This window comes from Pipistrellus kuhlii, unplaced genomic scaffold (genome assembly GCF_014108245.1).
Source record: "Pipistrellus kuhlii isolate mPipKuh1 unplaced genomic scaffold, mPipKuh1.p scaffold_m20_p_5, whole genome shotgun sequence".
Lineage (NCBI taxonomy): Eukaryota > Metazoa > Chordata > Mammalia > Chiroptera > Vespertilionidae > Pipistrellus > Pipistrellus kuhlii.
In genome coordinates this window covers 144180-282500 of record NW_023425551.1, presented here as the reverse complement: position 1 = coordinate 282500, position 138321 = coordinate 144180, and the positions used below count along the sequence as shown (strand labels likewise).

At 59.2% G+C, this 138321-nt stretch overlaps 2 protein-coding genes across 8 annotated transcripts in view; both read left to right on the top strand.

Moving 5' to 3' along the window:
• Positions 1 to 453, top strand: part of MAS1 (MAS1 proto-oncogene, G protein-coupled receptor) — a 991-nt gene extending 538 nt beyond the window's left edge. The window contains exon 1 of the mRNA XM_036414205.2: positions 1 to 453. This exon is cut by the window's left edge and continues 538 nt beyond it. Within this exon, the coding sequence (XP_036270098.1) occupies positions 1 to 453 (453 nt within the window).
• A 36539-nt stretch (positions 454 to 36992) lies between these two features.
• Positions 36993 to 125659, top strand: IGF2R (insulin like growth factor 2 receptor). Of its 7 annotated transcripts, none has more exons than XM_036413797.2 (48): positions 36995 to 37160; positions 55524 to 55663; positions 66775 to 66902; positions 68652 to 68750; positions 72206 to 72338; positions 73238 to 73367; positions 75166 to 75271; positions 77426 to 77588; positions 78390 to 78558; positions 79298 to 79401; positions 85082 to 85246; positions 86368 to 86508; positions 87519 to 87662; positions 89326 to 89463; positions 89872 to 90016; positions 90436 to 90613; positions 91771 to 91886; positions 92224 to 92572; positions 92872 to 92973; positions 93329 to 93430; positions 94328 to 94523; positions 95914 to 96084; positions 96936 to 97079; positions 97160 to 97338; positions 98668 to 98755; positions 99473 to 99688; positions 100534 to 100664; positions 100828 to 100925; positions 101590 to 101726; positions 102567 to 102757; positions 103610 to 103736; positions 103875 to 103994; positions 104609 to 104865; positions 105103 to 105321; positions 106831 to 106980; positions 107390 to 107551; positions 107699 to 107906; positions 108156 to 108302; positions 110209 to 110443; positions 111096 to 111232; positions 111621 to 111735; positions 112539 to 112685; positions 113119 to 113306; positions 115428 to 115614; positions 117179 to 117331; positions 118107 to 118176; positions 119130 to 119539; positions 125640 to 125659. In XM_036413797.2, the coding sequence occupies exons 1-47, from the start codon at positions 37012 to 37014 to the stop codon at positions 119532 to 119534; spliced, it is 7479 nt and encodes a 2492-aa protein (XP_036269690.1). In that variant the 5' UTR covers positions 36995 to 37011; the 3' UTR covers positions 119535 to 119539; positions 125640 to 125659. The 7 variants fall into 7 exon arrangements, with proteins under 7 accessions (XP_036269695.1, XP_036269690.1, XP_036269693.1 ...); XM_036413800.2 differs by lacking the exon at positions 125640 to 125659 and adding an exon at positions 121446 to 121866 and having other exon boundaries at positions 119130 to 119327; XM_036413798.2 differs by lacking the exon at positions 125640 to 125659 and having other exon boundaries at positions 92872 to 92969; positions 93325 to 93430; positions 119130 to 119881.
• The last annotated feature ends 12662 nt before the right edge of the window (positions 125660 to 138321 follow it).

Sequence of the window (138321 nt, the reverse complement as noted above, 5' to 3'; positions counted from 1 at the left end):
AGCGAGAGGCCGGGCTACGCCGGGAGCCGCTGCCGGCCCGTCATCATCCTCATCGCGGTGCTCAGCTTCCTGGTCTTCACGCCCCTCATGGTGGCGTCCAGCGCCGTCCTGCTGGTCCGGGTCCGCAGGAGCGCCCGGGCGAGCCCCTCCGCCAGGCTGTACGCGGTCATCGCGGCCGCCGTCGCCGTGTTCCTGGCCTTCGCCATGCCCATGCGGGTCCTCTACCTGCTCTACTACGAGTACTGGTCCACCTTCGGGGACCTCCATGATGTGTCCGTGCTCTTCTCCGCCGTCAACAGCAGCGCCAACCCCTTCATCTACTTCTTCGTGGGCAGCAGCCGCGGGCGGCGCTTCCAGGAGCCCCTGAGGGTGGTGCTGACCCGGGCGTTCAAGGACGACACGCAGGCCCGGCGCCCGGGGGACAGCGGCCCCTCCGCCGAGTCCGCCGTCTGAGGCCCGGGGGGGGGGACGCAGTGGTGTCCTCGGGGCCAGAAACCAGGGAAGTTTCTCCTGAATGCGATGTGGAAGGACACCGCCCCGGCGGGAGATGCTAATGGACAGAGACGGCACTCTTGGCTGTGTCTCTGGGAATGCCCGCCCATGGGCCTCAGTGCCCTCTGTCCCTATGGATACCCTCCCTCCCCTCGCTCTTCCCAAGCACCGCGCAGCTGCTCCGCGGGCGGTGGGCGGGGAGGACGTGCCGCTGAGGAGGGGGCGGCGAGCGGGGGAAACTGGGGGCCGGAGGGAGGCTGAGTCTGTCGTTCGCTGCCCGTGTGACCTCACACCCATGTTTAACCCCTCGGAGCCCTGCGGCCTCCGTTAGAACATGTTTGACCGTGACCGTCCGTGTCCCCGGGCTTGTGGTGAGGATGACATGGGAGCCAGGCGTGCAAAGCCCCGGCTCACTGTCACGCTCAGGCCACGTCAGTCTCCCCCACCGCCTTCAGGGCAAGAAGGCACGCACACCTCTGTTCTGTGCAGCACACGCGTGGCTCTGTCATGTACCGATATTGTTACGTGTTTTCACATGTTGAATGTAGATTCACGGAGGTCTACTTCCTGCCTGCGGCGTGAGAGCTGCCCCGGGCGCAGGGTTGCCATGGACAACGCCTGCAGGTGTTGGTCACGGGGTCCACACAGCCGTGCGTCACAGCAGCTTTTCAGGTCACAAACAGAATTTCTGGCTGGCCCTGGCCAGTGAGGTTCAGTGGATAGGGCATCAGTCCGTGGATGGGCAAGTCCAGGGTTCAATCCTTGTCCAGGGCACGTACCTCGGTTACAGGCTTGATCTCCGGCCCCGGCCCTGACCAGGAGGAAACCAACTGATGTTCTCTCTCACATCAATGTTTCTCTCTCTGTCTCTGCCCCTCCCTTCCGCTCTCTCTATAATAGTCAATGGAAAAGTATCCTCTGATGGGGATAAAAAACTTTTGGCCGCCGTCTGAGGGGTTGCTCCTGGCCCTCCCCGGTGGGAATGCTTGGTGCCGTGCATTCCTACTTTGCTTGCCATGGGTTGTCATGATTGGAACTTAGCTGCAGAGTCACGGAGCGGCCAGATTACTTGCGTTCAGAGATCGTCATCATCTGGCCACTCCGTGCAGGTATATGCACCTCTTTGCCCGGTGCTCCGCCCAACTCGAAGCAGCTGTGCTGTCCATGGTGCCCCTCCTCACGCCCGCACCGGCCCTGCTCACTTTTCTCTGTGCCACGCTCTAGCTATTGCATGTCACACGTGTACGCTACATAACACACAGCTTACTCCTGTGTGCTTTTGTGTAAGAAATAATTGGTCGGTGCCTCCGTCTGCCCATGGTTTCTCACTGAGCGTCCGTCCAGGCTCCGCCTGGCTGGGTGTCAGGCGGCTTGTTTATTTCACAGCTGAAACGGACTCCGCCCTAGCAGCCACACGTGGTTCTCCTGCCCAGACGTTGGCAGGTGGTTTTGGGTTTGTCTGTGTAGCGGGAGGCGCTGGTGCTGAGCGTCCCTGTCCCTCCTCCGACACGCTGTGCTGGGATTGCACTCCGGCCGGGGCTCACACTGCAGGGCCGGGCCGGGCCGCGGGGCCGTGTCCTGGGGGCTCAGACTCAGAGCAGAGCCCAGGTCCGTGTCCCGAGGCGGGGGCCGGGGCGGAGGAGCGCTGGCTGCACACACTGGGCCGCCCGCCCCCTCTCTGAGGCTCAGCACTCGTGTGGGTGAGGGGGTGTGTGTGTGTGTCAGGTTATAGGCTTAGTGCCCTGCAGACTGTCAGAGAGCTGGGGAGGGCGGGCCCTCACACCCAGGACCCGTGTCCCTGGAGCAGAGCCGCCTGAAGGCGTGAACACAGGTGGGCGAGGCAGAAGCGGATGTGGGAGATGGTCCACCAGCCAGGAAACTCAAGCTTGCCGCTGCCTCCAGGAGGTGGGCAGGCCAGGACGGGTCTCCCTGGAGCCGCAGAGAGCCGGCCGACCAGCGCCGAAGGTTTGCCACCGGTCCCCTCTCTCCGGCAAGTCTCCCCTGTAATCACCTCCGCCGCCTTTGTCTCTGTGCTCATGCATCTGGTCTCTAATAGGGGGTTCCCCTCACCCCACTCATTTTATTTGGGGTGATATAGCCAATGCTGCTGGTGCTCTGCCCAAATCTCTCTTTTTTAAAAAAAAGAAATATATTTTTATTGATTTCAGAGAGTAAGGAAGAGGAAGAGAGAGAGATAGAAACATCCATGATGAGAGCGAATCATGGATCGACTGCCTCCTGCAAGTCCCCCAACTGGGGATCGAGCCCACAACCTGGGCACGTGCCCTTGACCGGAATTGAATCTGGGACCTTTCAGTTCATAGGCCAACGCTCTATCCACTGAGCAACACCGGCCAGGGCTCAAATCTCTTTAAACTCCTTTACATTCTCCATTGCCCCAAAGTTTTTCCTGGGGACCCTTCCCAGTGGGTCACTTTCCCACGTAGCCTTGGGGTCCCTTGTTTCAGGGTCTTCTGAGGAGCTGACCATTTAAACATCCACATTCCACAGGCATTTTATTTTATTTTTAAAAAGTTTTTATTGATTATGATATCACATAATTGTCCTCATCCCCCCATTCTCATCCCAAACCCCTCCCCACATACGCCCCCACCCCCCTGTTGTCCATGGCCACTGGCCAGGCCCATAAGCACGCACACAAGTCCTTTGGTTGATCTCTCCCCGTTACCCCCACCCTCCCCTGCCTTCCCTCTGAGGTCTGACAGTCTGATCGCTGCTTCTCTGTCTCTGGGTCTGTTTTTGTTCATCAGCTTTATGTTCATTATTTTCTGTAGATGTGTGAGATCATGTGATCCAAGAAATACCCTTGTAAGAACCGAAACTGCGACAAGCCATAACGGTTATGCTGAGAGGCCAATGAATCAGTCTGTAGTGAGTTCCTTTCTGGGCCAACAGTTCTCTTGAGTCCCAATTTCAATGTCAAACAGTTCCTTATGTGTACATGTCAGCCCTGATATTTCAGATCTGGTTGGTGGGCAAATGGTGGTGATGCAGGTCGGACCGTCTCTGGTTTGGTCCTGGGCGTCCTTCAAGGACCCGCCGCTGCTGTCTGCTGGTATGGCGAGGCGTCGTCAGCGCCTTCCGTCTCTGGACTGCTTCTCTTCTGTCTGCATGGCTGCAGCGCTCCGTCTGTCCTCTCTGTTACAGGAATCCACATGGTCTCGGAGTTGTTTTCTTACTTCTGGGACCTCTGCCCTTTCCTAAGCGCAAACTATCTCACCAGCTGCGTCTCCTCGCCAACTTCGGGCTGAATTCCACTCGTTTCAGCTGCTCCCTCCACCTGCTCCGGGACAGGCTCGGGACACGTCCGTGTACACCGCGCCATCTCCCCTCTCCTCTCTCCACAGGCATGTTAGAACGTCTCCTCAGGCTGCCTGGAAATCTTGCTGCAATTTTGTTCCAAATTTTTGAAATAGAATATATAGACAGTTTTGGGGAGAATTATGCCCTTATGACATTAAATATTTTTTTCACGTGACTAGGAAACATTTCTTTTTCATTTACAGAACTTTTTTTTTTAGGACCTTTTAGCGAAGGTTCTATGATTTTCTGAGAAATGGCCTTGCACGTGTTTCATTAGGTGTATTTCCAGGCGCCCTGTAGTTCTGTCGCTGTCGTAAAGAGTGGAGGTTTTGTTTTGTTTGTGCTTCCCAACGGTCGCCATGGAAGTGCCATAGGTTTTCGCCCTCGGTCCTGTTTCTGTGGGTGCTGGGGATTGCTGGCTGGACTCTGGACATTGTACGTGAGAAATGTGTGTGTGGAGCTCTCTGCCAATCCAGCAAAGCCCACAGACTTCTAGGAAGAAAGTTCTAGAACGCAGAGGATTGGGTGCCTGGGGCTCCAAAGACGCCCGTTCCGTGAGCTGCCCCCGAAGGCGCGGGGCCCAGAGACCCGGGAGGGCAGCGGTGTTCTGTGATGTTCTCCCCCAGAGGGTGTTCCCGACCTGGGCGAGGCAGCGCGGCCTTCAGTCAGCTAGCCCCGTGGTCGGCAAATGGCGGCTCGCAAGCCACATGCAGCTCTGGCCCCTTGAGTGTGGCTCTTCCACAAAATACCATGGCCCAGGAGAGTCTATTTTGAAGAAGAGGCGTTAGAAGAAGTTTAAGTTTAAAAAATGTGGCTCTCCAAAGAGATTTCAATCGTTGTCCAGTTGATAGTTGGCTCTGAGGACTGATGAGTTTGCTGACCACTGCTCTAACCCAACGGTGACCTGAGCAGTGGAGGCTGAATTGCAGGTTTGGAGGCCTCAGCACCTCTGGTTTCCAGGCCCCTCCAAGAGCCCCACACAGGGACGGGGTCTTCTGTGGGGTAACTGCCAACAAGGAGAAAACCCCACCACTCAGTGTGATGGGGAACATGTTTGTCAGAAGCAAATACGCTTCCACAGAGAACAGCCTCATAGACCGTAGCCAGCAGGACACTCAGTCCCCGGCCTGGACATTTAAGGACACAGGAGCTTGGACTCCTTGGCTTTCAGAGGTAGGCAGAGCGTGACAAGCCAAATCAATTATTCTCCAGCTTTCTGCGGAAAATGCTGTGCATAGCATTTTACTAGTCCTGTCTGTCATTTTTTTAAATGAGGACCATTAGCTATTCTCTCTGGCGTAATATTTTTTTGTGAGGAAAAGAATATTTCTAAATATAGTTACTAGCCAAAACCGGTTTGGCTCAGTGGATAGATAGAGCGTCGGTCTGTGGACTGAAAGGCCCCAGGTTCGATTCCCATCAAGGGCATGTACCTTGGCTGCAGGCACATCCCCAGTAGGGGGTGTGTAAGAGGCAGCTGGTCACTGTTTCTATAATAGCTCTCTATCCCTCTCCCTTCCTCTCTGTAAAAAAATCAATAAAATATGTTTTAAAAATAAAAATAAATATAATTAGTAATTACCAAATAACAAGGCACATGGAAGATCAGAGGCCAGTTGCCTTCTGTGCTTTCAGTCATCCAAAGCACAGTTTAGGTCAGGCCAGTGGTCGGCAAACTCCTTAGTCAGCAGAGCCAAATATCAACAGTACAACAATTGACATTTCTTTTGAGAGCCAGATTTTTTAAACTTAATCTTCTTCTAACGCCACTTCTTCAAAATAGACTCTCCCAAGCTGTGGTATTTTGTGGAAGAGCCACACTCAAGGGGCCAAAGAGCCGCATGTGGCTCAAGAGCTGCTGCGGTTTGTGGACCACTGGTTTAGGATATTTTTAATGTACAGTTCTGACCTTTGAGTTAATTTACATTGGATGCTGGCAACAGAGAGGATTATATAAAAGTGCAGCCTCCTTCTACCAAATAAAGGCATGAGTGTATGTGTGTGTGTGTGTGTATATATATATATATAGATCGATCTTTAGAGAGAGGAAGGGAGATGGAGAAAGAGAAACATGGATGTGAGTGAAACATTGGTAGGCTGTCTCCTGCGTGCCCCCTAGTGGTGGAAATCGAGCCTGACACCTGGGCATGTGCCCTGACTGGGAATCCGACCGCAAACTTCCTGTGCACAGGATGATGCCCAATCAACTGAGCCACACCTGCCAGGGCCAAGTCCGGAAAGTTTTATTTCTGTTTGAAATCTCTTTAAATTTAGAAATATTAAATGTTTGGTTGAGACAAAAAATGTTTGGACTTTATTTTTAAGGTAGTTTTATGTTCACAACGAAACTGGGAGGAAGGTACAGAGATGGCCCAACTGCCCCCTGCCCCAGCCATGCACAGTCCGCCCTCTGACCCACATCCCCATCAGAGGGCACGCTGGTTACGACGGATGACCGACACTGACATATCAGTCACCCAAAGTCCATCGTTTACCTAACAGTTGTGTTTTGGTGTTGGAGAGTCCATGGGTTCGGAATGCCATTCGGAAATGGCACCTGTCACTCATTACAGAATCATGCAGAGAACAGTCTCCCTCAGTACCGCACGGATACGTTTCACAGGGATGCCTGAAGCCAGGGGGAGTACTGGACTCCACCTAGGCCAGTTTCCTCCTGCTCATCCATACCTTTCATTAAAGGAAGTTCTTTTTAAAAAAATTAAATCTTTATTGTTTAAAATATCACATGAGTCTCCTTTCTCCCCTATTGACCTCTCCCTCGCTGCTCCCTACATTCTTGGATTTTTCCCATTAAAGTTCATGTTCTTTTAAAAAAATATATATTTTATTGATTTTTTTACAGAGAGGAAGAAAGAGGAATAGAGAGTTAGAAACATCGATGAGAGATAATCATCAATCAGCTGCCTCTTGCACACCCCCTACTGGAGATGTGGCCACAACCCAGGTACATGCCCTTGACCGAAATCGAACCTGGGACCTTTTAGTCCACAGGTCGACGCTCTATCCACTGAGCCAAACCAGTTTTGGCTATAGTCCATATTCTTACATCTTCAAGGAAGCTCTTGACGGCTTCTCTCTGGCATCTCCGAGCCAGCATCACTTCCCTTGCACTTTGGGGACATTGCTAAGTAAAACGAGGGTTCCTGAACACACTGCCACAGGCACGTGGCACCCTCGGCAGCTACTGAGCCACTCACGGGTGGGGAGCACCCACAGCTTGGAAACCCTACTCAAGGGGGCGGTTCACACCCCCGCGGGATGGAGCACGATTTCATCACACTCCTCAGAACAGCTCTTAATTGAAAACGCATGAATTTTTTATTTTTAGAATTTTCCACTTAATATATTTAGACCGAGGTTGACCATGGATAATTGAAACCATGGAAAGCAAAACCACAGATAAGGAGGACTACTGTATTTTCACTGCCCTACACATTCTCCGGTTCTGCCTACACTTACCCCTCTCTGCCTCCCTACTTCTGGCAATCACTGATCTTTTGCCTGTCGCCACGATTTGCTTTTTCCAGAATGCCGTTTGGTAGGGATCATATAGTACGGAGGGTTTTTTTTTTTTTTTTTTTTTTCAGATTGGCTTCTTTCTATCAACGCTCTATCCATGTAAGAGTCCTTCACGTCTTCTTATGGCTTAATGATTCATTTATTGTTAGTACTGAATAATACTCCATTGTATGGATGTGCCACAGCTTATTTACCCACTCGCTGGCTTAAGGATGACTTGGTTGCTTCCAAGTTTTAGCAATTAGAGATCATGCTGCTATAAATATCCAGGTGTAGGTTTTTGTGTATTTGTAAGTATTCAAGTCTTTTGAGTAAATACCAGGCTGTTTTGATTACGGTGGCTTTGTAGTATAACTTGAAATCTGGTAATGTGATTCCTCCAACTTTGTTTTTCTTTTTTAAAAAAATATATTTTATTGATATTTTACAGAGAGGAAGGGAGAGAGATAGAGAGCTAGAAACATTGATGAGAGAGAAACATTGACCAGCTGCCTCCTGCACACCCCCACCGGGGATGTGCCCGCAACCAACGTACATGCCCCTGACCAGAATCGGACCTGGGACCTTTCAGTCTGCAGACCGACGCTCTACCACTGAGCCAAACCAGTTTCAGCCAACTTTGTTTTTCTTTCTCAAAATTGTTGCAGCTATTTGAGGTCTTTCTTTAATTTTTTTATTCCATATAAATTTTTGGAGTATTTGTTCTAGCTCTGTGAAATATGCCTTTGGTATTTTAATAAAGATTGCATTGAATCTGTAGATTGCCTTGGGTAGTATGGACATTTTAATGATGTTGATTCTACCAACCCATGAACACAGTATATTCTTCCACTTGTTTATATCTTCTTCTATCTCTTCTTTCAACGTCCTATAGTTTTCCGGGAACAGATCTTTTGCCTCTTTGGTTAAGTTTATTCCTAAGCATCTTAATTTTTTTGTTGCAACGGTAAATGGGATTCTTTGTTTAGTTTTATTTTTCTGTGAGTTCATTATTGGTGTATAAAAAAACATCAATTTCTGAATTTTGATTTTGTATCCTGCTACATTGCCAAGTTCATTTAAATGTATTAGTTTTTTTTTGTTTTGTTTTGTTTTTTGGTGGAGCTATAGAATAATGAGAGTTTTACTTCCTCCTTTCCAATTTGTATGACTTTCATTTCTTCTTCTTGTCTGATTGCTGTGGCTAGGACTTTCAGTACTGTGCTGAGTAAGAGTGGTAAATGGGACATCCCTGTTTTGTTCTTGTTCTTAGGGCAAATGCTTTTAATTTTTGCCCATTGAGCATGAAGTTGGCTGTAGGTTTGTCATATATGGCCTTTATCATGTTGAGATATGCTTCCTCTATTCCCACTTTGCTGAGAGGTTTTGTTTTTTTTAAATCAGAAATGGATGTTGAATTTTGTCAAATGCTTTTTCTGCATCTATTGATATGATCATATGATTTTGTCTTTCAATTTGTTTATGTGATGTATCACATTTATTTACAAATATTGTACCAGCCTTTTATCCCTGGAATAAATCCCACTTGGTCACGGAATAGGATCTTTTTAACATATTGCTGGATGCGAGTTGCTAATATTTTGTTGAGGATTTTATTTATTTATTTTTAAATATATATTATTTATTTTTTACAGAGAGAAAGAGAAAGGGATAGAGAGTTAGAAACATCGATCAGCTGCCTCTTGCACACCCCCTACTGGGGATGTGCCCACATACCCTTGACCGGAATTGAACCAGAGACTTTTTAGTCCTCAGGCTGACGCTCTATCCACTGAGCCAAACCGGTTTTGGCATTGTTGAGGATTTTAGCATCTGTGTTCATCAGGGATATTGGCCTGTAATTCTCTTCTTTTGAAGTGTCTTTATCTGGTTTTGGAATTAGGTTAATGCTGGTCTCATCGAGTTTGGAAGTGTTCCTTCGTTTTGGCTTTTCTGGAATGGTTTGGGGAGTCAAGGTGTCAGTTCTCCTTTGAATGTTTGGTAAAACTCCACTGTGAAGCCGTCTGGAGCCGGGGTCCTGTTTGCTGGGGGTTTTCTGATCACGGCTTCTATTTCATCAGTTGTGCTGGCCTAGTCAGGTTTTCTGATTCTTCCTGATTCAGTTTTGGGAGATTGCAGTTTTCTAGGCATTTGTCCATTTCACCCACATTGCCCAGCTTGTGGGCCTATATTTGTACATAGTATTTTCTTACAATCCTTAGCATTTCTGTGGTGCTGATGGTTACTTCTCCACTCTCATTTCTGATTTTATTTATTGGGTCCTCTCTCTTTGTTTCTTGATGAGCCTGGCTAACAATTTATCAATTTTGTTTATTCTTTCAAAGAACCAGCTCTTGATTTCATTGATTTTTTTGTATTATTTTTTTAGTTTCTATGTCATTTATTTCTGCCCTAATTTTTATTATTTCCTTCCTTCTACTTACTCTGGACTTTTCTTGTTGTTCTCTGAGCTGTAAGGTTAAATAGTTCATTGCAGATTTTTCTTGTTTTTTGAGGTGTGCCTGTAGTGCTATGAACTTCTCTCTCAGGACTGCTTTTGCTGTGTCTGATTTTGGATTGCTGTGTATTCATTTGCATTTATTTCCAGGAAGCTTTTGATTTTTTTCTTGATCTCATTGGTAACCCATTCATTGTTTAATAATATGTTATTTAGCCTCCATGTGTTTGGATGTTTTTACTGTAGTTGATTTCTGATTTCATTCCACTGTGATCTGAGAAGATGCTTGATATGATTTCAATCTTGAACTTGTAGAGACTTGTTTTGTGTCCTAACATGTGGTCTGTCATTGTGAATGATCCATGTGCACTTGAGAAGAATGTATATTCTGTGGCTTTGGGGTGCAATGTTCTATAAATGTTAATTAAATCCATTTAATCTAGTGAGTCATTTAGAGTCTCTGTTTTCTTATTAAGTTTTTGTCTGAATGATCTATCCAGTGAAGTCAGTGAAGTTCCCTACTATAACTGTGTTGTCCATCTTTCCATTAAAGTCCTCTAGAAGGACTTTGTTTGTACTTAGGTGCTCCTATATTGGGTGCGTATTTGTTTACAGGGTTATATCCTCTTGTTGGATCAATCCTTTTAGTTTTATGTAGTGACCTTTGTTGTCTCTTTTGATGCCCTTCATTTTAAAGTCTATTTTGTCGAATATGAGTATTGCTACTACAGCTTGTTTTTTCTTTTCTATTTGCATAGAATTTTTTTCCATCCCTTCACGCTCATCCTGTGTGTGTGTGTGTGTGTGTGTGTGCACGTGCACACGCACATGTGTGCGCACATGTGTGTCTTCTGAGTGAGTCTCCTATAGATAGCATATAGTTGGGTCATGTTTTTGTATCCATTCAGCTACCTTATGCCTTTTTAAAATATATATATTTTATTGATTTTTTTACAGAGAGGAAGAGAGAGAGATAGAGAGTTAGAAACATCGATGAGAGAAAATCATCTATCAGCTGCCTCTTGCACACCCCCTACTGGGGATATGCCCACAACCAAAGTACATGCCCTTGACCAGAATCGAACCTGGGACCTTTCAGTCCGCAGGCCGACGCTCTATCCACTGAGCCAAACCGGTTTCAGCCCCTATGCCTTTTGACTGCAGCACTTAATCCATTTACATCTAGAGTTATCGATGGTACTTATTTATTGCCATTTTAATTCTGTATGCCTAGGTTTCTCTCTCTGTTTCTTCTTTTTATTGCAGCAGTCCCTTTAGCATTTCTTGTAATGCTGGCTAGGTGGTGATGTATTCCTTTAGCCTTTTTTTTTGTTTTTTTGTTTTTGGGTCTGGAAAGCTCTTTATTTGACTGTCAATTTTGAATGATATCCTTGCTGGATACAGTAATCTTGGTCTCAGATCTTTGCTTTCCATTCCCTTCTGGCTTGTAGAGTTTCTGATGAGAAATCAGGTGTTAGCCTTATGGGGACTTAATTGTGGGCAGTAGTTTTCTCTTTCTGCCTTTAAGATTCTCTCTTTGTCTTTAATTTTTGGCATCTTAATTATGATGTGTCTGGCCATGGGTCTGTTTGGGTTCTTCTTGCTTGGGGTCCTTTGTGCCTCCTGAACTTGCGTGACTTTTTCCTTTACTAGGTTAGGGAAAGTTTTTTCCTATTGTTTCTTCAAACATCTTCTCTATGTCTTTCTTCCTTTCTAACTCTTCTGGCACATATTGTTACATTTCACTTTGTCCCACAACTTCCTTAAGCTGTCCTGCTTTTTCATTGTCTTTTTCTTTTTGGTTCTCTAAATGAATGATATTTTCAACTCTGACTTCTAATTCACAGAGTCAGTCCTTAGCTTCCCCTGATATGCTGTGTATTCTTTCCAATGTGTTCTTTATTTGTGTTATGTCATTCTTTATCTCAGATTTCTTTTTTCATAGTTACTATATCTTTTTTCATGCTGTTGAGCAACTTTACCATCATTACTCTGAACTCTGTTTCAGGTATATTTCTTACCTCTGCTTAATTTATCTCTTCTTCTGGAGAATTCTCTAATTCATTCATTTGGGGGGTTGTTTCTTTGTCTCCTTATTTTGGATGTCTGTTTGGATTTGTGACTCTGTATTAGGTAGATCCTCTACACCTGTCAATTTCTAGTGCAGGACCATGTCAAAGGCTGTTTCTGACTAATTGGATCAGGCAAAGACTCAAAGACTCCAGAAACCACCTCAGCCTACAGACTGATAAGATTCTGACTTGAATTGCCCCCAGGAAATCATTCTTAGGTGTGGTGACAGTTTTTTAACAGGGTGGGGCAGTTGCTTCTGCCTGAAGGCTAATAGTTATTTTTAGTCTCTTAAATCTCTCAAGGCAAGGTGTTTTCCAATAGAGTGTGTCAACTGTCTCCCCCCCTCCTCCCCTGCCAGGCAAGGCAAAAGTCTAGTGAGAAAGATGTCCTTTGCTGTGTGAGGGAATGGCTCAGTCCAGGGGTGTTTGCCTTCTGAGCTCTAACCCCCAAGTCCTCAGTCCTGGCTTCTGCTCACACAGCCCCAGTCCACTTCACCCTCCCTCTGCCAAGGCACAAGGTGGTTCCATAGGGAATTTTGAGCATTAGCCCTTTAAGAGGGTGTCTGAATTTTCAGTCATCACTTCTTGGCAGAAAGCAACCCCATTGCTTTTCACCGCCAGATGTTATGTGGGTACCCTTCTCAGTTGTGATGCTCTCTGTTGGGGGGCCCAGCTTGGAGATTAGATCCCAGAGTTCTCAGTGGAAACCCCCACAGCTGAGATATCTCTCTGGGACTTCAGTTACTATCTGTGTGTGCCCACCAGCTCTGTCATCCCTCTGCCCCTCCTACCAGTCTCCATGTGGTCTCCACTTCTGGTCTTCGGTATCTGTGTTCTCTCCTGTGAGTTTTCTGTTGATTATTCAGGAAGTTTTTCTGTATTTTAGTTGTATTTCCAGTTTGTTCCTGAGAGCATGTCCCTGCAGCATCCACTTACTCTGCCACCATTTTTAACCCCATTATCTCATTGTTTTTTTATTTGTATTTCTCTGATTTCATATGCTTATTTGCCATCTGTATATCTTCTTTGGTGAAGTGTCTGTTAAGGTATTTGGCTCATTTTTTAATCAGCTTGTTTTACTATTATTGAGTGATAGGTGTTTTTTTATTTTATTTTTATTTTGGATAACAATCCTTTACAAGATGTGTGTTTTGTAAAGATTTTCTCCCAGTCTGTGGCTTGTCTTACTTTCTTGACATTTCATATAGCAAAAGCCATTCATTTTAATAAAGTCTGCTACTAATAAGTCAAAATCATTTTTTCATGGGTTATATATGAAGATTTTTTTTCCTTTTGACTTTCCCCCTAAACTGTCCTTGTCAAAAAAAGAAGACTACATGTAGTACAGTACTCTCCATATCACAGGATTGAATTGCTTGAGGTCATCTGGAAGAGAAACATAGCCCTCTGTAATATGTGACTATAAAATGGTCATTGCAATTCTCTACTTCGTTGATTCAAATCAATTCAAACACTGACTGCCTTCTACAGCCATGCACCATGCTAAGCGTAAGTGGTGTGACCCTGTTTCTGAGAGTCTGTATTTTGTACCAGTGTGAGTGCAGGATTGCTCCGTAGGTGAAATGTACCAACACGACAGGGATCAAAACAAAGCAAGTCCAGCCAGTGTTGCTCAGTGGTTGAGTGTTGACCCACGAACCAAGACATCGCTGGTTTGATCCCTGATCGGGCATATTCTTCTCTTTAAAAGGGGGTGTGTTTCTCTCTCATCAATGTTTCCATCTCTCTATCCCTTTCCCCTCCTCTCCTCTCCCTACCCCCCCAAAATAAATAAAAACATATTTTTTAAAAAAGTATTTGTTTTCAACAAATGTACTACTTAGCATTTTGCACACAGAAAAATATACAAATTATTTCTTAAGGTAATTATTTTTTTTTAAAATATATCTTTATTAATCTCAGAGAGAAAGGGAGAGGGAAGAAACACCAATGATGAGAGAGATTAATTGATTGGCTGCCTCCTGCACGCCCCCTACTGGGGTTTGAGCCCACAATCCGGGCATGTACCCTTGACCGGAATTGAACCCAGAACGCCTCAGTTCGCAGGCCAACGCTCTATCCACTGAGCCAAATTGGGGAGGGCTAGAAATTATTTTTAATTCAGCACACATACAGGGTTTGAGTTTTATGGTTTAATGTTGTTCTTATTGAAGGTCATAGAGGGCAGGTGGCAAGTATCGTAACGGTTTCCATACTGGGGACATTAAAGGTCCCAGAGGAGTCTAAGTTCTGACTTTGCAGCTGTGGCTGAGAGCTTAGAAGACGGAGACAGGACAATATTCTCCCAGCCTGTCCTCCTGGACACACCCTCCCTCCCAGAATTCCTCGGGCTAGGGAATTTCTTTACACCTTAAAGAAAGTCAAGGGGCTTGAGGACAGATTTGATGCAGAGAACTTGGTGATCTGAAAGTGATCGCTCCCTTCCCAAGAGTTTGGACAGAGGCAGGAAGAGTCCTAACAATGTTCTTCCATGACACAAGGAGGGTCATTGTGGTCACGGGGAGGGTTTGAGGCTGATCAAGGAAGAGGCAGGACCACCAGGTGGCAGTGTTGCACAACAGCGTTTTTGCATACCAGGAGCCCTTTCAGAGACTAGAGCAGGGATCCGCCACCCCGAAGGGGAAGAGGGCATGGGAATTCTCTGGACGGAGGGGACTCCAGGGGGTTTTACATGACCTGGTGATGTCACAGCAGCAGGGTGGGGAGACTCTGGGTTAGAGAGGTCCCAAAGGCAACATCAGCACAGAGTCAGGATGGTTAATTTTGTGTCAACTTGACTGGGCCAAGGGAACCCAGATGTTTGGTTGAACATGAGCCTGGGTGTGCCTGGGAAGGTTTTTCTGGATGAGACCAGCACTGGAATTGGTAGACCGAGTAAGTCAGACTGCTCTTCCCATGTGGGTGGGCCCCGTCCAATTCGTGGAAAGCCTGAATTTGGAAAAGAAAAAAAAGAAAAGAAAAAAAAAAAAAAAGGCTAAGTAAGTGGAAATTTGCTCTTTCTGCCTGACTGCCTTCAAGCTGGGAATTGGTCTTCTTCCTGCCTTTGAACTTGGACTTAAACTGGAACTTACTTCATCTGCTCTCCTGGGTCTCCAGCTTGTCAACTACAAATCTTGAGGCTTGTCAGCCTTCATAACTACATGAGCCAATTTCTTAAAATCTATCCCTATCTATCTATCTATCTATCTAACTATCTATCTACTTATCTATCATCTCTTAATGGTTCTATTTCTCTGAAAAAAACTTGGCCAATAGCTCCAGGGTGTGTCTTATCTGGAGCTAATGTTGGGTGCAGTATTATAGGCTATCTAAAGTGGGTAGGCTCTAAACGGCTAAAACATACGTTTATTTAGACTATATGTGAAACATGAAACGTTGAGTTGGTACAGTGGGTTTTGAGTTAACAGCCCATGCCTGGTGTGAAGGAGAAGAAAAAATGACATGGGTATCTTCTTAGGCCACACCTGGGATCCAGCTCTGGCCCATTTTTATTACAGCGATGGAGGGAAAATAGGAAGGTCTCAAATTAGTGCACGTCTTAATAGTTAGCCATGCTCTTCTTAATTCCGGAGTGTTCTCTGCGAGGCGATGGCAATGAGCTACGGGTTTTAAGTTTCACGTGAACTCTCCGTCACCCTTGCTTGTCCACACCACACCAGCATGGAAAGGAAGCGAGGGCCCAGGCAGCCATAGCAACAGCAACAAAAATAGTTGCATCTTCTCCGCCACGTCTTATTCCTCACTTTTCCCTGGCAGAGTCCCAGGGGGTCCACATGCTCCCCGTGGCTGGCAGCCACTGAAGTGTGTCCACTTCATGTTTATCTTCTTTTAAAATTAAAAGACATTAAGTGCTTATTACAGAGGATCTGGGAAGTAGAAAAATATAAAGCGAGAATTAAAAATGACCCGTATGAGAGAGAACCACAATTTCATATATTTCATCTTTTTTATGGTATATTTATAAATAATACTTAACACCATTACTGTTTTTGCATTCAGCTTTTTACACCTTAAATTAAATAATCTGATTTTCCTATGACTTTAAATAGGTTACAGAAGGATAATTATATATATATATATATATATATATATATATATATATAAATATATATATGCATATATATGTTTTTATTGATTTTAGAAAGAGAGTAAGGGAGAAGGATAGAAAGATAGAAACACTGATGAGAAACATCATCATTGGATGCCTTGTGCACTCCCCCCGACTGGGGATCGAGCCTGCAACCTGGGCATGTGCCCTGACTAGGAATCGAACTGGTGACCTCTTGGCTCATGGCTTGATGCTCAACCACTGAGCCACACCAGCTGGATGGATCACTTCTTTCTTTCTTTCTTTCTTTCTTTCTTTCTTTCTTTCTTTCTTTCTTTCTTTCTTCTTCCTTCCTTCCTTCCTTCCTTCCTTCCTTCCTTCCTTTCTTTCTTTCTTTCTTTCTTTCTTTCTTTCTTTCTTTCTTTCACAAGCAGAATATAGGACATCTTGGCCAAAGAGTTCCTTGGATTTGCTTGACTTTGTTCAGGAAGCCATGTGGCCCACAATGTACACTGTTCAGAATCTACAAGGACCAGCCTGGTCTTTGGTCCCATGGAAATTTTGTTTTCAGGCATGAGAATGTAAAATATAATCATAAATCAGTGACCTGACCTCTGCGCAGAAACACTGTATATATTTTAAATGATTACACTCGGAGGCATAGCTTTCGATGCCAGCAGAACGTTGCATCTGCAGGGCAGCACACTCTGCCCAGTGGTTGGATATTTGAATTGGTTCCTGACTTGCTCTTGGAGAGCCATGCGGGGTCAGGGGGAGGTTTCGCAGATGCTGGGCGGCGGATGCTCAGTTCCCGGCATCTCTTCCCCGGGGTCTCCTCGGAACTGGCTCGCAGTGTTCGAGCAGAGGGCTGGGAGTGGTGTTGGACGAGGGAGGAGAACAAAAGGGAGTCGGTGCCATGAATTCTTGAGCAGTCTCCAACTCCGCTTTAATGTTCATTTCAGGCTCCCTCTCCGCAGGTCTTCACAGACTCGCCAGCACACGTCCACCCTGCCCCTGTGCTGGGAACCCCAGCCCTGTTTCTGCGGAGGGCACGTCTCCCTGCCCGGGGCAGGGCCTGCAGGCGGTTATCCGCCTTATTGCTTTCCACTTGGTTCAGGCGCTGGTGTGGGGAGTTGAGGTACAAATGGTGGAGATCCATCATTTAGTCTCCACACGGGCCCGGAATGTTCTCTGCTGCAATCTGCGTGGCAGCGGGCCTAAGACCGTTGGAACAAGAGGCAGGCCCAGCTGAACTGAGCCGTGAGAAGAGGCTGCGAGTTGTCCCTGTCCTGGGAGGGGGAGGGACATACAGACCCTCTAGGTCTTCTAGGACAATGGACCTCGGCCATTTCCCAAGCTTCTCCTCTCTCCTTAAACCCTACTGAAATTGGATCAGTGAGGCATGGCTTAGGGTAGACCAGTAGGCCAATGCGACAGAACAGGATTCCCGGAGGTAAACCCGCGCCCACAGTGTTTGCCAAAGGCGCCAAGACAATGAGACGGGAGGAAATGGTCTTCCAACAAATGGTCTGGGAAAATTGTGCTCCCACATGCAAAAAAAGCACTCGGGTTTATCACGGCACCTGATAAACCTTAAAGATTATCTCACATTCGATCTAGGCCTAAATGTAAAACCTAAAACTGTACAATTTGTAGCAGAATGTCTGTTACCTCGGCTGAGGCAGAGCTTTCTCACACACAACACTGACCGCACAACCGTAAATACCAAATGGACCCACTGCGCTTCGTCACAATGAAAAACCGCTCTCCGGAAGATTCTGTGAGGAGAATGAAAAGAAAAGCCGTAGACAGGGAGCATTTATGAGGACATTGTAACCGGACAGCCAACGGGTCCGGGCTGCCTGTTCCTGCCAGATACGTGGCCAGTAAAGCATGAGACAGGGTTGGGTCGACGTGAGGATGTGAGTGTTTATTCCAATCCTGCCGGCAGCATGGGGGAGCAACAGGTCAGCAGCAGACATCTGCTCTGCACCCCCATCAGCCAGCTGCTTCTGCTGGGAAGGACAGAGATTACAAGGGGAAGCAGGCATTATGCCATTATGCGCATGGGAAGTAGGCAAAGTTTGGGTGGGACTCCATTGTTGGCACAACAAGGTTGTTAATCTTCCCATAATAGGTAGTTCTTGGATGAGAATGGACCGCATTCCAAGGTTGACTCCCAGGTCCAAGGTTGACACCCAGGTCCCTGGATTGCATTTCAAGGTTGACACCCAGGTCCCGGGGGCATACAACTCCCAGCCAGGTTAGAATGTCCTTTCTTTAATCAGAACAAAACAATCATTATTCATAGAGCATGATTAATATGTCTTATAACTACAGCTGGTCTCCAATATTCTGTTTTTGCCCCTAACAAAACAACTGCTATCCAGAATAGATAAGGAACTCTCAAAACTCAGCAATAAACAAACAACTCAATTTTATAATGGGCAGAAGTTAGATAGCTAAGGTAGATGGGAGATAGAAGGATAGCAAATAAGCACTCGGAAAGAGGCTCATCATCATTAATTAGAGAAATGAGAATTACAACCACAATGAGGTCACTCTTCACACTTACGACAAAGGCGAACGTTTATAAGATTAACCACACCCAACGCTGGTGAGGGTGTGGGAAAGTGGGGCTCTCAGACACTGCTGGTGGGAATGGAAAATGGCGTACCCGTTTTCGAAGACAGATTAGCCGTATGTTACAACATTAGACACATACCCACCATGCATCTGGCCAGCCTGCTCCCAGGAAAAAAGAAGACATAGGTTCAAAGACACGGGCACTAATGTTCCTAGCACCCAGCCCCCATGCCCATCAGCAGGTGAGGAGATAAGTAAGTGGTACAACAGAGTGTCACGCAGCCATAGGAAGGAATGAAGTGTTGATCCATGTGACAACATTGATAAATCTAAAAATAATTACAGTGAGTGACAGAATCCAGACAGCGAGATGCACACGCCACATGCTTCCATTTATAGTAAAATCTAGAAGATGCAAACTTACCTATAGTGACAGGAAGCAGAGCAGGGCCGTTGGCGGAGCCGGGCGGGAGGGAATCACAAAGGAGAGGCCCAGGAAACTTCCGGAGGGGGGATTCTTTCAGTCTCTGGACGGGGCTGGCGGCTGCTTTATATGGACGGTTTATGCAGTTTATTGTCTGACAATGATCCTCAATAAAGCATTTACATGTTACACACTCCCCGACCTGAGCAGCTGCCACGTGCTTTTCAGCAAAGCTCCTTTTACCAAAATCAAGAGACAAGGTGGTGCCCAGAGCTGCACACAGAGAGGAGTCATCCCCACCAAATGCGAGAAGATTCCAGAACCTCCTGAGTTTTCTGAAAGGGCTGAGAGAGGAGCGGGCTGGTTGGCGTGTCTAGGAACCAGGAGATCACAGTTCGATTCCGGGTCAGGGAACATGCCTGGGTTGTAAACTCAATCCCCAGTGTAGGGTGTGCAGGAGGCAGCCGATGGATGATTCTCCCTCATCATTGACATTTCTCTCTCTCTCTCCCTCTCCCATCCTCTCTGAAATCAATCGAAATACATTTTTTAAAAGAACATAGAAGAAGGCCGGTTTCAGGAGAAGATGAGGAGCTGGTTTTGTGCATAGTGAGCACCACTGAGAGCTGTTTAGCTTCCACAGGAGGCTGGAAGTTTCTGCCTCCGAGGTGATGGCCAAATGTGGGAGGTGGGAAGGAGCCCGGGGAGGACTGCGAAGTGAGAAGGAGGCAGAGCCAAGGACAGACTCCCAAGGAGTCTCCGCGGGCGACTGTAGTGTGGGAGCTGGGGGCTGTGAGACACATGGCGCTGGGAGTTGCGGACAGGTGTGTTGGGGTGTGTCTCAGGATCGACATCTGGAAGGTTTGAGGGAGCGGGACTGGGTGGATCGAACCCAGAACCCCACACTGCGATAAGCCCCTCTGTGCAGTGTCTCTCAGTGGTCCTTGTTTGGAATGACGTTGACTAGCTGGGAGGGTGCTGTGTGGAGAGGGGCCACAGCATCTGCACAGGTTCAAGACTGGGACTAATGAGAAGACCCAGTCCTCTCGTGGCCACGTGCAAGTCCCAGCTTGGAGGGCAGAGCCTCCCGGCACAGTGACGGCCAACGGCGAGAGGTGTCGGCTTGAACCCACTTTTATATGGAAAAACTTGGACCAGGTCTGAACAAGTGGCCCCACGTGCCTGCGTGATACAGGCTGCAAGGAAGCAAAGAGTGATCAGGTGCACGTAGTTGAGGAGGATGGAACCCTTGAGGAGGCTGCCATCATCCTGACCAAGCCCTTACTTTACCTCTGGCATCTGCATAAAATCAAGACTCGGATTGTGTGCCTGGGCGCTGTCTCTCGGGAAGCAGCATCCTCCTGAGACCCAGCTCTTGTTCTCTCGTGTGTGTTTTCCAAGCCTCTCAGCACCACCCCCACCCCCACCCCCTGGCCGCACCCAGGGCCACCACAGGCCGAGTCGGGCGGCACGGTACTGGTCCTGTGTTTTGAAGGGTGCCTTTTGGGTTCTCTGATGTTTTCCTCATAAGAGACTGGGCTTTGGGGAAGAGCACCACAAGTTTGGAGCATGCTCATTGCACAGAGTCAGGGCACGTGATACCAACACGATTTCTCCATGGATCCCTGGTGATGCCGGCCTTGGTCACCAGCACCCTGGGGAGTCCGTCAGGTTCTCCACTGAACACAGGCTGTGATTTCCTTCCCACAGTCTGAGCACTGGGGGGGAGACACACAGTGCCTCCTGGGAAAAGGGGGAAGGCGGGGCTGGGGGTGGCAAAGTGCTTTGGGACGACCCAATGGCCCCCTGTCCTTGAGGGCAGATTGGGCATGAGCAGTGAGGAGGAGGCGGAGACCAGTCAAAGGAGCTCGGCCTGAAGGTAGGGCTTGTTCAGAGACAGATGTATTTCTGTAATTTCTCTGTGGACTCTGGTAACCGAGAGGAGGAGGTTTGGAGGTGTCACTCCTCGCCTTAGAATTTACTTTTCTTTCTTTTCATTAATGTGTTTAGCAAGGATTCTGGTACCTAATACCTGACAGGCACTGTTCCTAATACTCTACCTTCCAGTTGGTGACCTAATGCTGCATAAGAAGCTCCCCCAAATGGAGCAGCTCACTGCAGCAACACTGTGAGCTCCTGTTTCCGTGGAGTGGCAATGTGGATGTGGTTTGGCAGGAAGGGTGGTGCCTGTGTGGGTGGGGCGGTCACTTGATGCAGGAGGGGTGGGACCTAATTCCAACCTCACCCAATGGTTGTTGAGGGGCGGGACCCACTTCCAACATCACCCAATGGTTGTTGAGTGATAGGACCCACTTTCAATATTACCTAATGGTTGTTGAGTGACGGGACCAACTTCCAACCTCAGCCAATGGTTGTTGAGGGGCGAGACCCACTGCCAACCTCACCCAATGTTAGTATAGGGACGGGACCCACTTTCAACCTCACCCAATGGTTGTTGAGGGACCAGTCCCACTTCTAATCTCACCCAATGATAATTAAGGAGCGTGACCCACATACAACATTGCCCAATGGTTGTTGAGGGGTGGGACCCACTTTCAAACTCAACCAATAGGCTTTGAGTGTGGGACCAACTTCCAACCTCAGCCAATGGTAGTTGAGGGGCAGGACTGACTTCCACTCTCTCCCAATGGTAGTTAAGGGGCGGGACCCATTTCTACCCTCGCCCAATGATTGATGTTGGGCGGGACCAAATTCCAACCTCACCCATTGGGAGTTGAGGGGGCGGGACCAACTTCCACCCTCATCCAATGGTTGATGAGGGGTGGGACCCACTTCCAACCTCACCCCATGGTAGTTGAGGGGTGGGATCCACAAGCACGTCTTTGGGCTGATGCTCTTCCCTCTGAACATTATTGGCCAAAGCTGTTAATTTGTTTTCAGGGCTGTGGTTCCCAGGGTCTCAGCCGAGCCCCCCGGAGTTCAGAATGGTGGAGGCCCATAGAGAACTGTCAGTGGCGTGCGGACTGGTTCCAGCCAGCTCTGGGAGGGACTGCGCGCCTCTCCTCCCAGCCCTTCACTCCCTGATGTCAGCTTGATCTTGGCATTGGCCATGGTGGGAGTTTGAGATCTCCCAACATTACAGACCAGGGCTTTTCCCCCAGAGAACCAGCTGTAAAATGTTTACCAGGATACACTCCTGTGTCCCGGTGAGGTCGAGGGCAGAGCCTCTGAATCTTTGCAGCCATGAATCTTTGAGTGTGGGCTTCCCCGCCCCCCCTCCCCAGACAGATGCCACCTCGGCAGGGCAGCTCCCTCAGGTGAGGACCTCTCCTGGAGGAGAACCTGAGCCTCCAGGAGAAGCAGGTCCGCCCGGGGCTGGGGCCTGGCTGGGAGGGGGAATGTGGGCAGTGCGACCACCACCTCCTGTGCGCTGGCTCCACGCGGCGCGTCCACCTGGAAACGGCTCCCCGGGCTCCGGTTCCTCTTTTCTTGGGGAAACTAACAGGAGTAAGACTGGTCTCCCAGCCCCAGGCAGTCCTGAGGCCGCTGGCTGCTCCTCAGCTCCCTCTCTTCTGTCCACCCTAGAGGCTCCTCCCTCGGCCAGCGCCTCTGCTGTCCACGCGGCGTGCCCGGGGTGACCCCGCCGCTCACCTCCGGGGCTGGAGATGCTGGTCTTCCGGTCCCCGGGCTGTGGCTGTTCCTGACGACGCTCACCACGGAACTGGGGGCCCCGGGGGACAGCCCGCCCGCAGCTCTCCTCTTTCCCCCTTTCTCTCACGCGGAGAGGCAGGTCCCCCGGGAAACCAGGGCCAATGGCTCCTGCTGGTCTGCGGAGTCCCCTCGGGGGCACCTCCTGACACAGGGACAGGCGCGGAGGCCTCCTGCTCTGGGAACCAGGCCCCCCGCGGACCCAGGAGCCTCTGCACCCGCTCGTCCAGCTCTCCGGCTAGGAAAACGAGTCTGGTTTCCTGGTTGGGGGAGTCGAACCATTAGGTTGTGGTTTGGACTCAGAACTGGGACACAGCTGCGCTCCTTTTTTTTTAATAGAAATTCTTTCCTTTATTGTTTTATTGATTTCAGAGAAGAAGGGAGAGGGAAAGAGAGACAGAAACATCCATCAGAGAGACTCACTGATCGGCTGCCACTGGGGACTGAGCCCACAACCCAGGTGCGGGCCCTGACTGGGATGGAACTGTGACCTCCTGGTGCTCAGGCCCGAGGCCGGCACAGCTGCGCTCCTTTTGAAGGACGCCCCTCAGTGTGCGGTACCCCCTCAGTGTGCCGTACCCCCTCAGTGTGCCGCACCCCCTCAGTGCGCGGTACCCCCTCATTGTGCCGTACCCCCTCAGTGTGCCGTACCCCCTCAGTGTGCGGAACCCCCTTAGTGCGCCGTACCCCCTCAGTGTGCGGAACCCCCTCAGTGCGCCGCACCCCCTCAGTGTGCGGAACCCCCAGTGTGCCGTACCCCCTCAGTGTGCGGAACCCCCTCAGTGTGCCGTACCCCCTCAGTGTGCGGAACCCCCTCAGTGTGCCGTACCCCCTCAGTGCGCCGCACCCCCTCAGTGTGCGGAACCCCCAGTGTGCCGTACCCCCTCAGTGTGCGGAACCCCCTCAGTGTGCCGTACCCCCTCAGTGCGCGGTACCCCCTCAGTGTGCTGTAGCGAGTGCGGGTTCTCCTCTCTCACTAGCAAGAGCGGAAGCAGGAAGAAGTGCGGTTCCTTCTGCCCCAACAGGTCTGGTAAGGTAACTGGGCCATCTCCAAAACCAACACCATATGCTCGTCAGCATTGGGGAGGAGCTTTTACCGGAGCCACTGTCTAATGCTTCCTCTTCCACGAGTAAGAAAAGCATTTTCTCTAAGTAAAGTATCTCACAAGTAATACGGCATCTTCATCATGCACCCTCTGTTCCTCATCCACCCCCACCCTGTTTTAGAGTTTCTAGCCCCACTTTTTACTTAATATATTTGTATTGATTTCTGAGAGGAAGGGAGAGAGAGAGAGAGAGAGAGAGAGAGAGAGAGAGAGAGAGAGAGAGGGAGAGAGAGGTCAGTGATGAGAGAATCATTGATTGGCTGCCTCCTAAAGGCCCCACAATGGGGATCAAGCTTGCAACCTGGGCACGTGCCCTGACCAGGAATCGAACTGTGACCTCTTGGTTCATAGGTTGAATCTCAATCATTGAACCATGCCAGCTGTGTTCTAGCCTTAATTTTTTAGATAAGTCAAGGTGTCTATCACAGAAATATGAAATTCTCAAAATGAAGTTAATTTTAACTCACTTAAAATGCTACAACCACATAATTATTAAGGGCGGAGAAGAGTAGAAAGGGAAGAGGAAGATGTCACCATTCCCAAAATATTAAGAGTCATAATAACAGGCTGGGTCCTATTCTTTAACTTCTCAGGGGGTGTTACTCTTGCCTCCCTAACTAGGTTGTGGATTCCTCAATGCTCTGACTTTCCATTTGCCACGGCTGATGAAGAGTCAGCGGGCGGTGAGGGTAAGTGCTGGGTTAAATTATTTGATTCTTGCCAGAGGAAGGTTCACCGGATTGGCTTGATTTTCAACTTCCTAATGAATAGGCCATAACAGATCATCTTACTGCATGGCCCAAAGGCTCATGGGAGGTCCCTTTGCCAGACACCTGACCTCCCAGCTTCCTCCTGGTATTTATCCCTTTTCCTCCCTCTGTGCTCTGGAAAAATAGGAGACACTCACTCACTGGAATGTTACTGTCTCACCCATTCATTTATCAACTCTTTCGTTGAATTCCTCTTATATGCATAGTCACCTATGAGTTCAACTGGTACAATACAGAGGTGCCATGCTTTATCTGGAATAGGTATGTTCTACATGGGTGCGTGCCTGGTCTCCTCTCCATCCGAGGGTGCAGAGCTGAAGGCTCTGGGAGATGGAGAGTCCTGGGCGCCACCACAGCCAGGGCGAGAGAACGGCGAGGACCTCTCCCTTTGCCGTCGGCATAATGAGTATCCCCCTGAGATCCTCCTCCAGGACCTCCCGGACTCCAGCCTTGGAACCCTCGGAGAAGGACTGAGGTGTGTCCCCCTCCCTGGAGCCAGGCCGCCACCCCCCGGGCATGCTTCTAAGCGCGGAGGGTCCCCACCTATGGGCAGTGGGCAGAGCAGCTCACCCGAGCCCGTCCGAAGGCCCCTCTCCCCTGACTTCCCGGTGAACCGCAGCGCCCCGCCCAGCTCCTTCTTTCCTAGAACATGTCTAGAGAGCCAACATCCCGCCCACGGCCCTGCTGCACGCCAAGCCCATCTGTCCCACTGCCCGGCTTTAAGGAACGGAATCAACACACAAAAGGAAGAGCCTGGCCAGCAGTTGAGCGCCGACCTCTGAACCAGGAGGTCACCGTTCGATTCCCGGTCAGGGCACAGGCTCAATCCCTAGTGGCATGACTCTCTCTCATCATGGATGTCTCCAACTCTCTCTCCCCCCTTCCTCTCTGAAGTCAATAAAAATACACTTAAAAAAAATAAAACCAAGAAAAAAGAATGTCAAGTGACGCCAAATCTTAGCAGCATTTGCGATCGTTTATTCAACAAGACGATGACATTTTGTTGGGGGCGAACTATGAGAATCATTTGTAAGGCAAATTGTTGGCTTCATTTATCGCCTCTGTCAATGCACTTTCTAAATGGAAAAGAGACCAGCTGTATGATCATTACTCCTCAGCATTCTTCAGGCTAAAGATAATCTACTCCATTTTATTTCTTTTTTAAAAAAATGTGTTTTTATTGATTTTGAGAAAGAGAGTGGAAGGGAGGGAGGGCTTGAGAGATAGAAACATCAATGAGACAGGAACATCACCAGCAGAGACACAGAGAGAGAAACATCGATTGGTTGCCTGCAACCGAGGTATTGTACATGCCCTTGACCGGAATCAAACCCAGGACCCTCCAGTCCCTGGCTGACACTCTCACCACTGAACCAAACTGGCCAGAGCACGGCCTTCTGGTTCTCTCTGGCTCCCAGGGCGGGGGGCACACTGTCCCGCAAGGCCACACCACTGGGGACCCTTGACCCCTGAACATCTTGGTCATTCCCTGGCTGCCCCATGCCCTGGGCACCCTCTCCAGCCCACCTGCCGGAGCGCCTGGGCTTTGCCACCCAACCACTCAGGGCCGCCCTGCGGGCTCAGACGTGCTCTCCAGGAAGGCACTCCGCCCTGAGCCATTTGCCTGGATCCTCTCACCTTGTCTGTCTGTGCTCTCCCAGCCCAGGAGCCACCCAGCAGGCAGGGCCCTGGGTCCCTTCTCAGAGGCCCCAGCGTCTACCCGTTAAGGACACTCAGTTTTGTTTTTCACCTGCAGGTGGCGCTCTGCCTTTGGGGTGGGCACTGGCTTTGTGCTTCTCTCCCGTTCGGAAGGCAGGGCGCTACCAGAGCCCTGGGAAGTTCAGCAGGCTCAGCATATTCCACTCGGGGCTTAAAGCCGAGCTCCATCTAAGCCGGCCGCCACCGCGAGCTTTCCCTCCACCTCCCCAGCCCCACCCCGGGTGCTCGCGCCCAGGCACCTCTGTCTTCCATGCTAGGGGTCTTGGGGGTGAGCTGGGCCTCAGGCAGCAGAATGGGGAGGCAGGAGGCACAGGTATGAGTGACTAAAACCGGCTACGTGGCGGGCAGCAGGCGGTCGAACCTTAACAAAGGGCAGCGGGAGGCTGCCCCCCTCCCCCCCTCCCCTGCAGACCTGAGGCCGCCTGGGGCCTCTCCTGCCTGCTCCCCTGCCTCCTCAGCTCCTGGCGTATTTACCTCCGCTCTGGGAGCGCCACAGAGCTCTCTAAATCTGCCCCCGACCTCCCTTCCCTCCGAGCCTGGCCGACAAGTATTTGCAAACTTGGTTCCCGGTGCAAGTGGGTGACTCGGGCCCCAGGGAGGAGAGGCCCGAGGTCCCTGGAAGGGCGTTCAAGTGGGGGTGGGGGTGGGGGTGGAGAGCTGAGAGGCATAGTCTCTGGCAAGCGCTTTGAAATCTGATTCTAGAGCCTTCTAAACATTCTAAAACTTCTCAGAGAGGAGGGAGGGAGCCTGGGCAGGGGGCTGGGGCGGAGGGTGGCCGCCGGGGCCGCCCTGGAGACGGAGGGCTCTTGAGGGGTCTGTGTGGCTTCCGTGGCCCCCTCCGCACTATGTGCCCCTGAGGCAGGGGCCTCACTCTCTTTCCAGGTCTCAAGGACCCTTGGAAACCAGTTGTGCCTGTTGGTGGAATTCACAAACCGCTATTTCGGCCCATTAACCTTTCTCAGCCTTTCGGGGTCATCTTGATTATATCCTTGTTCTGCCAAAGACCGGCCCTTCCACATAAATTTTGATGAACGGCAACAACTGGCCAAAGAAAGCAGATGTCTCCTGTAAGCGCTCCCAGGACCTATTTTATCTGCAGGAGAGCCAGCTCCAGGAAGGGCCGCGTGGAAGTGCGGAGACGGGGAAGGACGCTGTGTAATTAGAGGGGAATGTGCCTTCCCGTTCCTCCGTGAAAGGTGTCTGGTTTCTCTCCAAAGCCCACAGCCGGCCGGCCCGGCCCTCGCTTGGGAAAGTCAGAGTCTGCTGGGCCCTGGCAGAGCCCGCGCCCCACCTCCCTCGCCCACCAGCCAGGGGAGGCCTGCTGCAGGGATGCCAAGGTCAACGGAGACCCACCCGGGTGCTGGGGGCCTCCTGCTGAGATTTGCTGTCTCTGGTGGCAAGTCGGCCTGAATGCGATTGCCCCATCTGCATGGGGGCTGCAGGGCAGGAAGGCGTGAGGCAATCGTCCATATATAACTGGCCCGGCCCCCCAGCCTCTCTGACGGCTGGAGCCCCCGTAGCGAACTCTTGGGAAACAGACAGTGTCTGAGCTCCCTAGGGCTGCTCGGAGCAAAGCCTGGCGCTCAGGGCGGAAGATCAAGTTCGGAGCAAACGGCCAGCGAGCGCAGCTGGCTGCGGGGGTCCCTCTCTGGGGCTGCAGCCTGGCACGGGGTGGGGCCTGGGGCGATTCTTCAGCGACGGTGTCCGAGGGCCTGGCTGGCTTTGTAGCCGCGAGGATGGACAGGAGTGTGGGCAGGACCTCCTGAAAGAGCCTGTCAGGAACACACGTTCTGAAGTCAGAGGGCGCCCTCAGCACTGCGGGGTGGGTGCAGGACGGGGCTTCTCACGGGCCCCCTAAAAGAGCTCACGGCATCTAGATCTGGGGCTCCCACACCTGGTCTCGGGGTGCCTGGGCACTCTTAAGAATGATCGAACCCCGAAGTGGTTTCTTTTTCCTTCTCTGTTAACGTGGGTTCTATCTGTTGGTATGTACCATGTTCAACATGGGAGAGACACAGTGCCACGGAACCCTCTCCCTTAGCGCAGAGATGGCACCCGCACACCCCGGGCAGCCCCGCTGAGGACGTGCGAGCCCGTGGGAGAGACGGGGCCCCTGAGCTTTCTCCTGAGACACTGCTCAGGCTGTCAGGGCCCCTCGGGGTTCCCGGGGCCACACTTTGAGAACTGCTGATATAACGAACTAGGAATGGCTCCTGGGTCCCTGCTGGGCACCCCTGAAGCACTGTACCCCAGAGGAAGGGCGCAGCCCCCTGTGGATGAAGGGGGTCCCTCTCAGGGGGAGGACAAGCACAGCCGCAGAGAGCAGCAGAGCGAAGCGACGTTGACTCCTGCGAATGCTTGGTCGGCTTTCTGTGCCCTGAGCCCCGCCTTTGTCGCTGAGATCTGAAAGCCGTGACCACGCCTCTGCACCCAAGCACTTCCGTGTCAGGTGCCCTCTGTGCACGTGGCGGTGCCAGGCACTGTGCCACCTCTCCCTGTTGTGCGCATTTTACAGGTTAGGAAGTCAGATGAGGGGATTAAGTAAATCTCCAGAATGCAGGAGAGCAGGGTTTCAAACCCAGGATGCCTTTTTGGCAATCCAGGCGCTTAACCATAAAACCACAGTGCATCCTATAAACACTTCTATTATTTAAGAACCTACAAGGAGCTGAAACTGGTTTGGCTCAGTGAATAGAGCTTCAGCCTGCGGACTGAAGTGTCCCGGGTTTGATTCCGGTCAAGAGCATGTACCTTGGTTGCGGGCACATCCCCAGTAGGGGGTATACAGGAGGCAGCTGATGGATGTTTCTCTCATCGATGTTTCTAGTTAACTATCGCTCTCTCTTCCTCTCTGTAAAAAATCAATAAAAATATATTAAAAAACAAAAAGAACCTACAAGGAAAAGCTCACACATCCAGATCCACCAGGAAAAAGCTCACACATCCAGATCCATCCGGAGAAGGCTCACTCATCTAGGTATGTGCCACTGGCCCAGCTCTCTTGCCAGGCCGATTTGACACCCCGTAAGTGAGCGTGTTGGTGCCGGTGTTGTATCAGAGCCTGGGGAGGGCATAGACACATTGCATGGGCACCAAACACAGCCCTGTCTCTGAGCTCACAGGCACAATCGTACAAAGATGGTGTGAGAGCCAACAGCACAAGCTACACAGGAAGACCATCCTCGGCATCGGAGTGGAGGCTGCTGGGAGCCAGAGAGGACTGGGAGGAGGAGGGTTTGTGCCGGGCTGAGAGGGGAGATGTCAGTGGACGGGAAGAACATGGACATGGGTTCAGGAACTCGCCTTCAGCTGGAGTCCCAGTCCTCCATCCATGAGAGGCGTGAACCTGAGCCCTCCCGGAGCTCCCAGGGCTCAGGAGAGCGTGCAGCGCGGACTCTTCTGGCACCGATGCCAGCTCCGCTCACTGGCTGCACCGCCGGGCAGCTTGTCTTGTCCCCTCCCTGCTCATGCCCACGTGCTGTCTCCCAAGTCCAGCCACCCTGATGTGCGGGCCCCACCTTGGCGCTGGCCTCACAGCCGGACACTGCTCGACGTCTCACACTTTTCTAAGCTCCTGGCAGCTCCCCCTTTCCCCAGCGTTTCCCAACTGAGTCATTCCCCCAACCTCCTCTGAGGTCTCCCAGACCGCCCCGTGACTCTGGGGGCCCCCCCACTTCCTGTTCTGCAGCCCTCGGCCAGTTGCTTTAACCTCTTGTGAACCTCAACTTGCTCACGCGGAAAACCCAGGAGGAAGATGCCTCAGGGGCTGCTTGGAAGTTACTGATTGTCCGTCACCCGCTGCCCGCCATGCGGGCCCCGCCAGGCCTTGCTGATCAGAGCGGCTCCCTATCGGTGTGTTCCCCGTCTCCGTGCCCGGCACCCAGGGCAGGGTTGCAGGCGACGCACACTATGAAATGTCCTATTGGATTCATTCATTTCCCTGCTTCACATTTCAAATCATCAGGAAACTGGGTCATCATGGAAACATAAAAAGAGAAATGGAGGGAAAAAAGACTGCCCAACCTCCAGGGGAGAGGAGAGCTGGAGAGCTCAAACTTTCTGCTTTTACCAAAGCACGCACCCCCCGACTTCCTCCTCCCCCGCTGGTGCCCCTTTCACCGGGAGAGCGCTGCTGAGGAGGGCGAGGGGTACGTGTGGGACGGTTTTCAGGGGCAGGAGCTGTTCGTGGAAGAAGACCGGTTTCTGACTCCAGCCCACATCCTCAGCGCGAGCTGAGCTGCTGTTTTCCAGAGGAGAGGGAGGGAAAGGGGAGAAGTGGGAGGGGGAGAGGGGAGAAGCGGGAGGGGGAGGAGAAGGGGGGTGGAGGGTGGGGGGAGCGGCTGTAGGAAACTTCAGTGCATCACTCTGACAGGCTAATAATTACTGTTGGTTTCCTGCTCCTCGCTTTTTCTTATGTGGGTTGGGAATCTCGAGCTAAAAGAAATAACCGTTTGCAGTTTTGAGAAGTTATGGATGGCGACGGCCAGGGGGAGGGGCGCAGTGGGTGGGGACGAGGAGCGGGGGGATGGGGACTCTGTAATCCTGTCAGCCATCAGCGTAGAGAGCTCAGAGGAGGGAGGAAGGGATTTGGTGTGCAGTGGGACGCAGGGTCGAAAGGCCTGCGTGGATGGTCCGTGTGACCGAGACCCAGCGTGGACTGGGGGGAGGGGTTTCTGGTGATTATTTCAATATTACCAATATTCCTATTGGTAGAACTTATTTATTTTTTTAATTTAAAAAAATATATATTTTATTGATTTTTTTACAGAGAGGAAGGGAGAGATATAGAGAGCTAGAAACATCGATGAGAGAGAGACATCGACCAGCCGCCTCCTGCACATCCCCTACTGGGGATGTGCCTGCAACCAAGGTACATGCCTTTGACCGGGAATCGAACCCGGGACCCTTCAGTCCGCAGGCTGACGCTCTATCCACTGAGCCAAACCAGCTTCAGCTATTTGTTTATTTTATGTGTTTTAAATCCTCCCTTTTGGAGTGAGGATATTTTTTCCTTTGATTTAAAAAAAAAAAAGCATATTTCTTTATTGATTTCAGAGAGGAAGGAAGAAGGAGAAAGAGACAAGCATCAGTGATGAGAGAGAATCATGGATCGGCTGCCTCCTACAGCCCTCCTCCTGGGGATCAAACCCGCAAACCAGACCTGTGCCTTTGGCCAGAATTGAACCCAGGTCCCTTCAGTCCACAGGCTAATTCTCTAACCACTGAGCCAAGCCGGCTAGGGCTTCCTTTGATTTTTAGAGAGAGCGGAAGGCGGGGGGGAGTGGAGAGAGAGAGATAAAGAGAGACATTGATGAGAGAGACATTCATTGATTGCCTCTCACACGCATCCTAACCAGGGGATGGGGATCAAACTCTCAACCCTGCGGAGCACAGGCCCATGTTCTAACCACTGAGCAACGCCAGCCGGGGCCTCTGTCTATGCTTCAGTTACCGCTGGCATTCGATACTATGTTTGTTTCAGGCCTGCTTCACCATCTCCATGCCACGGTGACATTACCCGTTAGGATTTCGTAGCTACCCTGTGAGGAGGTTTTCGCTCGGGATGCTTTTAGCTGGAATAACAGATGACCCAATTCAGAGCTAATGAAGAGAAGTTAAAAGGTGTGTGTGTGTTTTTCAGCTCCCATGAAAAGAAGGCTAGAGACACGCTTTTTCTCTACTGTCCACGTTGTCGAGCTGTCCCTAACGCTGGTGGGGCAGCTGCTGGTGGGGGCCAGGCCTCGGAGGTCTCTGTCCTGCACCCGGGCCAGCTTCGGGCAGCAGCATGTTCCTAAGAGCAAGGATGCTGGCTTCCCAGAAGCCTCTGGGGCGGCCGCGCTGGCACGGCCTGGCTCGGGCATGCCCGCTTCTGAACCCGCAGATAGCTTTGATTGGCGCGGGCGAATGAGCCGGTGTAATCGATATTGAACACCGAACCACAATGTCCTCCACATGCGTCCATTTTCTGGATCGGGGCTGGCAGGCGGGAGCCGCGCTGCAGGTCTGGCGGCCTGCCTGCTCCTCTGAGCACACGGAGGCCAGCTCCGCGGGCGGCGGGCGGCAGCTTCGGAGACAGACGCACGGAAAGTTTAACCTAAAGCATTACTAACGGCCCAACCGGGCGCTCAGTTGGCTGGAGCACCGTCCTGCGTGCCAAAAAGTTTGTGGGTTCGATTCCCAGGCAGGATGCATGCCGAGGCTGCGGGCTGGGTCCCTGGTCCGAGTGTGTGCAGGAGGCAACCCATCAATGGTTCTCTCTCATCCTTGATGTTTCTGTCTCTCCCTCCCTCTCCCTTCTTCTCTGAAGTCAACAAAAGCACCCTCAGAGGGTCCCAGGAGACTTCCCAGGGTGCCCAGCGCAGCATTGGGTCACATGCCCTCCCTCTCGTTGAAAATAGCTGGGATGCAAGGGCCTCACACCTGCAGCCTCTTCCTGGGGAGGGAGCTTTGCCCGCGGAGGAGGCAGCCAGCCCTCTCGGCCTCACGCCTCTCTCCCAGCCCCTCCCGCCCAGCGGCGCTCTCTCGGAGCCACCAGGGCCCAGTGTCCTGCAGCCACAGGCCAGGTCTCCGGTTGTTGGGGACAGACAAAGCACGTCCGCGTCTCTTCTGCCACCTTGCCTCTGATACTGTCATTGAGCACCTCCGGGCTCCCTGCCACAGCGGTTCCCTGTGACCCCCTCTCCCAGGCGCCCCTCTCAGTGAGGACAGTGATGGGCTTTTGCACCAGGTCATACAGTTCGTATCCAAGTTCTGCCCTGACTTGCATGGCCGTGTCACGGTACCTCCTTTCTCTGTGCCTGAACGAAGGTCTCATCTCTTAACGGAGAATCAAAGCGCCCATCTCATCGGTGCGCTCTGAGGAGTAAAGGAGGGGATGCAGAATGGGTCTGGGACGAGCTTTGTTTTGTCAGCTATTATTGTTCCTCACTTTCTATCCAAGGAAATCTAAGTTTCTTAAGTGACCCTTAAAGATCCTAACCAAAGGACTTGTATGCATGCACATAAGCCTCACCAAGGACACAGACAAAAGGGTCATGCGTCGTGTTTTGTTGTCTTGTCTTTTTCTCCTTTAATTCAAGACAGGGTTTCTCAAACCTTCATGCGCGTGAGAATCCCCCGGAGAGCCTGTTCCAGCACTTTCCGGGGCCGTCGCCAAAGACACGGGGGCACTGGGTCAGAGTTTGTGTCACTGGGTGAGAGGAGCCATGAATGGGCGTTTGTTTGTTTCTGTTGTAATCCTCACCTGAGGGTATGGTTTTCATTGGGGGGGGGGGGGAGAGAAAGGAAAGAAAGAAGGAGAAAGGGGAGGAAGAGAGGGAGGGAGGGAGGGAGGAAGGCTGGTTGCCTCCCACCCTGGCTCAAGCACGACCCTCTGGTGCACAGGATGACCCTGCAACCAACTGAGCCACACTGGCCAGGCGTGAACCTGCACCAGGAAATGCCAAAACCGCTGTTCCCAGGACCCACTTTTACACACCTCTTCTGCAGCGGCAGGTGGTGAAACACTTGCTGTTTCGCAGGTTCTGTTGCAATCGAGTGCGGCCACTGCAGCCGGCGGGCGCAGCCACAAGGACAGCACAGACACAAAGGGTGTGCTGTGCTCCAGGGACACTGACTTTCAACACAGCCTCCTGGCCCGAGCGGCCCTGAGCCTGCTGTGTGCCCTCAGCCTGCGTGTGCCCTCAGCCTGCGTGTGCCAGCCTGACCCCGGTCAGGGCTCCGCGTCTCCTCTATTTGGGGGAGTGGAAGGGGTGGGAGGGAGGATATTTCCAAAGCACTACTGAATTGTCCAGTTCTGTTCTCTAGTAGAATGCTTCACAGCCTGGGTTTGGTGGGTTATATGTTGGCAAGAATACCACAGAAGTGGTATTTTGTACTAAAGGCAAAAATTGTGCAAGGCTTTGAAATGGACCAGATATCCACTCGAAAGGAAGGCTGGGCATTGTCTAGCGCGTCCTCTGGTTATCTAATTGGCTGCGGGTCTGTGCCTTCCATTGTCTGAGCTCTTTCACGGCTCTGTAATTTGTGTACTACTGATGGTATTGTCTCTCATTTAAAAAAAACATATTTTATTGATTTTTTACAGAGAGAAAGGGAGAGGGATAGAGTTAGAAACATTGATGAGAGAGAAACATCGATCAGCTGCCTCCTGCATACCCCCTACCGAAGAGGTACCCGCAACCAAGGTACATGCCCTTGACGGGAATCGAACCCGGGACCCTTCAGCCCGGAAGCCCACATGCCATCCACTGAGCCAAACCAGTTAGGGCTGGTATCGTCTCTTAATTCTCTTCTTTTTAAAAATGCGAACCGTGCCCCTTAGACATACTGTTGGTGTTTGACCTGTGGATGTAGATCCATCTTCTATTAGGCAACTGAAAGCCAGCATGCCTGACGTATATCAAACGTTGGGTTCTCTCCGGAGTCTACCTTAAACCGGTTGTGACATGTTACTGGTTCCTCCATTAATTAATGAGTTAAATAATGCCTTTGGCATGCTCACTTCACATCTGCATCTGAGTCATAATTATACTCTGGGCTTCGGTATTAACCGTTAGCAGTGTTTTTCATCACAGCCCTTTGGAAAGCAGGAAATGTTGGTTCTTTACTCATGTTGGGGACACTCATTTAAACCACTTGATTCAGGAGGTTCTGGCAGAGGTGTATTTTCTCTTCATTAGGGAAAAAGATATTTTGAGACAAAGTGGATATTCCAGTTTGCAACAGTGTATCACCCGGTGGTTGAGTATCCACTGGAGATCTTGGCCTGAGTCAATGGCAACATTGGGATTGAAACACAGCAGAACTGGCCACTCCAAAACGCGCTACTTTGGCACCTGGGTTACTTTGAACCTGAGGGCAGTGGAGACCCAGGGGACTGAAGAAAACCCTTCACCTCTCCCACAAGCTCCTGGCAGAATTTAGATAGAAGCCTGGCTTAGAACGAGAGCTGTTGCCACAGATGACCTTTTAATCTGAAAGACTTCCCTGCAGCGCGGAGCAAGCCTCTGGTTATCAAACTCAGCTCTTCCTGTGGTTCTGGGAATTACTGTCCTCCCCGTGAGGCCGCTGGCTTAACTTGTCCCATTCCTCCACTTAGGCGGCATAGAAGTCTTCATCGCCTGACGCTCGGGTCTCCTATTTTTAGGGGCTTCCATATGGCCGGAATGAAATGTTTTCTTCCTGTTGATTTTATGGCGATTTAACTAGGAGGCCAGCCAGAGAACCTATAGAAGGGTAAAGGACACTTTCCTGCCTGGACAAATCCGTGCTCGATGTCCCCAGCTGGACATCGGAGCCACGCCAACACCTTCTCGCCTTCTTTCCTGGAAAGCAGGAAGTGTTGGTTCTTTATCATGCTGGGGACACTCATTTAAACCACTTGGTGAAGATGGTTCTACCAGAGCCTGCCCGTGTAAAGGTGTATTTTCTCTTCATTAGGAAAAAAGATACTCTGAGACAAAGTGGATATTCCAATTTGCAACAATGTATTACCCGGTGGTCTGAGTATCCACTGGAGATCTTGGCCTGAGATTGAAACACATGACCCTGATGGGAGAACTCTCCACTCCAAAACGTGCTCCTTTGGCACCCGGGTTATTTCCGCAGGCCTGGGGGGGGGGGGCCGCCGGCGTGGGCGCAGACCCTGGCTTGTCCCCTTACCAGCTTTCGGACCTGAAAGTCACTCCATCTCTGTGCCCCCGTTTCCTTAGGTATCAAACCCTGCGACAAGGACGCCTTTCTCACAGGACCGCCTCAGGGTTCACGGGCTCCATGGGAGCGCGTGCGTCGCACGGCACACGATGGCCTCCTCAGTACACGCTCGCCGATGGAGTCTCGGTCATTGTGCGTGTTTCCATCCCAGCTTGGCCAGGCTCCGTGTCTGGGGTGTGAGTTACTTCCCATTCCGGGCCTCCGCCCCACCTGCCGCGGGCTCCCCGGAGATGTCCGGATTCGGGCAGGAAATGGAGGTTCTGTGCGGCTTTGACATGGACCCAGTACACCAGCGCTTGGGTAACTTGGATGGGAAGTTCAGGGGCTCGGGGCGCCGTGCCCGGGGCGGAGCGGCCGTGTCCCCGCGGCGGCGGGAGCAGGTGAGCGGGAGGAGGACGGTCTGCTTTCGCGCCGCCTCGCCCGGGCGCCCCCGAGGCCGGGCCCACCCACCGCCCGCGCCCCGGGACGGAGGAGCTTTCTGCGCGGCGCCCGCCCGCCCGCCCGGCGGGGCCCTTCCGCCCCGGTGGGTCCCTTTCCCGGTCGGAGTCGCGCGCTCCGGGCGGGACGCCCCGCAGGAGGCCGCGGGGGCTGGCGCTCCGGCCAGAAGTCGGGGGCCCGCGCGGGCTGACCCCGCGGACAGGACCCGAGGTAACGGCTGTGCGGGGCGCCCGGCCGGCACCCAGCCCTCCCGGCCCGCCCGGCGAAGGGAGCGGCGCCCACGCGCCGGCGGGCGGCCGCCGGGGAAACTGAGGCACGCGGGTCCCGCCCGCACCTGCGCCCGCCACGCCGCTCCTCGCCCCGCGCGTGGGGCGCCCACGTGACCGGCCGGGCGGAGCCGGCGGGCGGGGATCACCTGAACAAGGGGGTCACGTGAGCGGGGCGGGGCGGGGGCGGGGCCGGCGGCCTCACGTGACGCGGTTCCGGGGCCGCCGCCGCCGCCGAGCCCAGCCGAGCCGCGCGCCCCTCGGCGCTCACTCCGCTCCGCGCCGCCCGCGCTCAAGGTCCGCTCTGCCCGGCGGCCCGTCCGAGCCCCCGGCGCGGCCCCCGGCCCCGCGCGCCGCCCGCCCCGCGCCCCCCGCGCCCCGCGCCATGGGTGCCGCCACCGGCCGGAGCGCCCACCCGGGGCCCGCGCCCGCCGGCCGCCCGCTGCGCTCGCTGCTCGCGCTGCAGCTGCTGCTGCTCGTCGGGGCCCCCGGCGCCGCGCGGGCCCAGGGCGCCGACTTCCCCGAGCTGTGCAGGTGGGTGCCGGGCGTGGGCGCGCCGCGGCCGGGAGGGGACCGGGCGGCGGGGAGGGTCCGGGGTCCCCGGGGCACCTCCCGTCCAGGCTGGGGTCCCCCCGCCCCGAGGGAAAGTTGCCCGCGGGGCGGGGGCCGGGCCACTTGTGGCTGTCACCCGGGCTTTGTGTGCGGGCGGCGGGCGGCGGGCGGGACGGCGCGGGGGCCGCCGGCACCTGGCCCGGCCGCCGGGAAAGTTGGCGGCGCAGGAGCCCCGGGCGCGGCCGCTTTGTTCCCTCCGAGCGCCCGGGCCGCGCGCTCCCCGTGGGCCGCCCGCGCGCACGGACGGCGGGGGCCCGGGGTTTTGGTTTCATTTGCCGACGGCTTCCTCCATGTGGGTTTCCATTATTACTTTTTCCTTGGAGTCTCCTTCCCACGGAAGCCACTTTCTTTTTCCTCTCTCCCCCCCTTTTTTCCCGGTGGAGGAGCGGGGTGCCCTGGCTCCCGGGATTTCGCCCCGCGCGCCTCCGAGCCCAACTTCCTGCCGAGTTGCTCCCGTGATGTCATTGTCTCGTGCAGACGGTTCCAGCGGAGCCGGGGCTCCGGAGCCCGATTGTGTAACGCCGTCCGGGCCGCCGACGGCTCCCGCTCCCCGGTGGCGAGGGGCCGCGCCGCCCGCGCGCTCAGCCCTCCGGCCTCCCCGGGCGGCGAGGAGGACGGGAATCCAGCGCCCCCGCCCCCCAGGACCCCACCACCCTCTCTGGCACAAAGGAAGCAGAGGGGGAGGTGGGGGGACGGGTGGCCAGCCCCCCTGGGCGCTAGCGGGTTCCTCCCGGATGGAGGAGGGTGAGCCCCCGGGAGCTGGCGGAGGGCCTGGTGGGGTCTTACTCTCCCCGGCGCCCCCACCCCCGGGCCAGAGCTCGGAGAGTGTTTTCCTAAGGAGGCTGCGCGCCTGGAAACTCTGGAGAGATCCCCTTTCTTCCCCCTCTCCGCAGGGGGAGGGGCCGGAGGGAGCCGCTCCCGGACTGAGTTTATGGGCCCGCTCTCTGCCCCGACCCCCACCCCCTCCCCCACCCCCACCCCCACCCCCACCCCCACCCCCGCCCCCGCCCCGCCGCCCAAGTACCGCGCCGCGCGCCCCAAGAACGCCGGGGAGGCCAGCCTTCTCTCCAGGAGAGCCGTCCAGCGGGGCTCGCCATGCCCAGCAGGTCTTGCTCTCGTTAGCAAATCGGAATGTATGCCTCCATCGTGAAGGTTAAACTTGGCCTCCAGGGCGGCCCCATACGGCGTGGCTGGCTGGTGTGGGGGAGGGGGCTCAGTCACCCCTGCGCCAGGGGCTGCATTCCTTAACCCGTCTCCAGGTGGGACAGAAAGTGGCCTTCGTGCCTTTGAATGCGTCTCCCCACCGGTAAAGGTGGGCATAAGGTGCCCCCGGGAGGGTGCCAGCAGGGCCACATGCCTGGTTAGCTGAGGAGCGTGCCCTCGGCGTGCCCTCTGCGGGTGTATCTGTTTGAGAGGATCTCTGGAGTGGGTGTGTTTCGTTTCTCTTTGGAGGAAAAACCGCCTCCGAGGGCTCTGCCCGCTTCCCCCTTTGTCTGGCTGCTCTGCTTCCCAAGGAGACTTCTCCAGAGCCATGTGCGACCTCCCCACCCAGGACCGAAGGGGAGTTCTCCGTGTTTGTTTTAGAGGATTCCTTGGCCTGGGTCCTTGTGAAGGCGTTTTCTTTGGGGGGGTGTGTGAGAGAGAGAAGAATCGTGGTACTTTTTTGAGATAACACCGGCTACAAGTTCCTGAACTCCAGCACACACTTCCTCGAAGATCGGGAATGTGAGCTGATCTGTGACTTATTTTTTTAAGTCCGGTGTGAAAAGTTCTACAAAACATCACCAAAGCAGGGTGGACGAAGCGGCTTTTCAGTCCGTCCCTGGGTGCCCATTTGGCGGAGACGCAAACACTCTCCACGGCCCAGCGGGAGTGTGAAAAGGCGCCTCGGAGGTGTTAGTGTGCCTTTGGGCTGCTTGTCCGTGGGGCGGCCCCGGTGGGCGCAGGCACACGCCACATGCTTTTCCGTGGGTATTTTCTATTGAAACGGCCTCATTCATGGTGGTTTGGGGTCCAGGGCAGTCCCCAGACGCCCCTCCTCCGAGCCACAGGGCTGGCGTGCCCAGACACTGTCCAGGCCTCACTAGATGCCCCCATAGTAAATTCTCATCGCCTCTAAAACGCCGAGTTCGAGTTCTGCGGCTGCAGCCTCCTGGATCCAGAGGGATGTTGTCTGCAGTCCCTGAGGGCCGGCGGGAGGGGGCTGGGCCCTCGGGCTGGGGGACAAAGGTTTGGGGGACAAAGCTTCGGGGTGAGGAGTGGCCCTGACCGCTCCTGGGGTCACTCCTGGGGTGGGGGTGGTGGGCAGGGGGGCAGTTCCTGGCAGGGTCCATTGTTGGAAGGATTTCAGCAGCAGCTTGAGCTGCGCCCGTGCACACGGAGGGGACAGAGAGGCAGGACAGCCCCCGCACGGCTCCCACAGTGTGCTGGCTCCACGTGGCGCTCACTGAAATAAAGGCGCCGGTTCTTCGGGGCGATGGGGTCTAGTTTCCAGGTGTCAGGACTGCTGCCCGGCGGCCCTGGTGAGCCTGCGCCGGGGAAGAAGTTGGCGGCTCTGAGCTGCAGAGTCAGCTCTTTGCGGGAGGCGGCGGCTGCTAGGAGGCCTTGTTCCCGAGGTGAGGCCAGCGTGAGCGCTGCGCTGGCCCCACAGAGGTCCCAGGCCCAGCACTGCTGTGCTGGGAGGAATGTCTGAGAGTCGCCGGACCAGAGGAGGGGGGCAGAGAAAGCGGTGGGGGGAGAGAAGGCGAGCAGAGGCCCGGCAGCCCTCAGCAGTGACCACCCTGCCCTGTCGCTCTCCTCACTTTCCGAAAGTGTTATCTCCACACACAATAGGTGAGCTCCCAGCCTTTGTTTGAGGTGCTAACGTCCTTAATGAGCGAGGTCTTAGCAGTTTGTACCAGTCACAAACCGAAGCATCAGGCTGGCTTGATTTACACAGTTAACCACTTTAAAAATTTATTCGGGACGAGTTTCCCCCCAATTGTTTGGGTATAAATCCTGGAAGTTTTTATTACACTGAGGACAAGAGAATAAGGAAGCCAGCTGGGAGTTGAGGTTGGTGTAGTTGCTGTCTCTAGATATTTTTTTCCCCCTGAAAAAAAAAAAAAAATTTCCCCCCCGAAGGAACAATGCTCATATGCTTAATTTGGGCCACATGTTAAACTTGGACCGCTTCCATGTGTGTGTGTACATTTCTTGCAACAATAAGTGTGTAGAAGTCCAAGATTGTTAATTACGGGCACATTAGACCGCATGCATTAATTCTTAGAACAACTTCCGGACGAGTTCCCAGGCAGTGGATTCCTGATTGGGCTCCGCATCTTTTATCATGGTTCTGCGGAGGAATTTTTGAAGGATGGGGTTGAGAAAAAGAATTCCGATGTTCTCATCTCTAGTTTGACCTTGGCACATACCACGGCATTGTGCTGGGCAGGGAGAATTCAACAGGGTTCCAGGCCTAGGACGAGGGGCAGAGAGCAAGCAGCTCCTTGCTTTGGAGGCCCTGCTCCTGCCTCCCTTTTCACAGCTTGTCCCAGGAAGGGAGACTCCTGGGGATGCCCCCCACTTGGTGGTGGATGGTGTGTGAAGTGGTGGGAGTTGAGACCCGGGCGGGCGACTCACGGGCCTTTGTTTTCCTCACAGCTGGCTCGTGGCCGGTGGGGGACAGAGGCCTGAAAGTATGCTAGGAGGGCCTTCTCACCTTTAGCCCTGGCGACGTTATTCTCCTGGAGTTCTGAGGCATTTCTTAAGCAGAGGGGAGAACTGGGAGGGGCTGGGGCTGGAATGGAGGCATCTGCAACGGAATGCCACACGGATCCCCAAAGATTGTGTTGGCCTTGGCCTTGACGGCCCTCCCTGGGAGGCAGCCGCATGAACACCCTCCTCCCCTCATTTTTGTTAATTTTAAATGATATGTCATCTTCGTCTTGATTTTGTCCTCAATCCAAGAGTCACTTAGATGTTGCTAGTTTTTGGCTCTCGTGAATAAAAGCCTTTGTGAACATTTGAGCACGAGGTTTTGTACATGCATTCTTTTTTCTTTTTCGTTTTCTTTTTTTGGGGGGGAGGGGTTTGGAGGGAAGATACTTGGCTGGTGAGTGAGCGTTTCACTTTGTGGACGCTGCCAGCCTGCGTTCGGAATGGGTTGTCCATTTTGTGTTCCCACCAGCAGCCTGTTCCATTTGCTCCTGTCTTCTGCCAGCACTGGATGGAATCTGTCTTTCCGGCTTCAGCAGCTCTCGGGCTTGCAGTGTAGCTGTGTGATTCTGATGTTCGTGTGGCTGCTGGCCTGCGAGGTGGAAGATGTGCTTTGTATTTATTGTGATGCCTAATGATGTTGAATGTCTTTCATGTCTTTAGTAGAGTCTGTTAAAATCAATCTTTTGTTCCCCATCCTTTAAAATTTTTTTTGGGTCATCTTAGTTTTAAGAATTCTTTTTCTTTTTAAAAAATATTTTTATTGAATTTAGAGAGGAAGGGAGAGAGAGATAGAAACATCAGTGATGAGAGAGAATCATTGATTGTTTGCCTCCTGCACGGCCTCTGCTGGGGATCAAACTCGGGACCCTTCAGGTCGACACTGTCTGTCCACTGAGCCAAACAGACGAGGGCTTAAGAATTCTTTGTGTATTCTCAGGTATATAGAATATGTATTATGAATATTTTTCCAGCCTTTGACTTGCTCCTTTTAATTTTCTTAATATGTTCTTTGAAAAATAGATATTTTAAAAAATGTTGATGAACTTCCACTGATGTTTTAAAATTATATATTTAAAAATCTTTGCTTAGCTCCAGGTTTCTCAGCCTCGGCAGCGCTATTTGGGCCAGGTAACTGTGTGGGATGCTGCAATCCCACACACACAGTTACCTGGCCCAAACAGCAGCGCTGCTGAGGCTGAGAAACCTGGAGCTAAGCAAAGATTTCTAAATACGTATTTTTAAAACATCTCCCCACCATATGCCAGGAGCACTGCCCCCCCAAACCCAGTGGTAACAAGCACACACGTCTTCCTTCCCATTTCAGATGCCTACAAGGGTGGAGGACAAAAATCACCTCCAAGGGGAACCCCTGGGTCTCCTCGAAGGCCACATAGGTTTTTTCCTGCGACGGTCTCTAGAAGCTTTATAAGTTTAGCTTTATGATATTTTTTGAGTTAATTAAAAAAACAGGTTTTTAATTTATTTTTTTTAGAGAGGAAGGGAGAGGTGAGGAGAGAACAACGTCCGTCGTGGGGCTGCCTTTTGCATGCCACCCCTACTGGTTTCCGACCTGGAACCCGGGCACGTGCCCTGAGGGAGAGGAGCCGGTGACCGCTCGGTGCACGGACGGACGACGTGCCGGGCATAGTCGGCTTTTGTGCGAGTTAGTTTTGTTCGTTTCTGTGAGGAGCGGGCGACCTTACTCCCCCGTTAGTATCTCTAGCTCTGCTTGCTGAGGCCTTGTGGAGGGCGCGCGCAGCTGTTTGCGGGGCGAGGGCTGCGGTTTCTGAGCTGTGCTGTGCGTGGCTGCTGGAGGCCCGCACAGGTTTGCTTTGTGGAGAGGGCAAGGGCGATGGCAGCGTTTCACGGGCCGTGGGGCCGTTTCTGTGGAGCCGACATCTTCTCTCTTTACGTTCTGGTAACACTCCCCCGCGAAGCCAGCGGCGGTGCCTCTCTGTGGAGGAGCTCTGCCTATAGTTTCAGTTTTATCTGCTTCATCTACTCACATTTTCCACTCCCCCCCCCCCCAGGCGATTTTGGTAGTCTGTAGTTTCCTAGAAAGTTTGTGGTTTTTAATTAGGTATCCACATATAAATATGGAGCATGCTACTTTTATACTTTTGAAAACACTGTTTGTATCTGTAGGTAAGTTTAAAAAATTCCTGCTCTTTACTTATATAAAATTATCCCCTTCACCACAGTTCCTAAAGATGTACCTTTTTTTTTTTTTAATCTTTCCAAAAGAAACAGCGTTTTGTTCAGCTCGCCATCTCTATCACCGTTTACTTTCCATGCTCTTAATTTCTGCTCTCTCTTACCAGCTCTCCCCTCATCCTTCTTTGCCTGGTTTGGGGTGAATTTGAAGCCGTATGCCTCTTTGTCCTGAAGACCATGCCGCTCGCAGGCTCTGATACGCAGTTTTTCAATCCTTCAGTTCTGAACTCTTCCTTCTGGGGCCCAAATGTTCTAACTTTGTCCACTTCCTGAGCTCACCGAGTTTCTGGCCGATTTCTCCCCAGGTAGACGGGTCACCCCCTCGCTGTGGCCGGGAAACACGGTAGAATTTATTGACATTTCCCTTGTGGCCTAGCACCTAGTCAAGCCGCGAGTGTTGTGTGTGTTTGGAAACAGTGTTCTCTCTCTGAGTCAGAGTTCCATGGCGGGGCTGGGGCAGCCACTCCTCAGCCTGGCCCTGACCTAGTCTTTGTCTTGCTCGTTTGTCTTTCGCGTCTGGCTGCCCCGTTGGACGGGCTCCGAGAATGTCTTGTGTCCCGTGTCCCAGCTTAGCCATTCTCCTGTGTTTACAAGCCCTGTAACCTCCTGAGGGTCCTGCGTGTGCGTGTGCGTGTGCGTGTGCGTGCGGGGGGGTGAGCACGGTTTCCAGTGGAGGTGTATTTCCACAGCCTGCTCTTGCTTCATGAACGGCTCTTGGACGAGGCTGTAAAGTCCTGCTCTGTGAGGACTGCTCCGTCCATTCTCGCTCCTTGCCTCCAGCTTCTTTGTTGGCATTTGTAACATTGGTTTTTAGTGCCCTGTGGCCACTGGTGATTCCCTGGAGAGCTCTGTGCAGTCCAACCCCCTCCAGCCCCCTCCTCCTCCTCCGTCCCCCCCCCCCCCCCCCCCCCCCCCCCCCCCCCCCCCCCCCCCCCCCCCCCCCCCCCGTCCCCCCATCCCCCTGCGGCCCCCCTCCGGCCTGCAGCTGCACGGAGTCAGATGGAAGCAGTTGTTGGAGCTTGGCTATAAATTGTTTTTGGGGAGGCCGGGGGATGGGCAGGGCGTTCCTCTGGCTGGTGTGCCTCCGAGCTTTCCCGCCCTCCCCATGACGACCCCCAGCCTGTTCCTGCCAGGAGACAGCTGCCGGCCCTGCGGCCGCCTGGCCCCAGGGCGGAGCGGGAGAGCGGGAGAGCGGGATGATGGACTTGGCTGGGCCCGCTTCCTCTCTCTGGCCCCAGTCCCCTCCTGCGAGGTGGGCCCGCGTGGGAAGTTGCTGCCCTGGTTTTGAATCCAGACTCTCCCCTTCCCTCGTCCTGGGGCCTCAGGCACGTCAGTGGCCCCGAGGTCTCCGTTCCTCGTCCCTGGGACCCAGTGGCGCGCTCGGGGCTGCAGAGAGGCAGGGGGCCCGGGGGTGGGCGGCCGTCCCAGGCTCCCTCGTGGCGGGGACGCCATTTCTCTGTGCGTTGGGCTGCCATGTTAGAGCAGAGGTTCTTTTAGCCCCTCACTCTGTACCCCGAGCTCCCGTTAGTGTCTGGGGCTTCTGCCTCCCCCAGAACGCAGCTCTCGTTTATCTGTTTTATGCGTTGGCACCCCATGCAACCATCCTTTGGAGAAAGCCACGTTTCCATCTAAAAAAAGTCTGAAAACCACCGGGCTGTGATTCTCGGGGTCCATTTTGCATCCAAACGCCTGTGGTTTGGAGGTATGCGTCCTCCAGGATGCCGGCCGCCCGGGCAGGGAGAGCCCCTCGCATTCCCGCAAACAAGGAGGGGCTGGGCGGGAGGTGTGGGGCTTGGGCCGGCGCCAGGTGCCATATGTCGGGTGGCCGGGGCCCCTTCCTGCCATTTCCTTGGCTTCGTCCTCCCTTCCTGTTGTGGCTGCCGTTCAGTCCGAGCGGAGAAGTCCCAGCCGGCTGGGCGGGGGGCGGCGGTCGGGGGGCCCCGCCTGGGGCCTCACCAGGTGGGGACGGAGGGAGGACTGAGCCCGGGGGAGGCTGTGAGAGCGCCCGGGCAGCCGCTGTGCCAGGAGAGGCAGCTGTGCGGGCGTGTCAAGGTGCCCGCCCTTGTCATGCCTATTTCTGTGCCCGGGGCGGCAGGCCCCGGAGGCCTCATGGGGGGAAGTCCCAGGCCCTTTGGTTCCTGTGACACGGCCCCTCCTATAGCTCTTGACCTTGGGTGGGATTTTCCTCTTCCTTTTGTGCCTGCGGATCCCCGGGGCCACACACTTCTGTTCATCTGGCAAGGAGCGGGAGGGAAGGGAGATGTGAAAGTTTAAAAAATGTGTTTTAAATATATGTTTATTGATTTTAGAGAGGAACGGAGAAGGAAAGGGAGATAGAAATGCCAATGATGAATCATCGATCAGCTGCCTCCTGCACACCCCACACCAGGGCTCTGACTGTAAAGTCAGTGTGTCCCGTCTCTGCCCTAACGCGGTTCCGTACTCGGAAGCACTGCCTCGCACCGAGAAAAGCAGAAACCCCAGCAGCCCTGCTCCTCGCCCGGGTGTGGGGAGAAACCCAGACCGCCGGCCGGGAGAGCTGAGGAGCAGGGTTCCTAGAAGTGACAAGGGCGCGTCCCACTGAGTCACTGCGGCCCGGCCCCGCCCCTGCCATCTGCTCCAGACGTGTGACCACAGCCAGGGGGCGCTCCTGGCCCTGCAGAGGTGGCCGAGAGGGCGGAGGCGGCAGCGACGGGGGTGACAGTCTGAGGTGGGGTCTGGGGGGAGAGTGAGGGTTTGGGCTGCTCTGTAAGATGGGGTTCAGCGGAGAGCTTCAGGAAGGCCATGAGTGAGGGAGCCCTGCTCTAGTTGGGGGTGTCCTCTGGCAGGGGCACCGCTGACTCGCTTGGGGATGGCGAAGGGCCCTCGTGGCTGGAGCAGCGAGTGACGGGGAGGAGGCTGGGGGCGCAGGGCCGGCCTGAGGGCCATGGCAGGGGCTCAGGCTTTCGTTCAGGGGAGGTTTAGAGAGAGGAGGGACTGGGGAGCGGGATGTTCAGAGGAGGTTTAGAGAGAGGAGGGACTGGGGAAGCGGGATGTTCAGAGGAGGTTTAGAGAGAGGAGGGACTGGGGAACGGGATGTTCAGAGGAGGTTTAGAGAGAGGAGGGACTGGGGAAGCGGGATGTTCAGAGGAGGTTTAGAGAGAGGAGGGACTGGGGAAGCGGGATGTTCAGAGGAGGTTTAGAGAGAGGAGGGACTGGGGAAGCGGGATGTTCAGGGGAGGTTTAGAGAGAGGAGGGACTGGGGAAGCGGGATGTTCAGAGGAGGTTTAGAGAGAGGAGGGACTGGGGAAGCGGGATGTTCAGGGGAGGTTTAGAGAGAGGAGGGACTGGGGAACGGGATGTTGATAGACGGGTAAGAGGTTTGGGCTGGACCCAGGGCTGTAGCATTGGGTGTGGGTGGAAGTGGTAGGATTCTGGATTTTTTTTCTTTAAAAAAAAAAATATTTTATTGATTTTTTTTTTTTTTTTTTACAGAGAGGAAGGGAGAGGGATAGAGAGTTAGAAACATCAATAAGAGAGAAACATTGATCAGCTGCCTCCTACACACCCCCCACTGGGGATGTGCCCGCAACCAAGGCACATGCCCTTGACGGGAATCGAACCCGGGACCTTTCAGTCCATAGGCTGATGCTCTATCCACTGAGCCAAACTGGTTAGGGCGGATTCTGGATGTTGTGAAGGTGAAGCCAGGTGGTTTGCTGATGGCCGCGGGTGTGAGGAGAGAGAGAAAGAAGAGAATTGCTCGGTGCCGGAGGGAGAAGGAGCCGCCATTTTCAGAGCTGGGCGGCTTTGCTGCGGGGAAGCACGGCTAGGGGAGAGGAGGAGTCGCTCGGCCCTGTTGGTGTTGAGGCGTCTTCTAGACATGGGAGCAGGGAGGTCCAGTGGGCGGTGTGCCTCTGGGTGGAGGGCAGTGCTGAGGGCTGGGCACCCCGACAGGAGCCAGCAGAGGAGGCTGACCAGGAGCTGCCAGGGAGGCCAGATGAGAGACGAGGAGAGGGATGAGGAGAGGGATGCCGACTGAGGGCTGGGTTTGCAGGCGGCCCAGGTCTGGGTGGAAGCTGGGCTGGATTGGAGGGAGGGGGGAGGGCAGGACGTGGAGACAGTGGGTCTGGGCTGTCCTTCCGAGGAGCTTGCTGTGAAGGCTGAGAACCTGGTCCTGCCCTGGAATGTGGGGCCCAGGCAGAGCTGTAAAATGGTGCCGGAGGAGGGGGAGGGGGGAGGGGGGAAGGGAGGGGGCGGGAGGAAGCAGGCAGTCGGGGGAGTGAGTGCTTGAGCCAGGGCTGAGGTGCAGGGACCGGTGCTGCCTGGCCCTGTGACCAGAGGGAAGGCAGAGTGGGAGGACTGTGCAGGGTCGATGAGGCGTGGAAGTTTCCAGCTTGGGCCCCCAGGATCTGGGGCGCCAGGCCCCCAAGGCCAGGGAGGAGCACGGGCCACTGCTCTCCCAGGCACACCGACGGGAGAGCTCATTCCCGACACGGGCACCCCCCCCCCCCCCCCCCCAGGCCCCGGACATCCTCTTGTTCTCTGGTCTTTAAGGGCCGGGCGGGACGATGCTGCTCTTCCTAAGTGAACGTGTGGGGGGATGTCTCCAGGTTTGCTGCACCCCAGCATCTGCCTGTGTCACCTCATCAGCACCCTCCGAGGCGGATCAGCATCTGAGCTCACCTGCTGAGCAGCCTGCCTGGGGCTGAGGAGGCACCCCTCCCCCCCTGAGGGAGGTCCCTGCGCCCGGAGGGTGTGTGGGGCCTGGGCATGAAGGTTTGTGTTCTCCCCCTGCGCTGGGCGGGCTGTCCAGGCAGTTGGGTTCGCACATCCGTGTAACTAAGGAGGTTAGCCCTTCCTTACACACGAGGGACAGAGGGTGAGGCAGGTGATGACTGGTTTTTAAGAACTCCTCCCAGCAGGGTTTGGGGTGGCCGTGCAGGCTGGCTCCTGGAGCCTGAGAGTGGAACCGGGCCTGGCGGTCCGTCCTTGGGCAGCTTTGTGCCGGAGGGTCACGTGCGATCCGTGACAAATTCCACACCTCGCCCACCTGCCCGCCGTGGGCCTCGTTAGGGACAGCCGTCTGTCCCCTCCTCCGGCTCCCCTGGAAGTCAGATCCCGCAGGCCCGTGTGTGTCCCTGTCTGTCTGAGCGCGTCACTCGGAGGAGAAGCCCGGACAAGGTCCTGTCCCCTCCCCCGTCCTCCCCAGTGCTGGCCAGGGCCAGGTGACATTCCAGAGGAGGCCCGCACCTCCCTTCCTCTCGCGAGGTTAATTTTTAGCCGCCCCAGGCCTGTGGAGCCAGGTGAAAGCCTTCGGTCCCGCGCTCAGGAGCTCTGCGTTCCCAGCCGCCATTTTCTTGGCAGCGCCCTTCAGGGTGACTCATTCCTGAGACCAGGAACCGGGGCTCAGGGAAACCACGCCTGCCGCCCAGCTGGCCTGGGCGCGCCAGGCTGTGCCCAGGTTGCCATGCCCCTTCTGAGTGCGCTGCCGCCCTCGGGCTCAGGTGACCAGGTCAGCCACCTGCGATGCTGGCTTTTAACACTTTGTGGGGCCCGCGCCCCTGCTCTGGGGAGGACTAGCACCTGGCTTCAAACCGCCCCCCCCCCCAGCTTCCTGCCCCAGACCTGAGGACCACCAGGGAAAGACCTCTCCTTCCTTCCTTCCTTCCTTCCTTCCTCCCTCCCTCCCTCCCTCCCTCCCTCCCTCCCTCTCTCCCTCTCTCCCTCCCTCCCTCCCTCCCTCCCCCCTCTCTCCCCCACCTCTCTCCCTCTCTCTCTCTCTCTCTTTCTCTGTCTCTCTGTCTCTCTCTGTCTGTCTCTCTGTCCTCTCTCGACCGTATCTCCCACAGCCTGCGGGTGGTTAGAATAGGAAGTGAAGTGCTTCCTGTATGAGGTTGGCTTTCAGATCAGGGTGCGGATTGTCACCGAACCCCCCCCTCCTCCCGTGTCCGCGGAGAGCGTGGCCTCCCTGTGGGCGTCCATGTTGGGAGCCCTGCCTCTCGCCGTGTGTCCCCTCCGCCCACCTCCCCCCTTATCCTTCCCCGTCTCAGTGCAAAGGCTTGGAGATTTCTGAAGGGCACGGGTGGATGGATGAGCTGAGAAACTCTCTGATCATGATAAGGGGCAGTCCTGAGCCAAACAGTTTCCTCCATGTTCTGCGAGGGCCTTGGATGCAGGCCAGAGGAGGAACCTACCCCCACTCCTCTTTATTGGTCTTTAGAGAGAGGAGGAGAGAGAGAAACATCGAGTTGTTGTTCTACGCATGCCCTCACTGCTTGCTGTTTGTGTAGGTCCTGACGGGATTGAACCCACCACCTTGGAGTATCAGGAAGATGCTCTAACCAGCCGAGCTGCCTGGCCACGGCAGGAAAAGGGCGGCATTTTGATGTTCAGATTGGGAAGACTCCATTCCCCTCGTCCCCCCAGTTTCAGACTTTCTGCTCACTCCAGATTCAGATTCAGATTCAGAAAAACATCCTCACGCCAGTGGCCATGCGATGGGAATGTAGCTCGGTTGTCTTTTTATTTTTTAAATTTTTTTAAGGAAACCAAATTGTACATTTATACATGCTTATTCTTTTATTTGATTCCTGTGTCCCGCTTTACACACCGATAATTGCGGGCCAAAATAAAATGTTTAATCGGTGTGTGCCCATAGCCCCGGGCTCAGGGGCCAGGATCACAGACATGTTTCCAAGGGGTCCGGCCGTGTGGCCGTCGGAGGCAGGGAGAGGAGGAGGGCTCAGGAACTCAGTTTTTCAAGATTTATTTTTAAGGGCTGGGCACACCATTTTGTAACTGAATTTTATAGATTCTATTTTAGACCTTAGCTGGTTTTAAAATGGAAGAACCCCAGATTCTATTTTACAAGGCATTGTAGTTTCGCAGCACTCAGTGATGGCATAGGGAAACCCGAGAGGTGCCCAGAAGACACCAGAGTCAAATGCTTTAAAACCATGGTCCAGCCCTAGCCGGTGTGGCTCAGTGGACAGAGCATTGGCCTGCAGACGAAGGGTCCCAGGTTCAGTTCTGGTCAAGGGCACGTACCTTAGTTGCAGGCTCTGTCCTGCCCCTGGCCAGGGCACGTGTGCGAGGCAGCCAATACATGTGTTTCTCTCACATGGATATTTCTCTCTCTGTCTCTCCCCCTCCCTTCCACTCTCTAAAAACCAGTGGGGGGAATGTCCTCGGGTGAGGATGAACGGAAAAGAAATATAAGTAAGTAAGTACATTTCACTGTCTCTGAAGACAGCGTTTCCTTCAGAATGTCCCCTTTCTCTGGACACGGACGGCCGCAGGGGTGTGGGCTGGCGGAGTCCCCGTGAGGCCTGGGCCCGGACCAGGGCGGGCTCGCTGTGGCATTTGCTGGAGCAACATGTGGAGAGCCAGCGCCTTCCTGTCTCGGGGCTGGTGGACAGGGCGCTGCTTGTGTGCTTCCCGCTCACTGGTAACCTGCCAGCACCTTGCAGGATATTATGAAACTTAAACCAAACGAGGTTAAAATGGAGCCTCTGTGCCATGAACAGATGCGGACTGAGTGCAGAAGTCCGCCGTGGTCTTGGCAGAGGCCGTGGGATCACGGGCAGGCGCGGACAGGCCCCGCTCTGTCAGGAAGGGTCCGCGTTCAGGGCGGGTTTCCACCACTGGTCACTCTCAGCCCAGATTCCTCCTGAAGACGCGCCGCGGGCATGGCTCCCGCCCCGGGCCTGCGGGGGCCGAGGGTTTGCTTGTGGCTGTCTCCTGATGGCCCCTGCGAAGGGAAGCGCGCTCTGCTAAGTAGCTGTGTCCAAGGGGAGCGAGGCCGGGGCGAGAGCAGCATGGTGTGTCCCTCGGCGGGTCCTCGGCCGGCCGGCACAGTGAGGGAACGGTGGCCTTTCCGCCGAGGCTGCCGAAGGTGCTGCCGCTGGTCTTTGGCCATCCAGCCGTGCCAGCGAGAGCAGGGCTGGGTGGGGTGCACAGAGCAGACGTGTGTAACTTGGGGGGATCTGGAGGCGGCACAAGTGGGTCACCGTCCATCAGAGTCACCTTCCAGCTCTGCCTCAGTGGACTCCCCAGCCCAGACCCGTCACTTCGGTGGCATTGGTGCGCGTCACACGTTAGATCGAAATGCTAACGTGCTGTGGAATGTTCTGCCAGGTTCCGTGTGGTGAAATGACATGTTCTCTGAAGAGGTCAGGGGACTTTTTTGAGCCTTGGAAACAAGGAAGGCAAGTATTTGCCCCGGGGCTCGGAGGGACCGAGCTGGTTCCTGGTGCCTGATCCTGTGGGCTCTGCCCTGGAGAGGCTCGCACCAGGAGGCTGCCCTGAGGTTGGGGTCCCCGGCAGGTGTCTGTGTCTGCCTGTCCTTGTCCTGGGTGGCGGGGCGGCGAGGTCGAGGGGTCCCCGAGATTGGCCTTAAACGATGGGAGAGGCAGCAGGGCTGAGCACGGACACGGGGTGGGTTTTCTGAGAGGGGGAGGGCACGTTGGCTCAGTACATCTTACACTCCGGAAAATGAGGTGTAGCATGACGAGGATTCTGCTTGCCTTTGCTGATTTTCAAAGCCAAGGCTCTTGCACACTTCTCTCTGTGTCCAGAGGAGCAGTTCTGCCGGGCTGGGCTGCTCCTTTGAGGATATTAACTGCCTTTCGCAAGGCTGGGCCCGGGGACGGGGCCCCTGGGTGGTGGCTCTCACAGACCATCTGCTCACCCCGCCTTGTGGGCCCCGCCCCCCTGGGGCCCCTCAGATAAGAGCCGGACAGCCTGGAGCCCTGGTGGCTTTTGGAAGACTTGACCCTGACGTTGGGAGTTAGAGTTTCAGGAACACGCCCGCGGCTCTCCCGCCCGCCTGCCCGCCCGCTGCGGGAGCTGCCTGCAGAGCAGATAGATTCAAACCATACGGGTGTGCGTGGAGCACAGATTACATTTCCACACAGCTTGCAAATATTTTCTTCCAGAGGTTAGCTGCTTGCCAAAAATTTAAATTTTAATGTTACAGCTTAGTTTTCATTTTGATCTAATACGCTGGTCTCATTTCTTGCTGCCTGTTTTTTCAACCCTTGTCTCTCCCTGTGCAAGCCCGGACGGCGTGGGCGAGGGCAGACTTCTCTCTGTGCCTGGCTGCGATGGGAGTCGCACGGTGGGCGATGTTCTGCCCCTTCAGGCGAGGAGCGCTGCCTAGCACAGGTTTTTGGACCAAAGTTTATTGTTCCTTAAAGATACCATTAAACTTTACTTAGTGTGTGTGACGCTTTCATGGCTTCTGAGGCCGTTTTTTTTTTTTTTTTTGCAACTTGAAAATAAATATATTCACAATCTGTAGAGTTACATTCTGCTTACTACTCTGAGGCCGTTTTCTGATTCTCTGACACATGCTCACCTCCAGGGAGAGAGCGGTGACTCACGCCCGGGCCCTTTGATCTGGCACCGAGTCTGGGACCATCCGGTTCCAAACACGTAATTTTCTTTTTCTTTTTTTGTTTTGTTCCACCTTTCTCCTTTCCCCCCATTTTTTTTATTTTTATTAAGGCATTATGTGTGCACATATCTTACCATTGGCCCCCCTCCACTCCCAGAAACACGTCGTTTTCTTAAACAGTGCTATCAGATATTTATACAACTTCCAAGCTTATTATGAAATAGTCTTTACAAGTGTTTATTAGCAGCAGGAGCAGATCTAGATAACAGTTTGATCTAGCTGGGGTGCATACCAGAACACACGGCCGTTTCTGGAGAGAGTTTGCTAAGATTGCAGATAAATGATTTCAACTAGAGGATTATCCCCGCGTTCTTTACGATGGGAGGTGCGGGCGTGTTTTTTTTTTTTTTTTTGTCTTAAAGCGGACGCGAGCCCGTTGGACGCAGGGTGCTGGGGCGCTGAAGGCACAGATGCCGGGGGAGCCAGTGGAGAGCGTGCCCGGGACCGTGCCTGCGGGCTGCAGGCTGGCTGCCTGAGGCATCGGCGGGGCCGCCCTTGTGAAGTGGCTCAGCCCGCCCCCTGGGAAAGGCCGCTCTCAGCTCCTTCCCAGGACCCCCTCCTGCCCCCGCACCTCTTAGCTTCTGGGTAAACCTGGACAGCGAACACGAAACGCACACACAGCGGAGATGGCACGGAGCACTTCTTTCCAGAGGAGCGGGACACGTCCCCACTCGGCTGTCTCCTCCTCCCCGCTCCCCGGACACCCGCTCTCCACGGCCCGCTTATCTGAGTGCCATCCCGCCAGAGCCGCAGTGGGTTTGTTGTCACAGCGCCCGGAGCCTGGGAGGTGGATCTGCTCAGTCTATCGGAAACGCTGCCTTCCGCCCTCCCCCACACTCCCCGGGAGGACCGCCGTGGCCCCCGAGCCAGAGGCCGGCCGCCCCTTGTGAACGGGACTGACGGACACGTCTCACTGACGCTCTGCAGACAGCAACGCCAGCCGCCGGCTGCGAGGAAGGACCCACGGGGTCTCCTCTTTGCAGGGCCTTCCCTTGCTCCAAGTACAAAGTCAAAATGGCTTCCTTTAAAAAAACACAAAACACTCGCAGAACTGCTTCCTGTAACCTGCGGGCCCCGTCTCCATGGCCGCACCACCTGCCCTCGCCCCACCTTCTCTGGCCACCGGCTCCCTCCTCCTGCATCACCTCTTGGCCTCACGGCTGGAGTCCTCTCCCGCCATCCCAGTCCACGTCTCGGCCCCACCGCGGCTCAGCCGCTGCTCCTGTTGTTGGCCTCGGCAAATGGCCTCCTCTGCACGCCGTTCCTGCCCAGGCGGCGGCAGAACTGCTGGCAGGGCTGTCCTGCGGGTGTGTCGTCTTGTTTGTTTTCTCTCTCGACTGGAACGGACCCCGGGGGGCCGGGGCGTCTCGGCCTGACCTGGTCACCGCTGTCCGCAGCCCTCTGCAGCCCGAGGCACGTGAGGAGGGGCACGAAGGTCAGAGGGGACAGGCCCTGGCTGATGACTCTGCCTCCGGGCGGCACGGCTGTGCTCCCTGACGGCAGGAGGCAGCCGCCCTGTTCCCGGGGTGGAAGGGGCTTCGTGGCTCCTGCTTCCCAGCTGCCGCCACCCCGTCACCCGGGGCCCCGGGGCCGGCATGGACAAGCACACCAGCCTGTTTGTCGGACTGGGACCAGTGCAGGGGCCTCCGAACAAACCGGGGAGGGCGAGGCCGGCTGCCCCTGCCTGAGCTCCTGCGTGCTTCCCTCCCCCACCCCGGGCTTCGTGGCGGGGTGTGACCCAGCCCCACACACGGGCAGGAGAACGCTGGGCTCCTTGGTGCCGCCAGGCCACAGTGGGGTTCCTCCGTCCCTGGGTGGGCTTCTGGGGGGACTCTTCTCTCCTGGAGGGGGTGTTGCCTCGTGTGCTCTGCCAGCCCTGGCCCCGCCGTGTGGGGGAGGGCATCTGGGGAGGGGCCGCGCCCTCTCCGAAGGAGTGCCTGCCACCCAGGGGCGCAAACACCACACTGGTGATCCGACCGCGAGCCGGGTCCCAGGTGCTCTCTCCCTCACCCGTCTGGTCACAGACTCCGCACTCTGCCAGGACTTTCAGCCACAGGCCTCCCCAGCTCCCACACACACAACTTTCTCTCTGTCCCACCGGAGAATTGAGGCTCATTGTTTTGACAAGACTGACAAGCCATTCTTTTGTCCCAAGCATGCAGATTCATTCATTAACAACTCATTAACTCAAGAGCTACTTGGTCAGAGGTTTGAACATACAATGAGGTATATGTGTTGTTTTTTTTTTCTAATTCTCAAGGATATGTTTTTTAAATTTATTTTTAGAGAGAGAGAGAGAGGTGTTGAACTTACAGCCTGACTGGGACTCGAACCTGCAGTCTTTCGGTGACCAACCACCCCAGCCACCTGGCGGGGTGTGCAGTGTGAGTCTCAGCCCGAGGGAAACGCTGACCTGGTGGGCCAGCCCGGGGTACGCCCGATTCTGAGTCTGATAGCCGGCTCATTACACGACTCCGTCTTGTCAGTTCCGATCTGCGCTGTCGCTGTAAAAGTAAAACCAGAAGTAGAACCGGCTTTCATGCCACAACCAGTTTTTAAGTAAAATAAACAGAGTTGCAAACACGCGTTGGCTTTCCAGCATTCCAGCATGATTTGAACGGTTCCTGTCTTATACTGACACGATTCTTGAGCAATTACTTATCTGGGCTGATACTCTGGAGTGGATGGTAGAATTTTAAGAATTTTGGTGACCGATGGGTCTTGAGGTGGCTTCGGGGCGGGTGGGAGCGGAGCAAAGTGGTGGTTAGTGGTTTCTGCCCTGGCTTCGGGTCAGCTATGATGTAGCCGCCATGGGGATCCGGCTGATGGGAGCTCCGTGGTCCTAAAGCACATGAGGCTTGGATGTAAACTACGGAGAAGGTGAACGGTGGGCAGGTCACTGATGACGACAACTTGATTTTCTTCCTTTTCAGCTACACTTGGGAAGCTGTTGACACCAAAAACCAGATGCTCTACAAGATCAGCGTCTGCGGGAACGTGGCCATTCCCGCGTGCGGGGCGTCGAGCGCCGTCTGCATGCAGAACCTGAAGACGGGCCGCTACCGCTCCGTGGGTGAGTACCCGCCTGGCGTCCCTGGCCACCGTCCTGCGTCGCAGGGACAGCTCCGTGGCTGTATAGCTGCCGCACAGTTGCGTGTGCCTGGACTACGTAATGCACAGTGTATGTCCGATCATAGCTAAAGGGGTAACAGTGTAAATGTCCACTGAGATGAAGTTAGGTGTCTTCCATTTAGTGCAGCGATGCTCAACTGGTGAGCCGCAAGAATGTGGGAAACGTGCAGCGCCTGGCTCTTAGGGGCACTGACTTCTTTCCTTAGGCTGGCATACAAAACACGGCAATGGCCAACACAGCCACAGCTTCCCGGGGGGACCGAATTAAAATTCTCTCTCTCTTTTTTAAAATTTTTGGTCAGATTGTATTTTTTGGTGTGCTGCAGAACTTTAGTAATTCGTGTATGTGTGCCATGAGATGAGAAAGGTTGAAAATCGCTGATCTGGTGGAATTAATCGTCGCGCAGAATTATGCACATTTGTACTTAATTGGCCATTAAGTACAAATGGTTAACTCGTGGTCGGCAAACTCATTAGCCAAAGAGCCAAATATCAACAGTGAAACGATTGGAATTTCTTTGGAGAGCTGGCTTTTTTAAACTCAAACTTCTTCTAACGTCACGTCTTGGTGTTTTATGGAAGAGCCACACTCGAGGGGCCAAAGAGCCACTTGTGGCTCGCGAGCCGCGGTTTGCCGACCACCACCCTAGAAGGCTATTTCCACGTGGTTCTGCCTTCTCATGTTTTTCTCAGGCTCCCCACCCCCATCTCCTCTAGTGTTGGGCCTTTCCCCGTGCAATGCCTGCTTCCTTCTGAGGGTCCTTGATGCTCGGGCAGAGTGCGTTCACTCGGGTCAGCGATGGTCATGGGTTCTAGGCTCACATTCCCGATTACGTACTCCCCAGGGGCCGGCACTCCCAGATTAAACGGGCAAACCTTTCTCCTGGGGCCCCCTTTCCCTTCCCCTGGGGGAGGAGGGAAGGGGCAGATGCCTAAACGAAGGGACTCAGGTGCCAGGGTCCCTGGGTTTGGCCGGTTGGGGGTGCGGTCTCCCGGGGAGGGCCCCCCGAGGCGGGTGCTGTGTGTGGGGTGAGGTGGGCGGTGTGGAGCCGGAGGGGCAGCATGCTGCCGTAGCCCTGCCTGGATGGAAACGTTTCGGGTAAGAAGAAGGTGTCCGAGGTCGGCTGGTGGAGGCTGGCTCCTGCTGGTTTCTCTGTCTGCCGCGGACGAGACAGACTGAAAACGCACGAGAGTGTCTGCGGCCGGGAGAAAGACAGAGGAGCGCCAGGTGGTCTGACTCTGGGGTGAGACAGGCTTTTTGTGTGCGATACACTTAAAACACAGCAGTGAGATGGCCACTTTCCCGACGGGCACCTTTGATGATTCATAGAGAGAGGCCACGAGTTACTCAGGTTTTCAGAAAGGGACTTGACTGTGATGCTTGACGGCATGTTTTTGGCTAGTGAAAGAGTCCTGTTGGTGGTGGTGGTCTGGTATAGCATAAGGTGACCCCAGATGCAGAAAAACCATGGGAGGAGGGTTGTGAGATTGGCAAGGTTGGACAAAATTTGAGAATGACCAAGTTCCATAAGCTTTGGCCCTGGCTGGTGGGCGCAGGGGTTAGAGCTTCAGCCTGCCTTTCGAGGGTCGCAGGTTCGATTCCAGTCAAGGGCATGCACGTGGGGCAGGTTCCCGGCCAGTCAGGGTGCCTGTGGGAGGCAACAAGTTGAGGTGGCTCTCTTACATCGATATTTCTCTTTCTCTCTTTCTCTCACTCTTCCCCCAACTCCCACTCTCTATAAAGTCAACGGAAAAAATATCCTTTGGTGAGGATTAACAAACAAACAAACAAATAAAAAAGAAAGAAAGAAAAAGTTCCTTAAAGAAAGAAAGAAAGGAAGGAAGAAAGGAAGGAAGGAAGGAAAAAGTTCCATAAGCTTTGAAAGAAAGAAAGAGAAAAGTTCCATAGGCTTTGGAAGCCAGGCAGGAGCGTGGTGACCTGGGTGGGTGGTGGGTTGGTGATGGCCATGGGGGAGGCGATCTGATAGGACGGGTGTTCAGAAAGCAGGCCCGGCCCGGGGAACAGCAGAGCTCGGTGGACGGAGACGCCGATGGTAACTAGATGAGTTAACAGCTAAGTTCCAGGTTGACGATGATATAAACCAGCCGTTTCCAATCTCGTTTTGCTCTCCCAGACACATTCCACATGCTCTCCCAGCTCCGAACCCAGCTCCCGCAGGGGAGGAGTCGGCTGGGTGCTGTGAACTTTCAGCCGTTACTGCCTGTCCTTCAGCGCCAGGAGGCAAACGGGGGGCGGGGGGAACGGATGAAGGTGAGAGGAACACGGAGAGGTAATTCTCAATTAGATCTGATTTGTGTCTTACGGTGGCTGTAACGAAATTTGCCTTTGTAACTTGTTTTACAACTAATGCCTTGTATACCGTGTGTGAGGTACTATGCTTTTAAGTAACATAATCTCGGTTCATTCAGCAGCTTTTTTGAAGTAGGTGATTTCATTTCCCTCGTTTTACAAATGAGGACACCAAAGCCCAAAATAGATAAGCTGCTGGCCAGAGGCTGGTTGCCAGAGGCGGATGGTTGCGAATGTGCCGCTGACAGGCGGGCCGGAGCCTGTACTTATTTGGGGCTGTGCAGTTTGGAGAGTCAGACGGTTGTGGAGCTAAAATGGGAACCGAGACGGGAAATCTGACCTCCTGAAAACTGACTTCTTGTGAACTTGCTAGAAAGGGGGGAGGGGGCGGGAGTGAATTTTGAGAGCAGGGACAAGAACTGGAGTTTCCAATAAATCAGAGGAACGGGAGAATCAGGATGGCAATAGATCCAAACGTATATGAGAACTTCATGTATAACCAGCATTTTAGGTGTAGTTGAGGCACTTACCTCTTAGCACACAGGGCCAGACCACTCCTTCCTGGTGTAACAGGAGTGACCGCTCAGTGAACGTTAAAAGGACGGTGGAATGTTAGGGGAATCGAAATAGAATCCAGAGGAGGCAAGGTCTCCCCTTAATAAATAAGACGAGCCACCTGGGAGAGAAGCGCAGCGTCTGAGGGCTGGCAGCTCCCGGAGAGGAAATCCCGATGGTCAGGGCCACTTCATTAGTGCGTCAGGTGTAAGTGCAAAGCGAAGCCTCGCCTTTCTCCCGCCACATTGGCAGGCGCTCCCAGGGTTGCATCAGACAGCGCTGGCAGGGAGCCTGGGTGCGGGCACGTTTGGGTAGTGCTGTGGGATGGTTGTCTGCAGCCCTTTCGGGGAGATCACTGCTGATGCAAGTTTTATGGTGCCCCCAGGGCTGTCTGTCTGAATGCTTAGAGAGGAAGAGGAAGGCCTCCGCTCCAGGTTAAATAATAGTACCTTATTTTTGATTAAGAAATCAAACCTTAGTTCTTCCCTAAGCCAACGATACGGTTGAGTATGCAAATCTAGCAGAGGGGAGCAGCTAGGTTTTATGGGGCCTGTGAACAGCATTTGGCTCCATTTTCACCGCATTTTAAAGCGACTTCTACGTCTTATATATTTGATTTCCTCTGAAAATGTGATCTGACGATGAGGCCTGAAGCACTAGTGATAATTCTTTAAAAAATGTAACACTTTTTAAACTTATAAATAGGATGGGCCTAAAATTCTTCGTCGAATGCAGTTAGTCTAAATCATTTGCTCGTCATAACCTTTGGAGGCATGACATCACACTTGGCAAATATGGAAAACCACCAACGGTGTCCACCTCCCTCCTAACATCCTAAGTATGAATACCCCGGTTTTAATGGAACTCCTCTGAGCGTGAGGAGCTATATATCCACGACTGAGAGCCGTGACCAGCCCGTTTAACAGGTCACCCACCCCCCAGCGGGGAGGTAGTTGAGGTTATTCACCATCAGAGCCGGGGGCTCTGGCGGCCTTCTTGCTGGGGACCTGGGCAGGACCCCAGAGTCCACCTGGTTGAGGTGCTGTGTCCTGGCCTCACTCTCAGGAGCCTGGCATTGGCTTCGGGGGCACCCCTGTGTGTGTGTGTGTGTGTGCGTGTGTGGCCCGGCGTCAGCCTCGGGAACCTCCCACCACCCCATGCAGCCCGGCCCCTGGGTTGGATTTTGTATCTCTGATGATTAAGATGTGAAAACATTTTGTTTTTAAGCCCTATATACATATGTGTATGTTATATATTTGGTAAAACCATGTCATTCTGTGGGATATTTAAGATTGTGTTTTTATTTTATTTAGGGTTAGGGTTAGGGTTAGGGTTAGGGTTAGGGTTGTGTTTTTATTTTATTTTTCATTTTTTATTAAGGTACTATATGTGTGCATATCTTACCAATTTCTCCCTCCCCCCTGTTGAGTTTTTAGATATAACTCATGTTTTTATCCCATTTATGGTCTCTCCTGGTAGTCTAGCAAATTCTAATTTTTTAAAAATAAATCTTAATTGTTCAGATTATTACAAATGTTCCTTTTTTTCCCCCCCTCCATTGCTCCCCTCCACCAGGTTCCCACCCCACCCTCTGCCCTTTCCCCACCCCCCATTGTCCTCGTCCATAGGTGCAGTTTTTGTTCAGACTGAACAAAATCTGCTAAATTTTAAAACATATTCCTATAACCTACTTTTGCAAATCTTGCCAATAGAGGAATTAGTACTGTACAGATATATATATATATATATATATATATATATATATATATAATATACTTTTTTTTGTTTTTTAAATTTTTTTTATCTTTTTCATTTTTTATGTACAAAGATGTTTGTACAGATTTTTTTTTTCCGTAGTGCTGTGATAAATACTATGCTGGGACAGCCTAACTGTGTGGGGCAGTTGAATAAATTGTATGTTTTATTCTGATTTCCTTGGTTAATTCCCAGATATGTGAATAAAATATTTAAAAACAACTGGCATTTAATACTCATTTATTTGAAACACACACTTGAAATCAGTCACTGAAACAGACACGAGCTCCTTTTTTTTCCATGGAGCTTACACACACACACACAAAACCACAACGGCAAAGGACACTGGAATGTGAGGATGCTGTAAAAACAGGGGAGGAGGCACAGCGCTGCAGGCGCGGCCGGACGTGCTCAGGCATACCAGGTCCGGCACCTGGCTGGGAGAGCCACGCTAAGCGGGGCGGGAGCCGGGGCGAGTCCCGGGGCGTGGGGGGCAGCGGAGGAGGGCGAGAGTCTCTGGGGGCGGGAAGCGTGGTAGCAAGAATAGAGATCTCTTTCCAGGAGGGCAGTTGCTGTAGCGCAGAAAGCCGAGGCAGCAGGTGCGGGAAGGCCAGGGCAGAGCTTCTGTCCAGTTCGGGGAGGCATGAGTCCACTGTGAAGGGCACAACAGGGGGGGAGCGGCGGCCAAGCCCCGCTCACGGGGGGACTTAGCGCCGGGGGAGCCCCACGACCGGCTCCAGCCACCCGAACCAGCCAACGTGGCCATGCTCGTCAGGCTGCACCTCCCGGCGCTCCCGGGCAGCCTGGCCCCCGCGGGCAGCCCGGGCCGCCCGGGCCGCCCCGCCCTCGCGGCCAGGCCGCAACCCCAGCAGTTCCGCCCAGCGCTCCCGGCGGGCCTCGATCTCCCGGGGATCCCCGTTGTCCATGACACCGACGGTCCCCAGCAGCCACTCCGCTCCCCAGCGGCGCCAGGGCTCCCGGAAGGGCGGGCCTCTCCCGGCGGCCCCGCCATCGCGGGCGGCCTCGCCATCGCGGGCGGCCTCGCCATCGCGGGCGGCCCTGCGGGGGCCGCGGCCCAGGCGCCGGAAATTGACGGGGAGCCGGTCGGCGGCGTCGGGGCGGGCGCCGGGGCCGAGGCGCCGGAAGTTGACGGGGAGCGGGTCGTCGTCTTCGTCGTCGGGGGGCGGCCGGGGCCGCGGCTCCCGGTACGGCCAGGCCCGCAGCATCAGCGCGTAGTGGACGCGAGCTCCCCAGAGCCCGTCCGGGTCCGGGTCCTCCGCCTCGCGTGGCAGGCGCCGGGCCGGCTGGGCTCCGGGGACCGCGGCCTGGCGCGCAGGGCCTGCGCCATCCGCCGCGGCCTGGCGTGCAGCGCGGGGCCCGGCCTGGCCGGGGCCGCCGGGACCGGCGAGCGCGCCCTGGCCCGCAGGCTCTGCAGGACGCGGCGGGGTCTCGGGGGCATGGCGTGGCCCGTCCTGGGGGGGGCCGCCGGGGCCGGCGAGCGGGGCCTGGTGGACGCCCTGCTGCGCAGGCTCGCGCTGATCGGGCGCGGCCTGGCCGGCAGGGCGTGGCTCGCCGCCCTGGCGGGCCCCGGCGAGCGCGGCCTGGCCTGGCGGGCCCTGGCGAGCGCGGAGGGCGCGTGCGGCCAGGCGGCTCCAGATGCCGCGCCTGCGCGCGCCGAGGGGCCCGACTCGCCGGAGAGCGCCACCTGGCGGGGCTGCCAGGACGCGGCGGGGCCTGCGGGCGCGGGCGGGCCTGGCGGGCCCAGGCGAACCCGGCGCGATCTGGGGATCTCGGCGCGCCCAGCGCGGCCGGGCGGGCTGGAAGCGCGCAGCCTGCCCTGCGGGGCGCGGCCGGGGGAACGGGACCTTGAGGGGCCGGAGCGGCCTATTCGCGGGGTCTCCTGCCAGCGCGGCCTGCTCGGATGAGCCCGGGAGAGCTCGACCTGGTCTGGCGCAGCGGCCCTGGAGAGCGCGGTCGGGAGGACACGGCGAGGCCTGGCGGGCCCTGGAGAGCGCGGCCTGGCGGGTCCGGGACGCAGGGTCTGCAGCACCCGACGCGGTCTGGTCTGGAGAGCTCTGCCGGCTCGGGCTGGGCCGGCCTGGGGAGCGCCGTCGGCTGGGCCGGGGGCTCGGGATCTCGCAGGGAGCCCCCGGACTGGGGAGCGCGGCCGGGAGGGGCGGGCGCGCGCGGGCGGGCGCGCTCTGGAGGGCCCGGGGCGATCTGGCGGGCCCGGCGAGCGCGGCCGGCTCTGGCGGGCCCAGCGGGGGCGCCCTGCTCGGGCGGGCCCGGTCTGGAGAGCGTGGTGAGGAGGGCCTGGCGCCCTCGGTCGAGGGGCCCTGGGGTGGTCCGCCGGGCCCAGAGAGCGGTTCGCCGGGCCCAGCGAGCGGTCTGGCGGACCCAGCGCGCGGTCTGCAGGACCCAGCGGGGTCTGGCGGGCCCGGCCTGGCGATCGGGATCGGGGGGGCTGGTGGCGGCCCAGCGGGCCTGGGCGAGAGCGGCCTGGCCGGGCGGGCTCGGCCTGCGGGAAGCCGTGGTCTGGCGGGGCTGGCGTCCGCAGCCTGGGCTGCAGGAAGCGCCCTGGCGAGCGCGGCCTGGAACTCGCCCGCTCCGATCGGCCGGGGCCGCGCCAGGGCGTTCTGGCCTGGCGGGGCCGGCCTGGGGAGCGCGGCCTGGTTGGGCCCGCGCGGGTTCTGGAGGACCCGGCGCGGTCTGACGGCCCCGGCGAGCGCGATCCAGCCCATTTGGCGCCGTCCTCGGGAGCTGGCCGTGGGCCTGGCGTGCTGGCCGCCGCCCCGCAGTCCTCGCCCGGCTTCGGCCCGGGGAGGTGGCCCGGCTGGCGGGTTGCCGCGGAGCTTGCCGCGCTGGCGCCCGGTCTGCTCGGCGGCGTCAGGCGGCGGCGGCGGAGAGGCTGACGGCTGGCGCGGCGCCGCGGCTGGCGGGGGGATGCTGCCGCCTCGCGGCGGAGCGGGGCCCGGGGCCAGCACCTCTGCTTCCCGGCTGCGGAGGAACGGGCGGCGGGCGCGGGCCGGGGCGGGCTGCGGTCTGGCGCCGCAGTGCCGGGGAGGGCCTTTTATGCCGGCGGGGGAGCCGCCCCCGCGCGGCCGCAGCACCGCTCTCCGCCGCCGCCGTGTCCTGCCGCGCCGGCTGCGGGGGCGCCGGAAGCCCCGCCCGCCGCCCTCCCTCCGCGGGCGGGGCCGGCGCTGTGCGGGCGCTGTCCGCGGGCAAGGCTCGGAGCTGTCCAGGCGCTGGCGCTGTCCACGGGCCGGGCTCAGGGTGCTGTCCAGGCGCTGGCGCTGTCCGCGGGCCGGGCTCAGGGTGCTGTCCAGGCGCTGGCGCTGTCCGCGGGCGGGGCCGGCGCTGTGCGGGCGCTGTCCGCGGTGCCGCGCTGTCCGCGGGCGGGGCTCGGCGCTGTCCAGGCGCTGTCCGCGGTGCCGGGGTGTCCACGGGCGGGGCTCGGCGCTGTCCAGGCGCTGTCCGCGGGCGGGGCCGGCGCTGTGCAGGCGCTAGCGCGGGCGCTGTCCGCGGTGCTCACTGTCCGCGGGCGGGGCTCGGGCGCTGCCCAGGCGCTAGCGCGGGCGCTGTCCGCGGTGCCGGCGCGGCAGGTGGCCGCAGATTGTGGCGGACAGGGGTTTGCAGGGCGGACAGGGGTTTGCAGGGCGGACAGGCCCCGGTCTCGGTCTCCGCGGGAGCGCGGGTGGGACACAGAACCGCTGCGCGGCGGTGTCGCAGCTCAGAAACCATTTCCTCTCCTTCACCAGATGGCATCCTGATTTCACCCCCTCCTCCTTTTTTAAAGACCTCGGCTGTCCGTGTTGAATTGGACCACTTAACACTCTCGAGATCACTAATCAATAATCCCAGGGCTAACCTTTTAATTTTGTTTATTTTATTTAAAAATATTTTTTTTTATTGATTTTAGAGAGGAAGGAAGAAGAGGGAGGGAGGGATAGCAACAGCAAGGATGAGAGAAAACCACTGATTGGCTGCTTCCTGCATCTCTCCCTCCGCCCCCGCCGGGCCTATAACTCGTGACCGGAATGGAACCCGGGGCCCTGCAGTCCGCAGGATGACGCTGCGTCTAGTCTACTGAGCCAGACCAGCTAGGGCCCATTTTATTTTTCACTAGTTGTTTTAGATAATGTAGTGAATCCCATCTTTAACAAAATGCAGGAGGAACCCGACAATAACCACTATTTATGGAAGTGACCATTAGCCCACATCTGCATTTAAAAACGTGCCCCCTCTCTTCCTTGCTTCCTCACCCCCCACCCCCAATCTGTGTGTGTGTGTGTGTGTGTGTGTATGTGTGTGTACGCTGTTTTCAACTCTTTGGGGACTCAAGTGGTAACAGTATGAAATGAAAATCAACTCCATTGTTACCTTCCACTGTGGTTTATTCCCGGTCACCCCACACATGGGAGTGGCCCCACCCGATTTACCCTGCTCTTCTGTGGGGCCGTTCGGGCTGTTCCCAGGTCATTGCTGGAGTGAAACCTACCAGTTGTCCTCTCCGGTTTCCTGCTGTGTGCGTGCATGGTTTGCTCTGAGCATCTGCCTGGGAGCCGAGGAGTGAGGTCACAGGGTACATGAAAGTCCAATTTCAGGGCCTGATTCCACGCTGACTTAGAAAGTGGTCACACCGGTTTTCACCTCCGCGCTGCGTAGGAGAGGTCTCCGCCACCTCTCCACCCACGTTTGGCGCTTAATTTTTGTCCATGGGATTGCTGAAAGCAGTGTGCCATGTGGTCTCGATTTGCAATTCCTTGTTCACCAGTGATGTTCTGCATCTCCATGCATTTATTGATGTGTTTTCTGTCTGGACACGTCCTGTCCATTTTAGATTGAGTTACGTTGAGTCATGTGACTTATTCTCTCTGCCTAGAAGGCTTAGATTTTCCTCATTGCTTTTGATATTAAAATTCATCCTATCTTGGCTAGCTGTGAGCCTTAAAAAGCATTCTCCTTTTTGTGTTCTCTGTCAGGCTTTTCATTTTCCTTTATTTCCTGGACTTATAATTTTTTTTTTTTTGGTCCTTTGTGAGTTTATGTATTATAAATGCCAGTTCTTTGCCAGCTCTGTGTACTCCCATTTACAACTTGTTTCTTTTGTTAAGCTATTTTTGATGAATGTAAAAACTTTAAATTTAGTAACAAATTTACCACTTTTTTGTAGCTAAATTTTATTTAGTGTTAAATACTTTCTTACATTAAGATACAAAAGATGCCGAAACCGGTTTGGCTCAATGGATAGAGCGTTGGCTTGGGGACTGAAGGGTCCCAGCTTCGATTCCAGTCAAGGGCATGTACCTTGGTTGCAGGCACATCCCCAGTAGTGGGTGTGCAAGAGGCAGCTGACAGATGACTCTCTCTTCGATGTTTTTAACTCTCTCTCTCCCTTCCTCTCTGTACAAACTCAATAAAATATATTAAAAAAAGATATAAAAGATAACTATTTTTTACTAAAAGTTTGAAAGTCTGGTGTTGATGTTTACATCTTTAACCCATGTAGAGTTTATTTTTGTATGTGGTGGCAGATAGTGATCCTGTTTTATCATGTGTTTTTTTCCCATGTGGATTGCCATTTTGTTTCCAATTCCATTTATTGAATATCCTCTTCTTTGCCAACTGATGATATATTGAAGTTTGATTTGCACAAATGTCTCTCCTGTGTTTTAGTCTGTCAGCTTATCTGTTTCCATGCCAACTACCAAGTATTAAGCAGGTAACTGCCATGTGTCCAAAACGGAAACCATCCCCACACACCATGATGTTTTATTTTGAATTTAATTAAAAAAAACAGTTTGCAGTGTATATTATAAAAATAAACATATGACTTGCAATTTGGGTGCTCCTGAATCTTTTCAGTTGAAAATTCACCCGAAAGAATGATTTTAAAGTTGGTCTGTAGTTGCTTATGGCAGGCAGATGGTTAATACTACGTATACTTTTTATTCTTGATTATTGCAGTAATTTCCCAGGCAATCTAAAACATGATTACTCCACTTGTGAGCCATTATAAAGAGTTTTGATTGGGAGCACATACGATGGGAAGTTATTGAAGAATACCCGTGGCCGAGTTGTACATTTTAATGATCACACGGGTGCAAGACGATGGGGTGGGGGCGGTGAGGGACAGGCGAGAGCGGCGTTGAGGGGCCCCGTTGAGGGGGCGGCAGTGGTTTTGTAGTGGCGGAGACCGGAGGTGGGAGGAATACGCGGAGGGGAAGGTAGGCCTCCGTGGATGTGTCTGGGGCCTGAGCAGCGGGGCGGGTGGGATGCTGCTCCCGAGGTGCAGGGTCCCGGGGCAGGCCCGTCTGTAAGTTTATAAGCTTCCCGGTGAATGACGGCGCCGTGTGAACGGGCCGGGGCCTGGAAACGGCTTTGTGGCTCTGAGTGTGCTACAGCCTGTGGTGCTCTTTCCTCTCCCGCAGGCGACTCCCTGCTGAAGAGCGCCACCAGGACCCTCCTGGAGTTCAACACCACCGCGGACTGCGACGGCGGCGGGCGCGCACGCCACAAGCTGCAGAGCAGCATCGCCTTCCTCTGCGGCAAGACCCTGGTGAGTCCGCGCTCCGTGCCAGGCGTCCCGCCGCCGTTCCCGGTAACGTTCCGGGTAACGAGCGGGAAGAGCGGAGAGCGAGCAGATAGACCCCCAGCCGAAATCGCCATCGCCGTTACGAGCCAATAAGTGAAAAACCCGGAGTCTGTAGTTCCAACTGCGGGTGAAACTCGATCCACATCCTGTTTGAGGCTACAAATCACAGTGATGGATGTGCTTAAACCCGAGCACAGTGTAATGTTTATTGCAGGCCCAGTTTCCCCCCTTCTTCCCAAATCTCTTCCCCCAGCATTTTATTTGGGAGTTTTTTGTTTTAAATGTTTTTCTTTCCTCACATATGTTAAACTGTAGCGACGGAGATCTGTGTAGGACAGCTGTTTTCAAAGGATGGGCGGCAGGAATGTTTAAAACATGCAGTACCTATGTGGTCGGGGGCACTGACTTCTTTTTCCGTTATTAAAAAAAAAAATTAAAAAAACTTAAAAAAATGACAACAGCCAACACTACGATAGCTGTCCAACGTGAATGAATCAAAATTACACCAATTTTTTTTTTGTCAGATGGACAAAAAAATGTATTTTCTGGCGTGCTGCAGAACGTTAGTAATTTGTTTATGTGCATGTTATGAGATGAGGAACGTTGAAAATGGGGGAAGTTTTTGTTAGTGGGTAGTAGGCTTCCCATCTTTTTGGGTATTCCTAGTGTTGAAAGGGGACATCATTGTTCAAAGTGAGATTTGTTCTTGCAGTCTCTCTATTGCATGGGATTTTTAAAATTTTAATCTTGAGTGGTTAGTGAGGGACCCAAAGTAAGAAATGGCTAGTTCTTAGGAAAAGCAATCGGTATGCAGATCCTGACAACGCTCTCTCATTGGAGTAAGAGCCCAAGTACTGAGAAATATCAGGGTGCAAGAAACTCATGTGGCCACCAGATTGCTTTAAAAAATTATTTTAGAATTTGCTGTGATTGCTGCATTCTCAGGCCCACACTGTGTCAGCTCAAGAGTTTTTTAAAGATAAAACTTCCATGTTTGGACCAGCCTATCCGTTGCACTGCTGTCCATGTCGAAACCGTGGGAGGGAAGCCCATGTGCCATTGTGTGAAACATGGAGGTGTGTGTTACTGAGCAGGCCAGCTCCTGCTTTCGTTTTAGCCGATTCCCTCCAAGAATTCTGAGCTCACCATGAGAGAACCAGAATTGTGGAGGCCTCCAGATTGGCACATGGGTGAATTCCCGCCGGGTCAGGCATCGCCCGGCAGTGCTGTGGCTAAGTTTGGCGTCTCCCTGGGTGGAGGCGTTGGGGGGGGGGGTTGGGTGGAGGGGTGCAAGGGGGTGCGGGGGGGGGGTGGACTGAAGCGAGGCTGGCTGGGAGCTCAGCGGGCCTGGGTGGGCCTCCTCCCTCGCTGACAGGAAGCATGAGGTCACATTTCTGGCGTTGATTTTGTTGGCATGCGGCTGGAGAACATTTGGAGTGAAGGATCAGGCCCCGAGGACTGCTTCCCAGGAGTTTACTGTACTCGCATAGCTGGGGCAGCAGAACAGCCTTGGCCGATTCCCCCAGATTCCAGCGTGACTCCGTGAAGCCTTTGTCTCGGAGCCGCTGGGCTTGGGAACCGGCCGATGACCTTGTCCAACTGCAAACGGCTGTGCTCCCCCGCCCCCGCGCGGCTGCTTTTAAATCGTCCGCCGGCGGCTCCGCGCCGTCCTGGGCACGCGCCCGCGGAGGGTGACTCTGCCTCTCCCCGCAGGGCACGCCCGAGTTCGTGGCCGCCGCGGACTGCGTGCACTACTTCGAGTGGAGGACCTCCGCCGCCTGCAAGAAGGACACGTTCAAAGCCAAGAAAGAGGTAGCCTCAAGGTCATGTGCTGGGAAAGTACATTCTGGGCCCTCCAGACTGGAAATACTGGTTTGGGCCTGACGGTTGTGCTGGGTGGTTCCTCGCCCAGGACAGGGCTCTCTCTCCACAGCCCTCAGGTATAAAACGGCCCCCACGTCTCCGGTGCCCGGCACCTCGGTGCTGAGGGACCCGGCGGAGCGGGGCGTGGTGTGTCCTCGTGCCTCCTGGGGCCGTCTCCGCCAGCAGCTCTGGGTGGCGTGTCCTGAGCCCTCCAGGTCTCCCCAGCTCACCTCAGAAACCGGATGGCTTACATTCCTTCCCTTCTTTCTTGGTCAGATCATTCTTTAAAAATAAAATAATAAAAGTTGGTTTCAGAGAGGAGGGGAGAGGGAGAGGGACATAGAAACATTAATGGTGAGAGAGAATCATTGCTTGGCTGCCTTCTGTACATCTCCTACTGGGCATGGAGCCTGCAACTCGGCCTGTGCCCTGACCGGGAATGGAACCGTGACCTCCTGGTTCATGGATTGATGCTCAACCACTGAACCACACTGTCTGGGCTGGTCAGGTCATTCTTGTTGGTCCACAAAATGTCCTGTTCCCTCAACTGGGGCCCCCGAAGGTGGCTCAGCCAGTTGGCTTTCCCTGGCCACGGCGGAGAGGAGAGGAGAGGAGAGCGGAGCGGAGTGGAGTGGAGTGGAGCGGTTACACTCTTTCCGCCTCATTCCTCCGCCATCTGGGTCAGCTGGACAGCGGTCTTCGTGGGCCGATCACTCTCTCTCCGCCATTGGTTGCCTGTTCTGAGGGACAGAGTTCAGAGCCTTAGGAGCGAGGAACGGAGCGATGGGAGATGTTTTCACGAATGGCTTACTGCCGTGTCGTTCAAGGAGGGCAGAAAGGGAGAGTCCGCTTTTAAAAAGCGAAGCCGTGACACAAGGAGTGACAGTGACCACGGGCCTGCAGCACGGCAGTCCAGGAACGGGGACGGTGCCTCTCACAGGAGCCGCAGGAGGCTCAGGCAGCTAAGCCTCATGTGCGGGAGGGAATCGGCCCAAGGAAATGTCCCTGCTTTGGGTTTGGTGTCGGTTCACCCTGAATCGTACAGCGGAGGGTGAGCTGGGGCCGGAGGAGCCTGGGGGCTGCGGGTAGCTGCCTGCTCCCCCGGAGACCTCCCCCTCCCCCTCCCTGGCTCCCCCGCCCCGCCTGCCAGCAAGGCTGCTTTCCTGCCCCCCCCCCCCCCCCTCGAGGCCTCTCCCTCGCTCTCCTGGGCTGGCGGGGGCCTCTCCCCACCTGGGAAACCCTCCCGATGAAAGGAGGGAAGAAGGGGCAGCTTGTTCCCCTCGGCCGGGGCCGGTGTGGCGGGCGGGCAGGCGCACATGCAGCGCGGCCCGGCCCCCGGTGTGTTTGCACAGCCCAGGGCGGAGAAGGGCCCGTCTCACAGGCCGCGGAGACAAAGAGGAATGCAGGCAGAGCCTACGTGACGCGGCTGGCGTGTTTGCTCTGTGGCCTTTGCAGCAGACGGTGCCCTGCTCTAAACTGTTCTTGGGGCGGAGGGGGAGGGCCAGCTGTTTTCTCTCAAAACACTGACATTTAATTTCTCCTCCGAGGGGGCCTGAAGGTGCAGGAGAGACGTTGCAGTCTGCTCTCTGCTTGCCTCGGGGCTGGGGGGCAGCTGGGAAGGATCGCACTGGTGTCCAGGCGCGGGGGGGGGGGCAGTGGATGGGGGGCCCCACAGGAGGAATTCCTAGCGTTCTGAAAGGCTTCTTGCTTTCGGGGGCTGGGACTAAAGGTCCGGAGGGTGGCGCCTCGAGGGAGGGTGGGGAGCATGTGGCCGCCCACTGGGCTGCCGTACCCGCTCCACTCACAGTGCCCCCGGTCACCATCGAGCACCCCGCTTTACCCGTCCATCTCGGGGGGATGGATCCCGCTGACCGGCTGGGGTGCGACTACAAACGTTGTTAAAACACTCAGCGTTTCTTTTCTTTTCATTTATCTCCTTTCCCCCCCAAGGACCTCTCCCTGCTCGCTCCGCCCCAGCACCCGCCCTGCCCCCTCCGCTCTGTGTCCCCTGGTTGTGCTTGTCCCATGCACAGCACCCAGCACCCAGCACTTCTTCAGGGAGAAACCCGCTCAGCCCAGGTTGTGGCCGCCACGATTGCCGCACCTCGCTCGCATTTCCCGGTCTCTGTGCTGCTCTGGCGGCCAGATCACGGCAGTGCTCCCTGCCTCTCCCCACGGCCACCCTGGGCCGAGCAGGGGACCCGGGAGGGTGTTTTTAAGATTACAGTTTCTCCAAAGCGCCACGGCCCCTCCCCGGGCGCGGGAACACAGGGCACTCAGACGCAGCCACACAGGCCCCGCTAACATACGGGAACAAGGTCCACTCAGTGTGCGAGGGCCCCTCCCCCGGCCGCCGCTCATGAATGTCTCCATTGCTCCGCGCCCGGCAGGAAGCGAGGCCTCCCCCAGGAGCGCTGTTTTCCGACGCGCACTCCAGCTCTGTGGGCGCCGCAGGGCGGGCCGCTCCTTCCTGGCCACGCCGCGGTGGCCGGCTGCCTGGAGCGGGGGTCTGGGCGCCCGCCTCTCCCTGGGATCCCTCGGGCCCGTCCGGAGCGGCGGGCCTCGCACACGTGGCCGTCCCGCCTCCCCGGGGCCGCGCCTCGCTCTCCCCGCCGGAGAGGGACACACACACACACACACCCCGTGACGGGCTGCAGGGGGACCTGCCCGTTAATTTGGGTAATTTCTGAAGCGCAGGCCCGGCCTCTCGGCAGGATGTAGCCGGGGCCTGGCGCCCGGCCCTCTGAGTCACGCTCTCCCGGACCAGATGTGCCAGCCCCGTGCTTATCAGCGGATCTCCCGTGACGGGAGGCCCTGCCAGGGATCTGGCCGGAGAGCGCGTGTCCCCCGGGGCCGCGAGGGGGCGCACGCTGTCCGGCCAGCCCACGCGCGCTCCGCGAAACCTCGGGGAGCGGCGGGAAGAAGGTTAGTGGGTCAGAGCGTTCCTGCAGGCCCGATAGCATCTTCCCAAGAAAGGTTGAAAGCTAAACACGAGGCGGTTAACCGTGTGAGCGGCTGACTCCCAGGACCAGGGCGCGAACCCTCTGAAACGATGGCCCAGTTTCTCCGCACGGCGGTGGCGGGGGTGCCAGGGGGTTTCAGAGGCAGACCTGGCAGGAGGCGGTGCTGCCTGGGTGACCAGGGCCTTGGTGGGTCTCGCACGTGTCTGGGCGCCATGCTCTCTGCTGGAGAAGCAGGAGCTGTGCGGTCCGGGGACGGGCATTCCAGGGAGATGTCAAGTTCCACGGCCGAGCAGCCCCTGGGAGCCCCCGGAGGCTGCATCCTCGAGGTTGGAGGGGACTCGCTCTCGGTGTGGTCTGAGCAGAGAGTGTGTGACCTGAGGCAGGGCGTGGGCAATCTGGTGGAAGGTGTGTGTGGAACCCTGACGCTCTCCTCTCTCCCAGGTGCCCTGCTATGCACTTGATAGCGAGTTCAAGAAGCACGACCTGAACCCCCTGATCAAGCTCAGCGGCGCCTACTTGGTGGATGACTCGGACCCGGACATATCTCTGTTCATCAACGTTTGCAGAGACATAGGTCTGGGCCGGGGGGGGGGGCGTGGGCGAGGGGTGGGGGTGTGTCCTCGTCTTTGCCCTCCGCCTACGGTCACCTGCTGGGAGCTGCGTTTGTCCGCACGGCGCCTCTGTGCACAGCCCCCTCCCCCATCCTCACGTGTTCCCTCCACACTGCGAGGCCAGCCCCATGTGCTCTCTGCCTGACACTCAGGTTTCCAGGTTCTCAAGTAAATCTCACTTCCGGTGAGACGGGGCTGTTGGCAGGGGATGGATTGATTTGTGTGGGCGCTGAGCACAGCGAGAGGAAACGGCTGGAGGAAATGGCGTTTCTGGCCTCGCATTTGCCTTCAGTCCCCCAAGGGTTCTCAGCATGGCCTGAGGCTGGCGGTCTGTGTCCTCCCCAGCATCTGTGACCCCTCAGCCCTGCGAGGTGGCTCGGGCTGGGAAGCCGGGCGGTTAGATCAGAGGTGTCGCAGAGGGCAGTGGAGGATCCAGGACTTGAGTCCAGAGCCATCTGTGGGTTCTCTCTCGAGTCGACTGGTCTTCACACAGACCCCGGCGTCCCTGCCTCTGCTGGTCTGTGGGCGGAGCGGGGGGCATGCTGGAGTCAGCGTGTTCGAGGAGGGGGGGGCACATTCCTCCAGGCCATCGCACAGGGCCCCGCTCAGCGGGCGCCTCTACGTGCATTCCTCCCCGCAGCGCCCGCAGCCCCGCAGGTGGGCCCGCCCCTCCCCTCCCCACGCCCAGCAGGCCACGGGGCCCAAGGTCCCAGAATGGAATGTGTCCAGGCTTCTCCCTCACGTTACTGACGGGGAATTTGAAAATGTTGATCTTGTTTTTTTTTTCTTTCAAGGGACCTTGGGCCCGAGGGTGCGTGTGCGACCCTTGGAGGCTAACCCCCGTCCCGGTAATGTTTTCCAGACTCGCTCCGGGGCCCCAGCCCGCAGCTGCGCGCCTGCCCCCCGGGCACCGCCGCCTGCCTGGTGCGCGGGGGCCAGGCCTTCGACGTGGGCCAGCCCAAGGAGGGGCTGAAGCTTGTGAACAAGGACAGGTCAGTGAGCAGGGACAGGCCAGCGTGCTCGGGCGGGCGGGGGGTGGCCGCCCCCTCGGCAGGACCCTGGCTTTGTAGTTTTGCAAAGATAATGCTTGCAAAAACCATGGCTTCCCACATGCCTGCTAAAGCACCAGTCATCGCGGTGAGTCACCGAGGCTGGCTGACTGCTAATCGCCGTCTCCCTGGCAGCGAGGACGTGGGCCGGGATGTGCGCACGGGGCTGTCTCATGTGACGGCTCCGTGTGACAGCTCCCCGCAGGTGTGCCTGACGCTGGCCATGGCAGGTCCCCGTGCCTCACCCTGTCCACCCTTATCTGCTCCTCAGACACAGCATCCTGCAGGGAGGGGGCAGGAAGGGCAGTGTGCTGGCTCCCTGCCAGGGCGGGGGCCTGCTTCCTGCCGGGCTCCGGCCCCCCAGGCCCCTCGGCGCCCCCAGCCAGCCCCCTCCCCCCCGGCCGGAGCTTCATTCCGCATGATAAGATGTGCTGCTTGCACGTGCTCTTCCGCCTCTGCGCCTGAGTTGCCATGGAGACGCTTTCCTCCATGGGCACACGTGACTGCGGCTGGCGCTGGGGTGGAGGGTTTGACGGCCCCCCGGTGGCAGGCCCTTGATGGACACCTCGTGGGCTGCCTGCGTGGAGCTATGGCTCATCAGCCTGCGATTACAGATCGCCTGCGGAAGTGGATGATGTGAAATGGCGGGGAGGCGCTAGGTGTGTGCGCGTGGGCGTGCAGGGCTGCTGTGAGCAGAGCTCCATGCCGTCAGCTCTCAGCCCGGAGGCCGGCCATCCAGGGCAATGGAAGGCTGTTTGCCTCTCTCCTTGTGCGGGCGGCCATCTTCTCCCTGTGCCCGGTCTCCTCTTCCTCTGTGCACACAGTCCTGGCCCTCCCTCGGCCTCTCTCCTTGTGCGGCGGCCATCTTCTCCCTGTGCCCGGTCTCCTCTTCCTCTGTGCACACAGTCCTGGCCCTCCCTCGGCCTCTCTCCTTGTGCGGCGGCCATCTTCTCCCTGTGCCCGGTCTCCTCTTCCTCTGTGCACACAGTCCTGGCTGATGGGCGCCCACCCCATGCCCTCGTCCGATCGCCTCGTTGAATACCTCCTCCCCGAAGACGGTCACAGCCGGGGGGCTGGGTTAGGGCTTCCCGGGGCTGGGGGAGGGAGGAAGCCACGCAGCCCGCACGCCGTTCTCCGTGACGAATGGGGGATTCTCCGGATCCGGGACTTTGTGGGAAGCGGGCGCTGAACAAAAGCCCGAGCGTGCCTGCAGGGGCCGGCGGCCATGTGTCCGGCGTTCACTGGCGGCTCCCCGGGAGTGCGGGCGGGGCCCTGGTGAGAGACCCCCCCTCGGCGGCCTCCCCCCGCCGCCAGCTGGCCCGCATGCTCCGCGACCTTCAGGTGCAAGGACGACCTTGGCTCGCACGGGGCCTCGCTGTTTGCAGAGGAAGTGTCGTGCAGGCTGCGGCAGCGATGGCTTGACCTGCTCAGCTGGGTTTGTTTGGTTCTGTTGGAGTGTGATGCTTTTTGTTTGACTCAAACAGCTCTTCTCAGTATTTAAATTTACACGTCGCTCGCTTTATTTGTTTTTTTAAAGAAAATAGCGCTAAATTGAAGTTTACTTTTAAATTTATTTTCCTTCCCCACGTGGAAATGAATGAAAGCGGCCAGTACGGCCTCTTAGATTTTAACCTTCAGTCTCCCGTGCCCGAAGCAGTGCTCGGGGCTGGGTCAGTGTGAACGAACGAACGCCGTGGATTCGGGAGAGACCCTTTGTAACTCCCGTCTCTGTGGCCTCCAGGCTGGTCCTGACCTACAGCAAAGAAGAGGGAGTGAGGCCGGACTTCTGTGAGGGCCACAGCCCGGCCGTGACCGTCACCTTCGTCTGCCCGTCGGAGCGCCGCGAGGTGAGCCACCGGCCAGGCTGCCGGGAGGGGGGAGGGGGCCGGGGCCGGCGGGCGGACTGGGAGAACGTGCTTCCCGGGATGGCCGGGCGGGCGAGGCTCCGGAGAACAGCCGGCCGCTTGCTCTCAGCCGCCTCGAGGGCCCTGGGTGCTGACTGGGACGGGGCTTTGCTCTGCTGTCGTGGGGGACGATTCTGATTGGTCCGGGGGCAGATTTTAAACGTTTCCATAGCTGTGCTGACGAGTGGGTTTTGAAAAACCATCCCTACAACCCCAAACCCGTGGCTTCACGGCCCTCATTGTTTGGGGATGAAACCAGGTAGAAGCAGCTGATGAGTCTGCAGAAATGCTCAGTGCAGATGCCGTGCGGGCCCGGGGGCTCCCTCTGTGCAGGGCTTCGGGGGGTTCCACCTTCTGGGGGGGAGGATGGGCCTGGGGAAGGCCCCTGGGCTCACAGGGGAGCAGTCACCCTCCGGTCTCCCCCTCCCGCCAGCCTCCACCCTGGAGCTGCCAGCAGCCTTATTGCCGTGTCCTCTGGCTGTTTACGCAGCGAGCACAGCTGTAAACTCCGGGAGGGTAGGGCGGTCTGGGTTGTCCTTGGCTGGTGCCCAGTGGTGCTGCATGCACGTGTGGCTGCGAAGTGTTTTAGCAGATGTGGGTGCCGATGGAGAGGAGACAGCCCGGAGGAAGGGCAGGGCTCCCCTGATTTATTCCTGTCTCCTCTGAGCGGAGGAGGGGAGTGCTGGGCCGGCCGGGGAGCTTGGCTCCCCTCCCCCCGAATAAACGTGGAATGTGCCGTGGCAGCCGGCCAGCTTTGTGCGCTGGGGTATGCGGACAAAGGTTCAGTCCCGACCAGCTTTCCACGTCGGGTCCCCAGACTCCCAGGGCCCGCGGTGGCAGCTCACAGGGGACCCGCCTGGCCGCCCCGGGCCCCACGTCAGCTCTGAATGCGAGGTGGAGGGGCTCTGATTTATTCCTTCCGTCCGTGCCTACGCATGGGAATGGAAACCTTCTCAGGCCCGGAGCCGCCTGGGGCCGCGGGCTCACAGCCCCCCCCCCCCCCCTCGCGTTCGCACTGCATGCAGTGAGGCCCTGTGCGCTGGGAGAGGAGGGGAGCGGCCCTTCCCCCGCCCGCCCCTCCGGCCGGGGCTGGTTTGCTGGGAAGGGAGGGAAGGGCTCGCCGCCTCGAGGCGCGGGCTGCACTCGGGTTACACGCGGGGCCTCGGCCTCGAAGGTGTGCTTGGCGTTTGCGCCGCTGGCTGCATGCTTCCGGGGCCGGGAGTTCAGTCAGCGTGAGCCTCGTAGGTTTCGGTAGCGAAGCCTCAGCGAGCGCACAGACGGCAGAAGCGCCGCTGTAAGCGCAGGAGCAGAGCTGTGCGGCCAGTGCCCCGTCTGATGCTCGGACGTGTCCATCACCCGACAGAGCCCTGTGTGGCCACTGCCCACCCCCTCCCCAGCCCGGCAGCCCCAGCCCATGGACGTGCCTCTCTGGGTGACCGTCCAGGGCCGTGACCGCACACTGTGCGCCTCTGTGTCCGACCCGCCCGTGCAGGGCCGAAAGCCCCGGCTCCCAGTCAGACAGGCGGAGCCGGACGGCCCCTTCGCAGCTTATCCATCACATGACCGTGTGTGCACGCCCGCACCGGGGACTGCCGGCGCGCAGCCCGCGCTCCCGGCGACGGTTACCGATGGCACTGCCCTCCGGGAGCTGGGGCCTCGGGCTCTGTCCCTGTCCCACCACAGCTCGGCCAGAGCTCCGTCTGCGAGGCAGGGCCCCGGGCACGGCGTGTGGGTGAGGCCCGTCCCTGGCCCTGGGGAAGGCAGGAGGGGTCAGGGCGGGCTCCCCAGAGGCTCCCAGGCACAGAGATGCCCACGCATCTTGGGGTGGAGGCCCTGGCCCGGGCTCCCCACTCCTCTGAAGGAAAGGTTCTGCTGCCGAGGCCGAGGGCGTGGGCGACGCGGGCTCAGGGTGCGCTGGCCGAAGCTGGAGTGTGACCCTGAAGGGGTCATGGGAGTCAGAGAATCCAGACGCGTCCAGGCCGCTGAGGACGCCGCGCAGGGACGGGAAAACGTGAAAGCAGCTGCTGCCTCCCAAGGCTTCAGAGCGGGGAGCCTGTGTTCAGGCTGCATGCTCACCTTCCCAAACCCTTTCCACAGGGCACCCTTCCCAAGCTCACGGCCAAGTCCAACTGCCGCTACGAGGTGGAGTGGGTGACGGAGCACGCCTGCCACCGCGAGTACCTGGAGAGCAGCAACTGCTCCCTGAGCGGCGCCCAGCACGACGTGGCCATCGACCTGGGGCCGCTGCGGCAGGCCCGGGGTGAGCGCGGGGCGGGGTGGGGCGGGGCGGGGCGGGGCAGGGGCCGGGGCCGGGGCCGGGGCCGGGGTGAGCGGCGGGGCGGGGGCGGGGGCCGGGGGCCGGGGGCCGGGGGCCGGGGGCCGGGGGCCGGGGTGAGCGGTGGGGGCTGGGGGCCGGGGTGAGCGGTGGGGGCTGGGGGCCGGGGTGAGCGGCGGGGCTGGGGGCCGGGGCCGGGGGCGGGGGCCGGGTTGAGCGGTGGGGCTGGGGGCCGGGGTGAGCAGCGGGCCGGGGGCCGGGGGCGGGGGCGAGGGCCGGGGGCCGGGGTGAGTGGTGGGGGCTGGGGGCCGGGGGCCGGGCTGAGCGGTGGGGCAGGGGGCCGGGGTGAGTGGCGGGGCCCGGGGGTGGGGGCCGGGGGCCGGGCTGAGCGGTGGGGCCAGGGTTGAGGGGGCCGGGGGCGGGGGCCGGGGGCCGGGGTGAGCGGTGGGGCGGGGGCCGGGGTGAGTGGCGGGGCCCGGGGGTGGGGGCCGGGGGCCGGGCTGAGCGGTGGGGCAGGGGGCCGGGGTGAGTGGCGGGGCCCGGGGGCGGGGGCTGAGCGGTGGGGCAGGGGCCCGGGGGCGGGGCTGAGCGGTGGGGCTGGGGGCCGGGGTGAGCAGCGGGGCTGGGGGCCGGGGGCGGGGGCGGGAGCCGGGGGCCGGAGCCGGGGGCTGGGGTGAGCGGCCGGGGCGGGGGCGTGGGAGAGCGAGGCCCCGGCCGTGGGAGCGGCGTGTAGCTCCCGCCGCAGCCCTGGCGCCCGGGCCTCGCTCACGCGCTCCCCCTCCCCAGGCCGGTACACCGCGGATGCGAAGGAGTACGTTTTTTATTTGAACGTCTGCGGAGAAGTTGAAGCCGCCCCGAAGGCCTGTAATGAGAAACAGGCTGCCGTTTGCCAAGCGAAGAAGCCTGATTTCACTCAAGTCAGAGCGGCAGGAAAGTTCCAGAGCCAGACTCTCCGGTGCGTGCGCAGCCTTCCCGTGTCTGTTCCTGTACAGCCCGCCCCTTCCCGCGGCCCCTCCTCCCCGCCCGCAGGCCCCCGGCCCGGCCGGCCGGCCCCTTCCTGCGGGAGAATGCGATGGCCCTGTAAAAGCCGTCTGCTCCGCGGGCCATTGTTCGGAAGGACCGCACTGTGGGAAACGCACTTGATTAGTTTACGGTGGAAGTGGCTTTTGTCCTTAAAAACTTATCTTCCCTCGCTTCCCGCTTCCCGTGGACTCTGGCCCTTGGAGGATCTGAGATGCCGGGAGCATAACTAAAGGTTTAAACAGCTGAGCAAACACACCCAGCCCAGGCCCGCGCCCCCTGACCCAGTGGTCCTCGGTCCTGGCGACGGGAGGTGCGTGGTCCCGGCCGCGGGGAAGGCCCAATGGCGGCGCCGGCAGCCTGCCTTCCCCTCAAGGGAAACGCTTGCGGCCGTGGTTCGTCCCGTTCGAAACCCGAGGGGGGAGGAGGGGAGCGGGCAGCGGGCAGCCGCGGCGAACCTTGGGCGCCGTCCCGCCGCCGTGGGCTTTGAGGTCCCAGGACGATGCGGTCCATTTGGAAGTCATTTCCTCTCGTCCTGCTCCCCAGCTGGCGAGCGCGTGCTGCTCCGCATCGGCTCCGAGTTGTCGGGTGTGCGGAGGGCTCCGTGGAGGGAGGTTTGCGAATGCAGGTTCCTCGGGTTCTGCTGAGCACGCGTGCGCGTGTTTCCCAACCAGGTACTCGGACGGAGACCTCACCCTCATCTACTTCGGCGGCGACGAGTGCAGCTCCGGCTTCCAGCGCATGAGTGTCATCAACTTCGAGTGCAACGAGACTGCAGGTGGGTGTGCCCCTTTCCCCCCCCCTCCAGGGCGGGTGTGCCCGAGGGCGGGTGTGCCCCTCTCCCCCCTCCCCCCCAGGGCGGGTGTGCCCGAGGGTGGGTGCTTCGGCCACTGGAGTTCCTGGGAGTGGAGTGCTGAGTGGGGCATCAGGCCTCAGCCCCAGCCAGCGACACACATCCTGTCCCTCGCCCCCTGTTTGCTTTGGGACGGAGGCTCTGCCTTGGGTTCCACGCTCACCAGCGCCGTGTGGTTCCCCCAAGGTGGATCTGCTCACCGACCCCTCTTCCTGTGCAAACTGAGGCTCAGGGGACCCTTTAAGATGGCGGCCCTGTGATAGCGACTGGATTTTGGGATCCCAGGAGGTCTCAGGGCAAGTTTGGTTTTTCCGAGCGATTAGGTTACGCCTCCTTTTTAAAAATTCATTTTTGTTGACTTCAGGGGTCAAGGGAGAGGGCGAGAGAGACTGAAGCATCAGTGTTGAGAGAGAGTCTTTGATCGGCTGCCTTCTGTGCACCGCCTACTGGGGATCAAGCCTGCAACCAGGGCGTGCGCCCGGAGCAGCTTCCTAGGTGGAGCTTGGCCACCGAGCCCGCTGCTGGGCGGGCAGCTCCCGTGGTCACAGTCTGCGTCTGCGGAGGAGCGATCCCTGGTCCTCAGGGAGCCGGCCTGTCTGCTGACCTCCAGGCAGTGCCCCCAAGCGTCCCGCCGCTGCACCTGGTGCTGGCTCTGGAGCCGCCCCCCCCCCCCCCCCCCGAGGCCACCAGCCCCGGCCCTCCGGCCCCGCACGCAGTCAGTCCTGTATGTGTGTGTGGCAGCGTCTGCCACTCGGTTGTGGGAAGGTTTCGACAAGGTTCGCTGTGGGGTCCGGGGTGTGACGTGTGTGTGACGGGAGTGGGACCCCGAGAGCCGACCCGGGGCTGAAGGAGCTGGGAAGAGGGGGTGAGCAGGACCGAGCTCCCGTAAACCGCCAGCGGGCCCCAGAGAGGGGTCTGGTGCAGCTGGGGGCCTTGCCCACACGCCCTTCCTCCTGCGGCCCTGCTTCTGCCCCGCTGCCCCTTGTGCCCGTCAGCCCGCCCCACCGCACCTCACTGACCGTGGAGACGGGGGCCAGCCCTGTCTAACGTCCATGCTCGCCGGGGGCCACTCGGCACGCGAGTGTTCGTTCTTGCTGGTTGGTTCTGGTGAGGCGACCGACACAGGGCCCTGGAGGCGGCCCCAGGCCAGGAGCCGAGGGAGAGGGAACAGCCAGTGTGAGGCAGGGTGCCGGGGGGCCCGGGCGGGTGCCGTCACCCAGAAAGAAGGCCGCCGGAGCGAGGCCCCGAGCCCGGTCTGGGATGTGGGAGCCGGGAGGGGGGCGGGAGGGAGAGGAGGCTGCCTGGGGAGCCGCAGGAGGGCAGGCGTGAGCCGCGCAGAGCAGGGTGCTGTGGGCGCCGGTGGCAGAGCAGCTCACCCAGCCGGGAATCTGGCCGCGGTGAGCAGCGCCAGGGGTATATTTAGCCTGCGGCTGGAGAAGACCCTACAAGGGAGAGCGGGCGCCCGGGACAAGCCCGCGTCCTGCGGGGAGGTGACATGACCCGCGAGAGAGTGTGGGCGACGTGGCTCTGCAGGGCGTGAGCCCTCCACCTCGTTCCCACGCCCTCTGCCCTCCCAGGTCCCCTGTCTCCATCGACTCCCCTTCCAGCTTCACAGGAGACCCTCTGCGGCCCCCCGCCCCTGGGAATGCAGCCTGCCGCTATCTGTGTCCGGATTCTGGGCACTCGGTGTCCGGTCCCTTCCCCAGCCGGGCCCCCGGCTCCCCTCTGGCCGCTGTCGGCTGCGGGTGACTCCTGGGTCCAAGCCTCCCTCCCTGTGCTCACCTCCTGGCCTGGCTCTGGCGCTTACCCATGGCTCGGCGAGGCCTCTGGGGGAGCGCTGATCTCATCCGGGCAGCCGGGAACCAGAGCCACGTCCAGAGGTCCTGGCGGAGGAGGTGGAGGCGGAGCAGGCGGAGGGCCCTCGGCTGGGGGCTCACGGGAAGGGGTGTGGCCGGGGTGCAGATGGGCCGAGGCGTGAACAAAAGACCGCAGGCCCCTCTTCCCTCCCTCACGTTCTTATCGTAACGAGTTTCCACGAGAAGGACCATCGCGCGAAGGGAAGCCCGTTTCCCCGCCACCAGGTCTGAGGGTCCTCCCCGTGTGCCCGTTAGCTGCATAGAAGCCGCACGTCACCGATGGGACATAGCCCCACGCCACCTCGGCCTGACGGGTAGCAGGCCTTCGTGCCAGCAGCTCGGTGTCTCCCGGCCCTTCTCGTGGCCTCGGTGGGCAGGCGGCCGCTGGGAGACGCCGGCTGCCCTGGGGGTTCCGGGCCCGCGCCTGGCGGTATGAAATACGTACGGCCGCCCGCCCCCCCGCCCCCCGGTGCCCGCCCCCTCACGTGCATGCTGTGACCATTCCCTCATTGCCGTGCTGCGTCCACACGGGGAGGTGGGAGAGAAGTCCCGGATGGGCTGTGTGCTCACTGGTAACTGTAACCGCAGAGTTCTGCCCGTGGACGGCTGTTAACTGGCTCCATGTATAACGTGGCTTTTAATCGAACTTGGATCTCCACGAATTATTTACGCTTACGGATCTACGGCCATGCACACTCTCCACACGTTTATCATTTTCTCTGTAATGTATTTTGAGCCATTGGTTTCAATAACTGACGTCTAGTTTGCCGTAATAGGATACCGTGTTTTTGTAAATAAGAGCCCTAGATCAGATTTTTTGGGAGGAGTCATATATTAGGAGAGGTTAGTAAGAAATCTGAAAACGTAAGGACTCATCACCCTGCAGGCGGATTTTCTCCCATCAGTTCATGCCATTGCGGGCCTCTGCCTCCGTGCCGTGCGGCTGCTCTGCAACGTGGCCCCCGAGGACCTGCAGGAGGGAGCGGGCAGCCGCTCTTTAAGGGGCCCGGGCACCCTCCACGCAGGGGGCTGGGGAGCGAGCTGAGCTGTGAGCCCCGAAGGAAAGGAACCCCGGTGGGGAGGAGCAGCGCTGCCTTACCACAGAGAAATGGAGGAGTGGGTGCTCCCCTGGAGAAACCACTCCCCCAGCCGGTCACGGAATCCACACGCTGGGAGCCATGTACATGCCGAGCTGGCAGCCATGTACATGCCGAGCTGGCAGCCATGTACATGCCGAGCTGGGAGCCATGTACATGCCGTGCTGGGAGCCATGTACATGCCGAGCTGGCAGCCATGTACATGCCGAGCTGGCAGCCATGTACATGCCGAGCTGGCAGCCATGTACATGCCGTGCTGGGAGCCATGTACATGCCGAGCTGGGAGCCATGTACATGCGGTGCTGGGAGCCATGTACATGCCGTGCTGGGAGCCATGTACATGCGGTGCTGGGAGCCATGTACATGCGGTGCTGGGAGGGGGCCATGGAGGGGGGAACCAGGACCCGGGGATTGACAGTGAAAAGCTCGTACACGTGCTTGCCCACTGCTCCCCCAGCAACCAGAAGAGGCCTGGGAGGGGGGCTGTGGCTGACCCCCCTAAAAAGGTCTGAGGCCTGAAATGAGGATGCACCCACTGGTTATACAGGGGCCCCCCAGATCCTGCAGATGCACCCACTGGTTATACAGGGGCCCCCCAGATCCTGCAGATGCACCCACTGGTTATACAGGGGCCCCCCAGATCCTGCAGATGCACCCACTGGTTATACAGGGGCCCCCCAGATCCTGCAGATGCACCCACTGGTTATACAGGGGCCCCCCAGATCCTGCAGATGCACCCACTGGTTATACAGGGGCCCCCCAGATCCTGCAGATAATGGTTATACAGGGGCCCCCCAGATCCTGCAGATGCACCCACTGGTTATACAGGGGCCCCCCAGATCCTGCAGATGCACCCACTGGTTATGTGGGCCCCCCAGATCCTGCAGATGCACCCACTGGTTATACAGGGGCCCCCCAGATCCTGCAGATGCACCCACTGGTTATACAGGGGCCCCCCAGATCCTGCAGATAATGGTTATACAGGGCCCCCCCAGATCCTCAGCGCGTTTCAGGTGCAGAGCCCGCTCGGCGGGGGTGGGGGATGGGGGGGGTGGGGGCTGGTTGGGGGTGGAATGGAGCCTGTGTCCTGAGCTGGTGAAGGACACCAGCGGTTCTAGGAAAAGAGCTGTTTTCCAAGGAGAGGGTGAGTCAGCGCTGCCAGGCGGGGGAGGATGCGCGGGCGGGCGGCTGCGTGCTGTCTGCAAGGAGGGAGGAGGGGGCGGCGGCGCTCCTCGGAGAGGAGACAGCGTCCACGCACTTTGAAAAGGGGGAGACAGGGAGAGGGGACATGGCCGCCACAGCGCGAGGCGAGGCGAGGCGAGGCAGCCTTGCTGTGCTAACGAGCGTCTGGGTTTGATTCCTGGCTCCTCGGCTCTAGCTGTGAAACCATAGGCAAATTATGTAGCCACCCGAACCTAGTAAACGGGCTGGAATTGTACCTGTGCCACGGTTCCCAGGACTGAGCACGCCAGGTTTTATAAAGTGCTTAACTCAGCCTGTTTCTGCAGCCAGCCCCCCCCCCCCCGCCCCCGGGCACACGCAGAGCCTGCCCAGCAACTGGCTCGGAGCGTGCGCAGAGCGGGGCAGCTGCTGGTAGCATGACTGTGCTGTTTGTCATATTAAATGCTTAATAGGAGCTGCAGTGAAACTGTTTTCCCTGGGCTCGGAACTCATTTCCCTTTCCTGGAGCACTGCGCAGTGTGGGCACAGCCACGGGGGGGCTGGGGGCGGGGGAGGATTGCTAACCCGCCTGGTGCCAGCGCCCGCCAGCCCCAGGGGCCAGGGGGAGGAGTCGGCACGGCTCGCCGACCCCCAGCTCTGTGGACGGGGGCGACCGGGAGGGGCTGGCTTCCTGGGCAGAGTCGAGCTGAGGGGTTCCTGGCTGGGAAACGGTGGTGGTGGGGGGGCTCCTGACGGGGTGGTCAGCAGACTGCAGATGCGAGCAGGGTGTGGGAGACACGTACGCATGCGGTCCCCAGAATGACGGGTGCTGGCGCCACCTGGAGGCCAGCCTGCAGCTCTGCAAGGTGACGCCCACGGCTGCTGCAGTGGGGGATGCAGGAAGGGTCCCTGGTCTGCTTCAGCCCCAGGGAACTGGTCTTGCCCACTGCGACACCCCCAAGCCCAGGGCACTCCTGGGCAGCTCTGGCCGCCCCTCCCTGTCAGGGGGTCTGGTCTGGCCCAGCGGCTGGCGGAGCCGAGCTGACCGCAGGCCTGTTAGCACCCTTAGGGCCCCATCCAGTGAGTCAGCAGCCTGTGCCCCACCGAGATGAAAGGGGAGCAGGGTGCTCTGAGGGTTGGGGTGAGCCCAGCCTCTGCTCTAATCTCTGCCCTCTGACCCGGCTTGGGGGCTGCGTCTGGGCTGCTGGCTGCTGGTGACCGGTCTGCTGTGTCCCTGTTTTTTCCCTCGCTCCTTTGACATCCCTGGGTTTGGGCATATAGTGGAGTGTGTGTTTGTCTTTTAATACATTTTCATTGTCCATAGTATTACAGAGCTCTCCCATTTCCTCCTCCCCGCCCTGTTGCCTGTCCAGGAGCTTGCATTTAACTCTACACGTTCTGGGCTTGTCTCCTCTCATCCCCACATGGAGGCCTGTCGTTGGTGTGTCCGTGGGTCGGTGGAGGCTTTATCTTCCCTTTCCGATCACACAGGTAACGGCGGCAGAGGCTCGCCCGTGTTCACCGGGGAGGTGGACTGCACCTACTTCTTCACCTGGGACACGAAGCACGCGTGCGTGAAGGAGAAGGAGGACCTCCTGTGTGGCCTCACCATCGGGAAGCAGCGCTATGACCTGTCCGCTCTGGCCCGGCACGCAGGTAGGCACCTATGCGCGCAGGGAGGGCCCTGTACCGGCAGGGAGGACTCTTTGTGCTCGGAGAGGACTCTGTGCCCTCAGGGAGGACTCTGTGCCCTCAGGGAGGACTCTGTGCCCTCAGGGAGGACTCTGCAATCAGGGAGGACTCTGTGCCCTCAGGGAGGGCCTTATGCCCTCGTGCCATGTGCGTGTTGGGGCTTATTTTCCCGTCTATTTCCCGAACATTTGGAAGGACTGTTATTGTGTCCGTTGCCAACGCATCCAGCGTGGCCTCTCCCTCCTCACGGTGGGGTAGGACCGGTGAGAAGTGGCGCTGACACAGGGCAGGTGTCAGAGTTTGAGGTCAGCTTCACTGTTTGCCACCGAGGCATTTCTAGCTCATCTTGTCATGTTTAGTAAAAACTGCTGTGCCTACTGTGTGTCAGGCCTTGTGCTTCGTTGTTAGAAACTTAAAAAGAAATCCTCACCCAAGGATATTTTTCCCATTGATTTTTAGAGAGTGGAAGGGAGGGAGGGAAGGAGAAAGAGAGAGAGAGAGAGAGAGAGAGAGAGAGAGAGAGAGAAACATCGACGTGAGAGAGCCACATCAACTGGTTGCCCCCCACGTGCTCCCTGACTAAGACCAGGGTTGAACCTGCAACCCAGGTACATGCCCTTGATCAGGAATTGAACCCGTGACTGTTTGGTGCAAGGGCTGACACTCCAACCACAGAGCAACACTGGCCAGTGTGAAACTTATTTATTTTTAACTTAAGCTCTTGTTGCTAAGAGAGTAGATCTTCCACGTTCCCATCGCGTTTGTGACTGGTGAGAGGTGTTCCCTCAGATCACTGCGCCATCTCAGCATGTCCATGTAGCACAGTGGTCCTCGGCCTTCCTAACGCCGTGGCCCTCCAGCACCGTTCCTCACGGCGTGGTGACCCCCGGCCATCACCTCACTGGCGTTGCTCCTCCATAGCTGTGATTGGGCTGCTGCTAATGACCCGCTAGCAGGGCCGCCTGAGACCATCGGAAAACACAGATATTGACATTACGATTCATTAACAGCAGCAAAATACAGTGACTCACGGGGAATAGTCGCTGCCTTTGACCAAGGAAGCCTCTCTCCCTATTTTCTCACAGAACGGGAACGGAACTGGGAGGCCGTGGGCGGCAGCCAGAAGGGCTCCGAGAAGAAGCAATTCTTCATCAACATCTGTCGCCGGCTGCTGCCCGAGGGCCCGGCCCGGGGCTGCCCCGAGGACGCAGCCGCGTGCGCCGTGGGTGAGTGCGGGCGGCGCCCAGGGCGGGGTGCGAGCTGGGAGGCCGCCCTGCGCTCGGCGCCGGGGTGGGGACGGGCCTGCGGTGGCCAGCCCGTGGCCGGAGCGGAGAGAACCTGCTGAAACACTTGATCTGTTCGCTCTGGAAGAAGCACATGGCTAGTCCTCGTGCAAAACGGATGCTGATCCTTCTAACAGCTGGACCGCCCGGCTTTTCTAACGTGTGGCGGGAGGCAATGGCGCCTTATGCTGTGGCCTCTGTCACAGCGCTGTCCCGGCCCTTCCGCTGGGCTGGGTGCCCGGCTGACACGCCCTGGATGGGCGCGCGCATGTGGCGTGTTAGTGTCCCTTAGGGGCCACCTTGACAGTGACCGGCAGGGGAGTCACTCGCGTGTTACACGTGTGACGCGAGGAGCCATGAGCCCCGGGGGTGTCAGACCTGGTCTTCTGAGCAGTTCCAGGCGTGGCCAGAGGTTCAGAACCTGATAGTAAACACCAACCAGACCACGATTCCGTGGCCACAGTCTTGGCTGGCCGAACAGGCTCAGTTACCCTCTAGCCCCTGGCTGTGCCGCTCAAAGCTCTGTGTCTCGGGGCCACTGAGGCCCCAGAATGCGGGAGCCGCGTTGTTTGACGCAGGGGCGGGGCCACGTGGGTATTTATAACATCATTTGATCAACTTACACACTTGGTCAAACATTTAATTAACTCCTCAGCCCGAGGCCTTGTCAGGGCCAGACCAGATGATCCCGGGGCCTCTCTGGCCCACGGCGGACGTTCCCACTGCCTTAGGGACGGCGTGGCGGGCAGCCTTCCCACCTCCTGTGGGCGCGGGACTTGGTTATCATTCCCGCACTTTCCTGCGAGGCCTGGAGGCGGCCTGTGGGGTTCCGCACTTGACCGCCTGGCCCGGCAGGCGGCCGAGAAGGGGCGTGGCGCACCTGCTGAGCTGAGGTCTCTCTGTGGCATCACCATTTTACTCACGTCTCCGTCTCCCCACCCCCTTTCTTCCAGACAAGAACGGAAAGAAGAGTCTGGGCAAATTTGTGTCTTCTCCCATAAAAGAGAACGGGAACATTATACTCTCTTACTCAGATGGTGATGTTTGTGGTGATAAGAAGAGAATAAAAACTGACATTGTACTTGTGTGCAAGCCAGGTAAGAATTTAAAAAGAGAAAAGGAAAACCGTGGCTGTGGCTGTGGCTGTGGCCAGGGGTGTGCCCACCCTCCTCATCGCCGTTCCTTGTTGGCACTGCGGGGGATGAGGCTGAAGGGCGGGGGGAGGGGTCCAAGCATGACAGGGTCCAGCACCCTTAATGGTGGTCAGCTGGGTTTGATTCCCCACCGCCTGCCCCAAACCCGCCCAGAAATGGAGAAACTGTATGGAGTCTGAGGGCATCGTCGTAATTTTCCGAAGAGCTACGTTCTGTGCATGGCTTCTTGCTTGGGACTGATACACAGCCATCACATAGCTGCCTGACTCCGGGGAATGGCTTAAAAAGGCTGTCCGGCCAGCTGGCGTGGCTCAGTGGTTGAGCTTTGACCTATGAACCAGGAGGTCACGGTTTGATTCCCCATCAGGGCACAGGCCCAGGTTGTGGGCTCTATCACCAGTGGGGGCTGTGCAGGAAGCAGCTGATCAATGACTCTCTTTCATCGGTGATGTTTCTGTTTCTCCCTTTCCCTTCCTCTCTCAAATCAAGAAAAATATATTTAAAAAAGTGCTGTTCTTGGTTTCACCAAGGAACACAATGCATTCTTTTTTTAAATATATTTTTATTGATTTCAGAGAAGAAAGGAGAGAGAGAAAGAGATAGAAACATCAATAATGAGACACAGTGATCGGCTGCCTCCTGCACACCCCACACTGGAGATCAAGCCTGCAACCCGGGTATGTGCCCTTGGCTGGAATCAAACCTGGAACCCTTCAGTCCGCAGGCCGACACTAACCACTGAGCCAAACGGGGCCTTTACTTACATTGTTTTACAGGGTCATAACCTATAGAGAGTCACACGTCTTTGTGTTTCTCAGAATGTAGTGTTTTGTGAATAATTTTCGATGTCACAGTCACATGCATAATGTTCAGGGACTTCCATGTTGAGTGCTGAGAGTTGATCATGGCTCAGCCTTATTATCTTTAAACGCTGTCCTTGCTGTTGGACTCATAGCATGTTGCCGCTGTCGCTAAGCGTGCCGTTAACATTTCCTCCCCTCCTCCCGCCAAGCTGTTTCCTTTAGATAAATCCTCAGCTGTGGAATAAGCTCAGGGGCGAGGAGTATTTGTCTTTTTCAAAAAATATGCTTTTATTGATTTGAGAGAGAGAGGAAGGGAGAAGGAGAGAAAGAAACATCAGTGGGCTGCTGCCTGCACGCCCCCTAGTGGCGATAGAGCCTGCGTGTGTCCTGACCGGCCATGTGTCCTGACCAGCACCCAACCAAAGCCGCCCAGCCTGGCTAGGACTATTTTTTTGAGCTTTTTACTTTTTTTCCTTCTTTTTTAAAATCATGGCATAATATGCATAATATAAAATTTATATGCTTTTTGAAATTGTAGTAAAATACACATAACGTGAACCTCACCATTTTAATGGTTTTAAGTGGACAGTTCCTTGGCGTGGATGATTGTTCCCATTGTTGGGCAGCAGCTGCCACGGCCATCTCCAGACCTTCTCCTCCCCCTCACGGACACTGCCGCCCCCGCTCTGGGGGTGCACTGTCCCTGCCGCCCCCGCTCTGGGGGTGCACTGGACCCTGGGTGGGGGGCGGGCACGGGTCTGTGGGACCGCGCCCGGCGGGCCGGTGACACCTTGCGCCCACAGGGGAGCTGGAGAGCGCCCCGGTGCTGATGGACGCCCGGGAGGACGGCTGCTTCTACGAGTTCGAGTGGCACACGGCCGCCGCCTGCGTGCTGGCGCGCACCGAGGGCGACAACTGCACCGTCTTCGACTCCCAGGCAGGTGCGTACGCACCCGCGGCCCGGCCGGCTGGGGCTTCTAGAAAACGATGTTACCACGAGGGCCCACGCCCCACACCCTGAGAACCCGGTGCCTGAGGCCATTCACGGTAAAGGGAGGTTTTGCTGAATCGAGGGTCACAAGGAAATGAGTCTCGTGAGAAGCCGGGAAACCGCCCGAGAGACCACGCAGGCCCTGTGGTGCCCATCGTAGAGCCCGGGTCACGTGACCAGCCGTGGCGGGCTGTGCGTGGAACCTCATGTTTGACGGTCAGCGGAGGGACACCTCCCAGCACAGCAGGGGCGGCTCTGTGCCGGCCGCGCACTCGTCCGTCCGGGCAGAGCGCCTGCGAGAGGCCACACCCAGGTCCCCGTCTGCCCGACTGACCGCCCGGCTGCCCGTCTCTCCCAGGCTTCTCCTACGACCTGTCGCCTCTCACCAAGAAGGACGGCTACAAGGTGGAGACGGCCAAGTATGACTTCTACATCAACGTGTGCGCGGCGGTGACCGCGGGCGGCTGCCAGCCCGGCTCCGGCGCCTGCCAGGTGGCGAGAAGGCAAGTCTCCACCAGCCGCCCCGAGGCTTCCCGGGCAACAGACGATATTCGGGGGCAGGTGTGCTCTCTGCCTTCAGAGGCTGAGCAAAGGTAGCTTGTGAGCCAGAGGAAGCTGGGAGCGCTGTTTCCCTTGGCAACGGGAGGCTGGCTCCGCTCACCTGCTAGACAGACATTGGTGTGTGTCTCTGCTCACTAGTGCAATGGAGGGGCTGCACTGTCAGCCGGCTGTGGGCGTGGGCTCCCGAGGGGGTTGCTCTGCCCCCCCCCCACCCCCCGGCTTAGCATCCTGCCGGCGTCAGGTGGTCTGCACCCTGGGTCCCGGCCCCGCTGCTCCCCTTCCTGCACGCCGGCCCCCCTCCCGAGCCAGCACGCGGGCGGCTGGCCGGGGTCTCTCTTCTGAGCGGCGCTTCCTGTTTCAGCGATGGGAAGGCTTGGAACTTGGGACAGAGCAACGCTAAGCTTTCCTATTACGATGGGATGATCCAGCTGACCTACAGGGACGGCACGCCCTACAACAACAACAGGCACACCCCCAGGTCCACGCTGATCACCTTCCTCTGTGACCGGGATGCAGACGTGGGTGTCCCCGAGTACCAGGTAGGAAGGGCTGAGCATCCCTGAGTACTAGGTGGGGGTGCTGAGTGTCCCCGAGTACCAGTTGGGAAGGGGCTGAATGTCCCCGAGTACCAGGTGGGAAGGGGCTGAGTGTCCCCGAGTACCAGGTGGGAAGGGGCTGAGTGTCCCCGAGTACCAGTTGGGAAGGGGCTGAATGTCCCCGAGTACCAGGTGGGGGGGCTGAGCGTCCCCGAGTACCAGGTGGGGGGGCTGAGTGTCCCCGAGTACCAGGTGGGGGGGCTGTGGGTCCCGTGTACCAGGTGGGGGGGGGCTGAGTGTCCCCGAGTACCAGGTGGGGGGGCTGTGGGTCCCATGTACCAGGTAGGGGAGGGGCTGTGGGTCCCGTGTACCAGGTAGGGAGGGGCTGTGGGTCCCATGTACCAGGTAGGGAGGGGCTGTGTGTGCTCCTGTACCAGGTAGGGAGGGGCTGTGGGTCCCGTGTACCAGGTAGGGAGGGGCTGTGGGTCCCGTGTACCAGGTAGGGAGGGGCTGTGGGTCCCATGTACCAGGTAGGGAGGGGCTGTGGGTCCCGTGTACCAGGTAGGGAGGGGCTGTGGGTCCCGTGTACCAGGTAAGGGGGGGCTGTGTGTGCCCACGTGGGCCCAGGCACGTTGCTGGGAGAGGTGAAACCGTGAAGGCGGGAGGAAGGAAGGGCCCTCAGGCTGGCGCCTGTCTGCACTGAGACGAAGCTCCCCCCGGAGGTGGGGTGTGAGGGGGGCGTCCCTGGGGATAAACGGCCGCATTGTCTGTCTCCCAAGAGCAGCACTGAGCCGCCTGCCGTGGCCCTTCACGCAGACACAGCGTCAGTGCGGCCTCCTGGCCGTGCTCCCACCTCCGGGGATTGCAGTGGGTCCTAGGTTTGCCGGCCACAGACAGGTTCCCACTCTGAGCGTCCCTGCCCGGGCCTGTTTGCTCCGATCGCCCGCAGCCCGTTCGGCGGGTCCCACCCGCACAGGCACCGCAGCCATTGCCCCTAACAGCCTGGGCTGCCTTAACTCTTTACTGGACCCCCGTCCTGTTGACGCGCGGGAACGGGACCCTCCTTCCTGCAGTGCTCACAGCGGCCCCTGTCTGATTGTGTCTAACCCTGGCTTCCCGTGACATCCCCCCTCTGCCTCCTCCCCGCCCCCTCGCCACAGGAGGAAGATAACTCGACCTACAACTTCCGCTGGTACACCAGCTACGCCTGCCCCGAGGAGCCGCTGGAGTGCCTGGTGACCGACCCGCTGTCCATGGAGCAGTACGACCTCTCCAGGTGCGGCAGCCGCGCTGCCTCCCTGCCCGGCCATCAGCGCGGAGGCCGCCTGCGGGCCTCCCGGGAGCCTGGTGCCGGGCTCCGGGCTGCGGGCGCGGGTGGGGAGGTGCCAGCAACCGTGACGGCGGGCTGGCGGCCTCTGTGGGTGCGGGGGGCAGGTCGGGGTGTGCCAGGGGGCAGGTCGGGGTGTGCGGGGTCTGCGTTTGGCCACGCCATGCTGCTGGGTGCGTGAGTCGCGGTGAGAGCTCGGGGGGACCGCGAGGGCGCGCTCTCTGCGTGTCTCTGGACGCGCGGCGCTGAGCTGTCAGGCCTCACGGCATCGCCGTCTGGCTTTCAGGCTGGCCAAGGCAGACGACGGCCCCGAGGGGAACTGGTACGCGCTGGACAGCGCCGGGGCCCACAGCGCGTGGCGCAAGTACTACATCAACGTGTGCCGGCCGCTGAGCCCCGTGCCCGGCTGCGACCGCTACGCGTCCGCATGCCAGATGCGGTACGAGAACAAGCAGGGCGTGTTCTCCGAGGTGGTCTCCATCAGCAACCTGGGCATGGCGCGCTTCGGGCCGCTGGTGGAGGAGAGCGGCAGCCTGCTGCTGGAGTACGAGAACGGCTCGGCCTGCACCACCAGCGACGGCATGCAGACCACCTACACCACCCGCATCCACCTCGTGTGCTCCAGGGGCAGCCTGGTGAGCGGCTCCGCGGGCTCTGCCGGCACCGCCTGGCGTCACCACGGGGGCGGGCGATCGGTGGGTGGAGGAGTCAGGTTCTCCTTTTCGAAAGCGTGGACTTGGACTCAGACTTGGGTGTGGGTTCCAGTTGCACCCTTTGCTGCTGGCAGGGCCTCAGGTCCAGGCCTCAGCATCCAAGCCTGAGAGTGAGGCAATGCCGTCACAGCAGGCACAGGGAGGACCTCCTTGTAACTGGGTGACGCTCACTGAGCACCCCGCCTGTCGAGTGACACCTAGCCCTGCATTTGACCTTCCAGAACACCCACCCGATCTTCTCTCTCATCTGGGAGTGCGTGGCCACGTTCCTGTGGAACACGGAGGCCGCCTGTCCCATCCAGATAACCACGGAAACAGACGAGGTACGTGTGCCGTCGGGACCTCTCCGAGCTGCCCTGACATCCCACCCGCTGCCCGGCTCTGCGCCCCCCACCCCCTTCCTAATCTAACCAGCATCACCATGGAAACTGTCCAACTGCCTCCTGCACGCCCCCTACTGGGGATCAAGCTCGCAACCAGGCTTGTGCCCTGCGTGGGAATTGAACCGTGATCTCCTGGTTCATGGTCAGCGCCCAGCACTGAGCCCGGCGGTGGGCATGAGGGCTGCCCTCTCTCTGGGGCTCCCGTCGGGAGCACAGGCGGGCGTGGGAGGCACTGTGTGTGCTGTGCCCTCCAGGACGTGGCTCGAGTGTGTCTCTTCCCGCCTCGTCCCCGCAGGCCTGTGCCATAAGGGACCCGAACAGCGGGTACGTGTTTGACCTGAACCCGCTCAACAGTTCCCAAGGCTACGTGGTCTCTGGCATCGGGAAGACTTTTGTGGTAAGCATTCCGCGTGAATCCCAGTTTGCCTGGAAATGCGACAGTGCGCTGAGGCCACCGGCAGCTGGTGCTGGGGAGGCATCCTGCTGGTGTGATTCACAGTAGTTGAGAGTGTTTTTACAGCAGATGAGGGTGTGGGTTATAGTAGATGAGGGGTTAGGTTACATCAGGCGAGAGTGTAGTTACAACGGGTGAGGGTGTGGGTTACAGTAGGTGAGAGTGTAGGTTACAGTGGGTAAGAGGTCATTTACAATAGACAAGGGTATAATTGCAATAGACGAGGGTGTAGTTACAGTGGGCGAGGGTGTACTGAGCTGCCTGTTGAACCCCATAGAGAACATTCTAGATAACATGAGTCCCACAGAACATGCTAGAAGTGAAGAGCCCCGATTACTTGGCATTGCACCGACTGGCCGTTTCTGAAGTAGGAGATCCCGGTCTTTCAGAAACCCGGTTTTTGTCCGTAGTTGTTACTTTCGTATACGTTTCCACGCCCACTTACCAGACAGAGCGGTCTTTCCTTCCGTCTTCCCGCCCGGGGCCTGTTCTTCATTTTCACGGGATGGTGTCAACGTCTTTAAGAAGCCTAGGGTTATCCCATCATGATGACTTAGTTGACATGTTAGCTGCCTGTCATTCTCTAGTGTGACTGAAACTAGGGCTTACGTGTGTCCTCTGTCACATGAGGTCACGGTTACCGGAAATGCGCCTGAGCGTTGGGAGGTGCAGGGCCACATAGCATGTGCCACGCCTTGATCTTTGCCCAAACGTGGGGCGTTGGTGACCAGGCAGTGGGCTCCCGCTGCCCAGCGAGGCCGGGGCAGGGTCGCGGGCTCTCCCCGTGGCGAGGGGCACGGCCTGAGGGTGTGGGTGTGGCTCTTCCCGTCCGGCCTGCAGTTCAACGTGTGCGGCCCAATGCCCGTGTGTGGGACCCTGGACGGAAAGCCGGCCGCCGGCTGCGAGGCGGCGACCCAGACGGCGGATCTCAACAACCTGAAGCCGGAGCGGCAGGTCGGCCTGGAGAAGAACCTCCAGCTGTCCACGGAGGGCTTCATGACGCTGACCTACAAGGGCCCCTACTCCGACACCAAGGGTGAGCCCAGCGCCACGCCGATGTGGCCGGACGTGTGTGTGCCGGCGGTTCCGTGACTGTCGCCTTTCTGAGAGCGTGACGTCAGGGAGTCCCTGCGGTGTCTGAGTCCCCCGCCTCCGGCACACGTGTGCCACACGGACGTGCCCTCCTGCTCACCCAGGTCCCGACTGGAGAGGTGGCCAGACCCCTGCTGCCCGCTCGCCCCTCCTCCCCCGTCCTTCATCAGTTGTCCCTCTGACACAGGACGCTGTTACTTCAAGAAAATATATATATATCTTTATTGATTTCAGAGAGGAAGGGAGAGGGAGAGATAGAAACATCAATGATGAGAGAGAATCATTGATTGGCTGCCCTTGACCAGAATTGAACCTGGGACCCCCAGTCCGCAGGCCCACGCTCCATCCACTGAGCCAAACTGGCCAGGGCACGTACAGTTGGACTCGTTTACTCTCCTCTGCACTGTGTATCGGCTCCGATCCCCTCAGTGGCCTTCACGGCCTCTAACATTGCCGCTCCGTGCCACCACGCCTGGGACTGCTGTGCCCGCCCGGCCTTTTCCTTCTTGCCGTCTCCCCCCGGCCTGGCCTGGCTGTGTGTAATGTGCTGTTAGGGCTACCGGCCGGGAGTGGCAGCCCCGTGTTCCTCACTCCTGTGTGTAAATGTTTTTTGATTAAATCAGTAGAGGAGAGTTATGCTGTTTCCTAACGTTTTCACTAATAAACGGATGTAGCGCTTGTATATTTTCTGAAATATAGGGTGGGGCAAAAGTAGGTTTACAGTTGTTTGGATGTGAATTAATACAATTCTGTGTGTATATAAGCCTAAGTGACTGGCCAGTAGCAATGCCACGCACTGGCCACCAGGGGGCAGACACTCAACGCAGGAGCTGCTGAGCTACAGTGACTTGCAGCTGCAGTTCTGGGGTGACACAGCTGGAGCCAGAGAGGAGGGGGCCCTATTCTGGAATGCGTCACCCAAGAACCGTCCTCTCGTAATCCGGGACCCTTCAGGGGTTTGTCAGAGAGTCAGCTTTGGCCCGATCCCCGCAGGCCAGGCCGAGGGACCCCACCGGTCACGAATCTGGTGTCAAAGTGGCAGCCCAGTTTGAGTCCGTGCGCCGGGCCTCTGTTAACAAGTAATAGTACAAGAATAAGCTGTTCGTCTACTTGCACTCGTAGACATGCTCTTGCCCTGCCTTGTGTGAGAACCAGGGGGTTCACATATCACCCCACCTGCACGGGGGTCACGGTTGCCGTGAATGTGCCCCTGGACGCAGACCTGGCGCTGTGAGGTCACGTCCTCGAGGCGGCCTCGGGCTGGTTCCAGCGGGAGGGCTGGCGGGCGGCGCTGTGATGGCTGCCGTTTCTCACGGTCTGTCCTTGTTCCCCAGCGTCTGGCAATTCTTTCATCATCCGCTTTGTGTGCAACGATGACGTGTACCCAGGAATCCCCAAATTCCTGCACCAGGACATCGACGCCGGCCTGGGCCTCCGCAGGACCTACATTGAGTTTGAAACGGCGCTGGCCTGCGTGCCTTCCCCTGTGGATTGCCAGGTCACAGGTAAGGCCTGGGGGACCAGGCACTCAGAGCCTGGTCAGAAGTGTGCGCGCGCACGTGAGTAGGTGTGCGTGTGAGTGTGTGTGCACACGGGTGCATGTCTGCACGTGCATATGAGTGTGTGCATGTGTGCGCTGAGTGAGTGTGTATGTGGTGTGTTCTACTTACAGGCGGCGTGCCATGCGTGTTTGCACATTTTTTTGAAGGATGCCTAGATTTGGAATCTTTCCCCTTGAAGGGAATCTGGGGTAGTTAATGGTTTTAAGTTACAATTTGGGATCAGAATTACAAGCTTAAGAACAGAGAAGGAAATTTGGGGGGAAATAAAATACACTCTCGGAGCTCCTTATCTGAGGAGGAAGACTAAAAAGAGGACCAAGTAGCGGAAGGTGGGCCCGAGGCCGAGCAGTGTCCCCGGGACCCGCCCCAGTGCCCTCTGGGGGGCGCTGCGCACGGCAGCTGTGAGGGGCAGAGCGGCCGCGTTTCTGCAGGAAGCCTCCTTGCTGCTGCTGCTGCTGCTGCTTTGTGTTTTTTTTCTTATTCTCACCTGAGGATATTTTCCCATTGATTTCTAGAGAGAGTGGGAGGAAGGGAAGAAGGCAAAGAGGGGGGGGGAAACATGGATGTGAGAGACACATCAATTGGCTGCCTCCTGTGGGCACCTTGACCAGGGCCAGATCAAACCTGCAACCCAGGTCCGTGCCCTTGCCTGGGAATCGAACCCACAGCCCTGAGTGCAGCCGGCCTAACCGCTGGGCGTCCCGGCCAGGCCCCTCCCCCGCCGTGAGGGCCCGGCGTGCGGCGGGGCCTCGCTGGGTGGGAGGCCTGGCTGCCCTGCGCGCTCCGTGTTCCAGACCCGGCCGGGAACGAGTACGACCTGAGCGGCCTGAGCAGCGTGCGGAAGCCCTGGGTCGCCGTGGACCCCACGGCGGACGGAGAGAGGAGGACGTTCTACCTGAGCGTGTGCACGCCCCTCCCGTACATCCCCGGCTGCCGAGGTGAGCGCGGCTGTGGGCTCGCCCGCCGCCTCCCCCGCCCCGCCCCGCCCCCGCCCCCGGTGACCCCCCGGCTCTTGCAGGCCACGCAGTGGGGTCGTGCCTGGTGTCCGAGGAGGACAACTGGAACCTGGGCGTGGTGCAGATCAGCCCGCAGGCTGCCGGCAACGGGTCCCTGAGCCTCGTCTACGTCAACGGCGACAAGTGCAACGGGAACCAGCGCTATTCTACCCGGATAACGCTGGAGTGTGCCCAGACCTCGGTGAGTGTGCCCAGACCTCGGTGAGTGTGCCCAGACCTCGGTGAGTGTGCCCAGGCCTCGGTGAGTGTGCCAGACGGCGGTGCGTGTGCCAGACGGCGGTGCGTGTGCCAGATGGCGGTGCGTGTGCGCAGACGGCGGTGCGTGTGCCCGGACCTCGGTGAGTGTGCCCGGACCTCGGTGAGTGTGCCCGGACCTCGGTGAGTGTGCCCGGACCTCGGTGAGTGTGCCCAGACGGCGGTGCGTGTGCCAGACGGCGGTGCGTGTGCCCGGTCGGCGGTGCGTGTGCCCGGGCGGCGGTGCGTGTGCGCGGACGGCGGTGCGTGTGCCCGGTCGGCGGTGCGTGTGCCCGGTCGGCGGTGCGTGTGCCCGGTCGGCGGTGCGTGTGCCCGGACGGCGGTGCGTGTGCGCGGACGGCGGTGCGTGTGCCCGGACGGCGGTGCGTGTGCCCGGACGGCGGTGCGTGTGCCCGGTCGGCGGTGCGTGTGCCCGGTCGGCGGTGCGTGTGCCCGGTCGGCGGTGCGTGTGCCCGGTCGGCGGTGCGTGTGCCCGGACGGCGGTGCGTGTGCCCGGACGGCGTGCGTGTGCGCGGACGGCGGTGCGTGTGCCCGGTCGGCGGTGCGTGTGCCCGGACGGCGGTGCGTGTGCCCGGACGGCGGTGCGTGTGCCCGGACGGCGGTGCGTGTGCCCGGACGGCGGTGCGTGTGCCCGGACGGCGGTGCGTGTGCGCGGACGGCGGTGCGTGTGCCCGGACGGCGGTGCGTGTGCCCGGACGGCGGTGCGTGTGCCCGGTCGGCGGTGCGTGTGCCCGGTCGGCGGTGCGTGTGCCCGGTCGGCGGTGCGTGTGCCCGGTCGGCGGTGCGTGTGCCCGGACGGCGGTGCGTGTGCCCGGACGGCGGTGCGTGTGCGCGGACGGCGGTGCGTGTGCCCGGTCGGCGGTGCGTGTGCCCGGACGGCGGTGCGTGTGCCCGGACGGCGGTGCGTGTGCCCGGACGGCGGTGCGTGTGCCCGGACGGCGGTGCGTGTGCCCGGACGGCGGTGCGTGTGCGCGGACGGCGGTGCGTGTGCCCGGACGGCGGTGCGTGTGCCCGGACGGCGGTGCGTGTGCCCGGTCGGCGATGTGAGTGTGACAAGCAGTGTGTCTCGTGTGTCCACTCCCTTGTCCAGGTCCCTCCCATCGCAGAACCTTCTCACTCACACCCTGCCCGGGCTTCCCCGGGCCGGGCCGTTGGGGGTTCAGCGGGAGCGTGCTCTCCGGGCCACGTGGCTGACAGTGGCGCTCACGGAGTGAGAGGCCGGCTGTTCACGGGGCTGTCCCCCCCCTTGCTGCAGGGCTCGCCCACGTTCCAGCTGCTGGACGAGTGCGAGTACGTGTTCGTCTGGAGGACGGTGGAAGCCTGCCCGGTGATCAGAGCGGAAGGTAGGCCCGTGTGGCAGCGTGAGGGCGCGGGTGCGAGGCTGTGGTGACGGGCAGTGTGTGGCCGCGGAACACGCTTGGTGGGCAGATAACTGCTCCCTCTTCCGCTGTCACCTGGGGAGGCTCTCTTCTCAGTGACCATTGACATACACTGTCCCGTTAGTTCCCGGTGCAATGTATGATAGAATGAGCACATAACATCTTTAAAAAAAAATTAATTCTTATTGATTTCAGAGAGGAAGGGAGAGGGAGAGAGAGAGAGAGAGAAACATCAATGATGAGAGAGAATCATGGATTGGCTGCCTCCTGCTCGCCCCACATGGGATCAAGCCTGCAGCCAGGGCCTGTGCCCCGACTGTGACTTGAACTGTGACCTCCTGGTTCAGAGGTCGATGCTCAGCCTCTGAGCCTGCCGGCCGGGCTGCACAGACAGTCTCTGCCTCGGAGTTATTACTCAGTATGTCGCCCACTTGCCCGGCGGTGTTTTCCTTGGTGCCTGGGTTGACGGCGTGGGCTTCTCACGCATGAGCACACGAGTTTGGTCACGTGGCTCCTCATTGCGTGTCCTCGGCTCCTGTAGAAAGTTGTCTGCCAGGCCGTTCTCCGCGTGCATCTGTAGAAACAGCAGGAACACGTGTGTGCTGTCTGCTTCGCTTCGGCCGCTGCCTGGGGGGAAGGGGTCACTTTCTGCTGCGCGTGACTCCTCCCGCGTCCCCGCAGGAGACAACTGCGAGGTGCGGGACCCCACGCACGGCCACCTGTACGACCTGAAGCCGCTCTCGCTGAACGACAGCGTGGTGAACGCCGGGGAGTACACCTACTACTTCCGCGTCTGCGGGAAGCTGGCCGCCGGCGTCTGCTCCTCCGACGACACGTCCAAGGTGATCTCGTCCTGCCAGGAGAAGCGGGGCCCGCTGGGATTCCACAAGGTGGCAGGTACGGGGCTGCAGCAGAGCCGGGTGGGGCCGGAGGGCTGGGCTGGGTGCATCTCCTCGGCAGGAGGACGGCTGCTGGGTGCCCGCGGGGGGGTGCCTGCTGCTGACTTCCTGAGCCAGAGTGTGCACAGCGGGGGCCCTCGAGCTTTGTTTATTTCATTCACACTTAGCAATGCCCAACACAGATCCTAAGACCTTGTTTTTTATCTTGTTTTTTACAAATATTTTTAGTGATTTCAGAGAGGAAGGGAGAGAGAGAGAGAGAGAGAGAGAGAGAGAGAGGAAGGGAGAGAGGGAGGGAGAGGAACATTAGTGATGAGAATCATTGATTGGCTGCCTCCTGTATGCCCCGTACTGGAGATTGAGCCCTCCACCCGGTCGTGTGCCCATGGCCAGAATCGAACCCAGGACCCTTCCGTCTGCAGGCCGACGCTCTATCTACTGAGCGAGGCCGGCGAGGGCAGACGTGTTTCTTTTCTCTGAACCAGCAGGGATGGGTGTCCGAGGTAGTATTTCTATAATGGAGTCGGGAACCCGTTCAGGAAAGGGTTTGGCCCTGGAGCTCACAGGCAGGCCGTGGGTCCCCGCGCCTCTCAGCCGCGGGACACTCCAAAGAGCAGTCCAGGGGGCGGCTGTGCGGGCGGCCCCCAGGGCCACGTGGAGGTGCGGCCGCTGTGTGCCGACCGGCTGAGGGACGGTGTGTCGTCCTGGGCTCAGTCTGGGCGAGAGGCCTGGCTCCGTGCCTCCCGCTGTGACGTGGCCGGAGCAGGCACAGCCGGGCCTCGGGGTGCGCGACGCTGGGGGGCCCGGCCGAGCCGATCCCCGTTGACCAGCTGCCCCGCGCAGGCCTCCTCACCCGGAAGCTGACCTACGAGAACGGGCTGCTGAAGATGAACTACACGGGCGGCGACACCTGCCACAAGGTGTACCAGCGTTCCACCACCATCTTCTTCTACTGCCACCACAGCACCCAGAAGGTGCGGGCCGCGGGGCGGGTCTCCCGGGGCGCCCGTGCTGCCGCGCTGGGCTGGGGGCGCGCGCGGACACCCTGGTGTCTGAGTGGGTTTCAGGGACCGCCCGCCCTGAACCCACAGCGTGAGCGCACGGAGGCTCCGTGTCACACGCGTGTCTCCCCCGCAGCCCGTGTTCCTGCAGGAGACCTCCGACTGCTCCTACCTGTTCGAGTGGCGCACCCAGTACGCCTGCCGCCCCTTCGACGTGACCGAGTGCTCCTTCAAGTGAGTGCGCCGGCGCCGCGCGGCCGAGCGTGGCTCCGTGGTCGCTTTTCGTGAAAAGAGAGAGACGAGTCTCGCTGTCTGGACGGCCTCTCCCCAGGGGCCGCGTTCTCGGCTTTGGTCCCGTTTCCTCCTCTCCGGGCGGGGCTGGCGCAGCATGGCTCCGGGGCCGTTTCCATCCCTCCTCCTGTCGTACCGGCGAGCGGCCAGCTTCCCGGGCCGTGGCTGCCGTGGCTGCCGTGGCTGCCGGCTGCCTTCTCCGTGGCCCGAGCTCTGAGAGACCCGCTTCTCCGGCTTGGTGTTTGGAGGTTCTTGCTAATAGACAATTTAAAAAATATGTTTTTTATTGCCTGGAGAGAGACATCAGTGATGAGAGAGAATCGTTGATTGGCTGCCTCCTCCACGCCCCCCACTGGGGATTGAGCCCGAAACCCAGGCATTGTCCTTGACTGGAATCGAACCCGGGACCCTAAGTCCGCAGGCCGATGCTCTATCCATTGAGCCACCCCAGTTTTGTTGAACTGTGTCTCTGTGAATCTGAGTTCTCGCTGATCTGACAGTTGGGGTGTGGCCCAGGCTGAAGTCCTGTCCCCGGGGAAGATGGGATTCTGTCAGCGTGCCAGCCGCTCAGTGCACACAGCTGACCTGCCCGATGCTCTCCCTGCAGAGATGCGGCCGGCAACACCTTCGACCTGTCGTCCCTGTCGCGGTACAGCGACAACTGGGAGGCCGTCACCAGCACCGGGGCCCCCGAGCACTACCTCATCAACGTCTGCAAGTCGCTGGCCCCGCAGCCCGGCGCCGGTGAGCACGGCGGGGCTGGCAGCGCGGGGCAGGAGCCGGCTTCTGGGCGCCGGCCTGCCTGTGACACGCACTCACGGCTCCGCCAGGCCGCGCAGGAGGGTTATTTCGGGGTCTCGGTGACCGGTCCCTGGGGTGCCCAAGGCTCGCCGGGGACATTCTCACCTTCTGGAACGTGAGGGGTGGCGGTGGGTGGAGGCGGTCACGGCGGCAGGTGATTCTCGGCAGGGAGGAGGGGGAGGGCCCAGCGTGGGGAGGTGTGTGCCCGCCGGGCCCTGAGAGCACGTGGGCGGGCCTGTTCCGGGCAGAGCCAGCCCCCGAACCTGAGTGCTGGGCAGCCGGCTGTGTGCGTGGGGCCAGGCACCCGCCCAGGCGCTCGGCGTGCACACGGCCCTGCCCACGCCGGCGGCCGGTGCTGAGGCTCCTGCAGAGGGGTCTCACCGCGGCCACGGCCCCTCCCTGTGCTCTGCGCCGGGCAGGCTGGCGACACGCAGTCTCGGCCCCCGAGTGGGGCCAGTTCTTTCTCGGGGCCGGCAGCGCAGGCGTTTGGGGCCGGGACGGGGCGAGTCCTCGGTGCCTCTTGCGTGAGGATGGCAGGCGAGGGGAGGGCAGGCCCACACACCCTTTGGCCTCCGCTGGGTACCGAGGCTCAGGAGGAATCCAGGCTGTGACACCGATCCCCGCACCGAGCTCTCCCGTGGCTCAGGGAGGCCTCGTGCTGCCTCCTGACGGGAGAAGCAGGCGGCGGTGGCGGTGCCGGTGCAGTCTGAGCCGCGGGCCTCGCTCACCAGGAGGTGAACTCCAGCGGAAAAGCCCGAGGTGACCCGTGTGTCTCCGCTGCAGAGCCGTGCCCGCAGGAGGCGGCCGCGTGTCTGCTGAACGGCTCCAAGCCCGTGAACCTGGGCCGGGTGCGGGACGGCCCGCAGCAGGAGGACGGCATCACCGTCCTCAAGTACGTGGACGGCGACCTGTGTCCTGACAGGATCCGGAACAAGTCCACCACCATCCGGTTCACCTGCAGCGAGAACCAGGTGGTGAGTGACACGTCCTCAGCCCGGGCCCTGGGGGCAGCGGGGGGGGGGGGGGGGGGGCGGCGGCGTCTGCCTCCCCTGGAGGGAGTCTCAGAGCTCAGGATGGCAGGCATGGTGGCGGGTGAGCAAGTGAGCGAGGGAGCAGGCAGGGGGTGGGCGGGCAGCGGGCGAGGGTGCAGCAGGTGAGGAGGCAGTGGGTGGGCGGGCGGGCAGCGGGTGAGGGTGCAGCGGGTGAGGAGGCAGCGGGTGGGGAGGCAGTGGGTGGGCGGGCAGCGGGTGGGGAGGCAGCACCATGCCGGCCCTGAGGTCCTGGGCACTCTGTCCTCCGGCCCCCACGCCAGGCCTGGCTGTTCGGGGTCAGAGTTCATTGGGTGGAAGGTCGCTCACACCCTGGGCAGTAGGGAACCGGTACGTGGCAGCAGCTAGTGTCACCTGGGGAAGCGGAAGGTTGGCCGGACCTGGTCCAGGCAGCACTTCGCCTCCGGCCTGGACCCGGTTCACTCCTCACCCACAGGAAGCTGCTCACCGGTGCTGCCGGTGGAGGGAAAGGGCGGGGGCAGGGTTAGGGTGTGCGAGGGGCGTGCGTGGGCGTGGCCGTGCCCGGAGGCGGGCTGCCCAGCGGGTCTGAGAGCCTGTGGTGGCCGAGGGAGCAGAGGAGAAGGCCCGGTGGCTCTCCGCCCGCGGTCTCAGGCCTGGCTGTTCGAGCGGCATCACTGTGGCTCCTGCGAGCACCTTTGTCCGCCTGCCCCCTCCCTGTGGGAGCCGGGCGCCCCTCGCCCCATGTGCGGGGCCCCAGCCGGGCAGAGGTCCTGCCGGTGCCCGTCAAACACAGGCCTCTGCCCCGCTCGGCCCCAGAACGCCAGGCCCATGTTCATCAGCGCCGTGGAGGACTGCGAGTTCACCTTCGCCTGGCCCACGCCCGCCGCCTGCCCCGTGCGGAGCAACGTGCACGGCGACTGCCGCGTCACCAACCCGGCCACCGGTGAGACGTCACCAGCCCCACCTCAGGGAGGGACCTGCCGGCACAGAGGCCGTGGGCCCCGCTCGCCCGCCCCGGGGCTGTGACCGGTGGCAGCTCGCCTGTGGCGGAGTTGGTGACGGTCTCGCTCGCTCTCGGCAGGGCACCTGTTCGACCTGAACTCGCTGGGCGGCAAAGAGGGGCACACGGCCGCCTACAGCGAGAAGGGGCTGGTCTTCCTCAGCATCTGCGGGGAGAACGAGAACTGCGCCCCCGGCGTGGGTGAGTGCGGCTCTGCGTCTCTCCCCGGAGGCTTCCGTCCGGCCTCCGTCCAGCTCCGGCCTCCATCCCGGCCTCCCTGTTCTGGCCTCCGTCCGGCCTCCGTCCCAGCCTCCATCCCTGCCTCCGTCCTGGCCTCCGTCCAGCTCCGGCCTGCATCCCGGCCTCCCTGTTCTGGCCTCCGTCCGGCCTCCGTCCCAGCCTTCGTCCCAGCCTCCATCCCCGCCTCTGCCCCGGCCTCTGTCCTGGCCTCCATCCCGGCCTCCCTCCCAGACTCCCTCCCAGCCTCCGTCCTGGCCTCCGTCCCGGCCTCCGTCCCAGCCTCGCTTCCAGCCTCCATCCCAGCCTCCGTCCCCACTTCCGTCCCAGCCCCTGTCCTGGCCTCCATCCCGGCCTCCCTCCCAGCCTCCACCCCTCAGCCGGAGGGCGAGGACAAGTGAAGGCCACGCGCCCTCTCCTGCCACGGCTGCTGGCGGCACGGCCACGTGACGGGACAGTGCACGGTGGCCTTTGCTTAGACATTGCGGGCCCTCAGAACGCGCTGTTGGCGTTTGCGGGAGGGGCTCAGAGGCGCGGCCGTGTGCACTGTAACCCGTGCCCCTCCCCTCCTGGCGCAGGGGCCTGCTTCGGGCAGACCAGGATCAGCGTGGGCAGGGCCAACAAGAGGCTCACCTACGTGGACCAGGTCCTGCAGCTGGTGTACGAGGAGGGCTCCCCCTGCCCCTCCAAGTCCGGCCTGCGCTACAAGAGTGTCATCAGCTTCGTGTGCAGGCCCGAGGCCGGGCCCACCAACAGGCCCATGCTCATCTCGCTGGACAAGCGGACCTGCACGCTCTTCTTCTCCTGGCACACGCCGCTGGCTTGCGAGCAGGCGGTGAGTCCGGGCTGCACGCGGGCCCCGGCCGGCCTCCCAGCGGGTGCCTGGGTCTCGTCCCCTTCGACGTCCCCAGTGGTCCTCGGTGCGGCCTGCTCGGTGCTCTGTAGCCGAGCGTCCGGGGCCCCGAGCCCGCCCTCCGTGCTTTCTGGTGGTGGCTGAGCTGTTACACGCGTGTGGGTGACGTGCGAGGACCTGGAACGCCCTGCCGACGCCGGCGGTCTGCCTCTCTCACAGACGGAGTGCTCCGTGAGGAACGGCAGCTCCATCATCGACCTGTCGCCCCTCATCCACCAAACGGGGGGCTACGAGGCGTACGACGAGAGTGAGGACGAGTCCTCCGACACCAACCCCGACTACTACATCAACATCTGCCAGCCGCTGAACCCCATGCACGGCGTGGCCTGCCCCGCCGGGGCCGCCGTGTGCAAGGTGCCCGTGGACGGGGCCCCCATCGTAAGTGCGGGGTGTGCGGGGGGACCACACGCCTGTGCGCCGGGCTGCTCGCTCCCCGGGGATTCCTCCAGCGGAAGGCGGGAGGCCGACCGGGCCGTGTGCCGGGAGCGTGGGGAGGAGGGCCTGGGGCTGTGCGTCAGGCCCGCCGATGAGCTGTGGGCGGAGATGTGAACACGTGTAGCTACACGCTTGTGTGTCATGGGCGGAGTCTTGGGCGGAGAAATACTTGTGTAAAGCACAAGAAAGAACATAGGGAGCTTGGTTCCTGTGGATGCACATCTCGTGTCGTTGGCATTCTTCTGAAACACAAGGGCTTTGTTTATTTATTAGAGGCTGTGTCCCTCAGCCCAGCCTGCACCCTCTCCAATTTAGGATCGGGCCTAAATGGGCAGTCAGACATCCCTTTCACAATCCAGGCCAGCTGGCTCCCAACTGCTCTCCTGCCTGCCTTCCTGATTGTCCCTAACTGCTTCTGTCTGCCAGCCTGATCACCCCCTAACCACTCCCCTGCCAGCTTGTTTGCCCCTAACTGCTCTCCCCTGCAGGCCTGGGTCCCCCCCAACTGCCCTTCCCTGCAGGCCTGGGTCCCCCCCAATTGCCCTTCCCTGCAGGCCCAGTCGCCCCGAACTTGCCTCCTCTGCCAGCCTGGTTACCTCTAACTGCCCTCCTTTGCAGCTTGATTGCCCCCAACTGCATTCCCTTGTAGGCCTGGTCCCTCCCAACTGCCCTCCTCTGCTGGCCATTTTGTGGCGGCCATCTTGTGTCCACTGGCAGCAACCATCTTGTGTCCACATGGCAGTAGCCATCTTGTGTGTTGGAGTGATGGTCAATTTGTATATTACTCTTTTATTAGATAGGATTTTAAAGTGTATTTTTTATTGATTTCTATCACACACATTATCTCTCACACACGCATACTGTCACACACTATCACACTCACACACATCTAACACACACACACATACACTGTCACACACTATCACACACACGTTCTCTATCTCACACAAACTCTATCTCACACACACTTTATCTCTCACACACATTCTCTATCACACACACGCACACACACACACGTCTTTCCTTCATGTGTTCATTTACTCCAGAATTCCTGCCGAGCAGCCGTGTGCTGGTGCTGAGCTGAGCTGAGTGTGGGGGGGCGGGGAGCAGGGCTGTGCCCTCTCGGGGGCACCTCGCGGTGAGCGGGCGGTCGCAGTGCAGGGCTGGGTGTGAGGCGGTCAGCGTGGGGCACAGACGGCGGTTCCACCTCCCACCGCCGGTCCCAGGAGGCCGTGCGACATTCTCCGTGACGGAGCCCGAACATCCAGGGGCAGGTGGCCATTGCTAACCGTGGGGTCAGAGCCGATGCCCTGCAGCACTGGTCCTCCGTGTCCCGCCGCGCGCCGGGCCTCCTGTGTGCCGCTCACCGGCTTTCCTGCTCCAGCAGACGGAGTGGGTGCCGTCGTATTAGCCGGGGCCCGGGAAAACCTGTTTGTGTTCTCCTTCGTGCAGGACATTGGCCGAGTCTCGGGACCCCCGATACTCAACCCTGTGGCCAACGAGGTCTACCTGAACTTCGAGAGCAGCACCCCGTGCCTGGCCGACAAGCACTTCAACTACACCTCACTGGTCTCCTTCCACTGCAAGCGCGGCGTGAGCATGGTGAGTGCCTGCCAGGGCGGCCGTGTGCCACGCGGGGGCCGTTTCAGATCCAAGGTGCCGAGCTCAGGTCCCCTCGGCTCCACGCCGGCTAGCGTGCACCTGCCTGAGCTACCACGCAGGCGCACACGGGCTGTTGTAACCTATTATAGAAGCCCTCGTTGTACAGTCCCCTGTCCAGAAGGGGGCGCTGCCTGGGAGCGCGGCTAGGTGCTGCTCCCCTCCTCGCGGGGGCCTGCGGTGACAGGGACAGGCCTCCCCTTTCCCGGCAGGCCACCCCGGGACCTGGTGGTCTGCGGCCAGCGCCTGTTCCTGGGTGCGGGCGGGTGCCGTGGCCCAGGGCCCAGGCTCGCCCTGGCGGGTTCTGAGCGGGGGAGGCGCCCGTAACCCACGGCTTGTGCTCTCCCCACAGGGGACCCCGGAGCTGCTGCGGGTGAGCGACTGTGACTTCGTGTTCGAGTGGGAGACGCCGCTGGTGTGCCCGGACGAGGTGAGGACGGAGGGCTGTTCCCTGATGGACGAGCAGCTCGACTACAGCTTCAACCTGTCCAGCTTGTCCAAGAGCACCTTCAAGGTAAGGCCCCTCACCTCTGCGGGCATGGCTCCTGCCCCCCGCCCGCGCTGCCCCCCTTCCGTGCTGCCCCCTGCCCCCTGCCCGCACTGTTCCCTGCCCGCGCTGCCCCCTGCAGGGCGGCACTCACAGCCCCGTGTGCCCTGCCAGGTGACCCGGGACTCGCGCACGTACAGCGTGGGCGTGTGCACGGCGGCCGCGGGCCCGGACGAGGGCGGCTGCAGGGACGGCGGCGTCTGCCTGCTCTCCGCGAGCAAGGGCGTGTCCTTCGGGCGGCTGGCGTCCATGAGGCTGGACTACCGGCACCAGGACGAGGCTGTCATCCTGAGCTACGCCAACGGAGACACCTGCCCTCCAGGTAGAGTGGCGGCCGGCACCTGCACTCCTGGTGAACGTGCGTTAGCCTGGGAGGGAGCACACGGGAGGGAAGTGCCCACTGGCGCCACGTCCAGCAGCCCGGAGCGGAGCGCAGGCTGGAGACAGGCCGGGCTGCTGGCCACGCTGGCGGGAGGCCTGGGGTCTGAAGGCTCCAGGGGACCCTCCTGTGGGGACTCCTCCCGGCAGCTCCAGGCCGCTGAGCACGGCCTATGTGCTGTCCTCCTTCCAGAAACCGAGGAGGGCGACCCCTGCGTGTTCCCCTTCACCTTCAACGGCAAGAGCTACGAGGAGTGCGTGCTGGAGAACAGGGTGCGGCTGTGGTGCGCCACCACCGCCAACTACGACCGCGACCGCGAGTGGGGCTTCTGCAGGCAGTGTGAGTACCCCGGGCTGCCAGGGGGATCCCGCAGGCGGTGTGAGTACCCTGGGCTGCCAGGGGGATCCCGGAGGCGGTGTGAGTACCCCGAGGGGGGATCCCGCAGGCGGTGTGAGTACCCCGGGCCGCCAGGGGGATCCCGCAGGCGGTGTGAGTACCCCGAGGGGGGGTCCCGCAGGCGGTGTGAGTACCCCGGGCCGCCAGGGGGATCCCGGAGGCGGTGTGAGTACCCTGGGCCGCCAGGGGGATCCCGGAGGCGGTGTGAGTACCCCGAGGGGGGATCCCGGAGGCGGTGTGAGTACCCCGAGGGGGGGTCCCGCAGGCGGTGTGAGTACCCCGGGCCGCCAGGGGGATCCCGCAGGCGGTGTGAGTACCCCGAGGGGGGGTCCCACAGGCGGTGTGAGTACCCTGGGCTGCCAGGGGGATCCCGCAGGCGGTGTGAGTACCCCGAGGGGGGTCCCGCAGGCGGTGTGAGTACCCCGGGCCGCCAGGGGGATCCTGCAGGCGGTGTGAGTACCCCGGGCCGCCAGGGGGATCCCACAGGCGGTGTGAGTACCCAAAGGGGGGATCCCGGAGGCGGTGTGAGTACCCCGAGGGGGGATCCCGCAGGCAGTGTGAGTACCCCGAGGGGGGGTCCCGCAGGCGGTGTGAGTACCCCGAGGGGGGGGTCCCGCAGGTGGTGTGAGTACCCCGAGGGGGGGTCCCGCAGGCGGTGTGAGTACCCCGAGGGGGGGGTCCCGCAGGTGGTGTGAGTACCCTGGGCTGCCAGGGGGGTCCCGCAGGCGGTGTGAGTACCCCGAGGGGGGATCCCGCAGGCAGTGTGAGTACCCCGAGGGGGGGTCCCGCAGGCGGTGTGAGTACCCCGAGGGGGGATCCCGCAGGGTGTGAGTACCCCGAGGGGGGATCCCGCAGGCGGTGTGAGTACCCCGAGGGGGGATCCCGCAGGCGGTGTGAGTACCCCGAGGGGGGGTCCCGCAGGCGGTGTGAGTACCCCGAGGGGGGGTCCCGCAGGCGGTGTGAGTACCCCGAGGGGGGGTCCCACAGGCGGTGTGAGTACCCCGAGGGGGGATCCCGCAGGGTGTGAGTACCCCGAGGGGGATCCCGGAGGCGGTGTGAGTACCCCGAGGGGGGATCCCGGAGGCGGTGTGAGTACCCCGAGGGGGGATCCCGGAGGCGGTGTGAGTACCCTGGGCCGCCAGGGGGATCCCACAGGCGGTGTGAGTACCCCGAGGGGGATCCCGGAGGCGGTGTGAGTACCCCGAGGGGGGGTCCCGCAGGCGGTGTGAGTACCCCGAGGGGGGGTCCCGCAGGCGGTGTGAGTACCCCGAGGGGGGATCCCGGAGGCGGTGTGAGTACCCCGGGCCGCCAGGGGGATCCCGCAGGCGGTGTGAGTACCGTAGACCATGAGGGGGCTCCTGGAGGGCCAGGGGCAGCATCGGGGGAGCATGGGGCAGGGGAGGCAGGGGCAGCATGGAGGCCAAGGGAAGCATTGGGGAGCATGGGGTGTGCGGGGGGACAGGGGCAGTGTAAGGGGGATCTGGGGCAGCATGGGGGGCTAGGGACAGTATAGTGGGGGGCTAGGGGCAGTGTGGGAGGGTGGGGGCAGCATAGTGGGGGGCGGGGGCAGCATGGGGGGCTAGGGACAGTATAGTGGGGGGCTAGGGACAGCGTGGGAGGGTGGGAGCAGCATAGTGGGGGGCGGGGGCAGCATGGGGGGCTAGGGGCAGTGTAGTGGGGGGCTAGGGGCAGCGTGGGAGGGTGGGGGCAGCATAGTGGGGGCGGGGGCAGCGTGGGGGGCTAGGGGCAGTGTAGTGGGGGGCTAGGGGCAGCATGGGGGGCGGGGGCAGATTGAGGACAGCGTGAGACATGGCGTGTGTGGTCTGACGGTCCCTCCGCTGCTCCCCAGCCACCAGCCACCGCACGTCTGCCATCATCTTCAAGTGCGACGAGGAGGCAGACATCGGGCGGCCCCAGGTCTTCAGCGAGACGCGCGGGTGCGAGGTGACGTTCGAGTGGAAAACCAAAGTGGTCTGCCCGCCCAAGAAGATGGAGTGCAAGTTCATCCACGGGCACAAGACCTACGACCTGCGGCTGCTGTCCTCCCTCACCGGGGCCTGGTTCTTTGATCACGAGGGAGCCTCGTGAGTGCCGCCCCGCCCCAGGCCCCTGCGCGGAGGGCCCGTCCGAAAAGCTGTGAGCTGCACCCAGGCACTGCGGCACCTTCGCTGTCACGCACGGCCTTTCCTTTTTCTTTTTGGAACATTTTAAAAATTGATTTCAGAGGGGGAGAGAGAGAGAAACATCAATGATGAGAGCCCTGGCTGGTTTGACTCAGTGGATAGAGCATCAGCCTGTGGACAGAAGGGTCCCAGGTTTGATTCCAGTCAAGGACACAAGCCCAAGTTGTGGGTTCGATCCCCAGTAGGGGGCATGCAAGAGGAAGCCGATCAATGATTCTCGCTCATCATTGATGTTTCTATCTCTCTCTCTCTTTCTCTCTCTCCCTTCCTCTCTGAAGTCAATGAGAATATAAAATAAATTTAAAAAAAGACCTATGCATAAAAAAAAAAAAAAAAGTAAACATTAGTGACAAGAGAGAATCATTGATTGGCTGCCTCCTGCTCATCTCCTACTGGGGATCGAGCCTGCCACCTAGGCATGTGCCCTTGATTGGAATCGAACCCAGGACCCTTCAGTCCACAGCTGACGCTCTGTCCATGAGCCAGACCTCGTGAGCAGGCGTGGCCTGCCTTTGCCGAGCGCCCGGAGGCTGACGGCCCTCTGGTCTCACAGGTACTACATCAACATGTGCCAGAAGATCAACAAGGGGCCGCTGGACTGCTCCGACCGGGCCAGCATCTGCAGGAAGAGCGCCTCGGGGGAGGTGCAGGTGCTGGGGCTGGTGCACACGCAGAAGCTGGACGTCCGCGGTACGGCGGGCCCCGTGGTGCGCGGGGCGGGCCCTTCTCCATGCAGACTCCGGGTGGAACCACGTCTCGGGCCTCCTGGCGGCTCCTGGGCAGGGAAGGCGGGGCCGCCCCGCTCCGGGCACTGGCCCACCCCGGGTTTGGCGCTCCTGTCACACGGAGGCCCCCCGTCACGCAGCTGGTGAGCGGGAGGCTGGGGTCGGACCCGGGTCTCCGGGGGAGCCGCGGGGCGGCCAGAGGCCATCAGGGCAGCCCCGGTGCCGATGCCCCGGTGACGCGGTTCCGGAAAGCCCAGCGTTGTTTCCGTCCTGGTCCTCGGTGCCGGTTTTGATTCCTGACTTGGAAGGTTTTCTTGGTACAGGAGAACGAACGGCTTTGCCATCTGTTTCAGATGACAAGATCACGGTGACGTACTCAAAAGGCGACGTGTGTGGTGAGAACAAGTCCGCGTCCACCGTCGTCGAGCTGACCTGTGCGAAGACTGTGGGCAGGCCCGCCTTCCGGAGGTGAGGGCTCCCAAGGGGCGTGGCAGGGCTCCTGGTGTGTGAGCAGGAAGAGGGTGCTGCTGGCCACGCTCGGAAGGGGCTGGCGCTGAGAGTGAGGGCCTGGGCTGGGGGGCAGGGCTGCTCCCCACAAGGAAAACGCGGGGGACACGCAGTGACTAGACGAAAGCAGCCCCGTGAAGCGGCATGGCACTGCCCTCTGTCCTTGGAAGTCATAGAGCCGAGGGGCGTGGATGGATGCCAGCCAAGGCTGGTGCTCAAGTGCGGGGCCCGCGGGCAGGTGGGTGGCACCTGGGTCGGAGGCTCCTGACATTGACTAGAATTCTCCAGGCAGTTCTGCATCTGGCGTGAGGGCAGGTGTGGCCAGCAGAGGGAGCACGTGAGCTGCTGTTGGTGAACAAGGGGTTCCCTCCAGAGCTGGGCTTGCAGAGGGAAGACCAGAATGGCCACTGTCCACGCGTGGGCTTGGGCAATTTATGAGTCGCAAACACTTGTCAAGTCAAATTAAAAACCCAGGAGAAAATTTTTCCAGCTTTTCGACGTTGCACAGTCTCTTAAGTTTAACCTGTTGCCCCCTTCGTGTGGCTACGGACTGGTGCTTCCTGACACGGTTTTGAGGAAAATGAACAAAAAAGCCATCTTAGCCGGAGCTGCCTGCCTGTCCCAGGGCGGCAGGAGGCCCCGGAGCCTGGAGGCAGGGGCGGGGTGGGGTGGGGGGAGGAGGGCCCGTGGCTGTGTGCTGTCTCCTCTCGAGGCCAGCCTGGCCCTGCCTGGCCGTGGGCATGACCGTGCCGCACCCCCTCCAGGTTCGACATGGACACCTGCACCTACCACTTCAGCTGGGACACGCGTGCGGCCTGCGCCGTGAAGCCCCAGGAGGTGCAGATGGTGAATGGCACCATCACCAACCCCGTCAACGGCAAGAGCGTCAGCCTTGGAGACATTTACTTTAAGTGAGTGAGCTGTCCCCGAGCACTGCCCGCGCTCCAGGCGGACCCGGCAGCTCGCTCTGCCTGGTGGTGGGATGGAAGCCTGCACCGGGGTGTCCTCAGGGCTTGGGTGAATGGGGGCCCCTGCAGTCTGCACTCGCTCCCAGGACTTTATAGTAAACAGCTTTCTTTTTAATATTTTGTTGTTGTTGTTGATTTCAGAGAGGAAAGGGGGGGTGGAGCTAGAAACATCAATGATGAGAATCATCCATCAGCTGCCTCCTGCACACCTCCTACTGGGGTCTCAGCCCGCAACCTGGGCCTGTACCCTGACCGGGAATGGAACTGGGACCTCCTGGTTCATAGGTTGACACTTAACCACTGAGTCACACTGGCCAGGTTACACAGCTTTTTTGAAAGACTGCCGGAGTCACTGCTGCCTTTTCTGTCTCTCCAGGCAGTTCAGTGCCTCTGGGGACATTCGAACCAACGGGGACAAGTACCTGTATGAGATCCAGCTGTCTTCCATCACGAGCTCCAACAACCCGGTGTGCTATGGAGCCACCGTCTGCCAAGTTAAATCCAGCGACCAGCACTTCAGCAGGAAAGTGGGAACTGCCGATAAAACCAAATACTACATTCAAGGTAATTGCCTTTTCCATTGTTCCACTTTACTTCCTCGAAGGAAGAGCTTTAAAATATTCATGGAGTCTCTTCAGTTGAAATCTCCGATCCTTTTTGTTTTAATGTCTTGATTTTAAAATGAAAAAAAAAAACCTCTAAGCCCTGGTGCTGTCCTTGCCTTGTGTGCAGCCATCCCAGGGGACTGAGCAGCCTGAGTCCCGGGCCTCTCTGATCTGTCTGCCTCACACACTTACCTCCCCGCCTCCCCGCGGCGGCAGACTGAACAGTTCCAGTCGCCTACAGCGTCGGGAGCGGACCGAATCCACACGAGGCTCCCTCACTTCTAACACCAACTGCTAGTTTGGGGGGCTCATCACCAGCCTCAGGTTTGATAACTGCAAAGGGCTCTGAGACTCACCGAGGGCCGTTAGTCCCGGGTGTAGCTCATTACAGTGGAAGGATGTAGATTAAAGTCAGCCGAAGGAAGAGGCATGCAGGCAGGGCAGGAGGGGGCCAGGCCCTGCTGTTCTCTCCCTGTGCATTCCCAGGTCAGCGAGCGACACAATGCGCTCAGTATTGCCAACCAAGGAGCTCACTGCCCCCTGGGGGCAGGGCTTTTATTGAGGCTCCATTAGGTAGGTTTGGTTGGTTAATTGGTTGATAGGATGGTTGATTGGTTGGTTGGTTGGTTGATTGGCTAGTTGGTTGGTTGATTGGCTAGTTGTTGGTTGGTTGATTAGCTGGATGCCTGATTGATTGATTGATTGATTGCTGGCTGATTGGATGGTTGGCTGGTTGATTGGTTGATTAGCTGGATGCCTGATTGATTGGTTGGTTGGTTGGTTGGTTGCTGGCTGATTGGATGATTGACTGGCTGATTGGCCGGTTGGTTAGTTGATTAGCTGGATGCCTGATTGTCTGATTGGTTGTTTGGTTAATTGGTTGACTAGTTGGGTGGCTGGTTGGTTGATTGGCTGGCTGATTGGTTGATTAACTGCTTGATTTGTTGATTAGCTGAATGTCTTTTTGATTGGATGATTGGCTGGCTAGTTTATTTGCTGATTGGTTGATAGATTGATTGGTTGGTTAATTGAATGGTTAGCTGACTGGCTGGTTTATTAGTTGGCTGGTTGGTTAATTGAATGGTTGACTGGCAGGCTAGTTGGTTGGTTTATTAGCTGACTGGCTAATTAGTTGATTGGCTGATTGGTTGATTAGCTGGCTGGTGATTGGTTGATTGGCTGGCTGATTGGTTTATTGGCTGGTTGGTAGATTGGCTGGTTGATTGGTTGTTTGGTTGGTTTAATTGAATGGTTGATTGGCTTGTTGGTTGATCAGTTGGCTGGCTGATTGGTTGGCTGACTGGCTGATTCATTGCCTGGTTGGTTGATTAGCTGGCTAACTGGCTGGTTGGTAAATTTTATGGCTGATTGGCTGGCTGGTTAATTAAATGATTGGCTTGCTGGCTGGCTGATTAGCTGGTTGGTTGATTGGTTCTATGGTTGGCAAACTGCAGCTCTTGATCCACATGCTGCTCTTTGGCCCCTTGAGTGTGGCTCTTCCACAAAGTACCACGGCCTGGGCAAGTGTATTTTGAAGAAGTGGCGTTAGAAGAAGTTTAAGTTTAAAAAATTTGGTTCTCAAAAGAAATCTTAATCGTACTGTTGATATTTGGCTCTGTTGACTAATGAATTTGCCGACCACTGGATTGGTTGATTGATTAGCCTACTAGTTTGTTGATTAGCCTACTAGTTTGGTGACTGGCTGGTTGTGTGGTTGACTGATTGTTGGCTGGTTGGTTGATTGGCTGGCTGGTTGGTTGGTTGCTCACTTGGTTTATTCCAGTCTCCAGATAGGCCAATACCACCGAGCCAGCTGCCACTCAGGTCCTATTGTTACCTGAGGACAAAGCCAGCCCTCTCTCAGTCCAGGACCAGGCTGCCTTGCACACGGACTTAGGGAAGAGGCCCACTTGTGTGCCAGGTGGCCTGTGAGGAGAGCACACGAGAGCTGTTTGATGGGGGACCCTTCTGCTTGGTCTTCAGTGTGTGCAAACTTTGTATTAACTTTTAGAAGATGAGCTATTACTGAAATAGTGATGATAACACTGCTGTGTTGTGTGCTCACCTTCCTTTCTGGCAGATGGAGATCTGGATGTGGTGTTTTCCTCTACCTCCAAATGTGGGAAAGATAAGACAAAGACAGTCTCTTCCACCATCTTCTTCCACTGTGACCCTCTGGTGACAGAGGGGCTCCCCGAGTTCAACCATGAGACGGCCGACTGCCAGTACCTCTTCTCCTGGTACACCTCCGCCGTGTGTCCGCTGAGGTGAGTGCGGGTCCCAGCACTGGGGAGCCTGCTCTCGGTCACTTTCCTCTCTGGATGGACGCTTACCAACTTTACCCCCGCCCCCTCGCTCAAAATCAGCTGCAGCTTTAGTGCGCGCACGTGTTTTATTGTGGAGAGAATTCAGACATGATCAAATCCAGAGACGTGGTAGAGGTAAACCCTACCAGCCAGCACCTGGCTTCAGCAATTGTTCATGTCCTGTCTCCTTGGTCCACTCCTTGTCACTGTGCGTAGCCCCGGCCACTCCCGGCAGCATCGGCGTGCGTGCCCCTTGGGCCCCGAGTGCCTCTCTCTTCGTGTCTTCTTCCAGCAGCGTGTTCCCTTCGGTGGGCCCTGGGAGGTGGCCGCTTTATCCCATCTTTGTTCCCAGCTAATCCTTTGTTTTCTAGTACAAACTACTAGATTGGCTGGTTGAAAGAAGGCTGTGAGTTAATGTCACTTTAACTCGAGGGCAGTATTTTCTGCCCGAGGGAACGAGCATTTATTCTACAAATCATGAGAATCCGCCGGAGGCCAGGTTTTCATGGAAAATCGCGGCTCTGCTCTGAGAGCTGCTTGGTGCGCAAAGGGAGGTGGCAGCCTCCGTGGCCTCAGGAGCCTGCCTCTCGGGGGCCCACCCCGGTTCCCTGGCCAGCCAGTGCGTCCGTGGCTTTCCTCTTCGATGGACTCTCTTCCTGTTTCACCCCCGTTACTGTGTCCCAGCTCTGTGCTCTGTCCTGAGCCGAGGTCCCGGGAAACAGTTCCCTGGTGATTGCTTCCCCTCACTGCATGGAGAAGGACCCACAGTCAGCAGGAACTGATGGCAGGGACCCTGCAGGAGAGCGAGGCCCCACCTTCGAGATCTTAAATCTTACCCTGGTTTTGATTTTTACTTTCTATGGGCGCTGGTCCAGCAAAATAAATAAATAAATAAATAAATAAAATAAAGGACAAGGCTGACTAACTGTCCCAGGAGCACGGTTTAAGCAAGTCTCCACAAGCTTCTAAACGGCACACCGGTGCGTCCAGTTAGGGGCAGTGACAGGAGAGTCGCTGAGGAGTAGAAATACATTTGGAAACGGAGTCACACTTCTGAGTCCTCATGGGCCAGGGATGAACCAGAAGCAGAAACGAGATTACACGGGGCCTGGGGGACGGGGAACACGCGTCAGCAAGCCCAGGTGCAGGGCGGTGTCCCCGGCGCCGGCTGGCCCTGGCCGGGGGGCCTCTGGCTCTGAGGGCAGAGTCTTCAGGGTGTCTCCCAGGCCCCTCCAGCTCCTTGCTTCTGGGCCCCGAGCCCTCCAGAGGGACAGGCCAGGACAAGGAGTGCGTCCCTCAGAGCTCAGCTTTCTCGTCTCCTCTGTCCCCGAGGCCCCAGGCTGTGTCCAGCCTGCTTCCCGATGCTTCTGCCTGGACTGGTAACCAGGACAGTTCCTAGTTGGGGGTCGTGTCCGGTAGATCTGGTGGTGAGGTGGACGCGGCGTGGCAGTCAGAGCCACCCCGCGGAGGGGCCTGCTGGTCCCTGCGGTGGTGACGGGCGCTGAGCGACATGCCCTCCTTGCAGGGCGGGCTTCGACAGCGAGGACGCCGGGGCGGGCATGCCGGCCCACACGGGGCTGTCGGAGCGGAGCCAGGCTGTGGGCGCGGTGCTCAGCCTGCTGCTGGTGGCGCTCACGGGCTGCCTGCTGACCCTGCTGCTCTACAAAAAGGAAAGGCGGTAAGGAGAGGGGGGTGGGCAGTGGGCAGAAGCGCTTCGGGGGTTCAGTGTTTAGGGGGGCCCCGACCGCACCCAGAGCCCCAAGATAGGACCAGAGGGCAGCTTCCAGTGCCTTTTACCAGCGCCTGTGTTTCTGTGATGAGGTGTCCCGGGCGCTCTGCCCTCAGGCCCATGGCCGCTCTGGCCTCGCCGGCCAGTTCCCGGGACACCTGGATGTGCAAAGAGGGACAGCCAGCTAAGCCCCTGCCACAAGCAGACTTCCCCCATCTCCCTTCTTTGGTCCCTGTGAAGTAATCGCTTAGAGGCACCTGCTGTGGGCAAGGGCTGGTCACTCACCCGGGTGCCTTTCCGTTCGGTTTGCACGTCACACGTGACTCCGGCGTGCAGCTGGGAGCTTCGTGGTGGCAGCCCTGGGCTGGGCAGGGGGCAGGCCAGCTCGGGGCTCCCTGTCCTCTCTCACCTGCTGTGAGCCAGAGGCAGGCAGAGGGCGTGGACGTAGGCCGTCCGGGGTTAGTCCCCACACAGGGCCCACCAGCCTCGGAGCAGCCTCGGGGTTGAGGAAGGTGTCCCACCTCGTTCACGCTTGGAAAAGGGGAAGCTCCGATGTCCCATAGCTGGCTCAGGCCTGAGAGACCGCCCCGCGGAGGGGCAGGATCTGAACCCACTCCTGTCTGATTCCGTGGATCAGTGGCCTGTGCGAGGAGAGGCGAGGGCGGGCACCCGCTCGGTTAGGCTGGGACCTGCTGGTGCACCGGGAGTAACTGGTCTCTTGCAGGGAAACGGTGCTGAGTAAGCTAACCAGCTGCTGTAGAGGAAGTGCAAACGTGTCCTACAAATACTCCAAGGTACGTCCTGACCCCGGCCCGCACGGAGCTGTAGGGGGGGCTGTGGGCGGAGCTGTAGATGGAGCCGTGGGCGGGAGCCGTGGGCGGGGAGCCGTGGGCGGGGAGCCGTGGGCGGGGAGCCGTGGGCGGGAGCCGTGGGCGGGAGCCGTGCTGAGGACATCCTCACCAGCAGCTGGAAGGAGGAAGGGAAGCCCTCGGTGGCTGTTGGCTCAGACACAAGTCCGTCTACTCTTTTATCCGCCCTGGGAGGCGGGTGGTTTCCGAGCATCTGGCCTTCAGTGGCTCCTGCTCCCGGGCTGTCCCGAACCGTGATCAGGCGGCGTCCGCTTTGTGCCTCTGGCGGTGGGTGATGGCCTTCAGAAGGCACTTTCAGGAAAGGGGCGTTGTGTGCTCTCGGCTCCCGATGCCACTGCCAGGCGCCTGCTAAAGGCTTATCTCAGCCGGACCCCACCTCGTCCTTCCCCGCACAGGGCGCGGGCTGCTGCTGAGCCGAGGGGAGCCGGACGCCCCACTGCTCTCCTGCCCCGTACGCTGCTGGGCCCGCGCTGAGGGGCAGAGAGGGGGCGCTGGCCGGCGGGTGGGGGGGCGTGGGGCGCGGCTGAGGGGCAGAGAGGGGGCGCTGGCCGGCGGTGGGAGGGCATGGGGTGCGCTGAGGGGCAGAGAGGGGGCGCTGGCCGGCGGTGGGAGGGCGTGGGGCCCGCGCTGAGGGGCAGAGAGGGGGCGCTGGCCGGCGGTGGGGGGGCGTGGGGCCCGTGCTGAGGGGCAGAGAGGGGGCGCTGACTGGCGGTGGGAGGGCGTGGGGTGCGCTGAGGGGCAGAGAGGGGGCGCTGGCCGGCGGTGGGGGGGCGTGGGGTGCGCTGAGGGGCAGAGAGGGGGCGCTGGCCGGCGGGTGGGGGGGCGTGGGGCGAGGGCCTGGCCGCAGGTGGGCTCCACGTGCTCTGTGTCACCCCCAGCAGGTCAACAAGGAGGAGGAGGTGGACGAGAACGAAACGGAGTGGCTGATGGAGGAGGTCCAGGCGCCGGGCGCGCGGCCCGCCAAGGACGGGCAGGAGAACGGCCATGTCACCACGAAGCCCGTGGAGGCCGCCGCCCTCGCCTCCCTGCACGGGGACGACCAGGACAGCGAGGACGAGGTCCTGACCATCCCAGAGGTGCGCGTGCACTCGGGCAGAGGGGCTGGGGCCGCTGGCACCCGCCCCGCGCGCCCCCCGCCGAGGAAGACGCCCCGCGACCCCCGGGGGGGGCTGGGGGGCGGCGCGAAGGCCAGGCGGGGGCCCCGGGCCGCGGCCAGGCCCGGCCCCCCCAGCGGCCTGCGCTCCTTCCACGACGACAGCGACGAGGACCTGCTGCACATCTGAGTCCGGCCGCCGGCGCGTCCACCAGCGAGACCGCGGCCACCTCCTGTCACGTCTGCCTTTACGGAAACTGGTTCAAAGGGAATGCTTTTTGTGAAGGGGAGAGAGAGGGCGAGAGGTCGGGCGCCTCTCATCCGCTGGGCCACGGCCCGGGATGAGGCGTGGGTCCGGGGGGAAGGGGTGGTGCTGGGGCCGGTCTGTCCCGAGTCCTCATTGGGTGCCCGGCACCCGGGGACAGAGGGCTCCGAGAACCCTTGCTGCTGCAGACCCGTCAGTGTCTGACCGTCATATTTAGCATTTACCTCTCTCTTCCTATTTATTGACTCTGACAATTACTCAGGTTTGTGAAACAAAAAAACCCAAAAAACAAACAAAAAAAACATAAAAAAACAAAAACAACAAAAAAAAAAACCTCCCCCTCACTGCCTCCCGCCGGTGGGCGCGCGGCCGCCTCGGTCCGGGAGCTGTCTGCGGGCGGTTTCATACTCGATTTTGAACTTGTTGACATGTAACCTCTAAGTTAGAATACTCGTCTGTCCTTTCCTCTCGGCTGTCTGTTTCCTGCGGGCACGCACGCGCGTGGCCCTGAGTGCCTGAGCTTCGAGGGCCGTGCCCGCCCTCCGCCGGTGCCCGCTCCGCCGCCCGCCCAGGGCAGTGAGCATGATGCCCGAGGAGGTGACGGGCTCGGTGTCGCCTCCTCCGGCTCTGACGCCACCGATACTGTGCTTATTTTTTTAAGAAAAAAGTGTTTATCAACCATCGACCAATACGAAGCCTTAAGCTGCACGGAGTGTGACGTGCAGCGTTGCATGCAGGCTGGCGGGGGGCCGGGCGGGGCGGGTGACTGCTCTCCCCGCTGCTGGCTCTCCTCGAAGTGTTGAACAGACGGCTTTCCTCTTATTCTAGAATATTGTACATAGCGATAGTCACCTGCTGACAGACAGACCGCCTCTGGGCTCGTGGGTTTGTACTCAGTTTGGCTGGCTGATTTTATTTCAACTTGAGTATTTTTTAAAATTGATTTCTTTCCTCATTTTTTTTTCCAATCAAATTTACTGTAACGAAAAGTATTCAACGATTTCAATAAAAGATAAATTATTAACTGGGTGTCACTGCTTTTTCCCCTGCCCGCCCGCCGCCCGCCTGCCCTCCCGTGAGGGCGCGGGGCCGCGCGGTGACCCTCACGCAGCACCTCCGTCCTCTGGGGTCTCCCCCCTGCTCCTCAGCGTCACCCACGTCCGGCTCGGGGGCCCCGTGGGTGGGTCCCACGGTCCCGGGAGCCGGCCGGGGTGAAGCGTGGCTCCTCCTGCACATACCGTCTTCCCTCTGTTACTGACCGGGCGCCTAGTGCTCACGGGGAAGCGGACAGGCCGAAACGCAGGCTTCTCGGAGTCAGCAGCCTCCCCTCCCTCCGGTTTTCTCGTGATCCGCTTGGAGCGAGCTCCTCAGTATTTTTCTTAGGATTTCACAATGTTGTTCAAGTATCAACCACCGGAACCGTGCTGCTGACCCGTCCTTCCTCTTAAAAAAAAATAAATATAAAACAATATATATATATATATAGATTTCAGAGAGGAAGAGAGAGACAGAAACATCAGTCATGAGAGCGAATCCTTGATCGGCTGCCTTCTGCACGCCCCCTACTGGGGAATCGAGCCCACAACCCGGGCCTGTGCCTTTGACCGGAATCAAACCCGGGACCCTTCCGTCCACAGGCTGACGCTCTATCCAACTGAGCCAAACCGGCTAGGGCTCCTTCCTTCCTTTCTCCTCCTCCTCCGAGTGCTGCATGTGGGGCTGCTGAAGCCAACCCCGGAATGTGACCGTACGCAGAGATAGGTCCTTATACCGATGACACGCTACCAGCGAGGTCGGCGGGCGGGCCCTAACCCGCCATGACTGGTGTCCTTGCAGAGCGGAGACACGCAGGCACAGACACACACAGAGGGAAGCGGATGTGAAGACTCAGGGGAGAGACGGTCCAGTGCCAGCCAAGGCGAGCAGCCTGGAGAGCCCTGCCCTGAGCTGCAGGAGGAGCCCACCCTGCCCACCCCGTGAACTTGGACTTCTGGCCAAAGCGGTGAGGCGTAACCCTCTGTTTCAGCCTCCCACCCATGGTGCTTTATTACGTACGCAGCCCTGAGAGGCGCACCCGACACTACAGGCCGCCCCGCTTCCGCGCGGGCCGGCCGTGACGACACACACGGACGGCGGCCACGCAGTGCGAGCCCGCGAGCTCGGCACGCATCACGCCGCCGTCCCGCACTCCCCCCACACTCCCCTCCCCACACTTTTTACTCTTGGCATTTATAGAAAACATGATGCAGAAAATACACGTGCTCTCTCGTCTGTTCATTCACCCCCGGCCCCGTCTCTCCCCTGAGCGCCTGGGAACTTGCACAGAGGCCGGTCTGGGAGAGCGTTCAGTTCCGGATGGGGGACTCCCCGGGCCCCAGGGGGGCACCATTGCTGTGACACGCTGCGGGTTGGCTTTGAACCTGAGCCGGGGCCGCGGCCCCTCCACCCCCTCCGGTTCGTCCGCATGGGGAGGAGATGCAGGCAGGGTGGGACTGCATGACACACGAGTCAGAGATGAAATCCTGGTCCCCAGTGAAGCGGCCGTGGAGCCCCATCCTCACTCGCTTGCTTGCATGTCCTCGGGGATGCTCTGGCACCGGGATCACACGCATGCCGTGGGCAAGGGGCTGACCCTGAGCCTTGGTTCCTCGTGTCCGATGGCAAGGGCTACGTTACATGCTCCATGAGCTCTGGACCGTCCTCCAAGCTCCGGCTGAGGGCACCGGCCGGGCGCTTGGCCATTGGGGTCCCTGAAGCAGGGCTGGGAGAGGGGGCGGGGAGTGATGCAGGGCGAGGTAAAGGCCCCCCACCGCTGGTGCGGATGGGGCAGCTCCTGCCCAGAGCTGGGCAGCTGCTTTCTCCATGGAAGGAAGCGCGTGGTGGGGGTTCAGGTGAGGCCTGGTCTGGCCTGGCCGCTGGGGAGGTGGGGCGGGAGGAACCCCGCTTTCTCCCTGTGATGCATGGAGAGCAGGACCACAGCCCACACAGAGGACTCATGTCGGGGGGGCTGACACCCATAGACCTCTTCCTGTGGTACTTGGGTTGTCCCCCAAAAGCAGTTCTCTGACACCACGTTAACCTGACCCCACACCGTCAGCCCGGCGAGCATCAGGCCCAGTCCAGGCCCCACTGCGGTGCCCGTCAGAGGCAAGAGGTCCCTCTGTCGGCCGCAGGAGGGCCCAGCTCCCACAGTCTGCCTGATCTGGCTGCAGACGGGTTCCATGACCCCCTCCCTCTGGACTCTGGAGCCGGACCCCCGCCTTCCGCCCCGCCCCCGCCCCGCCCTGTGTGAACGTGTCCTGCCCCTGGGCGCTCTGAGCCTGACCCCGGGGTCTCCCGAGGCTTCCTCGAGGGGCAGGGCCTGTGGCCAGCTCACCAGGACGGGCCTGTCTTTCCTGCGGCCGGAGCCATCGCGGCGCCCACCAGAGTCCCCGTCAGCACAAAGCACCCCTCCCCGGGGCTCCTGAGGCAGACAGACACCCAGACAGACTGCTCTTCCGGCCTCCCCCGGGGCCACACAGTGTGCTGGGGCCACCCCTGTCCCCCGGGGCCACACAGTGTGCTGGGCCCCCCCCCTGTCCCCCGGGGCCACACAGTGTGCTGGGGGCCCCCCCTGTGTCCCCCCCCCCCCCCCCGGGGCCACACAGTGTGCTGGGCCCCACCCCTGTCCCCCGGGGCCACACTGTGCTGGGGGCCACCCCTGTCCCCCGGGGCCACACAGTGTGCTGGGCCCCACCCCTGTGTCCCCCCCCCCCCGGGCCACACAGTGTGCTGGGCCCCACCCCTGTCCCCCGGGGCCACACAGTGTGCTGGGGGCCACCCCTGTCCCCCGGGGCCACACAGTGTGCTGGGGGCCACCCCTGTCCCCCGGGGCCACACAGTGTGCTGGGGGCCACCCTTGTCCCCCCCGGGGCCACACAGTGTGCTGGGCCCCACCCCTGTCCCCCGGGGCCACACAGTGTGCTGGGCCCCACCCCTGTGTCCCCCCCCCCCACCGGGGCCACACAGTGTGCTGGGGGCCACCCCTGTCCCCCCCCTGCCCCCCCGGGGCCACACAGTGTGCTGGGCCCCACCCCTGTCCCCCCCGGGGCCACACAGTGTGCTGGGGCCACCCTTGTCCCCCCGGGGCCACACAGTGTGCTGGGCCCCACCCCTGTCCCCCCCGGGGCCACACAGTGTGCTGGGGCCACCCTTGTCCCCCCGGGGCCACACAGTGTGCTGGGCCCCACCCCTGTCCCCTGGGGCCACACAGTGTGCTGGGCCCCACCCGTCCCCCGGGCTCGCCCTCTGGCCACGTGGGAGGGGATCTCGGAGCTGCAGCCCCAGGAGGGGCCGTGCTGCTGCCAAACCGCCGGCTGGAGGCCCTCCGATGCCCAGGGACGAAGGGCCCCCGTCACCTGTGCACCTGTCCCTCCTGTGCACGGAGGCCCCGTCAGCAGCCCGGCCTGGGCCCACGGGGCCGCACCACTGAGGCCAGAGGCCCTGGGTCGTGTCCCAGGGCCAGGCTGTTTGAGGGCAGCCGGGAGCCTGCCCAGGAGATAGCGACGCTGGTGGGGGCCCAGGAAACCAGGCCGCGCTGCGTCGTGCGAGGACGGCGGGAAATGGGCCTGTCTGGGGAGCTGGCCCTCGCGCCCCGTCCCGTCCCGTCCCGTCCCGCGCGCCCCAGCCGGAGGACCTGCAAGAACAGAGCTGTGTCAGGTTCGGCGGTGCTGCTCTGCCCAGCGCCACGCCAGCTGCTGCCCAGGCCCCACAGCCCGCCTGGGCTCCGGTGTGACGTGCAGGGAGGCTCCTGCTCTGCCCCGAGGAGGGCAGGCGGCCGCAGGCTGCCCCGGCCCCGCCCCTGTGCACTCGGGTCACCTGGGCCACTTTGCCGGCCTCCTTCACCGCCTGCCGACCCCTCCACCCTGCGGAAGCACGTGAGGCTGAGGGCCTGCTGCTCCCCGGGGAGTCTGCCCGGGGACGGCGAGCTGGCCGAGTGAGGGAGGCCCATCCCCGAGCCCGCACCACCTGCCCCGGGCAGCGACTTGGCCAGTATTTGCTGAGTCAACAAATGCACGGAGCCAGGGGCGGCTCCCTGGCCTGCAGCGGGCAGGCTCTGCGGAGGGAGCGGGGTGGGGGGGGGTGGGGGGAAGTGTTATTGCCGGAGGGCAGCCACCCTGCGTGCTGCAGGGGCAGGAAGGATAGGTGGCCAGACGTCCCACTTTTGAACAATTGGTCCCTCATCCAAAAACCGGGACTTTTTTGAAACGCCGCAGGACGCGGCACAAATGGTGAAAAATACGGACTGTCCCGCCAAAAGCGGCCCTCTGCAGCGGGTGGTGCGGGAGCCTGGTGCTCAGGGCAGCTCCATCGCAGACCCGCCCGCGGCCAGGCCCACGGGCCACTGACCTGCCACGGCCACGGCGGGCGAGGACGCGCGGCGCGGGGCCGGGAGCCGGCTGGTTCCAGAAGCAGACGCTCCTCCTCCTCGCCCTGCTCTCGGCCGCCATGCCCCGCGTCTACGTGGGCATCGTGTTCCTGGGCTTCACCCCCGAGCACCACTGCCGCCCGAGCCCGGGCGCAGCCCAGCTGAGCCGGCGCTGCGGCTGGAGCCCGGCCCAGGAGCTCAGCCTCACGGTGCCCGCCCGGGGCCCGCGGGCGAGGCCTTCCCGCCGCTGCCGCAGCCTCCTGCCCTGGGCCCCTGCCGGCACGGCCGGGCGGACGACGCGACCGAGGTGAGAGCAGGCCCGTGGGGGGGCGTGCGGGTGTCAGGTTTGGTTTCGGGGTGAGACGGGGCGGGCTCTGTGCAGTGAGCCGTGGGCGCGGGCCAGGCCCCTTCGGCTGCTGCGGGGACGGCGTGGGCGTGGCTGGGGAGGGCACGGGTCCGGCCAGCACCTGGGAGCGGCTCTGTGTTCCCCAGGCCGGGCTGGCCGAGGCCACGCTTCCCAGAGACCAGAGGCAGCGGGGTGCCAGGGTCACCACGCTGGGGCTGGCCCCCGCCCCCTGCCTGGCCAGCACGCTGTCCGGGGGCGGGGAGAAGGAGGGGGCAGAGGGCCGGTGCTGGGGCCACTTGCTTTCTGTGCTCAAGGCGTCCTCCGCAGCCGCGGGCGCCCACTTCTTGGGCCTCGAGGACCACCAGGGTCCGCTCGGCGACCGCTGCTTCGAAGACAGCGTGAGGGGCCGCCCTGGGCGGCGTGGGCTCTGCTGGCACTCTGCCTTCTCGGCCCAGGCGGCCGCCCTGGCCCTGCTCGGCCCGGGGTGCGGTGAGAGCAGAGCCCGGGCTGCCTCCCGGTCGGCAGGGGGGAGGTGTGGGGAGGGGAGAATAAGGCCCCGTGGGGGCAGATGCAGAGGGGCCGTGGGCTCTGAGCTGCTCTGGCTTCTTCCGGGAGGAGGGGTGTGGCAGGGAGCTGCGAGGAGAGGCAGCGAGGGGAGGGAGCCCGGGCTGTGGAACCGGCTCTGTTTTGGGGTTCGGCAGAGCAGTCTTGGGGGGCAGCGGGGGTGCTCCCTCACCTTCGGGCCAGGACACCCAGCTAAGTGAGCCTGCAGATGCACATGCACCTGTTGAGGGGCATTGTCCCAGCACCAGGCCCCAGGCGACCTGTGGCTGGTAATGAGGCTGGGGTACAGGGGCTGTGAGGGGCGGAGCTTATCCTAAAAGGAAGTGTCCCCCGGATTCAAGGGCAGCTGCACCTGAGGTTTTTCTGCGAACCCCGCACCCTGCCTTTGTGCCAGGCACAGGGGTGTGGGGAGAGGCGGAGGGTGGGGGGCTGCGGGGACGGGGAGGCCGTGAGGCGGCGGGAAGGGGCCCCAGCGGGCGGTGCCGACCACCATGGTTGTCACGGGGCAGGAGAAGCGGCTTAACAGACACAGCAGCCGAAACCGGTGTGGCTCAGCGCATAGAGCGTAGGCCCGTGGACTGAAAGGTCCCGGGTTCAATTCCTGTCAAGGGCATGTACCTTGGTTGCGGGCACGTCCCCCGTGGGGGGCGTGCAAGAGGCAGCTGGTCGATAACTCTCTCTCATCCATGTTTCTAACTCTCTACTCGGTATCTGTCTCCCTTCCTCTCTGTAAAAAATCAATAAAATATATTTTAAAAAAAGGAAAAAAAAAAAAAGGGACACAGCCTGGCCTGGCCTGGGTGGAGGGGGGACCCACTCTGCTCCAGGGTCTGGCTTGGGGGGAAGGTGAATGGAGCCACTGGCCGGGATGGAGGTGGGGGAGGGGGCCTGGGGGAGGCTGGTGAGGGGGGCCTGGGGGGGGGGGCCTGGGGGAGGCTGGTGAGGGGGGCCTGCGGAGGGGGCCTGGGGGAGGCTGGTGAGGGGGGCCTGGGGAGGGGGCTGCAGGGGGAGGAAGGTGAGGGGGGGCCTGCGGAGGGGGCTGCAGGGGGAGGCAGGTGAGGGGGGGCCTGGGGAGGGGGCTGCAGGGGGAGGAAGGTGAGGGGGGGCCTGGGGAGGGGGCCTGGGGGAGGCTGGTGAGGGGGGCCTGGGGAGGGGGCTGCAGGGGGAGGCTGGTGAGGGGGGCCTGGGGAGGGGGCCTGGGGGAGGCTGGTGAGGGGGGGCCTGGGGAGGGGGCTGCAGGGGGAGGCTGGTGAGGGGGGCCTGGGGAGGGGGCCTGGGGGAGGCTGGTGAGGGGGGCCTGGGGAGGGGGCTGCAGGGGGAGGCTGGTGAGGGGGGCCTGGGGAGGGGGCCTGGGGGAGGCTGGTGAGGGGGGGCCTGGGGGAGGGGGCCTGGGGGAGGCTGGTGAGGGGGGGCCTGCGGAGGGGGCTGCAGGGGGAGGCAGGTGAGGGGGGGCCTGGGGAGGGGGCTGCAGGGGGAGGCAGGTGAGGGGGGGCCTGGGGAGGGGGCCTGGGGGAGGCTGGTGAGGGGGGGCCTGGGGAGGGGGCTGCAGGGGAGGCAGGTGAGGGGGGGCCTGGGGGAGGGGACTCCCTTGGAGAGGAGGGTCAGATGTCAGAGGACAAAGGGCCTTCAGAACGGGTCACTGTGGGTTCTGAGTGCCCGAGGTTGGGATGACCTGAGCTCTGAGTGATTCCTGGAAATACCGACAGAGCCGGAGGGGGTGGCGGCTGCGGGAGACAGCGTCCCGGGGTGCAAGGGGGCGGGGTGGGGGCAGGGGACACGTGCCTGAGACTCCCCTGCAGCTGGGGTAGGTGATTGGACGCTGGGTGGGGCTCGCGGCCAGGAGGCCAGGAGAGGCTCCTGGCAGCCGTGGGTGTCCCCGCCCCGCTGCCCGCCCTCCCTCCCCCTGGCGGCCTGCCCCCGGAGCTCGTGTGGCCACTCATTGCTGCGGAACGAAGCTCAGGGCGGCCTGGACCCTGGAACCTGCTGGAGCGGACAGCAAGCCCCGTGTTTGAAGGCCCAGCGGCACCTGCTGGGGGTCCGGGCGGGGGTCGGTTGGGGGGCTTGCAGTTTCTGCCTTTGACACCCCCAGGCGGCCCTGCCCCCGGGCCACACACCAGCCACAGCCCCGCCAGCCCGGGAGCCCTGACGGGGGCGGGAGCCAGGGGAGGGCAGGGCTTGCGTTGCCGTCTTCGCACTCGCCGGCCTGTCCCCGGCTCCCCGGCTCCGGCAGGGACTCTGAGCGGTGATGGCCCGGAGCCAGGCTCTGCCCCGCCGCCGCCGGCTGCCAGTGGCTCATTCGGGAGGCGGGGGGCGTGTGAGCCCCGCAGGGACCCAGACAGCCTCCGGGAGCCGGCCCTTCCTGGGGGCGTGCTGGCCGGGAGCTGCGGTCTCCAGTCCGGCGCCCGGCTTCCACGCGGCAGGGCCTGGCGGGCGGGCCCAGGACGGTTCGGGAGGCACAGGCTCACGTCCAGGGCGTAACCGTAAGCAGTCAGACCGAACGCCAGGCTGGCTGAGGGCAGTGCCCAGGGCTCATCCCGACGGACCCTGAGGCGGGGACAAGGCCGTGGTCAAAGGGCATCTTAGAGACGGGGTGGGGGTGGGGGTGGGGCTAGGAGAGAGAATAAAAGCTCAATGCAGACGGTGAGTGACTATTACTCTCCCGGAGTCCACCTTCCTCTCCCTCCCCCAGACCCTCCCTCCCCAGCCCCTCCTGCACTCAGCGGCAGTGTCTGCCACTCCAAATGCGCCCACCTCCTCACTCTGCCCGCTCTGCCTGTGCTGCCACCACAGCGCCATCAGTCACACAACATCCGTGGCGTCACGTGGTTACATATGCGGTCGCAGGACTTCCTTAAGGGCTTTGGTCGATTCTGGAGAACATGTTTCCTTCCTGCCTCTCCGTTTTGGGGGAAGTTCTCTGTTGCGCTTCTTGGAAATGAGTCTGTTGGTTGTGGTGTCCTTTTTTAAAAAAAATATATTTTATTGAGTTTTTACAGAGAGGAAGAGAGAGGGATAGAGAGCTAGAAACATCGATGAGAAAGAAACATTGATTAGCTGCCTCCTGCACACCCCTCACCGGGATGTGCCCGCAACCAAGGTACATGCCCTTGACCAGCATTGAACCTGGGACCTCTCAGTCCGCAGGCCGACGCTCTATCCACTGAGCCACACCGGTTTCGGCCCATGGTGTCCTTTGATGACCCACTGTGAGTGGCAGAGCAGGACAGCAGCCTCCTGAACACACCCGTGCCCAGCGAGTCTCCCCATGGCGCGGACAGCGCCCGGGAACCGAGCGTGCCAGAGGAGCCGCCGGGGTGTGTGTGTGTGTGTGTGTGTGTGTGTGTGCGTGTGTGGCGTGAGGCCCGGAGTGCCGTGCCCCGGCTCTGCTCGGAGGGGGCTGGAGGGCGGAGTGTGACGAGAAACGGCCTTGTGTTCGGGGCGGGCAGCCTAACCTGGTGTGTGAGGACGCGGGCACGTGGGCCTCCCCCTGGGCCCCGGGCGGCGGCCGCCTCGCGGACGGGCACGCAGAGGCCCACCCGCCTGCATGCGGTGCCAGCGCCTCGGGGAGCGCGGCTCCGGGGCCGGGAGGGGAGAGATGGCCGTGGGAGCTGTCACAGAGGGACAGAGACGAGGTGGCAGCCAGGGCCTGGCATGCCTGTGGGGAGCGAGGCGGAGAAAGGTGGGGTTCAGGGTGGGTTCCAGAGGCCACACTGCTTGTGGGGTGCAGACATGGGGCTGGGAGGAGGGGGCACAGGCTATGCCTCCAGCAGGAGGGGGCGGGCCCTTGTTTGAGATGGGACCACGTGGCAGGAGCAGACCTCCTTGCAGCTCCTGGCGGAGAGGGTGAGGCGCCCTCGGAGCTCTGTGCTGGCCGAGCTAAGACTCAGGGCGAAGAGCCGCCTGTGAGCCCCAGGGGGCGCCCCGTTGGGTGGAGCAGCTCCCTGTGCACTGGTTCCTGGTCAGGGCACATATCCGGGCTGTGGGTTCGATTCCCAGGTGGGGTATATGCAGGAGGCAATCAATCAATGTTCCTCTCTCACATCAATGTTTCTCTCTCTTTCCCCCTCCCTTTCTCTATAAAAAAATCAATAAAAAGCCCCCACATGTTCTCAGGTGTGGATTAAAAAAAATTACAAAACAACAACAGCAAAGAGTATCCTGTGGCCCTGACCAGTGTGGCTCAGTGGATAGAGCGTCGGCCTGTGGACTGAAGCTTCCAGACAAGGGCATGTACCTTGGTTGCGGGCACGTCCCCAGAGGAGGGTGTACAGGAGGCAGCTGATCGATGTTTCTCTCTCATCGATGTTTCTAGCTCTCTATCCCTCTCCCTTCCTCTCTGTAAAAAACCAATAAAATATATATTTTTTAAAAAAGAGTGTCTGTGAGTGTCTGTGAGAGGGGAGGGATTCAGGCGGGCGGCGGAGGCATGGCTGCGCCAGCAGAGCGCTTTGGGCTGGGGCTTCGCTTTGGGCCTGGGCCCGGGGCCTGGCCGTTACAGCGGTAGCCGTGCTGGGGACAGGCCGGGAGGGCACAGAGCGAGGACAGGGGGGGCGTGGGCCGGGGCTGCTGGTGGAGGAAGGCCAGAAGAAATGGCAGCGAGGCGGAGGGACAGCTGCCCGCCGGGCCGGTGTGATGCCGTGGGAACCGGAGGGCAGACCGGCCGGGGCGGAGCCGTCGGGTCTGTGGACACAGCCGCCGCCAGTGCCCAGGGTGAGGACCGCTCAGCGGGAGGCGACGGGAGAGGAGAGACCAGGAGGGGGCGCTCGGGGAGTGGACCACGCTGGCCGCCGCCGAGCTGGCGTGGACAGCGGGGACGGGAGGTACCAGTGGGGACGGTCCGGGAGAGATGACGCCACGTGGCCGGAGGCCGGGGCCAGGAGGGGCTGGGTGGTGCAGGTGGAGGGGGATTTGGCGGGTGACACGGGAGCAGCGGGAGGAGGCGGACGCAGTGTCCTGAGGTCTGAACGCTCTGGGTGAGCGGATGTGGCTTCTGCTCCAGAAGATTCTCTGTTAGTGAAGGAGGAGGCGGCCATCGGCTGGGGAGGTGGCACGGGGAGGGCGGGACACGTGGAGTCTAGGAAGGAGGAAGGCAGGGGGTGGTGGTGGTGGGGGGGAGGGACAAGCTGAGAACCTGCCAGGCCAGGGGAGCCCTGCGGGCGGGGAGGCGCTGGCACCCCATCTGCACGGCCCCTGCTCCGGCCTCACCCTGTGAGGGCGATGGCCTCCTGGCCTGGGGGCGTGGCAGTGCCTCTTGCCAGCTTACAGGCCTGGGCTTCTCCTGGGCTGGCTGTGGCTGTGGAAGCGCCGGAGTGGCCTGGGGAGCAGGACGCTGGCGGGGCTGGGGGGACGGGGCGGAGTGCAGCCGCAGGGACCTCCCAGGGCCCAGGGAGGTGAGCCCCTGCCTGCTGGCCTCCTGTTCCGGTGGTTGGAGCCCCAGCGGTGAGTCCCGGGACCCGGGGCGGGGCGGGGCGGGGCGGGGCGGGGCGGCGTGGAGAGGAATTCCAGGGGGTTTTCTGGGGTCGGGGCTCCGGTGAGCTGAGGAGAAGGAAGGAGGGTCCTCGCCGTGACCTTCAGCCTTCCCGTCTCACCTTGGGGAGCAGCCGTCCTGGCTCGGCATGGAGCCCGGAGCTGCGTCCTCCGTGGGCCAGGGGACTCCGGCACACGCGGGCACTCACCCACTCAGCTGCTGGCACCAGGGCCTTCTCAGCGCCAAGGTGGGTCCAGGGGCTTCCCACCTGGCCGAGCAGCCAGACCTGCGTCCACCCTCAGCCACCTGCTGCCTGTCCACGCGTTTGCATTTCCACGCGAGGTTTGTTGGAACCCAGGGCCTGAACGGACAGGGAGGTGCCTGGCACATGGAAGACCCCTCTTGCTGAAGGGGACTCAGTTTCCTTATCAGCCTATCCGATATAATAAAAGGCTAAGATGCAGATCGATCGAACGGCAGAATGGCTGGCTGCTATGACACACACTGACCACTGGGGGGCAGACACTCAATGCGGGAGCTGCCCCTGGTGCTCCCGCAGGGGGAGTGCTGCCCAGGTGGAAGCCCTGAGCCAGGCTCACAGCTGGTGGGTGCAGCAGCTCTGCGGCAGCACCGAGGATGTCTGACCGGCGGCGTGGGGGCGGGCCTAAGCCATCAGTAGGACATTCCCAGGGGCTCCTGGACTGCCAGAGGGTGCAAGCTGAGCTGAGGGTACCCAGAGTGAACGAATTTCGTGCACCGGGCCTCCAGTAGGTTAATAATAGTACCTGACTCCTAGCCCTGCTGGAGATGAATGAGATGAGAATATTAGTAAAAGGCTTAGATACAGGAAATGCTGTTATGTTAATGTGCAGTTCGCACAGCCTGCCAGAAGGTGGCAGCCCTGCACCTCCGGGACGGGAACATCTGGGTTCTCCATGCGTCTCTCTCACATCATCTCTTCCTGGGGAGCAGCTGGCTGTCCCCGTGACGGGCCAGAGGGGGCACCCGCTTGGCTGACTGACTTCTTTTTCTCCGGACTCTGTCCGGGACGGGAAGCAGAGGACTCCTGTGCTCGTCGGGGCACAGCGGGCGTACCCCAGGGGCTCGCCCACAGGCAGCGTGCCCGCTGGAGGGGACGGTAACTCCTGAGCCGCGGAAACCGCTCCTCCCGGTGCGAACGTGGACACCATGGCCGATGTCCCGGCCTCCCACGTCCGCCGTTTTCCAGACGGGACACCCGCGGGCTGCGATGTCCCCGGGAACGGCTTCGGGGTCCCCGGGAACGGCTTCGGGGTCCCCTGTCTGCATGCCCCGGCCCGTCACGTGGCCCCTGTTCTCTAACACGGATGGAGGGGCCGGCGGGGCCCAGCGCGGCTGGGGCTCAGAGGGTGGCGGGAGGCAGCCGCGCGCGGGGAGACGTGGCCGGGTCTCTGCCTCGTTCGTCCGGGCCTGGTCTTGGGGGAGGACAGCAGCCGCAGCCCCCCTCGCCCAGGGCCTGCTCTGTGCCGTGAGCTGCATGGAGCCTCAGCAGGCCGGTGCGGAGGGACAGCCGGCAGCCCCTCCAGGGTGCCCGGGGGAGAGGCTCCTGACCACGGAGGCGCCAGGAGAGGCCTGTGACGGCCTCACACGCGTGGGCCCCGCTGGGTCAGCTCAGCGACACGCTCAGGGCCAGATCGGCGTATTCGGTTCTGAGCAGCGTCTGCTGTTCTTTCGAGAATGGACACGGGCTACTTGGAAACTGGAACTTTGACCTTGACAACAAATAAATAAAATAATAATTAAAGAAAGCCTTGCCGGGACCGGTTTGGCTCAGTGGATAGAGCGTCGGCCTGCGGACTGAAAGGTCCCGGGTTTGGTTCCGGTCAGGGACATGTACCCTGGTTGCGGGCACATCTCCAGGGGAGGGTGTGCAAGAGGCAGTTGATTGATGATTCTCTCTCATCGATGCTTCTAACTCTCTATCCCTCTCTCTGTGAAAAATCAATAAAATTTATTTTAAAAAAATTTAAAAAGCCTGCCTTCCTAATTCTTCTATTAAAACCCATCTGAATACAGGGGGCGAGGGTGGGAGGGTGTGGCATCTCAGCTTCTCCAGAGCTGAGCACTGACCCTGTATCTTGTTTTTCCCACCCAGTGGTGGTGCTCTGCGGCCATGGCCGGGACGCCCGTGCGGCTCCTCACCGGCACTGCCCCGCGGCAGCTTGGGGGCGCCATCCCCGCAGGCTCCGGGCTGGGCAGCCGCGTGGGGCAGGGAGCATTTCCAGGGTGGAGCTGTGCCCATCGTCTTTCAGACACATCGCTGCTCCGCCGAGACGCGGCCTAGGTGTGGCCTGGGCCCGAAGGCGCAGCGCCCGGACGGAGCCTGCGGCCCGGGAAGGCCCACGTGCAGGCTTCAGGCTTGGAATCACGTGTCAGACGTGTGTCAGCGCCTCGTTCACCTCTCAGCTCCCTTGACAAAACTCCCGAGGAAGCTTCACACCTGAGGTCGGCAAACTCATTCGTCCACAGAGCCAAATGCCAGCAGTACAATGACTAACATTTCTTTGGAGAGCCACATTTTTAAACTTAAACTTCTAATGCCACGTCTTGAACCTAGACTGGCCCAGGCCGTGGTGTTTTGTGGAAGGGCCACACTCAAGGGGCCAAAGAGCCGCGTGTGGCTCGAGAGCGGCAGTTTGCCGACCATGTCTTTAGACAACGAGGCTCATCATTAAAAACAGGTGCTCGGTGAGGGCGAGGCCTTGGGTTTGGGCAGCGCAGTGGGGGATCTCGGTGCCAATGGTCAGATGGGCAGTGTGTGCTCAGAACAGCAGGCTCAGCAGGACACGTTCCTTCCTCACAGTCAGGAATTGGAGGATGCCCGCCCCAGACGGTGGGGGTGCTGAAGGCCTGGCCAGGGGCGCTGTCTCGCTGCCAGCCAGCCGGCCAGGCGTCCCTCCCCAGGTCCCCGTGGCCACATGACCCTCATGCAAGAGGCCAGGCGGTGGGGACGGGCGTGTACCCCCTTTAGGACGCGCCCAATGGCAGGCTCTGCACCTCCCTGGCCAGCACACCTGGAGGAGGCAAGACGGAGGCTCCGTTCCTGAGGGAGCAGGTGAGTGGACATGAGGGGTCAGCCAGCTGTCTGTGCCCTGGCTGGCAGGATGCTGACCCTCCAAAACCAGTGTGAGGGTCTGGGCAGAGGGACCTGCCCCGGAGCCAGGGTGGCCGGAAACATGGATGGCTGAGGGCCCCTGAGCAGAGGGACAGAGGCAGCTTCAGGGGTCCTGGTGCCGTGTGTGTGTTTGTGTGTGTCTGTGTGTGCATGTGTGTGCGTGCATGTGTGTGTGTGTGTGTGTGTGTGTGTGTAGCAGTGGGGTTCTCCCCTGGGAGGGAGTGATATGCTGGGGCCCAGGGCCGCCACCGTGGGGTGAAGGGCCCAGAGTGGTGCCCACGGACCGCAGTGCAGTCCCTGAGGCCCAGCCCTCCGTGTGTTGGGAGAACAGCTTTCTCGGCTCCGGGTCCCGGTCCCCGTCCTCAGCAGGTCAAGCCGTTTTGCTTCGTCCCCGAGGCTCTGAGCGTTTGCGGGGTGAGCTATGGGAGGCCAGTGTCCGTGGTCCGATCGTGGTCCCCATCCACACCTGGCTCGTGGGCCGCGAGTCTCGAAAACGCTTATGCTCTCAGCGCCTCCACTCCGCCTGCGCCAGGGCCCTGGGCCCCTCTCGGTGCACCCCGGCGCCCAGGGTTTAGTCTCCCGTGTGCAGTTGGCTGGAAAAAAATATTAAGATTCCCTGAAGGGCTGCCGTGGCAGGCACCTGGGAACGAGCCACGCTGAGAACTCAGGAAGCCCCGCACACGTCCATTCTCCAAGGAACACCAGATGCCGCTGGGGACCGAGCCGCGGTCAGGAACAGGGCCCTCGGGCGCCGGGCGCTGCTTCCGTGCGGAGGGCCCTGGGGCCGGGGTGACCTTGACGTTGCAGAACAGTAGTCGCCGTCGCTGGAATCAGGCGAGACCGTAAAAGAGGCCGTGGTGGGGCTCAGAGGGAGCGAGGCGCGGGGGCCGTGCCCGGGAAAAGGCACACGCGCTTCCAATAAAGTTTACAAGGTGTTCGGCTGAGTGCTCAGCACCACGCAGCGCGATCCCGTCCGGGCTGGCTCAGCCCGCGGCGAGCAGGCGAGATGGGAAACAGCTGTGCAGGGCGGGAGGCGCCTCCGTGGATGTTCAGGGCTTGGTCACTTTGTTTTATTTATTTTATTGGGGGGGGGGGGAGCATCGATCATTTTAAAGGAGAGGACGTTGGCCCTCCAGGAGGGAAGTGACCTAGAAACTGAGGTCCAGTCTTCCCGGGGTCCGACCCCAGTCGGAGGCGGTGGTTGGGACAGGGGATGTGGACTCACTCGGTCCCCCTGCGGAAGGATGGCCGGGCGGGTGGGCGTCCAGGCGGCGGGAAGCCCGTGAGCGCGGCCCCCACCAGGACTCAGAGTGCCGCCAGGCCTGTCTGCCCTGCAAGCCACGAGGGGGCCGTGGGCGGGAAGGTCCCAGAATTGTTTGTCCCCTGGAAAGATTATAACAAGGATATCTCAAAACGATGCCGCTTCTAAGTTCCCACTGAAAAATGCGAAATTATGAGAGTTTCTTCCTACTTTACACATTCTTTTTTAAAACATGTTTTTATGGATTTCAGAGAGAGGAAGGGAGAGGGAGGGGGAGAGGGAGAGAGAGAGAGAGGGAGAGAGAGAGAAATATCAATGATAATCAAGGATGAGAAGGAATCATTGACTGGCTGCCTCCTGCATGCCTCCCCTCCCCCACTCAACTGGGGATCAAGCCTGCAACCCGGGCCTGTGTCCTGCCCGGGAATTGAATCGTGACTTCCTGGTTCATGGGTCGACGCTCAATCACTGAGCCAGGCCAGCTGGGCCTGCTTTATCACATTCTTAACAAAACTGTCAACATTTCAAATGTCAGCTTAAATCCAAACACAGACCCGGAGGAGTTCTGAGATTCTTACAGGCACCGCGTTCCCCACTTTGCTGCTCTGTGGACGGACGGCTCTGGGGCTGGGGTCTGAGGGGCAGAATAAGGCGGAGAACTTAGGACCCAGACCAGGGGCGCGGAGACATGCTGCCTTGGAAGCTGGGACAGAAGGCGAAGACACGGAATCGGGTGCTTCTGGGAGGCTGTTCTTGGCCGGGGTGGTGCCCGCGGACCGGCTGCTCCTCCCGTGGCTGCCGTTCCTCAATGCGGAGACCCCGCTCGGGTGGAGACCCGGGCCCACGCCGCCGGCTGCTCTGTGGGACGAGGAAGACCGTCTCCAGGACACCGGAGACCGGGACCGACCCCACCCCACCTCCACTGTCCCCAGCGCTGACGCGGACCCTGTTCCAGGCAGGCTTTGTTCTGAGGACAGTGTGGGCCGGCCTGTCCGTGGGCACGGCTGGGCACGTCTAACTTCCGGTGCAGAAGCCGGTTAACTGAGCGGAGGTGGCACACGTGCCCCAGGGCTTCTGTGCCAGCCGCTGCGGAAGGACGCGGAGGCCTCGCCGATGGGAGTGAAGGAGGTCGGTGCCCGTGGCCATGACCAGATGCAGCACTGAGGGCGCACAGTGAAGGGGCTGACGACCCTCTGCCCTCCAGAGTGGCGGCTTCCGGACGGGACAGCAAGTGGTTGATGGGTGTTGTTGGCTTGTTTCCATGTCAGGCACCGCTGGGAGGTGGCACTCCCAGGCCCCTCCCCCTTTCCATCTTCCCCTGGGTCCATAAAGGCCAAAACCAAGGCCTTGAGAGACCCCTCACTGGCTTCCGTCCATTGATGTCAATCCGTCAGTCCACCCACCCACCACTAACTCATTGATCAGTCATTCACATTAGGTGCCAGACACAGGGCTTGGCGCTGGGAATCCAGTAAGAGAACAAGGTAGGCAAGACATCTTGCTCATTTAGAGTTAAATTTTAGCTGGGGAGATAGTCTACAAACCAGTGAACGTGAGGGAACTAATGCCAGAAGGAATAAAGTCTCCCAAAATGATGGGCCACAGAGAGTGGGATGGATTCCCCCTCCTCCACCCCGCCCGGGGCTAAGTTAGCTTAAGCACTTGTGAAACAGGTTTTCCTTTTTACTCAGCTAGAGAATATAAAGGCAGTTACACCGCGGCTCCCGATGGGTGCATAGCCCCCTTTTTCTACTGAGACAGGACTGGTAAAGTGTGGGAGTTCTTTGACCTGATGTTCTTTTCTCAGGACCTTTCTGGTCCCTGGTTACAGCACCCTCCCCAGTGCACGGTGTCCCTAAGGTCCTGTTCTCACTCAGGGAGAGCTATCGGCTCTGAGCTCCAGGGAGACGGTGAGGGAATTTCTTCATCAAACTTCAATGTTCGCTCTCATCTCTCTAAAAAAAATCAATAAAATATATTTTAAAAAATTAAAAACACCAACAAAACAAAACAAAACAAAAACCTTCAGCGTTAACTTTCCATTGCTGGAGTGGAAGGCTGCCTCCTCCCGCCCTAAGTGCCAGCCCGAGGCAATGGCTGCTCTTCTGTTGGTCACCTCTCAGGGGAACCGCAGCTGGGGGCCCGCTGCTCGGAGTCTGTGGCTTTCCAGTCCCCACGCAGAAGGAGGAAGCCATGCCTGGTGTTGAGATGGGGTTTGGGGGGTGGAGGGGGGGAAAGAGTCTCACTGGATCAGAAACAGTGGGTGGACTCCTTTAACCCACATCAGACTGCGGCTGGCAGGGCGTTTGCCTCTCATTGTCGGCCAGAGATGGGTGGCCAGCCCCAAAACTTTGAGAGTGACCACGCATTCCCTGTGTGGCTGTAGCGGTGCCTTTGGGTGTCACACAGGAGACACCCTCCAGGACGCGGACTCAGGGTGGGGAGGAGGGGCAGTGGGAGGGGGTGCGGATTCCATCTGCAGAAGAAGACGTGAGCAGAGACAACGGCCAAAC

What these genes read in the sequence shown, in the direction of transcription:
- IGF2R (XM_036413797.2), top strand. Translation starts at nt 37,012, where the DNA reads ATGGGTGCCGCCACCGGCCGGAGCGCCCACCCGGGGCCCGCGCCCGCC. An exon ending in GCCTGCCAGGTGGCGAGAAG is followed by an intron (nt 90,017 to 90,435) that starts GCAAGTCTCCAC and finishes TTCCTGTTTCAG; the next exon opens with CGATGGGAAGGCTTGGAACT. An exon ending in TGTCCTACAAATACTCCAAG is followed by an intron (nt 118,177 to 119,129) that starts GTACGTCCTGAC and finishes TGTCACCCCCAG; the next exon opens with CAGGTCAACAAGGAGGAGGA.